Below are 115775 nucleotides of genomic sequence, written 5' to 3'. Positions count from 1 at the left end.
TCAACTCATTTCTTGTGGGCGTCACCGCACTACTGGATGACTTAAAATAAAATTAATAGCATTTTCTTTTGGAGAAGATATCACATGGAATTCTTTTCTCTTTGCCTTCCACAGTTCTATTTAGTCTTTATTTTTACCTAGGCTTCAAAGCTTTAACTCCTATCATTTCTCATCACCTTTCCCTTTGCCCTGCTCAGGAACAGCAGCAGCCATCCACACAGGATACAGAGGCACATAGCTTCACCTTGGCCCATTCTATTAACAACTGGACAGAAATCATCTATTAACATCAACTGATTGGGCTGCCTTGGGCTCCCTTGGGCTGCTGGGTGGGGATGCACATCCAGCAGCACCTCTGAGCTCAGCAGCAGGGATGCACCGATACACTGATAGTAAAGGTACATGTGCCGGTGTTAGACTTAAATACGGCTTGTGGAGCTAAACAATTCACCATTTTAATCCACAGGCAACTTAAGATTTTTCTTCTTCGATAAAAGAAACGTTTGCTGAGGAGCAGTGAGTGCCCTGATCAGTAGATGCAATAGCTCCACCTTTGGGTCCTGGAACAAAATGCGCTTTGGCCACAACTTTTCCCCCGGTTTTCTGTGTAGCAGACTTATCTGCTGCATTGATGAAGATTTAATATGAATAGTAAAACTGGGGAGGGGGGAGGAACTGCTGCAGTGCTAAAGTAGCCTATCACAGGGTAGAAGCAATGGCAGGCCCATAGCTATCATGTACATGATGTCTTGATGCTGGCAGTCAGACGGTAAGCACAGAATGCAGAGACAAAGTCAGACTGGAGGCAATATCAGAACCCAGAATTAAGCTAGAGTGAATTTTTCCACCTCTAATTGTTATTTTTACATCTGGTAATAATTTATGCTAATGTTATGCATTTGACCAGTCACGTTGTCATTAGAGAGATTATCTGCATGAATATAAGCCAGGTTTTTTTCCTGCTGAAAGCAGGTTTTGAACCTTTCACTTGCAGAATGTGCATGTCTGAGACTGCATCAGGTGAGTGCTGTGCAAATACAACCACCACATCTGCATGCTTGTGTGCTCATAGGCACGGCTATTAGATTGACATCCCCTACATGCCCACAGGGCAGTCAGGCACCTGCATGGAGCAGTGGTTGTATATACATGCCTTCATGCAGCTGTTGTGCTGGTGGTTTGTCTGTGAGCTCTCAGTGATGTCTGGTCCTGTTTGTATGGCTGTATCCACAGACAGCACTCCTGTACACACAAATATTTATCATACTTGCTTAATAATGAGATCCCTATACAATTGTGTACATGAGAGTGTTTGCCCAAGTACCAATAAAGTTTAAAAAAATATCCAGTAGAAGCAATCAGATACTTCCTGAATGCACTGACAATAATAAGCGTGAGATTCTAGACCAGAACATTTATTCCCTCTAGAAAACATAACAAAAGGAAAAGCTCCAAACAACCAAGTAAATGAAGTAAAAATGTGTTTTGCTTTCATATGCGCAAGGTGAAATCTAAACCTTGCTGGCTTTTACTCCTTTCCTGTGGTGTAGGAGACTGGAACTTGCTAATCACAGCGAGATAAAGCAGAGAGGTCTGCTAACAAGCCTTCAAACTGACAGCAGGTTTGGCAGGGTTGCTGTGCTGCTGTGTTGAAGATCTTTAAACTTCAGGGGTCATTATCCCCTGACCTTGAAAAAAAAAAAAACCCTACCAGTTATCCATATGGGCTGGCTGCACAGGTCTCACTTAATTGGATGCACAGGTGTGCAAAGGAGCAACTGACACCACTTGATGGACTGGCTGCACAACTGCAGATGCTCACTCGGTGTTGATGTGCCATTAGAGAACCAGGGACAGCTTGCACTGTGTCCATCTCAGGGACGGCTTCAGCCTCATCTTCCATGGAATGCCATCTCCCCTGGGCTACAGCAGGCTTCAAAGCAGACTGGGCAGAATTCTCAGCTTGGAGGTATTTGTGCACATATAAATGTTGCCCTGAATTTGATCCTCTGCATGCAACGTCCACAGGACCTGCAGTTTAGCAACCTGCAAAACACCTCTTTGCATTTCACGTTCACATCCAGCTTTATGAATTGGTCCCTTTATGCTCAGTCTCAAAGCTCCTGAGAGTGCAGTCCTGCAGTCTTTCAGTCTGCTTAGCTTTCAGCAAGGTCATTTCCTCACCCTTCGTATGTCCTGTCATTCTCCCTTTCCATGCTTGCTTTGATGCAATTGATTTCACTTCTGTTTCTCCAGTCTCCAAAGGGTTTTTCTCACATCCTGCCAAACATGCTGTAGTCAGTCGTGCACCTCTTAACGTTTTCCAGCTAGGCTCTCATTACAACCCTTTAATTGAAAAGCCTCCTAAGAGGTAGTACTGTATGCAAGTGTAATTGGAATATCTATTTTTTATTTTTTTTCCTTGAGGTTCACTTGCATATAATGCTTAAAGGAACAAAATCAGTGAAGGCAGGATTGTCCTATCTATTCTGTGCCACATCTCTTAGATTCAATGACAAGAGATGAAGATGTGTGTATCCACAGCCACACAAGGAGATGGACTCCCTGGGGCAGAAAGGACACAGCCCAGACCTGGATGGCTCTGCCTTACACCAGCCCTGTTCTGTTTGCATCCCGTGGGTTCTGACACCAGCAGACCGAGCACAGCACTGATACCACAGAAACTTGTCTGATCAGCACTGCAGCCTCATCCACATCTTGTCAACCCTCTCTGAGTCTCCTTAAGGCACAGGGAGGACTAAGAACTGCCAGCACAGAGCAGTGCTGCAGATCAACCCTAGAGAGCGCATGGATGGCCTTCATTCTTATCCTGGAGCTCTGTGGGTTCTATTCCCTATTTCTGTGCCTGAGTGCATCAGAGCGGATGGATAGCACTGCACTGATCAGTCCTTGTGCAAAGTAGGTAGCAGCATCAAGCTGTGACACAGCCCAGCCCTGCCAAATGCAATGGCTTTCCCTGAGATCATGATGCTGCTGGCTGTCCCACCATCACGGCTGTGCCCTTGGAGAGATGTCCAGGTAATTGCTCTGGATGCAGCCCTTCGTTAGCGACGCTTCCGGATCGTGTCCATTAGAACTGCTTATTGGCTGAGTTATCAATACAGGGCAGCAGGGTGACGTGCCAGCTAACAAGATGTCTTTAGAGAGTTCCCTTGTAGGAGAGGGAGGGGGAAGGGAGGAGGGAGCAAGCAGTGCTGCTTCCAAAAGACTTCTTCAGGGGGAAAAGAAAAAAGAAAGCAAATGAAGTGGAATGAAAGCTGCAAAAAAGGAACACCCCTGATAGTTTGCTACTGAATACTGCTTTTCATTTGGAACCAAGAGGGAGGTTCAGAACGGGAGAGGAATGAGGGACACACAAGTGTAGGTGCCATCCCAGGGAGATTTCAAAGAACATCTTGAATGGGAGAATTTATGCGATTAGCTGGAATTACACAAAGATGCACAAACAGCCTTGGCAAAATGGCATAGAGCAAAAAGAAAGAACAAACAATCCAGTGCTTCAGCGTCTGATGCTATTTTGTCGTTTGATGTTTGTTTTCTGCACAGTGCCAGCAATTCCTGTCATCTCTGGTGCATGTTGCCAAGTCTATTATTTGGGATGATTCCTGCTTTAAATATTTTTAGCTGTAGCGGATCTTTAATCACGGGGAGATTGTTTTCAGGAATGATTACTTTATGTGCATCCAAAAGCATATCTGATCCAAATCACTTGTGATCCTTCTGTAGCCAAGGGACAAAATGGGAAGGATGGGGCAAACTCAAAGGTCATTGAGGGGAAGGATGTTCCGTTTGATTGAGATGACTGATCTCTGCTCTCTGCTCAGCCCTTCGGGTTTTAGAACTAATAGTGGCACATTTGGCCTGCGACCAGAGAAAAAGGTCCATCCTTTGATCTCTTACAGTAGAGCCCATTCAGTATTTGTCTGCAGCACGTTTGTGATAAGCAAAGCAAACCATAAATACAGGAAAGACAATTCTTAATATTCCAGTATATCTGCTCTTTTAAAAGAAGCAATAATTATTTTTGACGTTAGAGAATGAGATACCCAGCTGGTGTATGTGAGCTTCCATTGACTTCACCAAGGACATGGCAAGAGGGGCAGCAGCACAATACAATCCAGTTGTATTTTCCTAAGATCCTGGGGGTAAAACTGTCCCACTTTGACAAGTGCTATTAAGAATCTAAGAGATGAGTGAGCTGCTGACCTCGGATTTCCTCCCCACATGGGGAAATTCACAGGCAGTATATGGTGGAATCTGAGCACAGAGCTGGCATGAACCTCACAGCCCTTAGTGTGCTGAATGCTGCTAACAATGCTACCTCCGTAAGAAGGTTTGGAGTTTCAGATAAGCACAAAACCTCAGATGATTATCTGAATCAATTTTGCAATGCAAAATTAATATGAAAACTTAACAAGAGGGCAGCTTTCCCTACAGCCTCTCTCCACGGCTCCTATTGATTATTATTTGTATTAAGGGAGCTCCTGTAGTTACCTACTGAAATTAAACCCGGGCATTTTTCATGCTCAAGCTTTATAATCTATAGCTGGGACTTACGAATTCAAACGTGCACACAACATGCATTCGTGGGGCTTTCTGCTGCTGACGGAGTAACAAAGATTAAGAGTTTGTAATTTAAAAAAACCACCCTAATCCAAGTTAACTTTCAAAGTAGATTAATGACATGGCATTACAGTGTGGGGTGCAGCTGCCCTGCTGCTCTGCAGGGCAGGATGGCAGAGAGCCGAGCAGTCTGATGTGCAGGTAACCTGACTGCTCTCTTCCTCTCTATGTGGAATTAACATCACTTGAGTCATGTCTGTGTGTGTGCCCGTGAGGTTAAATGGGGTTTAAGTACATCATTCTAAATTTACATGGTTAGTTAATTAGGATCAACTTTGCTAAGAATCTCAGCATTTCTCTGGGCAGAGCAGGGAGATCTGCTACCCATGCTACTCATTCACCAGCCAAGAACGTCTTTTCTGCACTGGAAACCAGATGTTCTTCCCTCAGCCTGTTGATATCAACCATAACATGAGCAAAGAAGGAAGAAAAATGCTCTCTGGGATATATGGGACCTTCCACACAGTGAGCTATGGCTTAAGGTGGGTGCTGCACAGATCCAGCAGCTGGCTTTATTGCTACAGCCCAGGCTGTTTGCTTTGGGCACATCCCTGAGCACGGCCATGTCCACGACATCCCAGTGCTGTCACCTCTGCAGAACACTGTGGCCCTGAGCCCCATGAGCTGCCAACCCCACCATGTGAATCATGCTCTGTAGTGCTAATTCAGGCAACCCTGTGTGCTCCTTCTGCTCAGGGAGCCCTGAGAGCAGCCTTAGAGGTGCCCCTATCTAACAGCAGCTGATCTTCCCTTGCTTAGGGCACTGCCTGCTCACAGCTGGCCTCTTTACCGCAAATAAAACATTACAACAACCGACAGGACCACATTAGTTACAGCAAATTAGCTTTGGTAACACTTGCAGCCAAACACAGAAGCACGCTCTGAAGGAAGTTAGCTGCTGCTTGCTGGCTGTATGGAGTGGGATGGTGCATGGATCTGGTGCAGAACCAGAGCCTCAATCCAGCTCAGCACCATAGCACAGAGCTGCCAAGATGCATTGCTTGGGATGGGAACATACAGTGTGATGGATTTGGTAACTTTTGGAGAAATGGAATTGGGAAGGGAGTATGACACAGGCTAAAATGGGGCACATCGCATTTCTGTTACTGCTCTTCTTGCAATCTTGTTTTCATTGCCCAATTTCTTGTTGGATATCTATCTGCCTCAGGACATGAATGTCTTCTGGGTAACGTGGGTTCCCGTCAACCTTAAGTAAAAATTAAACATATTAGGGAGAGTTTACTTTTCATAAACCTGGATGATTCCAAACATGTTTTACCTTGCTTAGAATGGAGATAACATCCATAGAAGTGAATGTGGTTGATATAATAAGCATGCGGGGGCAAGGTCTGATGTTTTCCTTGGTCTTCCTGGCACCGTTTCTTGTTGTATCTTTAGACAGCGCCAAAATAAACACAATTGCATCTTGATGAGCAGAACTGGAGTATACAGGCTGCCCTGGGTCAGCACTGAGCTGCAACGGAATAGCTAGGAAGAAAAACATCGTTCCTTGCTTGAATAACCACCTGATGTGAAATTTGGTACTTAGTGCCGCAAAGAAACGCTGTGTGAAGTACTGCTGGTATCACTGGGTCCACGTGAGCGTGTCTCAAGCGGAATGTTAAATCCCAAGCATAATCATGCACTTAAAATCTAAGGTGCTGTATACATGTGTTCAGAAGATGGCTCTAATGAAATTGGCCCCAGGAGCATAATTCATATTTCAGTATTCATTACCCTCCTTGCTTTCGTGATTATACTAATCCCAAGCAGGAAGCAGGGAGAGATGGCTGAGGTAATCCTGCCAGTGATCTGTATTTGAATACCTATATGGATATATGTGGGCTGACATGAAACAAGTATTAAATACAGCCAACAACCCCCAAAGCAAAGACAAGATGAATTAAAACACTTTGTTTGCATTTCTTGCTCCCTTTTTCCTTTTGTGACTTTGGAGCTTTTCTGTGGCACTGCAAAAGCAAACGAGATGGGCTCCAAGAAGGAACTTCTTACACAGGTGTGATCCACAACGTGGCCTCTCCTGCATCACTCTGATGACAGAGAACATTAATGCACTAGTTACAATATGAAGGAAAGGAGCCCTGCTGAGTGAGAAGCCCAGGGCTGAGAGAAGGGGAATAGACTGCAGAACCTGGTTTCATTGCATTGCTCTTGCAAGGCAACCACAGAAAGCCAAGGCAGTGCACACCTGTGGGAGCACCGCACACCGTTTGTTTTTCTCTCTCCTCCTATTTAAATCACTCCCAGCTTCTAGTTTGGAAACAGAGAGGTAAGACAGCAATGAATCTCCCCCCACCAACAGCGGGTAGCAGCGTAAAATGTACTGAGCAAATATCTGTTGGATTGTAAGCTTTTAAGGGTAGGCAGGAGATATTCAGAGTCTCCAAAGGGACTGATAACGTTGCTAGTTGTTGCGATTCCATCAGTACAAGTCTCTCAATATTTACTGTTTGTTCTTAAGGCTGCATTTCTTGCGGAGATGTGATTACATGTGAATCTCAGCATTATGCACTTTTGTTTCTTTACAAAACGGAACGTTTCTAATCCTCATAGATTGAGAGAAATGGAGAATATGCCTTGCCTGTACCCTGGGGCAAATAGAAAGAAATCCAAACTCCAAGTCTAAAGACATTCCATAAATTTAATGGGACTTTGCATACGCCTTGGATGCTCGGCAGCCTTAACTTTAATGGGGTGGGATAGAGGTGAAGCAGAGCAAGGCAAGCCAGCTCACCCACAAGCACCAGCACTGCTGGTGGCTCAGACCTGCTCCTAAATTGCCCCTCAGCTCACATTTCTTATTACCCCATGGTCACAGCCACTCCCCATCCAGGCTGATGGTAGCCAGCCTAGCAGTGTGCTGAGCCACAGGTCTTCTCGTCCTGTGCTGCTGCAACTATCTTCTCTAATGTAATTGAAATGATAATTATTCCCCATCCAGAACATTTTTGCTTACTTATAGTCTGTGGAAATATTAAAGTTGATTAAACACATATGCTGCTGGTAGATAGCTCCTCTGATTGCATACGGAGCGATTAAAGGTTAGCTAAGGAGGACAAAATAGAACACAATACTCTGCTAATGCAAAGAACCAGCAGCTGAGAAATCCCAAGGCTGTAACAGGGGGAAGACACCCACAATTAACAAGAAGACCCCTCTGCGAATGGGAGGTGTAAGGTGGGGTGAGGAATGGCATCCAGGCCAGCACTCCTTACCTTTGGCAGAGATGCACTGAGCTGCACAGCTGCCATGCTTGGAGTCAGGTGGGCTGGAAATGCATGGTCTCAATGTTGAATGAAGAGCAAATGCAGAGGGATGTCATACACAGGCATACGCCAGACAGATCTGATCTGTCCATCTGTCTGTTTGCCTATATATCCATATGTGTAGCCATCCATTTATTCCTATATTTATTTGCTTGCCTTACATATGTCTTTTCTCAATCCTGCCAGAACAAACGGAACCAGGGAGGCCATATTACCAACAAGACAGCTTCCCTGCACCCCAAAATGGTTGAGCAAGACCTGGGATGGACACAGAGCCACCCTGACCTGACACAGCTGCCTTAAGGCTGAGGGCAGTTTGGTATTATAGTGTTCCAAACACCAGACATTGCAAATAGCCAAATCTATTTTAATATCTATTGCAACCCTGAGCCTGAAGAGCACCACGAAGAAAAATCTACAAGCCTTTCTGGATACAAAACTTCACCTTCCAAAGCTTTCAAAGGATGTTTTTTAACTCATATGCAACCTAACAAAAAGCAAAGCTCTTCCCTCACTCCCTGATCTCACAGACCAGATGCAAACTGCTGAAGGTGGTCACCTCCTCACCACAAACAAATGTATCTTTGTGCATCTTAAAAGCATTAGGAAGGCTGTGAGGTGAAAGGGATGGGAATAGCATTTGCTTTCACAGCTTAATGGCCTGTATTCTATCTGGGGAAAAAGCAAGCGTTTTCTAATTTGCAGAAGTCACAATCTAAAATGCTTTAAAATATACTTATTTCTCCCCTTTTCCTGCTATGGAGAAAGTGCTGAGGTAGATTTTTTTTTCGCCCATAAACAGGATGCGTTTTATCATTGTGCCAGGCACGCTGCAAAGCTTTGCAAAGCAAAGAGTGGAAGTCAGGGAATGACAAAAGCTTCACAGATTGAATTTGCTCACTTGTATACGGGAGGGAATAGGAAAATGTTGGCATAGAACGAGGTCTTTAATCATAAGAAAAAGTGCAGGAAGCTGCAGAGGTAGGGACAGATTTTAAATAACTAATAGCTCACCAAAAAAAGCTCTTTGGTACATGCACTTTGCTCAGAGTTGCTTCCCTTCTCATCAGCACCTCTGCCCACTTGACTTTTGCTGCAGCAGAAGTTGCACAGAAGGATTGGGTTCCTATCCTTCCTATTCCTGCTTCTTCCCCCACAGCTCACTGGGACAGCACTTCCCAACTCTGAGTCCCTGCGTGGCTTTACATTTGCCCACCATAACCTGTGTTTTCTGCCCCCATAGACTTCTGTTGGTCTGGACATCCCTCAGAGCTGTTTACTTTTTAATATATGTCTGCATGGTGCCTGGTGCAAGGGTCAGGCCTGGGGTCTGTAACTGCAGCTGTAAATAACAGAAATATCTGGATCTCACAGCCAGGAAACAGCCTGCCACGGAGATTCCCTTCTGTAAGATTTACTTTCCCTTTGCAGGGCTTTTCTTGTGCAGAAAGCCATGGCAGCCTGTGAGAAGCTCAGGTGAAGCTGTGATGCAGTTACGCATCCACGACCTCCAAAACTGAGACTGCTCAGATGGGATCACTGCTCTGAGCTCTCTGTATTCGTGCCCTCCCTGGTGCTTGGCCCATCAGAGGCTACAAATTAATTTCCCCCTTTCCAAGATGGGCCCTTGCAGGACATGTGATGGGGCTCCAATTCAGCCTTTGGAGAAATTGAAAACTCCTCCTGACCATCTATCTTGCTGTGGTGCACGAATGGATGATGAGTAGATCCTATTCCAGTTCCTCCTCTGCCCATCCATCACCTGCTCTGCCACCTGCCGTCCCCATAACCAGGAGAACAAAGACGGATGAGAGAGCCAGACAGACAAATGGGCAAGGACTGATGGAGGGATGTGCCCCTGCATTTTGTTGCCCCTCAGCACCATTTGAATAAGGGATACACAGAGGAGATGGAACTAATTACCCTTGATGGAAACTCTTTCTGTTAATGTGGGGTTTTTTTCTCATAGGGATTTGCAGATACCTTTTGACAACAATATCTACATGGCCACTGTGAGCAAAGCAGCTAAAGCAGGAATCATTAACCAAAGATAATGGTGGGAATAACAGGTTCCATAGAATATTACTGTACTGTTATGAGACTGCCTGTGCCACTTGGTGCACAGAGAGAAGGGATGATGCCTCCGTACAAAGAGAGCCTTGTAGCCCCATGTATTTCTAAGGAATCTACCACAAATACAATTGAAAGCCTTCACAGAACCAGATATCCACAGCATTGGTTGTCCTCAGGACTTCCACAGGCAGCAGCTCTTGCAACAGTTTGCAGAAGCAGACACTCCAGTGCACTGCCCCTGGTGCCAATTGCTGCCTTGCACTGTGCAGAGCTGACTAAAACCATCCCTGGCAGCCCTCTCATTTATGATCTTGGATCAACACCGCCTGCAGCAGGAAGAACTGTGCCTTCCTTGGCTGTTGTCAGAGAAACTGTGACAGAGCGTTTCTTTCCTGACAGCCCAGAGAAACCACTGCCGAGTTTCTTATAACTCAAGGAAGATCTGCTCCTGTGCCAAAAAGCTCGTGTAAGAGGAACTATAAGGGCACCATCTGGAGCCCCTGCAGCCATGGCAGCAACAGAGACATCGAGCTGCGCTGACTTGCAATGAAAGCACTGTTTGATTTCAGAAAGGAAAAGGAGAATTCACCACCACACCATGGTGGAGGTGCTGTCCCAGATGCCAGAACAGCACACAGCAGCACAAACTGAGATTGCCAGTTCCCAAACACTTACATCCATTCCAACACTTGCAGGAGGAAATTGTCCCCATCCTGTAGCTCTGTCCCCCATCTCCTATGCAGTTCTTTCAGGTCAGGTCCAAGCCCCTCACCATGCTCTCATCACTGCTAACACATATCGACGTACAGGAGAATATCCCCCTCATTTAACTTGGCAGATAATATTACGCTGTTGTTAGCAGTCTTGAGGCAGTGAGTTCCATTCATAAGCTCATCTATCACCTTCCAAGGGGTGAAGACACTGAGAATCTGAAATCTTTTTGCTCAATGGGTTTTTGAATGAGGCAGAAGAGCTTTTGTTTGTTTGGTGTAGGAAATCCCGTGCTTTGCTTTTTGGTGCATGCCAATTTCCTGGAAGTCCCATGGAACCATACACCACTGTTTCCCTCCCAGGTTGTTCTCTCCCCACACAACCTAATGCAATGCTGTGCCAGCTGTGTGAAATCTGCTGTGTGTTTGCCCCGTGGCTCTTGCTGAGGGATCTCTGGTAGCCAGTGTTGTGCTTGGGGTCTGCAGAGAACAACGCACTGAGAAAGCAGATGGCATCCCCATGGTGCCAACAACTGGGCTGCACGCTGCCAGTGCTCTCAAGCTGCCTCTCTTTCCCTCCTTGCTCGAGCTTTTTCTTGCACTGAATCCTTTTCCAGGCGAGCATCTCAGCAATAGTATATTTTCAGCCCTGAGCTCCTGGTGCTGCAATAAACGTGGATATCTTCCAGCCCTCTGATCGCATTCAGTATGAAAGCCACACAAACACTAATTGTCTCCCTGTGTACTACTTCTGGATGCTTTACATGGGCTGTGATGAACTTACTGGCTTGTTTGGCACCATCCAGATGAAGCAAGAGCGCTGCCAGTTGTGCCTCTGGACATCTTTTGCCAGCAGATAATTAAACCTGTGCAAGATGGTCCTGGCAAATAATGATACTCACCTGATCCAGCAGGAGATGCAGGTTACGTTTGTTGCAAGATTCATGATCTTTTCAACCTGCAGAGATTCTCCATCAATAAACATCTGAACACCTCACCAGCAGGAGTGCTTTACTCTACCTGCACTGCCATTGGCCAAATGAGGATCATTCCCACTCCATAGGAAGAAATGAATCATCAACACGTGAACTGACTTAGCATAGGGTGCTAAGTGATGGCAGGACCAGGAAATGAATCTAGTTCATGCGATGCCAATTAACTGTTAAGCTCTCTGAATACGCATGCACACAGTTATTGACAACCTTTTAGCAGTTCTGCCTTAAAATGAAGTGAAACTGGCAATTTATCAGCATTTCAAGGTAAAATCAGGAGCTGTTTGCCCTCAGGCCCCACTGGTTAGTCATGCAATAAGACTTCATCATCACGTAAGGACTGTAAATTCCTTACACGTAATGTCCCACAAGCAAGGAGGATAGAAAGAGGTGAATTTCCCATTGCTGTGATGTACATTTCTGCCAGCCTCTCTTGCTTTGCTGGGGTATTTGAAGAGCTGAAAGCTTATTTAGATCAACAGGAGCCAAGGACAGGCACTGGTAGCAAAGGCTGCAGTGATTTTAATATGGTGTGATGAAGAGGGAAAGAGAAATACTCCTTTCTGCCTCAGCTGACATGAGGGTGGGAAAAGACAGCTCTCTCCTTCCCTAAACGAACCCATCTGCAACACTTCCAGTTTGAATCCAAATACTATCCGAGGTTTGGGATTCAGCAGCAAACTAGCTCTGAGTCCTTAATCCCAGCGCCTGATGTCTGGGGGTGTTGGGATTTGGAGCTAATTAATTCAGCCACCTGTAATTTTCACTCAGATGTTCTGTCTGCCTCTTCCTTAGATATATCATATGGTTTAGAAGCTGCAGACAATGCTGGTCTGAATCCTAATCCCTCGTATGTTGGGGTTTTTTTCAATCTCTCCTTCTTTTCTTTTTCTTAATGCTTTTTCTTGTTTCTTTTCTTCCATCCTTTTCCTGCAGCCATTTCCCTCTTCTGGTGCCTATTTAAAAAAACAAAACCCCTAATATATGACGTGCAGTGGGTGCTCTGGCTCTGCCCTATGGGTTCCCTGCAGAGCTGCCTGCACAGCACCCATCCTGCTCTCCTGTTTTCATTGAAGCACAAAACGTTCAGCTCCTGTTGGGAACAAGACTTCAGGTGATAAATGTTGTAAGATCCAGAAAGCCCAGGAGTGCTGTCCTGATTTTTCTCCCTTGGCAGGAAAAGGATGGAAGAAGAATGAAAAGATAATTAGTTTGGAGTTTTCTGAAATGAAATGGAAAGGTTAGCTCATTGCCTTCTAATGCCAAGTGAGAGCTTGGGCTTATGCTGCAAGATTCTGCAGCCAGGGAATGTGTCTTCTCGCTTGTTCACAAAACACCCTCTGCTCTTTTGTTCCTGTAAAAATAATGGCTTGCAACAACTAAAGCTGGAGTCAGTTTTCCCACATCTGTAGAGCCTGGAGCTGCTATTTATTTTGTTTTTATGGCTGCTTTTCATGTTCCATCATTGCCAAGCAGGCCCGGGGGGCCGGCTCTGCTGGGGGCTGCAGTGAGCAGCAGGAGGCAGCAGGCTGCTCACCCAGCTCTGTGCTGCTGCAAGGGGTGGTTGCATGGAAGATGTCAGAGCAATGAGGAGAAAGCGTTATTGGATTGGTTACCTTTCCATCCAGCCTTGGGTACTTAATAGAGATGCACTAAATTGATCAATAGCACAAGGTTCATCCTCTGCCCAGCCAGTGTCAGCAGACTTGTGAGCTTCTGTGTTTGTGTGTCTGAATTCCCAGATCTAATGCTTTTACTTGGATTTTATAAGGGAAAAGGATTAGACTTTGTGGGGTTTCCTAGTTCAATCTCTGTTCTCCCATGCTGTTTAAGCAATCTGCTGATAAAACTTCCCCCAGCCCACATTTGTCATTTCACTTTGCATAAACGTGCATCAAACTTAACATCATACAGCTGCAAGCTTTGTATGCTTTGGAGGTCTCTCTTGCCCTATTGCTCCTGCCTGATTTCAGGTGTGCCTGGTGGAGTGAGCTCTACACAAACCCTCCATCTCCTGCAGTCTTACAAACAGAGCCTTATATTTTTGTCCCATGTAATCAGGCAGCAGAGCTATGGAGTCTGGCACTGGCAGCTGCTCATTAACATTGCTGTCTATGCTTGAATCTGTCTTGAGGACTCAGGTGGATCACTTTGATACCAGCCCAGTCAGACTGCTGATGAACACAGCCCCTGTTTCCTGCAGAAATCTTTCTTTTGGAAAGCACAGAATCAACCCAGGTTGCTTCAATTGAAGGTCAAGGGACAACTGAAGTGGTGGCAACAAATAGGCCGAAAGGACCCTAGAGCTCACGGGCCATTGCTGTTTGAAGGAGATAAAGTTATAACTATTTAACATTCTTGGGTGTGAAATTAGAATGATCACTTAATCTCCTTAATCTCTGACTACAGGTCCAGCATGGGAATATGGATCTTAATTGGTATTTCCTTATCAATACACTCAAGTTGAGGGATTAAGGATAAGACTCTTAATGCAACCTGAATTTTGTGGAAGATGTCTCTGATTTTAGTGGGATCAAAGAAGCATCGTAGGAGAGGAGTGATGGAACGCAGGCTTCAGTTCTCAAGGTGTATCCTCTGTACCCACATGGTGACACCCGCACTGTTGGTTCCCTGTACATCTAATGGCTTTTTTTGCTGTGCAAAACGTCCCAAGGAATCAGTAACACGGGCAGGTAGGAAATGTAAACGTGGTGTGGCTTCATCCCCAGGCAGTTTTCCAGGCATTTTATTGGCTTGACAGCGCTCTAAACGATGTCCCATAAAAAGATCCGTCACCATGTGCACAAATACACAAAGGATTCCTGTTGATGGCTCTATTTTTATTTGTTATTTGAAGCGAAGGGCACAGTGCAAAACTTTGCTGAACGTTGACGATAAGAGGGGCCCAGTAATGCATACCAAATGTATACCAAATTACAACCATACACTGCATCTCCTCTGTCTTCTACTAAATACAGCATCACCAAACTCTTGCCATCCCATCCAACCTCACCATCAGCTGCTGGCTCTGCCAGGGTGACCCAAAGCAACAACAGGATATGGGGGATTGCTGTACAGTTCCTCCAATTAAGTGCAAACTCAGGGTTCTTTGGAGTACATTATTGAGCAGGAATGTCCTCTGTGTGACACTGCCTGCCAGCACACATCCGTGTCCATCTTCATTTACAGTGAAAGGTAGAATTTGTACCTTCTGTGGTAGAAAATGGGCCAAGAGGAGAGCGATAACCGAATCTGCAATTCTCTGCTGTTGTGGGAGCTCTGCAGATTTGTTCCCTTCCTGTCACCTCCAAGTTGCTTTTCTCCCTTCATTATGTCAGCTATAAGAGTGTATCTCAGCCCCCTTTCCCCGCTGCCTCTGTTTTTCCTGCAAGATTTGTGTATTTCACTCTTTCTTAGCTGCACTTATGTCCTCTGCCTGACCATCAGCTCCAGCAGCTGAAGGGATGTGAGAATACAGCCGCACAGCAGGGCATTTCCATTGCCTCGTGTTCTCCTCTCACTAAAGGCTCTGGTTCCCAGCACATCCCCATAGACCCCACTCAGAGCCATGAGATAAATCCATAAATTCTTCCTGAGCGGTGCTGAGACGGAGCTGCTTTAGGAGCAGGGGCAGCTGTGCAGTGATGAGGAGCCAACCCTTATCTGTTCTGTTATCATCCCTTTGCAAATGAGAGCTGCACACACAGCCCCAGGAGCAGAGGCGATAAGGCCAACACCCCCACTTGTTTTCATTTTTCATCGCTGTCAAGCAGGAAGATCACAAGATCTGTTGTGTCGGAGCACATCCTCACTCTGGGATGCTTCTTCTCTCTAACACACGTGGTGGTGAAGGCAGTGCCATATCCAGCTATGCACTGTGCCCTGCATCCCCCTGCACCAGCCCTGGTGTCCTGCAGGAACACTGTGCACAGATTTACAGCCCTATTCCCATCCTGCAGCCAGCAGCACATCTCTACGTGCTTTCTTCCTCAGAAGAGGCCATTTTATCCCTAGAACACAGAGCATTGTACAGATGGGAGTGGGGACATGAATGTGTATATTACCAATGTCATTTTTTAAGTGAAAGGCAAATCAGGAATAAACTCTTAACTCCCAAGACCAAGCAGCATCAGGCAGGTGGTCTGCAAGGTCTTCTGTTGAGTTTATTTATTAAAAGTAGGTATGTGGAAGCCAGGAGATGAGTTGATCAAACAAATAGCAGCCTCTTTTTCCATACCCTTGTGACTGCCCCACTGTTTGTCAGTTGCTGCTATTTCATTGCCCTCCAAATTATTTACCCTTTTCAATTTTGGATGCAGCAAGAATTTTGAGACAAAAGTCCCCACACAGCAGAGAGCCTCTTGTAGCCGGCCAAAACAAAGCACAGTGTGCTACACATCTAATTGCCAGCAAGAGAAAAAAGGAGTTATTTGCACGGATATGCCATCAGTATTCACAAGCACCCGAGCTCGTGCTTCCCTGCAGAGACCAACCCAGGCACCAACACCTCTCTTGGCAGTGCTGTGTCGAGCATCCCAAAATTGCCCTGCTGCTTCATCCTCCATGCCCAGCATAACACGGTGCTTAATTAAATATCCCATTTTCTCTTCCAAGGAACATTGCGGGAATAAATGGAACCTTTGGCCTCAATGAGCAGCTATTCTGTCTGCGGTTATTAGCACTGGGCTGCAGAATGAGCACACTGTGTCACAGCCAGGCAGTTGGGCTGCTGCTATGATGCAGTGGGCACAGCCAGGGCATGGGGGCAGCTCAGAAGGTGACACAGTGGGACCATTGGTACCAATGCAAGCAGTGATGGGCTGTGTAACCAGGAGCAGAGCTGGGCTCAGCCTGCTTAAATCGCCTTTTCTTCTTCCTGTGGCATAGAGTCATCTCCAGCCCTTATAAACCCAGTGGAGATCTCTGCTTTCAGAGCAGGGATGCACACATGGAGCCACGAGCTGCTGCAGGCAGTTCTGGGCACAGCCAGGATGCTGGGGTGCTCCTGTCTGAGCGGTGCGCTTTGGGAGGCTGCACTTAATTAAAACTGCAAGCTGGAACAATTAGCTGGGGCTGAAAATTTCCTACAGCCTCAGCTGTGTCTAACCGGTGTTTTCTAATCTCCCTATTTATCTTATTGTCAACCTCACTATCAATTAAAACAATTTTCCAGACTTTGATGGGTCCATTTGGAAACGACTCAGATAACAATAGAATCATTTAACTTTTCTTTTGTGAAGCTTAATTTGCCTGCACCTTCTTATCAATGCTCGCCAGTATTAGGAGCAGTTTGTGCTCTGCTCTCAGAGCTGGCGTGTGGCTGGAGGCTCAGTACCAGCACACCAAGGACACAAGAGTCTGCAGGGGCTGTGGTGTCTCCAGGTCGTGCTGGCAGTTGCCATCAGCTAAGGAGTGACGTGCAGCAGTCTGAGGCCAGGGAACAGCTGAGGTACAGAGCCTTTGAAGTCTGGAAATTGGTTTTCTTCAGAAAGAAAAAAGCTTCCTATCAGCTTACAGCCGCAGCCACGAGCAGTGGTGGCTTTCTCCCACAGTCACAGTTCAAATCCAGAGTGAGAGTTAAGGAACAACTGGTGTGTGATGCTCAGTCAGTCACAAAGCAGACGGAGGTCCATTTTCTGCTGGTCAGGAAAGGGGCACCTAATTGAATTGGCACCGCTGAGAAGCTGCAGTGCCAGCTCAGGGTGTCACAAATTTCTGCTGATGCAAGGAGGAACCGCACAGTAAATCAACGTGAGCTGCACAGCTTCTGCCAATGTGTCCCCATGTCTGCGTGTCCCCATGTCCCCATGTCCTTGTGTCCCCAAGTCGCTGTATCTCATGTCCATCTACCCAGCAGGGAGCAGGGAGCACTGTGTGCAATGCAGCACGGCTGGCAGTGCTGATGCACGTGGCTTTATTTCTGTAATCCAATGCAGACCCTGTTCTTTCAGGCTGTTTCACACAAGGAGGTGGAACAAAGCCGCAGTGCCTGCCGCCCTCAGGCAGTGCCCAGAGCTGTGCTGCAGGACAGCAGCTCTGCTGGGGCCGTCCGCTTCCACCTCAGTGTTTGATTCAATCACTGTATATAAACTGCAAGAAGAGCTGACCTTCTCAGTGACCCCTCCTGCACAAAGCTCTTGTTCCAGCTGAGAGCTGCATTTTTGTTTTTAGCATGAGTTTTATGCACTCTAATTAAATCAGGGAGCTGGTTTAATAATCCTGGTTGGCTCAGGCAGCTGAAGCGGTTCGTACACAGTTGCTTTATTAATGCAGCAGTAATCTCCAGGTTGGGAGTTCACCTCCTTGTTCGTTCAGCCAAGTCTTTGGGAATGGGGATAAATGTGAAGGCAGCAGCTCTGCTCTGGTTCTGAAGTGTTCTGGTTGGGAAGAAGCAGCAGCATCGTGCACAGAAACACATGCCCAATGAGGATGGAGCAAGAGAACCGCACTGATAGTTTCCATCAGGCTTCTATATAAGCCCATTTTGTATTTCCACAGCACCCAGCAGAGTCCAGCTCCATTAAATCATGAATCTGAGCTCCTGGGCATCCACTCTAGTTAATAAATCTGTTGTCACCTGTTGATGGCTCAAAGCAAGCTTAGCAAAACCCTGACTGTGTTCTCAGTTGGATATCACATTGTTCCATAAGTTATAAGTAAAGGACTCTGTCTATTGAATGTCCTCTGTGTGGCCTGGATTCATCATGGAATCCTCCCTGTAAAAGTGATGCACTCATCCCATGGCTGATGCTGTTTGCTCTGACTGGGGTATAACCCAGGAACCACACGTCAATAGTGGCAGGAGCAGGAGGAGAATTGGTCCCCTGTGTATGCTCAGGGTGTAGGACGAAACGTGCTTCAAAACGCTGCATAATGTACAAGCAGGCACGTATTCAGGCTGGTTTGACTTCTCTTAGTTCCCTAAAATACATAAAGGGTTAGAGACACAAAAGGGAGAAATACACATTACTCAATATATATATTAAAAGATGACTTGGAGGCAGATATATCTTCTCAAGTGACACTGCTTTCTTAGTGAAATATCTGACATCTCGGGTGCTGCAGAGCACTGTTGCATTGGCACAAATGAAGCTGCCATGATTTACAGCAGCCAATGATGCAGCCTTTACTGCGGCCTCAGATTAATCCTTCTGGAGGGACAAAGAGAAGTTTGGAAAGCTGAAGCAGTTTGTTGTGAGCGTGTATTGGGTGAGGATAACTTCCAGAAACTCAGATAAAGAAAAACACTGAAGTGAAGCAAAGATGAGTAATTGACGATCGTAACTGTGATTATAAGGTGTAATTACAATTAGCTGCACAAGAGTGTTAATCATGGAAATAATTACATGCCAGCTTTTTCCAAAAGAAAAAGGAATGTAATTAAATGGCCCAAATGGGTGACAAAAAACACACCAGAGGAGTGCAGTGATGATGTTGGCAGGAGGGAATGGAATGCTCAGGGGATGCATCCAGAGGGTATCTGTCAGTGCCTCCAAAGCACACAGACAGTCTCCTATCTCTAATAACGGGCTGTTTGGGTAGATTGAACCAGGTCCTTCCTTTGGTCCTTTCCCCCCTTGTCCTGCAGCATTTACTCATGGATACCAATGTGGGAATCAAACACTGCAGCCTCAGGAGCGGGTCATTGTGCCACAGGATATCTGTCAGAAAAACAGCTACCCATTCTCTTACACACACATCGTGAATTACAAAAAGCTCTCTTTGGGGAGCGCGGGTGGCAGGTCCTGTAATTTATCTTGCATGAAATGAGCTTGTTTGAATGGACTGGAAAAGCCAAGCCATTAATTTAGAATAGCTTCTGGACTCTGCAGAGCTGCAATTTCATTCTGCATATCCACTGCAGTAAAAATTATGGGATTTTAATACCGTTTCCTTTATTTTCTTCCATGTTGTCCTGCTGCAGGTTCAGCACTGCTGAGCACTCCCTCATCCCACCACCACGTGTGAGCTATGGAGTGAGTTTGTTCAGCGTAAATCCTCTTCTTTAAACTCATTAAAGTGTGCCAAGCCTCTGTAAGAGTCATTTGACAAACTCCCCTGAGTGGCAAAGTAGTGTTTATTACGATTATTATTACTATTATTATTTTTCTCTCAGCTCCATCTGTAATGTAAACACCATTATGTTTTAATTATCTGTTTGAAAAAGAGATTTAAAAGCGAATCCCGCAGGAACCCGGGCAGCATACACAATGGGATCCCCCTGAGAGCTGCCTGCTGGGTGAGGCAGTGATGCTCCAGAGGGAACACAGCTCAGCATCACAGCCACCCACACCATCCCATAGCAGTGGGTCTGAGTGCTCCAGAAGCCTGTTTGCTTCCTCTTGGTGTAGTCTCAGCATTAGGAGAAGGAAAATGCAGGAGAGGGAAGAAAAAAACAACACCTTTCTCCACCTTTCATAAAGAGATTGCCACCCATTCAGCAGAGCAGGGACTCCAAAGAGCAGCATCCTGGTTGCCATGGTGCCCAGCCTCAGCCCGGCAGTGCCCAGTGGGAGCTCTGCAGCTGCACATCACCAGCTCTGCTGGCTCTACTGCTCCCCTTCCCCTCCCTCTCTCCTCAGCATCCCTGCCCTGCAACAGCAATGGGGATCTCTGCACCAAGGGCTGTGTGCCAATGGGCAGCATTTGGTTTGGAGGGGGACATTCGGACTCACCCCAGTAAAGGAAATGGGGAGGGTAATTCAGGAAAACAGGGCGTGCAAATGAATTCATGAATTAAAGATAGTGTCGAAAGGAGAGGAAGGCTTTGGGAATGAAGGCAGATCAAAAACAAGACAGGAACAAATTGTTGCAAAACCCGAAGAACATTTCTCTCGGTTCTTAAGCCAGAAGTAAACTCAGCTCTGTGACCCCTTTTTCACACCCTTGCATCAGGACAAACCTATTTGCCAGTCCTCCTCCGCAATGTAATCACGCCACTGTTTAATGTTCTGCATTTTCCATTATCGCTAATCTGAGCTGAAGGGCAGAGCTCAGGCTGCTCCCAGCCCCTTCCCAGCAGCGCTCTGCCTGCACAAGAGGGAGCAGAGCCTTGCTCAGCCCTCACCCTGCCCTTTATTTCTGATTGCAGTGCCCAGCAATGCACGACTGTCTTCAGGTCTGCAAAACTCCTTCCTGCACTGCAGAGACCTCAGCAGTCCCCCAGGAGAAGAGCTGTAACCTCATGGGACAGCCTCAAAACCAAAGGGTTCCTGAAGATCCTGCACTGAGATCCTCCTGTACCCTGCAAACCCCAGAGATCCTGTGGGAGGAACAAGGCTGAGAAGATGTGAGATGAGAATATTAACACCCCAGGGTTACCAAATACAAAAAAAAAATTGATTTTTAATAACTCTAACCATCTCTTCAGCTTTCATTAGTCCCTTCTTTGGCTTTATGGTGCTGGGCATGAAGAATATGAGGATTTGAAGAATTAACTGAGTTAATGAGGGCTGATTATTAATGTTCAGAGCTCAATAAAAAAGGGAGAGAGAGAAATAAAACACACAAAAAATGAGCTGAAAATAAGGGTAATCTTTCATTCCCCCAAAATGAGATGCATTGAATTATTGCTATACTTAAGGCTGAAGCACCGAAGGAATGGAAATAAATACCACCCGTTAGTTATTGAAGGACCTGTGAAATTTCATTGCAAGCAGATGTCCAGTCAGAGGCAGAGGGTGATAATTAGGAAGCAACACTGAGGACTGATACTGAGGCTTCCCTTTGGGGACAGCATGTAGAGCACTGCAAGCAGCTCATCGGAGCAGGAGAACCCGATCTGTATTTGGAAGCCCATTGGAACTCAGCTCCTCTAATGGCTTTGGTGTTTGCTCCAGCAGAAGGCCCATTCCTGGGCACCTTCTAATACGTGACCATGAATTCCCCATCTCTAATGAGTGCTGTGCAGCAGAACCACTGTTTCTCCCTCATGTTCAGGTTGCAGAGTCTTCGGGGTGGAATTGCCTGCAGAAGTCTGAACTCAGCCCAATAACAGCAACAGCACAGACCTTACAAACTGAAATCCACACCTTCCTCCATCCCAGCGCCTTCACCATCCTCAGCAGAAAAGCAAAACACTTCACTTATCTGCATAGAAAGAACCACAGAATTGACTGCCATTGTGCCTTCACCATGGGTGGGATCGTCCAGAATTGTCAGGGCTAATGGTAATTGATGTTTCCTTTCACACCTGCTCTCTTTCCTGCTTTATTAAGCCTCTGCAAACACTGCTGTCTCTGGGGAAGCAGTGGGAGTGGAGGAGGAAACCTATGGAAGAGAACAATTCCGGTTGTTCGGTGCAGCGCTGTGCTAAATTGCATTCAGCCTCTTTTGCAGAGTAATAAAGTGTTGTCTGAAAGGCGGCGTGGAGTTTTAATTTTCTCATTGTCAGTGGATGCTGTAATCACGTAATTAACAAAGTGCAGGAGATAGTCGTTTAAAGCAAGCCAAGAAAGCCAGTGCATGGAGCAGATGCTTGGGGGAGCGGACAACTTTTATTTGTGCTCCTCCAGAACCAAAGACCTTTTTAGTACTTAAAAGATGGAGGAATCATGTTTGGATAACAGCAGTATCTACAAGAAGGGGAGTGCTTTGTTCTGCTGCTTATCCCCTTAAACTACACAGATCCATTCTCCTGCATTGCCCCACTCCAGCCCTATGGGGCAGATCCTCATTTCTGAGGTCGTTTCTCACCAACCAGAGGACACCAATTTCTGCTGCTTCTTCCTCAATCTCCAAGTTTCTCCCCATCCCAGCACTCTTTGCTGTACTTGTATTCATTGGGAGGTGTTTTAGGGTAAGGGGATGTCGTCTATTTGCAGGTATAACTTTCATCCTTAGCAGCCATTGACCAAAAAAACGATGGTGTGGAGGAAAGAGGTGTTGGTTTTTATGCAGGAAATGCCTCCTGAAACCTGGGAACCCAGCAAACAGTTACAGCAGTGGAAGGATAGCGGAGATTTAGAGATGCAAGAGCGCTGACAAAGGCTAAGCCTGACCAATTTATCTCCCAGCCCCTCTCAGAATATTTAGCAGGAGCAAAGAAGCACCTCGCAGAATTGGAATGGGTGAATTTAAACCACGGCCTCTTCTGTTCTGGCTTTTTAATTTCACATCCTGGGGATACTTCCCTCCCCACCCCCAAGTGTGGAGTCTTCTTCATCTCCAGAGATACATCACCTGCCTGTCTGCACCTCCATGCTGCTGAACTGGAAAGCTTTTGCTTAATGGTTGTTGCAGGTTTGCAACCTAGAATTAGGAAGAGATTCCATCCCTGAGGCTGCAGGCAGGGGATGCAGGCACTGGGACCACTGTGGGGCTTGAGGAGTTGGTGTGTGGACCAAAGTGAACTCAGTGATATATCGCACATCCCAGTGCTGTTCCTCCTGTTGTTTGCTGCTGTGAAGCTCCTTTGATTATCAGACTCCGTTTAAAAGTACTTGTTTGCTTTATACCTCATTAACTGAGAAAGAAATTGCCCAACAGAGGCTATAATTTTATGGTCCTGACCTGTGAATGCTCTGTACTTATATGGTTTGGAGAAAAGCATCAAGGTTTGCAGTAGTATTTATGGTATGATGGTGTTTAAAGGCCCCAGCTGAGAACAAGACCTACAGCACCGGGTCCAATGCAGACACTGTGAAGGGCGTTGTGTGAGATCCGAACTGATGGCTTAAAGCTGAGGGAGCAGACAGGCTGTGGGGCTGCAGGACATGGTGGGTCTGAGGCTGCTAATGGGGCCATGGGTACCACAGAGCCTTTCTGTAAGCATCAGAGCAGAGCTGGATGGAATACATCATCAAGGCTTCGATGTGTACTGGGATTTAATGGGGAGCAGCACTCAGACAATGTGAAGGTTTGAAACTGAGACTGTCAGTGGAACTGCCCCTACAGTCGGTGTTGGTGCCTCTCAGTGCCTCATTCAGTGTTTTTGGTGCAGGGCCAAAAACCAGACAAAGAACTCCAACATCTCATTTTTTTTTTTCCCCCATAAGATCACATCTGTGCAAAATTGATGCCAGGTTTATACACAAGCACGAACACACAGACTCTCTGGAGCAAGTCCCAATAGAAGGGATGTGATTTCCATGTGCCACACACAGACCCTGTTCTGATTCTTTCTGTGACCATCACAGTCTGCAGTTGCTCTTCCAGAGGGGGAAGAGGAACCATCCCTGGCAGTCCCACACAGTGCAGAGCCCACATCTGCAGCAGCCATCACTCACAGCTCCTCAAAACTCCTTCTGCATTTCTCCACTGCAAATCCAAATCACTCCCTCAGCTGTGGCAGTTTATGAGGGCTAATGTGGTTTATCCTCTGGAACAGACACAGAGGAATAGGAGTGACTTTTCCATAACCTCCCTTTTGGTTTTCATCTTATATCCTTCTTGATCCTTCAGCCTTTTTAGTTTTTAACCATTAGCAACTCATGCTGAAGCCCAGCCTGTACTTCTGTACCACCACCTCTGTTCACACCAGGCTCTGTATTGTACCCAGGAAGGGAAATCCTTACACACATTCACTTCTGCTACCACAATGGGAGATGCAGCAGCCCTTGCTGGAGCTTCCAGACACTGGTGGATTGGTCAGCAGCTGTCCCTTGTGTACTTCAAATAGATCAACAGCCCTCTGAAAATGCAGAGCTGCAGGGAAGGATGCTCAAACAGCTCCTAGAGAATGATGAGACCTGTTAATGGATCACCCCACCAGGGTAGGTGTCAGGTTAATCACAAGCCAATCAGTGCAAGTGGGAGCAGGGGTTGTGCAGGAGCAGCAGATCCCACTGAAAACCAATGAAGTCAATGGAAATATTCCTGGGGATTGCAACAGAAATTGGTCTCAGGTGGAGGTGAAGGGTGGAATCACAGAACTGCTCACCACAGCCCCACTGGTTCCTTCTCATGCTTCTCAATGCATTCCTGCATGAGCAAACGTGGGACAGACTCTTCTTCAGCCAAAAAGGTCACGCTTAGATGTAAAACTCGAGTGATGAATTGTTTCCAGATGCACAGCCAGGTCAAGGGAAGGAGTCAGCAGTCCCTGGGCAGTTTTATGATCTAATTTAATTTCTCAACTGTGTCAGTCTGTGGCTCATATAGTCTCTGACATATGTACTTGGCCAAAACCTAGAAATAGGAGTATGTGGGTGGCAGAATAACTCTGGATGAGACAGGAATATAGACTCTATCAGCAGAATGAAATCATCAGCCCATTATTGGTTTGAATTACTTACCTGTACTCACCTACAGTCAGAACTCGGGCTGATATATAGCAGCTGAGGATCCTTCCTCATGGCAGCATTATCAGCAGAGAAGAAACTCCTTACAAATGTACATTAATCATCTGGGAGACGGTGTTTGCAGCTCTACGCACAGCTGAATTTTGCCCTAAGCTGTGTCAGCCTGGTCTGCATTTCCAATGGGAGCTGCATCAGCACCGCTGAAGGGAGAATTCATGCCAGCCTGGTTGGGAGCAGTGAAACAGATCAAGGTGTAAATATGGTCAGGGCCTTCTCTCCTCCCATTCATTTACAAAAGCAATCGAATAGCGCCTGTATTTTGTCTGACACCCTCACTGCCTCCAGATGAATAAAGAACAATTCCAGGCTTTGTGCTGAGGGCTAAACCCCCCCCTAGTCCCCCCAAGCAAACAGCTGCATGAGGCCACACAAGCAGCCGAGGGGGGGTGGTGGAACTCAGCTGCTGAGGTCACAGAACACCACAAAAGCTGTAATTTTCCCACAATTGATTTCCTAAAGATAACTTGTGGTCTGTGTGCAGCGAAGGCTAATTTAAGGGAGAAAGATGAGTCTTTCCAACACACCTTGATTGGCAATTGTGATAAATTCCTGTAATTACTATTGACTGCGCAGAGGGTTTTCATTTGTTAAAGATGTTGCTGAAATGACAGCCCAGAAAGGGAATAAAATGGGTGAAGGAGAAAGATGCACAAAGTGCCATCTTTGCAGAGTTTCCCAAGTAAATCTGCAATGAGTCATCAGCCTTCCACCCCTCTCCCTCTTTCATCTCACTCCTCATGGTCAGACAGTGCTCACCAATGCTGTTCTCATCTGTTTTCTGGCCAAGCGGTTTCTAATGTGGTCATTCATTGCCAGAAAACATGGAAAAACACACTTAAATCCCTTGGGTTTTAATCATAGGAATAAAACATTGACGAATGTCAACTATTTTGCAAGGTTTTGTGGTCTCTATTGAGCATTGGGAAATGAGTGTCAGCCAGAAATATTTCCATCCTTCTTTTGAAGCCACAGCTTTAGCAATGCTATGATACATGCAGCAGCTTCGTCCTCTGATGTCTGACTCTTCGAGTTGCTTATGTCATGGTTTCAAGCTTTTGTGTTTCCCTTTCTCCCTTTGTAAGAAACCCAATGGGGTTGGATAGCTTCCTTCTGAAGAGCGAGCTACGTGCTCGTATCTGCTAAATGTTTCCAAAGGAAAAACACTGCATAAGTGACAGACAGACTGTATCTATGACACGAATCCTCAAAAGCAAAGAGGGATTGCATTGGCCGTGCATATAGCAGCACCTCAGAGTTATAAATTCCCATTCCCTAAATCTGGCCAACTGTGTGGGTGTGGAAAGCTCAGCCAGAAGCTGCAGTTTCTTGGAGTCAAAAAGAGAATGAACACAAAGCAATAGGAAAGGGTAGAATGAACGCATTGTAGGAGCCCTGCTCATTGCTGCCATGACGGCTGGGCTCACACACTTTGCTATCAGCCCTTTTCCCTCCTTGGAGACAGGAAACTTAATGATAAAATACCACCTTTGCTAAAGCAGAACTAATTTTTAACAGCTGCAAAGCAACCTGCTCACACTGCAGACTGCTTCTTCAGCACAGGAGGAAGGGGAAATGTCAAGGGCACCAGGGGTGCTGCAGTTTCATCCCCACTTGCGTTTGATGGCTGGTTGATGGGTCCCTGCATAGGCTAACTGCAGACCTAGCACTATATGAATGTGTGCAGCTCTGTGCTGTGTTCAAGTCCCAGCAAGCAGCAGCCCTGGGGATATTGGCACTGGAGGAGGACACAACAGCAGATGGATGAGCCAACAGAGGAATGGAAAATTTAGATGCTTCCTACAGAAATATGGGACAAAAACACTGGGAAAAATTCAAGCAGAAAAGTCACTGCAGTTCTATGAGAGCTTTGTGGGCAGAGAAGGAGGGAACTTCTGGCATTGATGGACATTCCTGAATCAGCTCTAATGGGATGGGATGGGATGGGATGGGATGGGATGGGATGGGATGGGTATGGATGTGGATGAAGACTGGGATGGGATGGGGTTGGGATGAGATGGGATGGGGTGGGATGGGATGGAGCTCAGCATGGGAACGACAGTGCCTGGGTTGTGTTCTCAGTGAGCACTCAACACTAAGACCTCCATGCTAAGGAAGGAAAACTTCCTTTACCTCCTCACACCTCTGCTCGATGGTCCAAATGTCTCCTTCAGATTCTCACTTTTGTGGTGAAAATCACTGAAAGAGAGGTGGGAAATGAGTCCCACATCAGCATGGGGAAAAGCACATCCCAGAGCAGCTCCCTTGCCTTAGGTTTGCCATTGCTTTTGGGTAACTGCATCGTTCAAGATCAGCCCCTTCTCTTCTTTCTCAACCACCTCCGAGCCAACACAGCTCTATGGGTCCCAGCAGAGTTGCTCTGTGGTTGTACTATTTTAGGGAATGGCAGAATTTGACGTGTGGTTACTGACAATACTCTGCTATCATTCTCACTGGTCCTAAGTTATTACAACAGTTCTGCATTATAGTTAGATGTATTATTGGCTCACATCCTCCTCTGGAATTCCAGGAGCATATACACATCTTCCACATTCACTCTGCATTTCAGCTATACCATTAATACCATTGGGTGAGTATCTGGGGGAGGAGAGAGGTGAGGGAGAGGGAAAAGAAGAAGCTTCTCCAAATCCTTCAGCTTTTCACTTGGACACCATGAATGAGATATTTAAATACGTTGCTGTGGAAACAATCAAAGAGGGGGTCTTTGTGTGCATGTGAGTGTGTGTGTTTTAGTAATCCCAAAGGGGGTATTTAATTGGAATCAACCACAGCTTTTTAACTGTGTTTTAAATTGGAGAGAAATAAAAAGAAGAAGCTGCCAGAAAAGGAACATTAAATAAAAAGGGGGGAAAAAAAAGAAAAAAGAAAAAAAAAGAGCCCACATGAAACAAGATGGGGGGAGAAAGGGAAATCAAAAGAATAAATTTACTGTAACCGGTGAAGGATTCATTAGGGCTACAACAAAGCTCAGTTCAATTTCCCTCCTATTGACATTAACGAGTTTGATGTAGGTCTGGCCTGAAAGGCAGCAGGGACGACTCTCTCCCCCTCCCTGTCCATCCTGGGGGCTGAGCAGCTGCCTGAAAATCACAGCACGTGGAGGAATGGGGATTCTGCTCTTCCTCCAACCACATGGAGCGCTGCCCTGGGGCCTCCTGCTCCCCCACAGCAGCTCTCACCCCCCTGGATCCCCCAGTGTGGATATGCACTTCTACTGCTGATGAATCTGAGATGTTATTTTTTACTACCCCCGGCTTGAATATGCTGGGCTATTACCAGGGTTATTTTTGGTGCCAGCAACAGCCCCTCTGGGCTCATAATTAGCCATCATTACTGTTAGTGTTAGTGTTGGAGATGCTGTTTAAGCTAAAGGACGTTGTTAGTCCAAGAGCAACCGTGCTGGGAGTAAACACACACTGAGAGAGGTCTGTGAGCACTGAAAAGACTGATCCTGAACCCCGGGCAGTGGCACAGGGAGCTTTCAGATGGTAAGAGAGAACGTGGCAGGGAATGGATGAGATATTATCTCAAAGAGCTGAACTTGATGGTCCAGAAGGTCTTTTCCAATCTCTTGCTTCTATGTTTTATGCTTTTTTTGTATTAAAATGAGATGTCAGAGGGTCGGAATTACAATGCACTGTGCATCCATTCAGGCACAAGAAGAGCAGGAGCTTGTTTCCAACCCTTGTGTAGAAGGATGAAATTACACTTGAGATTAATTCTGTACGGACCCTGCAATGAGGGAAGGGGCAGTGATGCCTGTGCTGGGATCTGCTGGGAGCCAACCCAGAGACAACTCATGGGATGGGGAGTGAAGAGAAGGTCCTCACTCAGGGCTCACTTTGGCAGTTGTATTTGGATACTGAACATTTTACTGCTCTCCAGAGGGGAAACAGGAGAAAGCTGCTCAGTCACATTGCTTTTCCAAAGGACTCAGAGCAAAAGTGACAGGAGAAATTACACATTTTGTCATGATTACTTATCACCTATTGCACTCATCAGTGCAGCTTTTAGATACTGGAACCCAAGGGAGGGAGGGCTGCTCCCAGCTCAGGTGCAGAAACCTCTGCTCAATTCTCCCTCCCTTCACCATATCATAGAACGGTTTGGGTATAGAAGGAAGCTTTAAGACCACCTACTTCCATAACACCAAACCCCCTCTGCTGGTCTTTTCCATCCCTCTCCCCCCATCTTTGCAACACGTGGCACCTTCCTTGAAGAAGAATAGAAGAAAGAAAACATATCACTGCAATAGATTTTCCCCACTGGAGCATACATTAAATGTAAGGCTTTGCTCTGGAGCAACCGAATGGTTGGTCATTAACACACCTCGGAGTCAGCAGCATAAAACAATCCTCATAAGTGCTACCATGAAAAATGGTGGCAGAGATCAGAAGTGATCAGAATGCAGACGGGAGCTACAGCTCTCAGCGTAAAAATGATTAATGAAAAATCCCCAGCACCCTCTCTTCTCTTTGCAGGGGAAGAAGAGACTGAACTTGACAAGAACAACGGTTCCTCGTGTGAGGAGGATAATAGCAGGAATGATATGTCTCCAGGAGATTCCCAAGGCCTTGTGCACACATAATAAATTGCCCTTGTCACTTTTGGGAAACTTATGAAGAAAGATGGTCAAAACCAGCTGAAGCAATGAGGAAGAAGAACAAAAGATGCAGCCCAGCAGAGCCCAGCCTTGCTGGGAGACACCCCGGCTCTGCTCACCCTTTGCCTCCACTTGCTCAGCAAAGTGGTTATGAGTGAACAGAAAGAGCAGGGTCCCATCAGTGTGAATTAGCAGTGACACCAGGGAAGGGGCTGCATTACGCAGAGCTGTGGCTGCTGAACCCTTTGCTGCAGAAAGCAGGGGAACCATTGCTGGTGCAGCCGTGTGGATGCAGGAAGGGGGTTAAGACAGGGATGTCAGACAGAAATACTTCTTTTCTACCATCTCTTGGCTGTTATATTGAGATTCTCTGGGACAGGCACTATCTCCCTCTATACATGTGTAAGGCAGCTCAGAATTGTGGTCCAAGGGCTAATCATCAGACCTTATCACCATGGATTTGGGTGAGAACCCCAGTGAGGTGCGGAGGGACCCAAAGATGGGGGTCATAGTGGGAAATCTGCTTTCATTTCCTGCTCAGCCTCGAGCTTTTGCGTGACACTATAAATCACTGGAAGAAAAGAACATGAAGATAGATGGACTGCGTGATGCTGGTACTGCCCAGAGCACACAGGGGCCCGTCTCACTGCTCCTGTACATAGCAGGAAAGGCAATGGAACAGAGCAGGACTCCTTCAGGCAGCTCCAAAGTGAGATAGCTTCCATCAGAGAGTCATCTAGTATGACTTAGGACCTACAGATGATCTGTGTGTATTTTTCCCTTAGTGGCTCAGTGTCTGTGTTTCAATGATGGGATGGCAGCACTTGCTGGTGGTTCTCTTCCCCATGGGCATCCATCTGAACACCTGCTGCAGGTGGTTCAGCTGCCCCTGCTGCAACTCAGCTGCGAGGGTATTACCCTGAATGCCTTCCAGGTGCATGGAGCAGATAAAGGCTGGTGCTGCAGTGATGGCTACTTGCTGGATTTCTGCTCTGGCTCCAAGGGGAGGGTAAAATACCCCTCGGCACAATGGAGATGGCCACAGTCAAACAGATGCTACTCATTCTGCTTTGTTACTCCATTGAGAAAAATGGAGGCTAAAGGCTTTTACTGAAGCACTAGCTCTCCCAGGTGTGTGTGGGGAGATAACAGCCTGCCGAGGAGGTTTAGCACTGCTGTCAGCAAAATGTGTGTTGTGGAGATGGAGGAAGAGCTTCGTTGCACCTCCTGCCTTTAGGCAGCACAAATCACCCAGAGCTGCAGTACAGCAGCATCCCCCACCAGGATGGATTCACCTGGGCACACCTGCTTACCTGCTGTCACATCCTATTCAGCCCATCAGGCTCTGCCCTCTGCTCCCAGGCTCTGCTCAGTGCTTTCAGGGTATCTGCCTTCCTGTGTGCAGTGCTGCAATAACCAGCCAGAAGCAGTGGCACTGGTTTGGCCTTTCATGCTTCAGCGTGATGGATGAGGATGCTGATAAATAGCTGCTTCTATGGGAGAGTGCTCTGAGTTCCCAGTTCTCGCACCTGGCTGTAGGAATTGTCTTCCTGCTCACCTCTTCAAGGCTTCTGGATCATTGGATGCTGTGCCCAGGTCAAAAGCTGTGCTATACAATAGGGGTGGGGATTTCCTGCTCCAATGCTGTGGAAAAACTCTGAGTTTCTTCCCTGCTTGCACTCAGACCATTCCTGTGGGGCACAATCTCCAGGGAAGCCTCACAAACACCCCCAGGGGTTCCCATTCAAACCTTCATGGATTTCACAGCTGTTAAATGCCCAATCCCTCTGCACTTCCCAGCTCCTCCTGAGGGACCAACAGCTACAGTGAGGGGGCAATGAATGTATATCCCACAGGAGAAGGGGAGAGGGGGAAACAGTGGAACGTCCTCCTTAGAGACACGTTTGGAAAAGGAAAGATAAGGCATGGGAGCAATGTGATGGAAGCTTCAGGGTTGCTTTCCTTCAGCTCCCCATGGCAGTGCCCATGCAGCACTCAGTGTGCAGAAGTACGTGCTTTAATTTTCTACACTGTTTCTGAGTATATTTTCCATTATTTTCTGCCCTGTCTATGTGAGACAGAACTCAGGGTAGGTTTAGATACCTGCATTCTGTGACTATACGTTTCCAAATGCCATGGGACGCTGATTTCATTTGGGTTTCTAATTTACTTCGCAATACTGTGGAATAATTAGAATTATTAAAGCCAAAACACCCTTTGCTGCCTGTTTCCATTAGGCAAAGCAGCTCAGAACTGCAGCCTCTTTGGGGTGAGAAGAGGAGGAGAATCTTTTATTTACCACCTCCCAATCTTTCATCCTTTGTGACCTTTTATTTTTTGGCTAAAATTAACATTTTTGCTAAAAACAGAAGTAGAAAATGGATCCCCATCGCACCAAGCATCACTGTAGAGGAAAGGCTGCTCTTCTCATAGACACGTTATGTGGCACAGCATGATGATCTGCCCTGAATCATCAGCCCTGATGTTTTCCTTCTTTCCTCACTGCCATCCTCTCTTTGAAAGAGAAGCCCTTCCCACGTAGGTGCAGTGCTGCTGTCTCTGCTGGTGGCAATGGGGCTCATGCTGCAGGTACAGGCAACATCACCACTCAGAGCCAGCAGCAAAATGCAGTGGCTTCTCATGTAGATCTTCAATTCGCTGCCAAAAAAAGAAGGAGAAAAACCCCTCACACCAAATCCTACACCCCCAAGGCACAACAGAGAAATCCTCCCTTTAAGATGTTGGAAGTTTTACAGCTGGTTTTGATGGAAGCAGGGATTTGTAGTTCTTTTGTTGGAGTAAATCAGCCAACCAAAGGAGAGCTTTCCCGGGGATAAGCAAAGCAATGGAATCCAGCAGCCACACGTTTCAAAGGAGATCCATTTCTCACAGTCTAAATTGGAAGAGAATTTTGGGGTCTAACCAGCTGCAGCCAATCAGGCCCAAATGGTCGTGTGTGCAACTGAAACCACAACTTCCATCTGCTGGGGAGACCTAATGAGCCTCTGTTTGTTCAAAGAAAACCAACAACATAGAAACGATGCAGCTCCATTTCAGTGGTTCAGGTGGGGTTGGCCCAGGGCAATGGACCCCAGCCCTGCATCGTTGCTCTCAGAGCAAATGCTGAACTCAGGAGGCAAGAGAATCATAGCATGGTCTGGGTTGAAAGGGACCATAAAGATCATCCAGTTCCAACCCCCTGTTATGTGCAGGGTCACAAACCAGCAGCCCAGGCTGCCCAGAGCCACATCCAGCCTGACCTTGAAAGCCTGCAGGGATGGGGCATCCACAGCCTCCTTGGACAACCTGAGATCAGAGAGGAGCTGCTCTGGTGCCATTTCATTTGCAAATGTAGCGCCTTGTCGCTGTTACATCTTTAGGAGCCCTAAAGCCAGCGTGAGATTTGAAAGCTCTCTGAATTATCTGCCTCTCCCCTGAGCTGCCTCTCTCCCTATTGAAGGAGCTGCAGTGAGCCTTTGTGCCCCGAACACCCGGCAGCCACCGTTGTGTCTCCATTCATCGACAAAGAGAAGCCTTATCTTCTGATGGACACATCCAGCACATCCTCTGTGACATTTAAATCTCCCTTTGTAGCCAACTCAGGTATTTGTGCTGTTAAAAGAAAACCGTGCAGCAGAGTGATTTCATTACTGCAAATGTTATTACAGTGAAAGCCCGTTTAAGATGTAATGTCATTGAAGGGAAAATATGATCTAGCAGCAAGTGTGGCCTGGTAAAGGGTGCTGGGATCCATCCCCAGCTGAAAGCACCCTCTCAGACATCAGACCCGTTAATGGAACAGCTCTATTCTTCATCAAATCAAACCAGCTGCTTGCTCAGAGCCCCAAGGCTAGGAAATAAAAAGAAGATTGAAAGGAATTAGGCACCCAACTGAACGACTTCATATTTGAGCCCTGAGCTCTTCTCCCTGCTTTAGAAATCAGCGTGGGGTGTTGGGGTGAGAGCAGAACCCCATTGTGTTGGGTCTCAGAAAGACAGCACTCTGTGTCCATGCTCACAGTGATCAGATCTGGGTCTGAGAACGATGGAGAAGAGAAATAATCACAGCAAGGTCCAAACCTCCCTGCAAGTCAGAGTGAATCTGCCAAGGACCTGCCCTCAATTTCCTCCTCGACGCTGATATAATTCCTTTTTTTTTCTCTCTCTAGCAGATTTCGTGGAGGATTTTGGGTTTGTAAGAGCATCACCTGAGCTCCTGGAGGGCCCAGGAGGGCACATCTGGGTGAGCATCACACCAGGGCTATCCCAGGGCATCCCACATCGCCTTCACACCCGCTGCCTTCAAGGTGCAGCTTCCAGCGCTAATCAGCGCTGCTCTGAAGAGTGCTTTGCTATGCGAGATAGATGTGACCTCCGTCTTGAAGGATTAGCCTTTCAAAAGCGTGTGGAGCTGAGCTTTGCTAATGGGGATCGCTGTGTCTCAGCCGCCCTCCTTTCCAGGGAAGGCGTGCAAAGTTCTCTTCCATCTTCCATCCTTCTGAGCATTTAAACACAATGAGGATCAGGTCAACAGCAAAACCTCCCACCAGCTCCATAGGGTTCGGGCTGTGCCCCAGCTTCTCTGCTAACAAGAAGAGACAAGCTGAAGTGAGTGCTCAGACAGCAACCATCAGGATTTCACAGCGTGTTTTGCCAGCAACTTGGGTTTTGTGTTGTTTTTTTTCAGCTGTATTGTTTTTTCCTAGTGATTTTTTTTTCCCTCTGTGTGCTGTAGCGACTCAGATCCATCCTGGGCTGGTCCTGACATTAACAAGACAGCGGATGACAGGCAAAATGCGTCCACCAGCAATTCTGAGTCTTCCCTGCTAAGTAATCATAAACACTGCAAGTTTGCAACAAAGCGAGCAGCTGTCTCTCTCCCTCTGGACAAGGACTGCTTCCTCACAAATTGAGGCTCTGTGGGTTTTACAGCTGTCGGACAATGAGTCTGGTGCTGTTATTTCCTCTTCCTTTCCCCCCCCCTTTCCACCTCCCCTCCAGCCTTTTCCTTTCTTTTAATGGAAAATATCACAGCTTTGCCAGAACTCGAGTAGCCCCTCCAGCAGTGAATCGATCCAGCCAAGTGATGAGGCTTTAACGTCTGTTCTGGAGTGGACACAGAGGGGCTGTGTTCCTGCACATCCTCCTTCTAAGGGTTTATTACCTTCGATCCCACTCTTACGGGGAAGCAGACGTCTGTATGGGGCTGGGAGAGGGTTTAACAACACACCACCACTGTCCTAGAGAATGAAGAGCTTTGGGAGAGCCTGGGAAGGTAACCTTGAGATTCACAGTTTCCTTCCAGACTGCTACAGCATGGATGGAGCCCCCATAGAAACCTTCAATCCCATCCTAAATGCAAGCAAATAGAGAATGAAGATCGCTCTTTGTTACCTCACCACTTTGATGCAGTTGATACCACGTTGGGATGGCTGCATGGCCTCAGGAGACTCTTGCAGATCAATGTTCTGTGATGCTTTTTACTCCCATTTACCCAATGGGGGAGGATTTCCCCCATCCCACCTGAGCACACAGCTCCCTCCTGGGCTGCTCAGTGCCAAGCAAACCCCATTTGCCAGATCCCTCTCAGTACGTTGCTGCAACACTGCTCTCACCTGCACTGCCCCTCTCCATAATGTCACCTTCTTGCCACGACTGCCAGCTAATAGGAAGCTTAATTTTCTGCTGGTATTCTGCAGCTCCCTCTGCACTCTGCAGTGGGTCTGCCGAGCAGTGCATGTTGGATGAAATACATACGTTCTGTTTGTGATTGAGTGTAATAAACTCTGGCTCCTGTGCCTTCCAGGTGGCTTTTGGACATGCAGCATTTACTGCGTGAAGTGATTGATCTCTGATCTTTAAAATAGAGCTGTGAAGTCTATGGTGCATTTGCATGCATGTGGAGTATAAAGGCAGGAAAGAGCAGCTCAGAAACTCTCTAACCCCTGCCCTTTATTTCCTTGGGTTGAGTTTTCCATGTTTGACAATGTGCGTGGTGGTGATTTATGTATAACCAGAGCAGCCTCCAGTGGTCGGATCTGAGAACTTTTCCAAGCTGCCCTTTTTGCAGCTTCCTTGTGGGTTCTGCAGAACCCCAACCCTTATTCCTCCCTGCTCTGAGCTCCGTTTAGAAGGGGAGGGACAGCTGGGAGCTGTGGGTGTGCTGCTTATTCTGCTGGGAGCCAATTCTGCCTCTAATTGAGCTGAAAGCAGCTGCTCTGCCCTTGCTGCCACAGGCCTGCTGTGCACAGCAGTTTTTGACAATAGCTGAGATACAGGGATACAGCACTGCCTGTGCCAGCATCCCATCCCTGCTGTATGGCAGCAGCAGATCTGCAGCTACGGGTTGCAATAAACCTGTGCTGTGCTGCCCTTCAGCTGCTCAGCCCTAAAGCAGCTCTTTGCAGCAATGCCCACAGCTCAGTGTTCCTCTCCTGTGCCCCCCAGCCAAGCACCCACTCAGCCTTTGCCTGCCCAGCACTAGAAGCCCTTTGCAGCTATGGGGGGCAGGTATCAAGGAGCAATAGGGCTGGCAAGGACAGTGGGGCCATAGGATGCTGTGGCTGGTCCTACAGATGGCTGCTGCCCAGAGGGACAGCCTTGGGGGAACTGTGGGCAGGTGAAAGGCTTCCCATGTTTGTCTTCTCAATTCTCTCCCTGTGCCTTGGTGATTTGGGCTTTTCAGTGCATTCCTGAGCAAAACAAGTCAGGGATGGAACTGCAACAACAGGGTGGTCAGAAGGAGGTGGGGAAACTGAGCAAGGTGTGTGCAAGTCACAGCAAACACTGAGTGGGGCTTGTGCCTGCAACCCAGCTCTGGGGTTTTGGCTTCTTGTCCTCAAGGACAGGTGCTGCAGGAGGGACACACTGAGCTGATAAAGCTTGCCAGGGAGCAAGGAGTGAGTCAGTCTGCACTACAACACCGCTGTTTATGGAAAACAAGGGGAGGAGGGCTGGCTTGTGTCTGAGAAACTTCCCTCACGCTGAAATAGATTGCTGACACTCCTCGCTGCAGCTGCCCAGACATTCCAAACCATCAGAGATGTCATTATCTCAGAAGAAGTCACTGGCTTTGTTGGAGACTCCTGGCTGCTTTACAAAGCAATTCCAGTATTATTATTGGAATAAAAACATACCGACTACTAATCCTCTATTTAAATGGCCAGTAAGTTCCCTACAGGCAACGCTCTGCCAAAGCGTTTATCCATCTAATTTTATTTCATGTAGGGCTTTTTTAATTCAGATCTCACCCTTTGTGACGGAGGTTGTTGGCACTTCTGTTTAGAAGCACAACTTACAGACTGTTGGGACAGGAATGGGGAGGGGGTCTGCTATAAAGCTTTAAAGCTGTCCATGCAGCAGCTGCACATTTCCTTATAGGCCACATGGCTGCTGTGCTTTGGAGGGCAGAAGTGGGGCCTTTCTGCAGTGAGAGGCACCAGACCCTCTGCACAGGATAAGACACAGAATAGGCTTTCCTGAGCTGGCAGCATCATGCAGCACAGAAACACTGGCTCAGCAGGAGCAGGGCTTACTGGGGCTATCCCCTGTTGGCACCTATGCTCCCCTGGGAGTCTGCTGTGAGGCCTCTGGGTGCATCATGTACTGAACAGGAGCCAAAGGGAGCAGAGGCAGCTGGCAGCACACCTGGAGGGCAGCAGTGCACAGGGCAGATGCATGGGGATGCCACCTTCAGTCCTGGAGCTCCTGAGGTTGCATCCTGAGATGCACAACTAAGCAGAAAAAACAGTTTTTTGTTCGGTTGAAGAGGAGGGAATGCCATAAACCTGAAAGTGATTGCTCTGAAACAGCACGTCTCCATGCCTTCTCAGACTGTTCCCCCCCCCCCACACACACACTCCTACTTTCTGATTCAAGGTAAACTTAAACTGAACACCAGCACTTCAAAGGGAAAAGGAGAACGCTCTGCCTGGGAAATGTTTAACTGAAACACTGAAATGAACGGTGTCATTTAGAAGACGTCAAAACAAACAGCTTCAGTCTTCTGAGCTTCCTCTTTTCATCCCTGACTTTGGCATGAATGTATCAATAGATATAACATATCCCCTTCCCCTCCCTTCTCCACCCAAGGTTTATTTCCTTCACAAATGAAGAAGAAACTGACACCAAACCCCAGCTCTGCTAAACAGCCCCCAGCAAAGGAGCTCATCAGGGTCAATTATCACAAATAAATTAACAGGGCATCCTCCAGATTCAGCTGCAAAGATACGATGGTGGTAACCATGTAACCATGCCACCAGCACCATTGCATCAGAGCTTTCCTTTCCCCTTCTCTGTCTGCCTGGGGCTTTGGTTTTGCTGGAGGAGGAGTGATAGCAAAGCTGCTATTGTTGCTGTTGTTTTTGTCTGAGTAGTAATGGGCATTTATGTGGGGGTGTGTGCATGCCTGCACGCAAGCCTGCGTTTGTGTCCGACTCCCTCATTCCTCCCTTATCCATCCATGCACAGCATGATATAAACAAACCTGCCTCTGGACATGTCATGGCTTAAAATAGATGTTCATACATCAGCCTTTCCACAGCAGCGGCGGCAGCAGCAAGAAGACATGGCCGACTGGATGTGAGCACACACCACTCTGTTTCGAGCCGAGCCATCTCAGCCCTCACCAAGGTAGAGTAACGGGGGTGGGCGTCTCCTCCCTCCTGCGTGTCTGTCTGTCTGTCTCTGGGAGTGTGCTCCTTCTGCTCCCCTCCCTCTGAGCGTGGCATGACTGGCAGAGGAGCTCCGAGCAGCCATGGGCAGAGCGGGCTGTGAGACCCCCGGTGGGGGGCTGCACATAGGGGAAGGGTGGGCTCTGTTAATAGATATGGGGCAGTTTCCCTTCCCCTGCAGCACTTGTGCTGGGGGTGGGATGCTGGAAGCCAGCTCTGGGCCTGAGGTTAGAGCTGCATCCCCCCCCCCCATAGATATGAATTGCTGGTTTTGCAGCAATAAGAGGGTCTGCTGTTTGGCTCAGCACAGCCTCGTAATGATGACGTGGTGTTTATTTCAGACCCCTCTGCTGTTTGTTTCCTAATGCTGCCTATGGTGGCATGTGGCTGCGATGCAGCCAAGGTCACCCAAGGTTTAAGGGCCCGGCACGAAGCCACACAGAATCCCTTTTCCAGGTGGGGTTTGCCAAGTCTGAATTCCCAGCATGAAGGAGTCCAAAATTCATCAGGGCAGGGGAGATGTGTCAGGGTGTGATCCAGCCCTGCTCAGAGCTTCCAGGGATGAAATGGCACTGACCTCTCTGTGCAGCACCCCAGGCACAAGTGGGAGGAAAGAGGGGCACCCAGGGGTCTCTGGACCCTCTCTGAGCTCCCCTATGTCCTTGCAATGTTTTCCTCCCACACATTGCCAAGAAATGGCTGCGTGTTTCTCCCTTTCGCGCTGCTGGCTGCTGGCAGGAGCCCTGGGCTAAATGTTAGAGCAGGGAGATGTGATCTGCTCCAGCCCAGTGTCACTGCTCTACCTCCCCTGGGGTCACTGGGAGAAGCTGGCAGTGCTGAGCTGCTGCTTTGGGCTGTGATGGGGGCCCTGGGGACACCTCCTGTCCCCAGGCAACTCAGGGCAGCAGCAAGATGGTGGGAAGGGGAACTACATGGGGAGACAGAGGGATTATGTTGGGGGAGTTGCATTTATGGGGCAGCAGAAGGCAACTCTGAGTTAATGTTTGGCTGCAGGGATTGACACTGGTGTGTCCAGGGAGGTTTTCTGCAGATGGGTGACATGTATCAGCATGATCTAAAGGTCTGAGAGTGGAACTGTGTCCCAGAGGACCAGCTCTGTAAAATGAGCTTTCTCATCCACTGACATTAACTCTTTCCCACCCAAACCAGTCCTGATGTTCAAATGCAGCATCAGAACTGCTGTGCTCAGAAGGGTTAACCCTGCATTCCCTCCCTGCTGTCTTTCGTGCCTGGTCTGCAGCAGTTTGGGTCCGGGCCAGGCTCTGCATGGTGCCATATGGAATCCTCCACCTGTTTGGGGCATTTCCTCCCCAATCCTGGTGGCTTGCCCAGACCTGGCTGCCTTTCATTGCTTCTGATCACGGGTTGGCAGCATCATTTCTTGAGCTGGCATTGTCCCGCTGGCAGGCAAAGCCCCCGAGCCAGCTCAGGAGGAAGGTGGTCCTGTATAGAGCATCTCTTGCCAGTATGGCTTCAACCCAAAGTCATGGAGCTGGAGCAGAACCTCAGCCCGTGGAGACTCAGCAATCTGGCTGCCTCTCTGGCTTCCCTCCCCAGAACTGGCATTGCAAACTGCTCCCCAGCAGTATTGCTTGTTGGAAGGGAGTGTAGGTGATGCTGTCTCACAGCAGGAACCACTGGATAGCTGCCTGTACACTGCCCTCTCTACAGGAAGGTTGGGCCTGGCTGCTTCAGACCCGCAGCTTTATAGCAGGGATGGAGTGAGGGCTCCCTGTCCTAACAGCATCTCCACCACTTCCATCACAGGACCGTGGGTGGCAGCAGCAGCAGAAGAGACCTCCAGGCCATTCTGCGGCCTTCACGACCCCACAGGTATGCCTTGTGGGTCTCAGCAGCTCCAATGGCTTTCCTGTCCCGGTTCTCCAGGAATAGCACCAGGTCACCGAGCCGGGGTGTGCGAGAGGAACGCAACCATCACCCCATCCTCAGCATCTTCGAGCTCGAACGGTTGCTGTACACAGGGAAGACAGCCTGTAACCATGCTGATGAGGTCTGGCCGGGACTCTACCTGGGAGATCAGTATGTATCACAAGGGAATGGGAAGAGAGGGGATGAGGGATGGTTTTGGAATGGAAGAAGTTAGGAAAGTTGGGAATGTGAGGGAGAGGAGGACGTGGGTTGAAGTACTGAAGCAGATGGGTGGAGGCACGTGCCTATGGTCTGTGAGATTACCCATGACTGTGAGTCTGAGTTCAGCATCTTTCCTTCTCCTTTGGCTTTCTCACATGCAAAATGGACCAGGATATTTGAGACTTTTCTTTAATATCGAACTTTCCTGCACTGTTTCTCCCTCCCTGCAGAGATATAGCAGCCAACCGACGTGAGCTGGCTCACCTGCGCATCACCCACATCCTCAATGCCTCACACAGCAAATGGAGAGGGGGTGCAGAGTACTATGAGGGCACGGGCATCCGCTACCTGGGCATTGAGGCCCACGACTCGCCCTCCTTTGACATGAGCCCCTACTTCTATCCTGCAGCTGACTTCATCCATCAGGCACTGAATGAAGGTCAGTGGTAAAGAGCACTGGGACAGAATGGGGAGGGTGGGTGGAAAGCTGATTGGCATCCTAGGAAACAAAGCTACTTCCAGCCTGATGTCTGTGAAGAATAGTAGAATCATTAAGATTGAAAAAAATCACTAAGGTAATCGAATCCAACCATCTTCTGGTCTGGATCACCTCCTCCAAAGAGGAGATAGGTTATATTAGAGCCCTGGACCCAGCCTGTGTCCAGCACTGTGGCTGCTCCTATTCAAACTGTTTTGGGAGACCTTGTTGCACTGATAGCCTTTGCCAAGGAGGAGACCACAGTGCATAACATTAATGCCATACCTGAGGCCCTGACTGCAGCACCAGGATGCAAAGTTGGACCCTCAGTAGCTTTGTATATGGGATATTCACCCTGCTGTGACACAGCCCCTGTGTTTTACCCCCAGGAAGGATCCTTGTGCACTGTGCTGTCGGGGTGAGCAGGTCGGCCACCTTGGTCCTCGCCTACCTCATGATCCGCCACCACATGCCCCTCGTAGAAGCCATAAAGACCGTCAAGGATCACCGTGGTATCATCCCCAACCGGGGGTTCTTGCGCCAGCTGGTCGCCCTGGACAATGCCCTGAGGCTGAAGAGGAGTGCATGAAGGAGGATGGGAGGGGCTGTGTGATGGGAGCAGAGCTCATCCCATCCTGCTGAGTGGCACAGATAGACAGGGCTTTCCTTCTGGTGCAGATGCTTGGCAGCTAGTGGGTTCCATGCAACCGGTCCCCCCCCCCTCACAGCAGAGGGGGTCCCCAGACATGCGAGCTATTCCTAGTGGTAAAGCATAAGCCCTCAATCTGCAACCTTGCCACTTAGGTAGGCGTAATGCATAGCCTCCTTCCCATGCTCATGCAGAGATGCCTCTGGAGGGACATGGCAACACGTTTCAGGTTATTCTCGACCCCTTTTGGCTCCTGGAAGCCTTCAAGGGTTGGTTCTCCCATGTGGCAGATGCATCTGCCAAGCCAGTCCCATCCCTCCCTCCCAGGAGACTGAAGCTGTGTGTGTTCCTTGTCTTGTTTCCCATTTGTTTTCGGTCTGTGTAGCAATGTGAATTAGGTCTGGCGTGTGATCCCTGGCAAACAGGCCTTTAGTCGTAGTGTTTGAGTGTCCTCCATGCTTTGTGTTAAACTATACAAATAAAAGCAGTGCTAAGGAAGAAGTCTGGCCATCCCTTGTGTGCTTTGGGACAGACTTTGTGTTCAGGCTGTAATGTGCCACGGGTGGAAGAGCATCATCCTGGTGTGCTCAGGGTTGGGATGGGGGGCAGAAATCCTCCCTGAGCCTCAGTCCAGGGCAGAAGGGGGTGAATCAGAGAGTGAAGTCACTGTCAGACCATGTGTGCTGTGCATTGCTGTGTGCTGTGCATTGCTGTGTGCTGTGCCCTGCTCTATGTGCTGTGCATTGCTGGGTGTGCTGTGCCCTGCTCTATGTGCTGTGCATTGCTGGGTGTGCTGTGCCCTGCTCTATGTGCTGTGCATTGCTGTGTACAGTGCATGGCTATGTGTTCATTGCTGCTGTGTGCTGTGCATTGCTGGATGCTGGCAGTACCTGGACATCTCTACTGGGAGATCAAAGAGCAGCAAAGGATGCTCCTACACTTTGGAAGAGTCTGATCATGCCCAAATCTCCTTTGCATCCCCTGCACAACGCTGAGAGCCACAGGGAGCAGCAGCACAGCTCCCCAAAGGGCTGAAGCACAGAACCACAGAAGGGTTTGTGTTGGAATACACCTAAAAATCCTTCCCATTTCCATTCCTGCCGTGGGCTGGGACATCACCCAGCAGCCCGTGTTGCCCCATCCAACATACGGGACGTCCCGCTTGGATGCACCCAGCAAAGCTCATAGCTCCGGGCGAGCACAACCCGAAGCTCCGAGACCAGGGGCGGCTCCGGGGGCGGCTCCGTGGGTCGGGGCGGGGTTTGAGGGGCCGGGACCGCTCCTTGCAGCCCGGCCCAGCCCCGTTCCCGGTCATGGCCCGGCGCTGTGCACGGCGGAGCCGGTTCGGCCCCGCGGAGCCGCTCCCGGATGCCCCCGTTCCAGTGGTGCCACGGTGAGAGCGGGGTTGGGATTTGGGGCTGCAGCCCTAATACCGGGATGGGGATGAGGGGTTGGGGTGGCTACGGGATGCTTTGTGTCCCGGGACTCCGTGGACTCGGGTCAGGGTTAGGATTAGGGTTAGGATTAGGGTCACCTCGGTTTTGCTTCTGGTTCGTTTCCAAAGCTCCCAACCCGCTGTTGGTGGAACTTGCAGCACTTTTGCTTTTGCTGCTCGAAATGAAAACCCTTCTTCTCCCACGTGGAATAAACTCCAGTTTGTGGAGCCCAGGCACTTCAGCTCCTGGCTGAAAGAAACTCGCAGAAACAAGGAACTGTTTGCACATGTGAGGGGAGTTGTGTTTAAATGAGAAGTGGTTTATTTTTATGACTAATAGCTGAGAAGCTGCGCTGGGAATTCCACCATCAAAGCTCTGCCTCAGCAACAAAGGCCGGGTTCTTTTAATTTATGGAGGGGTTACAGCCTTTGAAGCTAAATATAATGCAACCAGTGGCTTCCTCTGCTGTAAAGCAATGCCCTTATGTGTGCTGTGCAGCTGGGGCAAGCAGTGGTCCTGCAGGCAGGCAGGCTGCCCATGTGCCAGCATTGGGTTGCCCTTATGGGCTGCATTAGTGCTCATCAGCATTAAATGCAGCAGCCCCAGGCACACAGTTTGCTTTGGGAAGCTCTGAGCAGCCACAGCTCTCCCAGCTTCCCTTGGTTTGAGCTTTGGGCAGCGCTGAGAACAGAGCCTGCCCTTGTGCAAAGGCCAGGACGTGGGTTTAGGACTGGCCCTAAGTATCTGATGTGTGCGTTTTGGCCTTAAGCCCCCAACCTCACAAATATTTAAGTCAGTGGAACCTGGCAAAATTGCTTTGTTGTTTACCATTGAGGGCCCTAACAGAATTGGGGCCATCGGTGCAAATAAACGTGATACCCAGCAATGAAATTGAGGTTTGCAACACAAATAGTTGTGTTCCACATTTCATAACAAGAAGGTATGTGTTGCATTGGCCTGGAATTGCAGCTCTTCTTTGGCATCACAGCTTTTCCTCCCATTGCTCAGCTGTTCTCTAGGGGATTTGGTGGTCCCCAGCCCTGACCTTTGTTTGGTGGGCTCTGTCCCTGCTGTGAGCTGTTGGCACAGAGCAGGAGTTTGCAGGAAAGCCCATTTTAGCATCGCAGCAAAAAAATGATATGGAAGCTGCATTCAATTTTGGTGATGCAAAGCCCCATAGCTTTTGTGTGGGAGTGGAAAGAATGGTTTGATTTAATGACCTGCTGAGTTTTCCATTCGTTTGATTGAACAAGAATTGGGGGGTGAGGGAGAAGCTGTGCTCAGCATAAACCCCAGGCCTGTGCCTGGCTCACAAAGCACCGTACAGACCAAGTCACCATTCCTACCCATTGCTTTCCAGGCCTCTGCCTTCAGGTGCAGAACTAGCCCTGGGGAGGCTTACATTGGTGGAGTGGTTTGGTTTGTGTTTGGTGCCCGTCAGGCGTTTGCTGTATTAAAACCAGATTTGCTCCGTTCCTCTCGAGCTAAAAATATGAAAGCCTTTGTCAAGCAAAGGGATGTGTTAATTAATCCCAGCACCGAGTCAGCGCCCACCCTGCTGATAAATTCCATTGGGGAGGAGGTGGAGGAGATGGGAAGGTGGGGGGGTCTGCTGGGACTGCTGCCCCAGGGCCCATCTTGCTCCCCAGCCGGGTCAGGCACTGCCCAGAGCTGTGCTTCCTTCTGGCCCTTGGGAATTCCTGAGTGTCTTTTTAGCAGGAATGAGCCTTGCTAAGCTGGTGGCTCTAAAATTAGCCTTGCCAGCTGTGTTGTGGCTGGCAGGAACGTGTCAGGGGGCTGCTTCTCTCTGCTTCCTTCAGTACTGGGGCTGTATATTACAGCTTCTCTCCTACCTCATCCGTGTCCCTTCTACATGGTACTGCTCTGCCAATCCCTGTGTGAGTGGAGGCTGTGGGTCCAGCAGGGCTATTCTGCCTGCATTCCCATCAAAAGAAGGTCCAAATGAGACTCAACTTCCCAGCCCTTATCTTGCTTTGGTGCCACAGCAATGGAGCTTTTCATATGTCCTGGGTGGCAGCTCTTGGTCTGAAACACACATGGGTTTGAAACACACTTTATCAGGGCTCCTACATGCTCATGATTTATGATTGTTACCACAACTGTTCTCCTTTTGGTCACCATCAAATGAGCCTTCCTCCATCCCTCAGCACTGCTGAGCAGCCCATGCCCCAGCTCCCAGCACACAGCATTACCTCATTTACTTGTTCTGTGGTGTTTTGTTTTTTTTTAAGAGCTGAAATAGTTCTTTTAATTCTTTTTTTTCCCCCTTGCAATCATTTCCAGCAAGGGGAAAAAAAAAAAAGCCTTTCCTATTGTCTTTTCCTGCACCTGGTTGTCTGGAGAGCAGAATGCTGGGAGAACAGCAGCCAACAAACAAATCCTCCCTTTCTTGCTCTGTAGATGAGTGGCACATAGGCTGTGTCAAGCAATTACAGGAGGCAAAGGCCAGCAGTGGCTCTGCCCTCTGTAGGCAGGAAAACCTCGTTTCCTGCAGCCCAGGTGCTTGCTTGATGCACATCCCTGAGCTGGATGCCTCCCATCCTTCCAAGTGCACAGGTTTGTCTTGGGCACATCGTGCTGCTGGTGAGTGTCTGTGGAGATGCAGCATTCAGTGCTGGTGCTATCCCTGCAGAGAGCTCTGATTTCCAGTCCATAAGACAGCATTAGGGCTTTTGTTAGGGGATGGGAGGCTCTGGGGGCTGCATTGGGAGTGAGCAGAAGCTGCACACATCTCCTGCCCTGGGCTGCAGGGTGCCCTCCTACCCTGTCTGGCATATCCTTTATGACATGGCAGAAGGTAAGTTTCATCTTCTTCAGTTCTTCGCCTCTTCTTCCTCTTTTTCCTATTCTAAATACTGAGTTTTCTTCTCCCCCCATAGGGTGCTCCTGCAGTCTGGGGCTGATTTACACCAGTAAATCCTGCACGATGCCCCCCATCACATTTCAAGACCTGCCACTCAACATCTACATGGTCATTTTTGGCACCGGCATCTTTGTCTTTGTGCTCAGCCTCATCTTCTGCTGCTACTTCATCAGGTGAGCCGGAACCCTGCAGCACCGATTGCTGTTCTGATTGAGCCTTATCATCCAGGAGCATCCGCGGTGCCTGGACCACTGCATCCCCCTGTGCCCATTGCTTTGTCCCATCATACAAGAGCTGCTCACCACGAGGCTCTGCCCTAAGGATCAGGGCCAGGCTCGTTCCTTTGGTCCCCTGTGGCAGAGCAGGGCAGGAAATGCAGGAAGGGGCTCTTGTTTTTCAGGGGACCACGCAGAGCAATGCATTGTGTTGGGCAGGGGAAGGAGCAGTGCTGCACAGGAGAAGGATGTCTTTCCATTCCCCTCCCAGCTCAGGGAGGGTTATTTTTAAACTCAGCAGCAGCAGCTGGTGTTTCTTTGGGCTCGAGTTGCACAGGATGCCTCAGCCCCATTGCAACCCTCAGCCATTTGGGGGCTGTGGGAGCACATCTCAGTGCCCGGCTTCGGGGAGAAGTAAAGGCTACGAGTGGTCTCATCCCCTCTGTGCTTTGCTGGGTTGCTTTGTAAGCAGCTCTCCCCTCTGTCTCAGCCAAGGTCGTAGTGGTGGGGCTGGGAGCTGCTAGTGGGTGAGTGCTGGAAATAGGGCATTTCCTGCACTGAGAATGACTTCTGAAGGCAAACAATCAGGGCTGTCAGCCCTTATTGCTGCCTGCTGCTGATTCCTGCAGGTATATAAAGCAGTAGAACCCCCAGCTCTGCAGGAAAGGGGCTTTGGGAGGGGGGACTTGGGGATCATCCTGGAACTGCATCCATGCTGTTCAGATGCTCCTCTCAGGGATGCTGTGAAGCTCACAGTGCCTTTTTCTCCCCATCTCCAGCAAACTGCGGCACCAGGCACAGAGTGAGAGATTTGGGTACAAGGAGGTAAGGCTGATGGCTGTTTTCTACAGATGACCCCTAGAGATGTGGGGTTGATGGAGGAGGTGGGAGCAGCTGGTGGGGGATGCAGCAGGGTGTGATGCTTCTTGTCCCCAGGTTACCCACCAATATGTTGGGTACATGGCTGCAATGCCCAGCTCAACCTGCCCCTACCTGGCTCATTTCAATGAGGCTTAAGGGCTGGGGCTGCCCCACAGGAGCCACAAGCCCCATTTGGGGTGGCTGATGAGCCATGGACACTGTTTGTCCAGCTTGGGCTTTTCCCAGCTCCATGCTTGCTTCATAGAAACCTATCACTGCATCAGTCCCAGCTGCTCCTGATACTCAACTGCTATTTCCTTCCCCAGGTGGTTTTGAAAGGTGATGCCCGGAGGCTGAATGTGCATGGGGTGAGTATGGTGCACTCATCCCAGCTCCATCCTTTGGGCTCGCGTGGAACTGGGGCTCCTGGGGTTGTATGGTGACTTAGACAGGCATGTGCCAGCACCAGGCTGGGATCAACAGTGCTGGGTTGGAAATCAAGAAGGAAAACCCCATCCTGGGGCAGCATGGGGCTGGGAATACCCAGGGAAAGGCTCTCCAGCAGCGGGGCTTCCACAGCCACAGCATTTCTAGCAGGAGTGGGGCTGCACATGAGCATCACTTTGGGTTCCACATATCCTTCCTCACCCTCAGCCCTTTCTCACCCCCTGCAGCAAACCTGTGCCGTCTGTCTGGAGGACTTCAAGGTGAAGGAGGAGCTGGGGGTGCTGCCATGTCAACATGCCTTCCACCGAAAGTGAGTACAAGTTTAGGGCAAGCAAGGGGGGGGGGGATTCCCTTCTGGTTTGCATCCTCCCATGTCTCTGCTTTGCAGGTGCCTGGTGAAGTGGTTGGAGGTGCGTTGCGTGTGCCCTATGTGCAACAAACCCATGGCAGGTCCGGCTCAGCCCCACGGCAGCATTGGCACACTGCTGGATGAGATGGTGTGAGCAGCCCCGCTGGTTTTCAAAGGGAAAACAAAAGCTTTAACCCTGAAGGATTCGGGGTTTGTGAGCTGGGATGGTGCATCACTTTGTTTCGGTGGGGGGGTTGTTGGTATACCACCCCAAAGTGCCTTGCAGGGACAGCCTGGGGGGAGCGTGGGGTGCAGCTGTGAGTGCTGCTTCCCTCTCAGTGCACAGAGTGCTCTGAATCCATCTGCAGCCTGTACCCATCCACACTCTGTACCCATATGCTCTGTGTACCCATCCCTATGGACTCAGCCTCCCCCCGTTTTGGGGGAGAGAAATGTACAGGTTTACTGTAAAAACAGATTAAACTCCAGGTTTACTGTAAAAACAGATTAAACTCATGTTTGTCAGCCGGGCTCAGCTGTGAGTGCTTAAAGAAAGGCTGGAAATACCGGGCTGGAAACACACAAGACTCCACCATTAAAACACCCCCAAAATATCCTAAAAACAAGAAACCCCAACCCAGAACAGACCCCAAATCCCCCCTATTTAATCCTATATCGACACACTGGCTGTGAGTGCTTAAGGAAAGACTGGAAACACCCAAGACTCCAACAGCACCCTTAAAACACCCCCAAAATACCCTAAAAACGGGTAACCCCAAAACACCCCAAAAACGGGAAACCCCAATCTGGACTAGACCCCAAATCCCCCCTATTTAACCCTATATTGACACACTGCTGTTATTGTTGGTGCATTGGGACCCTCCGGCGCTCAGAAGGGGCTGTGCACGTCGTAACAACAGGGCGCACACGTCACGCAGCCGCGTGCAAATCCCATTCATCATTTGCTATGAACCGGAAGGATCGAGCCCTAAGTTCTCCGAGCTCAACCCCTACTGCCGCACCCCTCACTAATAGCTCACGGCGAGACAGTTTCCTTTCGTTTTCCCGTTCTTTTTGGCACCTTTCAGTCCTCGCCTATGAGCACAATTCACTTCTGCTCTCATCTCTTCTTTCTGTGCATCTTTAGGGCTGCGCGATTCGCTTTGTCGGCTCTATATTATCTATGCTAATTTATTCGCGCGGCGCCACGCCTACTTCCCCTCTATTTACAGCAGTTTTTACGACAGGAGCGCGCTTTGCGGCTGTGGCGTGCTTTACGGCAGCCGCTGTGAGGCCTAGTGAGGCCTGTGAGGCCTGTGGAGCGGTGTAGGCCGCACGGTGCCTTGGAGCCGCTGTGAGGCCTATGGAGCGGTGTAGGCCGCACGGTGCCATGGAGCCGCAGCCGCCGGCAGAGCAGGTGCTCCGGCAGCTCGGCCGGCTCCTCTCTCATCGTCCCGGTGCTCTCACAGAGCTGGGAGCGCTGCTGGAGGCCTCGGAGCCTCGGTGGCTGCTCGGTACCGGGAGCCCCGCAGCTCTGGTTGAGTTAGCGGCCCAGCTGAGCGACTTCGCGGCCCTCCCGGAGTGCGAGCAGGATACGGCTGAGCTCCGAGATGGGGACAAGGCCTACGAGGCAGCAGCTGAAAGAGCGGCCGGTGTTGGCGGTGTGTTCCTACGGCTCCTCGCTAAGCTGGAGGCGGCCAAGGCGGACGAGTCGCTTAAGCCATTGGTGGAGCCGGTCCTGCGGCGTGTGATGGGGTATATGTATATATTGGCGGTGACACATATCGTGGAGGGAGCATGGAGCAGCGCTGGGACCCGCGAGGTGGCTGCGGAGCTGTTGGAGGAGCTGGTGAGGAGCGTGGGATGCGGGACGGTGGAGGAGCTGCTTCGGGGGAGGAAGGAAGAGGAGAAAGGAGGATTCGAGGCGGTGATGGGGCTGATGAAGCCGCGGTTGAGCAAGTGAGTGGGAGGAGAAGGGGCCTGGGGGGGGAAACGGGGGGTGACTTTGTGTAGGGTGAGCTCATGTTATGAGGAGGGCCATAGAAATGATCCAGGGGATGGAATGAAGGCATACGGCCTAAGGAAGAGATGGCTCTAGGGAGAGCTCAAATCAGCCTTTCATTATCTAATGCTATCAGTATCTAAAGAATCCTGTATGGGAAATTGGTAATCACAGCCTGAACCTCTGATTAATCAGCTGAGGTAAGTGTTGGGTCAGCTGTGGGAGCACAGGTGAGAGTCATTTAGCTGCGCTTAGGGGTGGAGCTCGACTCCACCTCCTCTAGACCTCATTTAAGGGCTGACCAGCACTAAGGCAGTATCTCTTGGAGATCAGTCCTCAATGGAGATTGCCTCAGTGGTTCCCAGCAGACCGAAGGCTTCCATATAGGTGAGTTTTTCCTGTAGGTAACCTTCTGGATATTTACTACCATCTTTTCATTATTATCACCGTCCAACTCCTTAGTAGAGTCTGTTGTGATAGAACAAGACGAAATGATTTCATACTAAAAGAGGGGACATTTGGGCTCGATATAAGGAAAGTTTATTGCAGTTTCCAACTCAAGCTATTTAGTGATTCTATGGGCTCCTGTTTGTATTCCTAGAGACACCTGGAAGCGCAACCCGGCCACCAAGCATGTTTTCTCCTGGACACTGATGCGCATCACCCGGCCATGGCTCAGCCAGCACCTGGAGCGTGTCCTCCCTGCATCACTGCTCATCTCAGATGATTTCCGGGAGGAGAATAAAGTTCTGGGTGTGCGCTGCCTGCACCACATCGTTCTCAATGTGGTAAGGGGAGGTTTGATCTCCTCCTGGCTGTTGTTTGTTGGGTTTCCAGACTTCTGTTCTTGGTTCTTCTGTTTACCTTGTAATTTTCTTCCTTGCTCCAAATGTTTAAGTTTGTATTTCTCCTACCTGTTGCAGCAAGCAAAGAATTCCTTTACTGTATTTTGAATTCAGATGATGCATGTATCAGCCTAGGGCAGGGTATTAAATTAAAGCCAGCGGAACTGTAAAGCTTGGGAGGCAAGGGAAAGTGGTTGCTATTGTGCATGGCAGGGTTCAAGCTGCATTTGCTATGGTACCTAATCCCACTGTCTTGTATGCAATGTTCCAAGTGTTTATGAGTCTGTTTTCACAAAGCCTATAGGTTTGTGAAGACTTTCCCCTGTGATTAGGTTGAGTGAGCACTGAAGGTGATGCTTGGGAATAATGTTGTGTGCTCTCTTTTTCAGCCAGGTGCTGATCTGTGCCAGTTCAACAGGGCTCAGGTTGTGTACCATGCCCTTTACAATCACCTCTACTCACGAGAGGCTTCTCTCATCCAGGTAGGATAGCAGAACTTAATTTTAATCTGCCTTATGGTATTGCATATCATCACTATGTGAGACAGGCAGCTAAAGGCATGAGGAGGCAGAATCTGTTTGCTCATAGTTCAGGCTGTTACCAGCAGATATCTGTGTCCAGGGGATAAAGTAACTCAGCAGATTTCAGGAACCACCTCAAAGGAGGTGGAGAGGCCAGCCACAGGGGAAGCAGGCAGTAGAAGTCTATGAGGGCTGCAGCTGTAGGGGCTGGAAGCTGTGTTTAATTTATGTCAGAGGGACTGCCCAGATTTCCTGTCCTGCACCAGGCAGTACTGCTGTGCCTGTTGGACTTGCTGCCAATCCTGGAGAGAGCACAGCGGCAGCAACAGCAGCCCAGGCCAACCTCACCCTGGGATGAGGTGTTGCAGCTGGTTCTGACCCACATGGAGCCAGAGCATCGGCTCGCACTGCGGAGGGTATACGCCAGAACCCTGCCAGCCTTTGTGCAGAGGTGAGAACAGCAACCACAACTCTGCAAGGCCTTCTTTTATCCCTGATATACATCTCCCTCCTCAGTGTGTGCTCTGTGTCAACAGACTTGGCATCCTGATAGCACGGCACCTGAAGAGGCTAGAAAGGGTTATCCTGGGTTATCTGGAAGTCTCTGATGGCCCCGATGAAGAAGCCAGACTGGGAATATTGGAGACACTGAAGTGCACTATAGAGCATGCTTGGCCCAGGTACTGGTCTGGGGTGGAGGGTGCTGCAGGAAGCATATCCTGAATGGATGCTGGCCCTTTCAAAGCCACATTTAGTGTTATTTGAGGCAAAGGCTTTGAAACCTGGAGGGAAACCTTACAGGGAGCAATCACTTGCATGACTGCATTCCTGAAAGACCTTGCCCAAAGCTAAGTCTTTATCTTTTTCCTGCTCTAGAAGCATAACCTTGTTTAAAATGTGTATCTATGCACTCTGTATGGCAGGGTTGTGGAGCAAGTCCTGTGCTGTTAAAGTTACCTCTGTGTTCAGAGCTTGTCTCTTTCCTCTGGTGGGCAATCAGAAAGAGGCAGCTTCCTTCAGCCTCATCACTGAAGCACTTGTTTCCTGTAATCCAGCTTCACATGTAAACGGCCACTAATAGCTTCTGCCTGGAACTGCAAAGCAAGGCTGTGCCTTTGCCTGGCTCACAAAGATGTTTTATATTAATGCATGCATGCTCTCTACCTTTTCAGAATGCCATGCAGGCTCCCTGTGCTGCTCAAAGCCCTGCTGAAGATGATCTGGGATGTCCACACTGACCAGGGCTCAACACCAGAGCCAGTGAGAGCTGCCTTGCTCCAGAGAGCCACTGAGTGCCTCATCCTGCTGGACCGGTGCTCTGAAGGACAAGTGAAGGTCAGCTGGAGACCCAGTAATAATTTATCTCTGCTCTTCCCCCTTAAAAAAAAAGGACGGTGTATGCAAGAGCCCATTTGTTTCTTAAATCCAACAGTATTTCCACCCACCCTGTTAGTACTTGGCTTAACTGATAGGGGATCTGATATACAGCAACAGATAGTACACTTTGTATTGCTCCCAAGGGCACCTGGGCACAGCTGATTGCTCCATACATCTCATTATGCCAAGGCACTGGAAGCTGATGCTTTTCCTGTTTCAGATTCTGCTGGAAGGAGTGTACAGCTGTTGCGAGGAGAACCGTGTACGGGAATGCATCAGGAGAGTGCAAGAGAACACATGAGGCATGACTGAACGTTCATTCTGCTTTTTGTACAGTAAAATATTTTTTATTTAAGTTACTTTCTCCTTCTCCTCCTTTGCCTCATACCTCCCTCAAACAAGATTTGCTTGAGTGCTCTCCTAGCCCCATGCAGACTTCTCCACCTTCAGAACTGTTGCCGTGTGCTTCCATGGTTCAACCACCCCCCTGCCCAGCAGCACTGTCTCCAGTCCAGGTTCTGTTTGTGGAACAGTCCTTGCTGAGCCTCATGTGGTTATAGAGAAGCCGGGGAAGTTTTCTTATAACTACATTCTGTACAACAGTTGTACAGACTTGCTGCAATTGTCTGGGCTCAGGACAGAAATCCTTATCTCCTTTAAAAAAAAAACAAATATTAAGATACAATATAGAAAAAGCAATCTTGTTTAAAGTGGTGAAAGCTGCAGGAGTTCTAGAGGACACATCTGGTGTTGTCATTCAGCAAAAAATGCAGGTTCAGGAGAAAGTCAGGACACTTTTGTTTTGGTGGCTGGCTCTGTTTCTTCCTCATACTCTATTTCAATGTAAGGGCGTTTTCTTCTGGTCGGTCCTTTCAAAGGAGTTTTCCCCTTAGATGTGGAGTGAGACGCTTTCTTCTCTGTTTCTTTCTCCTCTTCTTGCTCCTCTTCACTACTTGTCTCTAACTTATCCATGTCCTGAGAAAGGAATCAGAGCACACTGTACAACTGAACCTCCACTTTCTGCAAAATTATCTCATGTATCCAATTCCATTTTACAACTCCTGGCTCCCAGCTGTCTAGCCAGAGCAACAGGGCTGTGGTGGGCACTGAGCAGTCCAACTGTATCGTTTTATCCCACAGATGTGATCCCATCACCATAGCTCCCCATGCTGGCAGAGGTTACTTTCAAACAGTTTAATTTGACAGTTTCTACCTGCTGCTTCACTTACCTCAAAGTCGCTCAGGTCACTGTCATCTGCTTCCACAAACTCTCTTTTATCTTTGTCCTGTTAGAAATAAAGTCAGAAGTGGGCTGAGAAATACCCCATCACAATTCATAGTGTAATAGCCATGACTGTTCCCCTCCCCCAGCACTAAGACTGAATGCTTGGTCTGCAGGTGAATTAGAGCTGTTGCACCAACTCAAGGGAGGGTTAGCTGTGATGCTGTGGTTAAAAGCATTACCTCATCATCATCATCTTCTTCTTTTTCCATGTCAGACTCGCTCTCACTTTCTGCATCCTGCTGCTGTAGGGCTTTGTCAAAGGCATGAATGGGGAAGTTGTAGATGTCTCCATACTGAAGAAAAAGAGAAAAAAACCCCAAGATTTTCTGTAAGTCCAGGGGGAAGCAAACATTGGTAGTAGAGTCATCTGAGGCCTGTACAGTTTGTACCATACTGGGCTGAAATAGGCACTCCTAAAAAATGAGCTCAGCATTCTGGGAAAGGACAGAGGCAGTAGAAGCAGTTTTACTGCTGTGCTCTGAAGGCAATGATTCTTACCGTATCCTGCTTCAGTCTCTCCAGCAGTTCCTTCTCAATGGCATTATCCAGCTGAGCAGCAATCAGGGCTTTCTCCTAAGAGAGCAAAAAGGACCTGTGTCAGTTCTCCCAAAGGCATAATAAACAGAAGCAACAGACAGGAGATGGGAAGAGTCATTACCTCTCTCCTCTTCTCTCGCCTTTCAATCTTTCTTCTTAATGGAACGATCTTCCTCCTGCAGGGAACAAGAGCTGCTCAATGAACCTTTCAGCCTCTAGTGTAGCAGATGAGCAAATGCTTGCTCAGAACAACCACCAGCAGCTGCATCATGTGGGTGTAACAAGTTTAGTTTTATATTAAGATGCTGTTGCATCAGTTTAAAACAGGTTCATTTAGAAACCTGTCAAAGCCAGCAGGAAAACGGCACAATGGAGCCAGGAAAGGGCTCTGCACGCAGCCCATGACAGCAGTTTAGTGCACAGGCAACAGCTTTAAGTCAAACCAATGCAACCACTCTTGGTGTCACTTACTGTCTCTTTAGGGTCAGCTTTCGGATGCGGATGAGGTACTGTGTGATCTTAGTGAACCTCTGCTTGCATTTGTGTCGGATGAACCGTGGCCAGTAGATGAGATTCTCATCTATCTCCTCCAGTGCTTTCTCATAGTTCTTGCTCAGGAGGACCTAAGAAAAAAGGGGAAGGATTGAGTGAAGGGGCCACATCTGTATTTGGGAGGAGCTGGACTGTCCCCTGTTTGTGGGTACATATTAGCAATCTGCTTTCATCAACTCACCTTCTCCCACAGCCGACGGGGAAACGGAGCACGCTCTATAGTCTTCATATACAGGTAGCAACGACCTATAGAGAAGAACACGACCCTCACTAAGACCTGAGTGTGGGGTAGGACACAAAGCCAGACCCTCAATGTTATTCCCACAGCCCCAGGGCTGTGAATAGAGGCTGCCCCAGCACTCACCCTTCTCCTCACGGATAGTCGCATACTGGCTGTTGGCCAGCGGGCAGGAGGAGCGGTTGCAGAGCCCAGTGATGTTATATTCATTGCGACAGAAGCCTTGAGTTTTGGTCCTGGAAGGAAGAGCTGTGAGATCACACAGAATCACAGAATGACCCGGGTTGGAAGGGACCTCGAGGATCACGTAGTTCCAACCCCCCTGCCAAGCAGGGCCACCAAACATACACCTTTACTAGATCAGGTTGCCCATGGCCCCATCCAACCTGGTCTTGAACACCTCCAAGGACAGGGCATCCACAACCTCCCTGGGCAGCCTGTTCCAGGGCCTAACCACTCTCCTAGTGAAGAACTTCACCCTAACATCCAACCTAAATCTTCCCTCTTTTAACTTAAAACCATTTCCCCGTGTCCTGCTATTGTCAGCCCTTTCCAGAGTTTAGTCCCCTTCCTGGGAGTAAGTTCCCTTCAGGATTGAAAGGGCTGCAGTGAGGTCACGCCGCAACCTTCTGCTTCCTCTCTCCAGCTGAACAAAACCAATCTCCCTCAGCTGTCCTCATAGGGGGAGGTGCTCCATGCCCCTGAATTCAATTTTTCCTGTCCCTGCCTCTGGAGCGCCTTTTCCAAAATGCCTCCATGTCTTTCTTGTACTGAAGGGCCTCCACACCTGGACAAAAAACAGTAACAACAGATGGGGCGTCAACAAGAAGCCGAGTGAGGAGGGACATCACCTCACCTATCCCTGCTTGACCACCCCTCTTCCTGATGGAGCCCAGGAGTCAAGGTCCCTCTGAATGGCATCTGTTCCCTCCACCGTAAGAGGGATAGAGCTGTGCATTGCACGGGCTTGATGCACACACACACATACACACTCACCTGATCTTATAGGAGCAGAACTGCTTGTTTCGCAGCGTGTCCCAAACAATCTGCAGGGATAAAGCAGAGCTCAGTGATCACCCCATAACCCCTATACCCCCCATAACCCCTATAACCCCCATAACCCCTATAGCCCCCATAATCCCTATACCCCCATAACCCCTATAACCCTATAACCCTATATAACCCCCATAACCCTATAATCCCCCCATAACCCCTATAACCCCCATATAACCCCTATAACCCCCATAACCCCTATAATCCCCATAGCCCCTATAACCCCCATAGCCCCTATAACCCCCATAGCCCCTATATCCCCTATAGCCCCCATAGCCCCTATAACCCCAGGCTGTAAAAGAGGGGACCCATTCTAATAGTGCACAATAGGATCTGCACTATATCACCCTCCCCACCCACCCAGCCGCCTCCACGTGTTACATCCCCGCGGCTGGGGGGGGCCTATCCGAGCCAGACACACCCATCCCAGCCCCAAAGTGGGCGTTAATTGACTCCGGTGGGAACGGATCGAACAGAACCGCGGTTCGAACTCACGTCGTCCGAGTGCATGGCAGTACCGAACCGCGCGGCCTAGCGAGCCGCCATTACCGGAAGTAGGCGGGGCATCCGGAAGTAGGCGGAAGTCTCGCGAGGTTTCTTTGCGAGGATCTCGCGAGAGCTGCGGGGCCAATATGGCGGCTGCGGGGCCAATATGGCGGCTGCAGGGCGGCTCGATGAGGTTCCCTCAGTTGGAGGTTGGGATGTTGTAAAATGGACATTAAACGGAGTTATTAAGGATAGATTGGGATCGCAAACATGCCATTAACTGAGCTAAAGGAGTCTGTGGAAATGCTCTGTGGGTGTAATAACAAGTGAACTCGGCTCAAGCATTTAAAAGTTTACAACTTTCAGCCTTATATTTAAGTGAATTTCTTCCCTTCGAAGGGCTCTCAAAGCAGCCATGAATAACACATAGATAGCACTAAAGCTGTACCAAGACAACAGGGAACTCTGAAAAGCTTCAGGTGAGCATGGAGCACATGGACAGGACAGGGGTGTTTTTATTGGATCCTGTTGGTTTTGTGCTGGGGATTACAGCAGAACTATTCTATATTATATAGTTATATTCTCTGCTGCTTTGAAAAGCAGTAAGCACTTAAAAGGCATTAATGAATGCAACTCGTGTGGGAGAGGTGTTGGTCTTATCCCTATTGCATGGGCTGACATGGACAACGTGATATTGGTCATAACCCTATTGGCAGCCCAGGACAGCGTGATATCATTCTCTACATATATATTTTTATACATATATTTTTTACAGCTGAGATGGATTTTGAGTGACCTTCCTCGATGTCACCCAGAAAAGGGTTGGCACAGTTGAGCAGGGAGCCTCCAAGTCCTGGGTGTGCATTCCCTGTTGTACCAGAATAGCTGAACATCCAGCCCATGTCCATGTTCCCACAGGTCTTGGAGAGATCAGGTTTATTCCTGGGTGCTGAGATTGACAGTGTTCTGTGAACTTAACATAGCTTCAAGCAGGACACACAGCCTTGATGCTACTCCGCATTTTCTGCCTCCACATCACTGTTGTTGAGGGGGAAATCCTGCAGGGGCTTGTGAACAGTGGAGCTTTTGGTTTGCATGGAGCATTCCTGGCTTAGGATTGCCTACATGAAGGAGAAAAGTGATGATTTAGTAACATTTTAATGATAAATGACCTACTAGCTTTAGAGAAAGCCAAAGCAACCAGCAACTTTTTCCTAGGGAATACAAGCTATGAATTAGGAGGACACCATCCCTGGCTAATTTATCCTTATTCCCTCTGGATTATCAAGCTCCTATATCAGGGCAATAAAATTACACTCACTATCTTCTCCTCTTTAGCTGGAGGGCTTCGCAAGAACCAGCAGAGAGGAGCATAAGCAATGTTGGTAACTCCAATGATGACCATCAGCCAGGGAAACCCAATAGCTCGTACAATCACACCGCCTGTTGATGGACCTGCACATTTAAATGTGAACTAAGGCTCAGGAGGTAGGAAAAGAGCAAAAGGTGTTCTTCCACTTTGGAGGGGGTCTGAAGTCTGCAGTGGCTGTGCTATGGACTCAGTGCCACTTGTTGCCATTGAACACTGGGTGGAGGAACACATTGAGAACATCACCCCATGGGTCCATACCAATTGCAAAGCCCATGCAGAAGGCAACATCTGCAATGGCATAGACGTTGCCATAGACGGAGGTGTGGCGAAGGTCCACGAGGTAACCCATAATAGGCATCATGGAGGAGTCCACCATTCCTGCCCAGAGCAAGCGTGAGATCATAAGGAATTACCTTCTCCCAGAGCAGTGCTGGGAATTGTACAGACTGACCACTCACCTATGGCAAAGCCAAGCCCGCCATTTGGGCCAATCAGCCCATAAATATTTTTTGCCAGAGGTACCTTAGAGAGGAAAGAGAGAAGATGTGGATGAGGCCAGAAGAGCTGCAAGGTGAGGAGGAACAGCATAGATCTGTGGTGTGATCCCTGAGCTGCCCTGCAGTACTCACACAGAGCAGACTGATCCCCACCACAGCCATGCCGATCAGGGAGCACAGCCACCTGCAACAGGGACAGCAGAGGGTGATGCCTTCAGTGTATGCAAGCAGGATCCTTGCTGCGGTCACTGCTGTTCACTTACCGGCCTATTTTGTTAGCCAGGAGCCCAAAGAGATTGGTGCCAATGAGGTAAGATATACTGGCAGGAAGAAATGCCATCCCTAGGGGAGAGAATAAAAGAGAGCGTGCAATCCCTCTGTAAATGTAAGGGATCTGCAAGCATCCAGCACACATGCTGAGGGTGCCCTTAGGCTCTGTAGTGCTTCTCCTTTTCCTCTTTATCACAGCCCCATTGCTCCTCTATAAAGGCAGAGATGGGCACAGAAAGGGATTTTTCCTTCTGTAGGGGTGAGAAACTGAGTCACTCAGATTTGAGCCAGCTGCAGAGCTTTCTGTCCCCATCCTGCTCTCCTGTCATCACCTTTTCCTTTTCTATCTTTCTCCTTTTGCCTTCTGCTTTTGGCTAAATAGAGATAAAATAGCTGCTTGAATGTAAAGCTTAGCCATCATTATGAGTCAAAAGTCAATATTTGAACTGCTTGCTGATTTACCAGTTGTTTATTTTTAATATACTCTCCTGCTGACTATAGATAAAGCACATCAGCTATATTTCACTGAGACAGCTTCCTTGTTGAAACACACAGAGTTATATTTAACTTGCTTTCTCCTCTTTGACAGTTACAAAACACTGTTAATTCTGTGGGTTTAGTCCAGGCTCTTCTGTTTTATTTGTGAGAAAAATAGTCTAAGAATTATGGAAATAGGCAAATGAAAGCATATAAATAACAAAGCTCTTTGTGTTTATGAGAACTTTTCAGGTAGGGAGCTTTGGTTGAAGTGTATCTAAATGCAGACCTGTTGGAAGTAACCGCGGGAGACAAGTCTCATGCTATCATGGTCAACAAGCCTCGTTTATTAGTTGTTACAGCATTTTATTTATACAATCAGTAATAAGTTCATGCATATTGCAAAAAGTAAGCTCAGATTGGTGAATTAGACATTACTATCATCTGACCTTTGTGGTTAGTCTTATAGATACTCTTTTCTTTGCAGCTTTGTCTACACCTTGCTACAATCTTGCTTTTCCCTTAAGGCCGTCCTTTGCTTCTAGATAATATTTCATCTTTACCTACATACCCTGTCTTTTCACATACTGATTTCCCCACAGCTGCTTAGCTCGTGACCGTCCCTAGGAATAAACCGTCTTTGTCTTTAATCACATTCATTCTTTTACAATTTAACTGAGTGAATCTCTTCATGTCCTTTCTCATGAAGCCCATTCTGCATAAACACTCTCCACATTTCCCCCCGTTTTCTTTTTAGGCTGAAAAGGCTCAGTTTACCGACCGACTAATCATATTTAACAAGCAATTCAGTTCAATTGTTCAATTAGTTCTCATGTAGTTTTATCCTGCTCCATAGCTGCTGCTCTGTGAACTTCTCATCTCGATCATGACTGCTGCTCATCAAAATTCTCTTGTATTACAACAATTCCAAGATACTGCCTATAGAATAACAACACTACTTATATTAATGACATAACTAATTATAACTCAATCAAGAACCTCGATGACAATACTCTAAAAGTGAAAAAAGAGACAAGTCAAATACAACAAAACACGATTACTGTTAAACCTACTAAAAACAAACATTTTGTACTGCAAACCTAAGTTTCTTCAACCTAAAAATAAATCCGTGAGGGTCCCATTGTGTTAATCTTAAACTGATCAGAAAGTCTTCAATTTTGTATAACCTGATATATTGATTTTTAATGACCACTAAAAATTTGTGCAATAAAATGCTTTTAGGATGCTGCATAACCATGCTCTACCAACTGAGTTATCCGGGCTAATAAATTTAATGATTGTGCAATTTTATGAAGTAGCATGTCAAATAGAACCAATTTTAGAGGACAAATGTACTAGAGTATCACTAAGGGCATTATTACTTATTGACCCTTGAGAAACAGCAAGCTGTGTTGGTGGTGGATGCGACAGGTAGTGCCAGCAGGGCGTCCCTCTGCTTCAAGTGCACATTTCCTCTCTCATCCATCACAGATTCTCTCCCTGCATTCAGGGTCTGAAGGATTTCTTCCAGTTGTACACCATAATCCGCATGGCCAGTGCGTGATATAGAGCCCAAGTGGAACACCTGCTTGGAAAACAGAATAAACCATCAAATTTTAGTTCTTTATAAGCGTCACTTTTGTCTAAAATGATGCATGGTTATTTTTTCAGATCCCAATTTAATTGATGTAAAATAGGTATCCGTTATATAATGATACAGGGTCATCTCTTTGTCTAGATTCCTTTCCAGGTTTTGTCTTTGCAAATTAAGAAAGCAATTATATAGCTAATACACATCATAACCAAACAGTAACTAAAACATTAAAAGATCTATTCCTGTAATTCTAGCATTGATTACATCAAAATCCTGTTTAATACACATTTGATCTATTACTATAAATAAAAGAAGCACACAACATCCACCTATATCCTTAAACTCTAAATCTTGAGACTGCATTGGTAAAACAGAAAATACACACTAATGTCAAACTATTACTAATATTATCTATAACACAGCAAGTTACAAAGCAATACCACAAGTAGAAACAACACAATCACAATTACTATAAAAGGCTGGATGCTATTTTCTGCCTTCAGATGAGACTGAAGATATCAGCTGGAAACCCACATACGGGCCAAGTCCCTGTGGAAATACGAAGCATATTCACGATCCAAATTGTCAGTTGGTAGAGGACAGTCCCCAAAGTCCTGTGGCCATAATTCCAACATTAACCATGAGCTGTTTCCTTTAGCACCGGGAAGCCTCAAAATGACGATCCACATAAGCTGTATCTCTATGAACATGATTCAAAAAATTTCAGCACAAACAAAACATAGCAAAACCTTACATAATATTTCTTGCAGTGTGTGCTCCCTATTCCCCTTTTTTGTTTAATAATAAGAATGGATTTCAATGTTTGATAAATGTGAATCATGATAGCTTGTCCAGTGTGAGAATGAGCAATGGCTTGTAGTATGTTTAACACACCCTTCTTGAGGAAAGTTTGAGTGGCCTTAGAGGTATACGCAGGCCCATTATCTGTTTTGTAGTATGTGGATTCCCATAGCAAGCATAAAGCAGATAACCAGTGTTTACGGGTGTCATGACTGCATTCACCTGTATGTGCTGTGGCAAATATGTAAGAAGAATGAATATCTATTGTTACATGTGCATATTTTACACGGCCAAATCAGGAAATGTGAGTGACATTTGTCTGACCACAGTTGAAGAGGTGCTGTGCCACATGATTTGTCGAAGTCTGAGGCAAAGAGCTATCAGTCAAATTATGTAGCTGATATTCAGTCACAAACACGGTGTATTGCATAGGAGAGAGGATCATTCCTAACACAGTTTTCCAATCGTGAGGGGTCATAGCGTAAGTGTCACTGTTTGTAACCAAAAGATTGTATGTAAAGGCTGACTGAACTCTGTATGTTCTCACTGACTCCCTTAGCTCCTTCACTGCCTCATAAGGCAGGGATTCCAAATGGGGGACCTGATTAGGAAAAGGTTTGCAACGTGGTCAGCATCACCTTAATATTGTTTCTTCTCTGCAATGCTCTAAGACATTCACAGTACGCTGTAGGGAAATTTTGTCATTCCTGCTTCCTTCAAAGTATCATCAGGAAAGAAATGCTCCGATTCTCTTCCTGGATCTACTGACCTGGGTCACAACAACCCCTGTTTAGTCCATCCGTGTCTTTAACCACGTTACACACGGGCTGCAGAGACACAGCCGCGCAGGACGAGGGAGGGGCGGCATGGCGAGGCGCAGAGAACGACGTGGGCGAAGCAGAGGGCGGGGTGCTGTAAGACCGACAACGCGACGATCGACTGTGGGGAAGGGGCAGGCGGCCGCTGCTGGGAACGGCAGCTTGTATCGTGAGCGCGCCGCGTTCTTTCGTGGCTGCTTCTCACATTTCCCGACTTCCTATAGCATACAGCAGCGTTGTGGGTGTTGGTGTTGACACTTGCTGCGCAAATCCCAGTGGCTTGGCACTCGTGACGATGTGGCCAGTTTTTTTTTCACACGAGAAACATTTTCATGAGGGAGCTGTTCTGCGAGCGTGGGCTTGTTAAGCGACTGCACTGGAGGGGTGCAAGGGCTGCTAACACTGATTCTGAGAAGCCCTCCAGCCTGTGCCTCCTTAATTCCTGACCCTAGGCTCTTAATAGCCTCAACTCTGAAAGCCTGAGCCCCCGTGGGCAGCGCTCGATAATCTGTCTAACGCTCCTCTATTGTCCAGTTTTTTCTTCTCCTCAAAGTACTTAGAAATCCATGGCTGTAGCATTACAATTCTGAAGTGCACAATGTTTTATAGCATTATTTCCCTCATGTACCTGGTATCCAGCCTTCTCTATGGCTCCAGCTCTACCTTATCTAGAAACGCTCCAAATATCCTCATTTCTTCCCTGCCGATTCCATAATAAGACAACAACCCACCTGTGCCTTGATCTTATCCATAGCCTGTCTGGCCAGATACATTGACTCCCTACCATTTAACTGGTCCTAATAAGGCCTGGCCTCCGTCCGGATGAAAGGACACACCCCTAAAGTTCTTCAACGGTGACATTATACAAGGATCTCCGGCTGCCTAACTATCGCAACTCTCTGTTGGCACATCTCTCCAATAACATTTAATATAGAGTTGTTCTGGCTGCGAAAAAAATCAACCTAGCTATAGCCCGACAATCAGATGCCACAAACCTGAGTACTCCAGATATAATCCATATCTGTCCGCCTGGCTCACTTTTTTCTCCAAACTGACTGACGCGTAGACCGCAATTGTAACACAACTTCCAATCTAAAGCACTGATGGCAGCCTGTGTCCCACCTGCAGCAATTAGCGAATACCCCACCGGCAGCAACCCTGTGCAACCGCTTTCCAACGCCTCACCGTCTCCCGTCTCTAAAGCAAGCCCGCGCCAGCGCACCCAAGCCCCCCCCCGCTCCGCGCGACGGCCTCCGCCAGGTCACTCTGTTGCCCCAGGGAGCGGCTTCATTGCAAAGGGGGGTCGAGGGGCCGGCTGTAGCGCCATGGCTCGATGCAGCGCCTGCTCTGATTACAGGAGCGTGCAATGGAAAGACGGAACGGGCGCACTCGGCTCCGCAGCCAACTGGCAACGCAGGCTTCGGGCCGGTCTCTGGCAACTTTACGGTGGACACAGCAAGGGGGCCTCCGGGCAAGTCTGAGACCATCATTAATACCTTCTTATTCTCCCCTGCACAGCAAGCTGCTTGCTCTTAAACCGTCTCTTTTCCTGCCTGATATTGCAACAAATCATGTATAACAACACGCCACCACTTCCGCATTTTTTTTAGCCATTTTCTCCCATTTCATTCCCTGAAATAATTGGCATCTCCAAATTTACCCACTCAGCACAGATTCATCCTAAAATGCGGAATCTCGAGACAAACCTTAGCATATCCCATACCCTAATAACTTAGGGAGTTCCTTTCCAGTCTAACCCTTAAACTGTGCTCCGCCTAAGAAAAAGCGGAAAATAAATCATATGCTCTTGCCTGTCAATTTTTACTCACGTCGGTACGTTGCAGCCCTCCAGGCTTCGGCAGCACGTGTCGGTCGAGCCACCTGTGTGGTAACTCGAACGCGGAGCTCAATTTTAGCTCTTTCGCTCGTGCCGCGGGCTGTGAAATCCGGACACCGAAACCAACGCAGTTCTTCACCCCGTGGCGCCTTTTTTTCCTTATTCACGTCGGGGTCACCATTTTTGGAAGTAACCGCGGGAGACAAGTTCCTCATGCTGATCATGGTCAACAAGCCTCGTTTATTAGGTGTTACAGCATCTCATTTATACAATCAGTAATAAGTTCATGCATATTGCAAAAGTTAAGTCAGGATTGGTGAATTAGACATTACTTCATCTGACCTTTGTGGTTAGTCTTATAGATACTTTTTCTTTGCAGCTTTGTCTACACTTGCTACACATCTTGCTTTTCCCTTAGGCGTCCTTGCTTCTAGATCCATATTTCTCTTTAGCTACATACCCTGTCTTTTCACATACTGATTACCCACCGTGCTTTAGCTCGTGAACCGTCCCTAGGATAAACCGTCTTTGTCTTTAATGCACAATTCATTCTTTTACAATTTAACTAGTGGAATCTCTTCATGTCCTTTCTCATGAAGCCATTCTGCATAAACACTCTCCACACAGACCACTCCCAAATCTCAGGTATAGTGCATCTGGGGGTTTCTTGCTGCCAGCTCACTGCTCTCTCCTCATTTTTGGATAACTCCAAAAATCCCTTTGATTTCAGCAGTGACCAGAGCAGCTCTGAGTGCCCTGAGGTGCTGCCTTACTCTCACCCACCTGTGTTCAATCACACAGATCATCCTGAGCTCTTACTGGGACAGATGCTGCTGCCTGACCAAGAGAATAACTTGATTAGGAGGGTTATCTCAGCCTTGCTGCTTCCAGATTGCAATTCAGTTTGGGTTGTAAGTATTGCCTGGGGTGTCCCCCAGGTTATTTCCCAGCCAACTGGATTTTAGAACAATTAGTTTTTGTTTTTATAGGACAGACAGTGCTTTCTCCATATCACGTTTTCAAGGCAGCTGGTGGTTAGCACACACCATCTCTAAATGGCTGCCTCTCTACTGAGAGCTGCCTCTGCAAAAACCATCTGGGTGCCATGACTTCAGCTCAGCACGACACTGATCTACTCAGCCTTTCTTCCACCATTATTGCTGTGGTAGGGAGACTGATTCTATACCATTTTTTTCAATAATAGTGAAAAGCCCATTGTATAGCTACCACCAAGGACATTTCCTGCTGAAATTGGAGCAGCACACAGCCTGGCATCACACTGTGAGAATATGTTTTCTTCCTTTTAAGATGATATAAGAGATAATCAGCCCATCCCTCAGTGCCCAGCAGGATCTGCTCTGGCCAAACTGCATCAAACTGCTGCTGAGGAGTGAGGATTGCAAAGTGAAGCACCTACCAAGCTGCCATTTGGGGGAGCACATGGTTTGCATCATCCAGATGGGCAAGGTGGGCTCGAGCATGGCCACCCCCATGTTGGAGAAGCAGAGGGCTCCTGGTGGGGAGAGAAGAGAAAGTGTTTAAGGCTTCTCCTGCTGCTGCTTTGAATAGGAACAAGGAAATGGGGCAATGTGGGAATGCAGAGGTTACCTGCAGCCACCAGCACGTAGGGGTCCCGCAGCAGGGTGAGTACTGGTGTGCCTCTGGTGCTCTGCTTGAGATGGAGGTTTAGGGAGCTGCAGCGGGGGGGCTGAGACACCCCCCACCTGCAGCATCTGCCACAGCATCGTGCCCATACTCACCTCAGGGGAGACCTTGGAGGGCTGCAGTATGCAAAGCTGCAAACCTGGGGAGGAAGCAGTGCTGTTAATGTTGCTCCAAGCCACATTTCCCTGTGGGTTTTCCTTCAGTGGGGCACCAATCACTGGCAGAGCCCCAAGAATGCAAAGCTGTGCTGTTGGGGCATCATCCAGGGAGCTGTCAGCTGGGGGATTTCAAATGGGGCATGGCTAAAATTTGACATAGAAAAGAACGGGATGAAAAAAACAGGCTTCTAACATAGGGCATTTACATTTCACTTTCCAAAGTCTCTTACATGCTCCATTAAAGATGTCTTACATTACATCTAGGCAAAGATGGTAACTGTGACTGTAATTTAATTAGCTTAATACTTCTCACTAAAAATGTGTGTTTCTGCTATCTGTAATTCTGAACGCTGTCGTGGCCTGAATCTTTAACACAGCTACAGAGAAAGAGCAGGGATTGCCATTCACAGGCAACATCCCATTTCTTTGTATTATGATGGAGATGCTGCAGGCAGCACCACGTGTGCCTTCTGCATAGAAACTCTGTTCAGAGAGCTTGACTGATGTGCTATTTGAGCCATTAAAGCAATCAAGGGGGTCATTAAGTAATGAGGGAGTAATTCTTACTGTATTGCTACGTCAAACGCCTGGTGGTGGGAAGCATGTGGTTTAGCAATAACAGAGTAACTGATGCTGTATTAATTGTGAGAGCCCTGAGAAGTTCTTCCTATGGTGGCTGTATTTCAGTCTTTCCATGTCCTTTGGTTTATGGTTGGGTGAGTTGTTTGCTTTTGGGTTGGGTTAACTACGTGGCCCCTCACCTCCATCCAGCAGGGCTAAGAAGGCCAGGACCAGGAAGGGGGAGGCTTTCCCCACAAACTCATACATCACACTGCCGAATGGGGCCCCAACTGCAAGGAAAAGGCTGTATCAGCACACATCAGGCACCTGGCTTTAGCCCAAACCCATGTCTAGTGATGGACTATATTGGTGGAGCTAATGGAAATGGATGGGGAGCAGAGAGTGGGAGGACTCCTCTGCCTTTCCCCAGGGCTGAACGAAGGATGCTCAGCAGCACCAAGCAGCAAAGCATGGGGATGCTGTGGGTATAAAGCCCTCTTTATATAAAGGTCCTTACTCAGCACACCCAAGGCCAACCCTCCAAGAGCGATGCCCATGGCGTTGCCTCTCTCAAAGTCATCTGTGTAGATGCTGGCCAGCATGCCCAAGCCTGGGAGCAGAGAGAACCCAAGGTGATGACTGAGCCCAATTGGCAGAGGGCTTCATGGCACACAGTAACCCAGCACACTCACCTGCAACTGATGAGAAGGAGGAACCAACACCTTGTAGAGCACGAGCGATGAACAGCAGCATGTAGGTGCCAGAGAATGCAAACACTGCAGGAGAAACACAGCACCCAGCAGAGCTGCGCATCTAAAGCCCTGCTAAAGTGCAGCAGCAACTGCTTGTGCCCAGCTGAGTCCTTCCCTGTCCCCAGCTTTTCATGCATGGGGACAGAGCAGGTAGTTGTCTCCTTTGCTGCTTTTATTTTTGGGGCATCCTGCTGTGTGTGAAGGGAAAATCAGGGGCAGTACTCACTGAGCGTGGAGAGGAACATGATGACAAAACCAATGAACATGGGAATGTGGTATCCTATCCTGGAATGAGAGGACAATATGTCTGGCACAGCTATGCCTGTGTGTGTTGAAGTGTTTTGATGTGACGTTGAGCATTTGTGAGGCTGATTTTATAATGCAAGCTTGCAAACCATTTGTAGGCTCTTAAAAAAAGGCTAAATCCATTCCTATTGTACTTGCACTCTCCTTGCTATTCTCTCACCTTATCATTATGTGACTGATCTTTGCCATTTCACTAGCAAGCAATAGACTGCAGACGTACCTGTTGGTCAGCAGCCCCACGCTGGGGTTGACCAGGAGCTGGACGAGAGCCTTGGAGGCAAAGAGCAATCCAACACGCATGTTCTCCTGTGTGAGGAACTCCTCACCCTGTGGGCAGCCATTGGATGGTGAGGAGCTCATGGTGGGATGCTGTGGGTGCCTGGCACTGGTCCCTTTCTGCAGCTCTATAGTGCTGGGGGAGCCCAAGGTCATCGTGGTGCTGGTGTCAAAATAAGAGGATGTGGGGGAGAAAGGAGGATCTTCGATGGCTGAGGGAGGTGGCTCGGGTTGATGTGGGGCAGCAGAGCTGTTGGCACCTTCATATTCTATTGTATAAAGGAAGGTGGGGATGATAGGCACTGGGAAAAAAAGCCAAGGAGAATGTAAATCAGTGAGTTTGCTTGATTTTATGGCTCAGCATGCATATGAACTGGATGGTGCTAGCTCAGTGTTGATGCTTGGAAGCTCCTTCACCCATCCTTCCCCCCATGGCTGTCCCCACTGCTCTTCCCTTGTCTGTCCTCACACCCGTCCCCACTCCTGTCCCCATGCCTGTCCCCAGCATGGGCTGACAGCTCTCTGCAGCCATCCTTGCAGTGCACACCCTACCCACAACAGTCAGCAGCATATTGTCCAGCAGCAATGCGACAAACACCACCACCAGTGCCAGCCTCCGTGATGCCCGGCCCTGTGCCAGCCAGCTCTGTGGTGTGGGGGTGGCTGCTTGGGGCATTGCTGATCCTCGGTCCTCTGGTTCCACTGTCAGGGCCAGCAATGTCCTGCAACCTTGGGAGAAGATACTGTGGGTTAGCAACTCCCTCATGTCAAGTCATGAACCCATGACTTCTTATCCCCTACATGAGCTGGGTGATGTTCTGAGGAGCACAGAGTTCCAGCTTTGCTCTCAAAGGCTCCACTTTTATCCAGCTCTCATTTAATGCTGCAGTCAAGACATGAAGTGCTCCCCAGCCCTTTCCCATTCTCTTGACACATCTCGTCCCTGCTGCAAGCATCATCTTGAGTCTTCCCTCAAAGACTCAAAGCATAAATCAAGCCGGTAGCTTATCGGTGCTAATCTCTACATCTTGTAATCCATGTTTGTTCTTTGGAGATTAAACTGGGTCTCAAAGGAAATGTATTCACTTTGCATGTCTTTTTCATTTGACCTAATAGAAATGTCATAGCAAGATGCAGGACTTAAAAGCCTAACGTAGAAGATTAAGGTTTGAACTTGTTCAGTCGTACTGAAGTATCCATCCGAAACAAGTGATCAATTAGTATTTGAGTTCCTATAGCTTGTGGCTGCTTCAGTAATAAAGCAGCAACGTGAGCAGAGCCTGAGCTACAGCTGCCATCAACTCTCCTGTGGTTTCCTGACATCCAAGCAATGACATTTTTCATTTCCTTCATTAAAAAAGAGCAAAACCTTCAAACTTTCTATCATCTGATCTGAGTGCAATGCAAGTCGCTAACTTGAAAAGGAGAGATGGCTTCTCATCGTACCTCCAAGCAATAGCAAGGACCAAATAATAGAATTAATGCAAGAAAACAGACATATTTATGTATAAATCACCAGGAAGAAGGAGTAAAGAAGCAAGGAAAATAAAGGCAAGTAGGCTGAAGCTGCCCTGAAACTCAAGACCAAACCCCATCCCACTCAGTGCAAACCTGTTGCATGTAGCACAGCGATGAAACTCTTACCCCTGGATGCATCCCAGTGTGCAGAGCTGACTGTGCTCAGGGCTGCTGCTCCCAGGGAATTTATTGCAGCTCTTATCAGGAGAGGGTACGAGCATCTGCCTTCTGTGGAGATGTGGTTGCAGCCCTGCAGCTCCTCCTGCGTCAGAGCAGGATGGGGGACGGGGGCTCCTTTATGTGTGAGTCAGAATGTGATCGAATCATAGAATTATTTGAGTTGGAAGGGACCCTTAAAGGCCATTTGTTCCAACTCCCCTGCAATGAGCGGGGATACCCACAGCTCCATCAGGTGCTCAGAGCCCCATGAAGCCTGACCTTGGGTGTCTCCATCTTACACTTCTCTGGGCAGCGTGTTGCAATACTTCACCACCCTTATCATAAAATCCCTTTTCTTTAAATCCTATCTAAATCTCTCTCCTCTTTTGGTTTGAAACTCTTTCCCCTTGTCTTATCACAACAGATTCTGCTGAAGGGTCTGTCTCTTTGGCACAGGCTCCATAGTGAGGTGGTGGGGTCACCATCCCTGGAGGTGCTCAAGAAATGCGGGGATGTGCCACTGAGGGCATGGTGGGATGGGTTGGGGTTTGTCTTCATGATCTTAGTGTTCTTTTCCAACCTCATTGATTCATTCTGTGGTTCCATGTGATTCTCTCTTCCGTTGAAGCCATTTACCTGGCTTCTGCGTGAGCAAAACCCGCAGCCAACAGCATGAGAAAAGCCTCTGAGTAACAAACACAAGGGCAGAAGCTGGAGTCTTTAAGTACATTTCATGAGGCAAGGACTGAGAATGGAAATCACTTTCTGACCATCAGCAGAGCTCCGCTCCCACCTACTGGTGAGCTCAGACCCTCAGCCAACACTGCTGGGAGCTCCGGCTCCTTTAATCACAGAGGGACTCGTGGGGACCTTCATCACTGCCACCTCCTCATCCCCATAGAGCCCGAGGTCAGGGCAGCATCCCTTTGGCAGCCAAAGGAGACTGCAATGCCATCCTCCTGCTTTGGAAATGCTTGCTCATTTCTGCTTTGGAAGAATTTCCATGCATCCATCAGATTTTTCCAGTTGAATTCTTTTTAACCATTTATATACACACACACACATATATATATATAATTCAATTTTAATCCATGACAACCAGTTCTCCTTGGGCAACTGCAGTGAGGTGGGGCTGTACCCACAATAGGGTTTCCATCACTCCCATATCCCCCAGCACTCCATTCCTCCTCCAAACACACACAGCCCTGCAGCGGCTCCTGGGAAACACATCTCCCACTATTTCAGTGTTAGCACAAGGGGGGAGATGGAACATGGTTTGTAACATCAACCCCACCTTCCTGCTGAGCAGAGAGAGCAAACACCAGTGATTAAAATTTAACGTGTATGAGGAGAGAAATAATCCACGAGGAAATAGAAGTTGACACACTAATGGTTTCCTGAGGGGGGAAGGGAGAGGCACAAATAACCCACTGACTATTTTTTTATTAAATTAAAGGTTTGATTTACTTTTTCCTCTTTCCTTTTTTTCCCCCTTTATTCCCCTTTCTTTTTTTTTTTTTTTTTTCATTTCCCATTTCTTGTTCTCTTATTTTTTTCTTTCTTTTTTCTTTTTCCTTTTCCTCCTATTCCTTTTTTTCACCGTTTTTCTTTTCCTCTTTTCCTTTTTTCCCCTCTTTTCCTTTTATTTTTTCCTTTTCCATTCTTTTTTTCCTTTTCTTCTTATTTCCCCCCTTTTCCCCCTTTTTACTTTTACCAATTTTCTTTTTATATTACTCCCTTTTTATTTTTCCTTTTATCTTTCCTATTTGACCGATTTTCTTTTTCTTTTTTTTTCCTCTTATTTTTTTCCCTTTCCCTTCTCCTACCTCTTCCCTTACCCTTTCCTTTGCCCTTTCCTTGCCCCTATCTCTACCCCTACCCCTACCCTTACCCCTACCCCTATCCCTACCCCTACCCCTACCCCTACCCCTACCCCTACCCCTACCCCTACCCCTACCCCTACCCCTACCCCTATCCCTATCCTTATTCCCATCCCTACCCTTACCCTTACCCCTTCCCTTACTCTTTCCCTTTCCATTACCCTCTCACTTACCCCTTATTCTTACCCCTACCCCTACCCCTATCCCTATCCCTATTCCTATTCCCATCCCTTTCCCTCTCCCTCTCCCTCTCCCCATTCCTGTCCCTATCCCTGTCCCTACCCTTCCCCTTATCCCTACCCTTACCCTTATCCCTACCCTAACCCCTACCTACCCCTATCCCTATCCCTACCCCCACCCCTACCCTTCCCCTTCCTACCCCTACCTCTATCCTTATTCCCATCCCTATCCCTACCCCCACCCCTATCTCTATTTCCATCCCTACCCTTCTCCTTACCCCTACCCTTATCCTTATTCTTACCTCTCCCTCTCCCTCTCCTTCTTCCTCTCCCTCTCCCTATTCCTATCCCTACCCTTTCCCTTATTCCTACCCATATCCCAATTCCCATCCCTTCCCTTACCCTTAGCCTTACCCTTAGCCTTATTCCTACCCCTATCCCTATTCTCATCCCTTCCCTTACCCTTACCCCTTCCCTTACTCTTTCCCTTTCCCTTACCCTTTCTCTTACCCCTTCCCTTCCCCCTACCCCTATCTCTATCCCTACCCCTACCCCCCCCATCCTTACCCCTACCCTTACCCTTATTCCTACCCCCTACTCCTACCCCTAACCCTATTCCTATCCCTACCCTTACCCTTATCCCTACCCTAACCCCTACCCTTTCCCTTATTCCTACCCCTACCCCTATCCCAGTTCCCATCCCTTCCCTTCCCCTTAGCCTTACCCTTAGCCTTATTCCTACCCCTATCCCTATTCTCATCCCTTCCCTTACCCTTACCCTTTCTCTTACCCCTTCCCTTACCCCTACCCCTATCCCCACCCCTATCCCTACCTCTACCCCTATCCTTGCCCCTACCCCCACCCCTATCCTTACCCCCTACCCTTACCCTTATTCCTACCCCCTATTCCTATCCCTACCCTTACCCTTATTCCTACCCTAACCCCTACCCTTTCTCTTATTCCTACCCCTACCCCTATCCCTATCCCAATTCCCACCCCCTCCCTTACCCTTACCCTTATTCCTACCCCTATCCCAATTCTCATCCCTTCCCTTACAATTAGCCTTACCCTTAGCCTTATTCCTACCCCTATCCCTATTCTAATCCCTTACCCTTACCCTCACTCCTACCCCTACCCCTCCCCTCCTTCAGCACCCTGGCCAGCTCCTTCCTCTCCCCCACGTTCCCCCCATGTTCGGGCGGGGCGAGGCGTCTCTATATCAGCGCATGCGCAGCAGCCCTCCCATCTGTAGCAGCGCACAAGATGGCGGCGGTGACGGCTGCAAGGCGGATGATAAACGGCTCCGGGCCCGGCGGGGCACGGGAACAAGCGGCGGCCTTGACACGGGATTTCCTATCCCAACCACGTCTCAGTGAGTTCAGACGGGATCAGGGCTGCATAATGTAGCATGGGGCGATGTTGAGGCCTTTCCCGGCCTTTGGGCCGCAGAGGGGATGTGGGTTCAAGCCGTGGGTTGGGTAGTGGTCTGTGGTGGGGAAGGGGGGGAGATGTGATAAAGCCGTGTGTGAGTGGGGGCTGGGTGGTTTCTGTTGGCCTTTCTTGGTTGCTGGATGTCGTGAGCGCTTCTTTATTGCTTTATTTTGAACCATCTGGTGTGAAATCCAAAGGAGACATCTCAATTCCATCCCCCTCCCTCAATCCCCTTCTCCCCCCATTGCCTTTGCTGTACCCCCAGATTACAGCTTCATACAAGGCCTGCACCTCTGCAGATCTGAGTTTTTATCTGCTGTTTCACTGCTGAAGATGAAGAACATTGCATTTTGCTTGCTTTTGGGTTGTCATAGTGTGCTTCCATCTCTGCAAATGGGAGCTCATGCTCCCTATCCCTACCCCCACCCTTATCCCTATTCCCATCCCTACCCTTACCTTTATTCTTACCCCTACCCTTTCCTACCCCTGTCCCTACCCCCATCTCTACCCTTCCCCTTCCTACCCCCACCCTTATCCCTATTCCCATCCCTACCCTTCTCCTTATCCCTACCCTTACCTTTATTCTTACCCCTACCCATTCCTACCCCTATCCCTACCCCCATCTCTACCCTTCCCCTTCCTACCCCTACCCTTATCCCTATTCCCATCCCTACCCTTCCCCTTATCCCTACCCTTACCTTTATTCTTACCCCTACCCCTTCCTATCCCTATCTCAAGCTGCTGTTGGGGGAAATTGGTGTCATTTGGTCTTAAGGACATAATTTCCTCATTGATGGGGCCTGCCCTTCGCTGCTGATTGAGGAAGGAACACTCACGAGGAGGTCATGGGACGGGATGTGTTGCTCAAGGGAACGTTTTCCATTCCTGTAGCCCTCACTGAGAGCCCCCTGCTAATCCTAAGGCTACTGCAGGAACCTTATGTGCTGCTGACAGCCATTTTGGGCCCCCTTGCCACATCTGATGCTATTTGGCAGGATTTTTGGTGACTGAGACAGCAGGAGTTCCTCCTTAGACCGCTCTGTACCACCACTTCATGCTTTATCTGATGCATCTTTGCTTATTGCTGCTAAGAGATTATATTGCAACAGTTCAAACTGTTGGCTTAGGTGTGCTTTGTTGACAGTATACACTGTGAGCTGTGTGTGCCAAATGTAACTGTTTCTTGCTGTGCCCAAGCCAGCTGATTCCTTATAGCTCCCCATTGGTGGGGTTTGTGCCCTTTCCTTCTGCCTTATAGCATGATAGCACTAAGTGCTGTTCTTTTCTGCTCTGCAAATGGTTCCACTGCCTCATTTTTCCACTCAGATGAGAAGCAATTAACAGTCACTCGTAGTCACTGCTCCCTCATGACCCTGATAAAGCTTTGACTCAGTGTTACTTCTGTCTGAGGGTTGGTGATGCTGAGCTGTACTGTGATGTCGTGTGTCCATTGGGCAGAGCTGTCTGCTGTGTTTCCACAGGTTTTCTGCTGTGCTGATAGCACAGGAATGATCTCTAGTTTCTGGGCACACAGGTATATCAGGGAACTACGTGTAGTGTTAACACATGAGCTGCTGGTGTTTCAGGTGTGAGCCTTATGGTGAGCTATAGTCATGTATCAGGTGTCTTGGGATAACCCAAGAGGGGCAGGATGTATCTGTGCTTTAATGAAACAGCCAAAAAGGGGAAGTTCATTGTTGGTGTGAGGGTTATGGCTCCATTTGCTGGGCACAAGTTACAGTTACAACCACGACTACTTTATCACTTGTTACAGTTGTTGTTATCTCTGCTATGTGAATATCTTGCAACTCTGTAGTTCAGCTTTACTTTGCAGTGGAGTTTCTGGTGGGCAGCGTTCTGATGATCCCCAAATAAAGGCTTGCTACAGCAAATTTCTAACAGACAGGAAAATGTCAAGGTCGTATCTCAATGTTAACCGTGACTGCTTTGCTGCAATGGCAGAAATGTTTGCAACACAACTGAGCACCTCATCCTTCTTGTGGGGCTCCTAAGAAACAGAGCAGTACAGAGCTCAGCCCCACAGCTGCAAACCTGAGGCTGATGATAGGAATTGAATCTTTAAAAACCAGATATGGGGAATTTGTGTTGTTCCAAGGAAGTATCTGATTTGTGGCTCTTTCTTCCAGCTTATAAAACCGTGTCTGGTGTGAATGGCCCCTTGGTTATCTTGGATCAAGTGAAGGTAAGGATGAAGAACCTTAATGGGTTTGGCAGGAAAAGCTGTACCGGGTTAAATGTTGACTGTTGTGAAATTCATCTCCTGAGCAATTTAAATACCAGGTTGGCTGCTGAAATAAATGAAAACAAATAGAAGTACAGCTAAAAAGTTGCACTTAAGTCAGAAGAAGGGGATGAGTAGATNTTGGGGAAAGAAAGGAAACACTGTTATAGTTCTACCAAACAACTCAAAACGTTGTCTAAACTTAAAGAAACAGACATAATCATTTTGAAATGATTTTTTTTTCTGATGATAAAATAATTAAGACAAAAAAAATCCATAGGAAAGTGCTATATTAGGCCTGTCTGCAGCTGATGCCTTTTGTTTCACAGCTGTGCTTCTGAGGTTTTTAATGTTTTCCATCCTCTTTCTTCCTCATTTTCAGTTTCCTAGGTATGCGGAGATTGTCCACTTGACTCTTCCCGATGGCACCAGAAGAAGTGGGCAGGTTCTGGAAGTCAGTGGCTCCAAAGCTGTGGTTCAGGTGTGTATGGGGACCAGATCATCTCATAATGGCAACAGGAAAATACTTTGTGAACCAACATGTCTGAATTGCCAGATGTCTTGTGATGTTGGTACTGTAAGTTGAAAAATCAGTGCTACTTATTCCAAGTTTAAAACCATATGAATAATTTTAGACTGAAAACTGGATTTGGGAATGACTTTCCTATATTCCCTCAAGACCCTGATTAATTTGCAGCTAGATGAATGGAATCATGCTGTGTTTGTACAATGTTAGGTTCAGAATCAGCTGCTATGCTGTGTGTGTGTAGGTATTTCTTCTAAGCCACATTTCTTGCTGATGCTAATTCTTATCTGAATAAGTTTAGCCTGCTGGCGAGGGAAAACACTCGAGATCAAAAGAATGGCACTGGGTCTGTTGGTTGCTGCTGATATACCTCATGAATTTGTTAAAGTAGGTTTTGATGTCATGCTTTGTACCAGTGAGCTGCTTTTGAAATCCTTTGCTCGCAGGGAACTGCCTTGTTTCTTCTCCCCTGTGGCTGATCAAGTTAAGCTGTGAAGCAGCTTTCTGGTGTGTAATTTTGTTCTTACTCGTTCTTGGTTGTTTAATTCCTTTGCTATCTTTATAGGTATTTGAGGGCACTTCAGGTATTGATGCTAAGAAAACATCCTGTGAGTTTACTGGAGATATTCTTCGAACCCCTGTCTCTGAAGATATGCTCGGTGAGCACTTGTTTCTTTCTTTAAAGAACGAACAGGCTTATCACCCACTGACTTATTTTCCCATTAACTTTCACTTCTATTTTATTGCTGTTTCTTGTAGGCAGAGTATTTAATGGATCAGGAAAGCCTATAGACAGAGGCCCCACTGTTTTGGCTGAAGATTTCCTGGACATAATGGGTATGTTCTTTATCTCTTTCGGGTACGGAGATAGAAGAAAATAACTGTCTTAAGTGATACTTGGGACCTGTTCAAGGAAATATATGTCAACTCCAAAGCTTTGTAGACCTGAAGGTGTAGTTTGCAGCTTTTTACACAAGCACTGATAGTTTCATCACGTGTTGAACAATGTGTTTTCTAAATCCAACAGGTCAGCCAATCAATCCCCAGTGTCGAATCTATCCAGAAGAAATGATTCAGACTGGCATTTCTGCAATAGATGGTATGAACAGCATTGCCAGGGGGCAGAAAATCCCCATATTCTCTGCTGCTGGTCTGCCCCACAATGAGGTGGGTATTCAGAGCTGTTAAGAGGGTTAAAAAGTGAGCAATTTAAGTTCTTCATCAAATGTGCAGATGCACTGAAGCTTATTTTTTCCCATCTAGATTGCAGCTCAGATTTGTCGTCAAGCTGGCTTGGTGAAGAAATCCAAAGATGTGATGGATTACAGTGAAGAAAACTTTGCCATCGTGTTTGCAGCTATGGGTGTAAGTCAATAATATGAAGGATTTAAGTGCAGAGTGCTGAAGCCTGGTCTGAAACTGATGCTTTAATTTCATGATTTAGGTGAACATGGAAACTGCTCGGTTCTTCAAATCAGACTTTGAGGAAAACGGGTCCATGGACAACGTGTGTCTGTTCTTGAATTTGGCCAATGACCCAACGTAAGTAGTCAGGACTGTGTCAGTTGGGAAAAGCTGAAAAGAACAAATAAACTGGAAGCTTAAGTCTCACTGATGTGCAGATGTGATGCTGACAATCTGTAGTTAAGTGGAATATGAAATGCTGATAGTCCAGTTGGTGCATCTTGCATGTTTTTCAGAGCGTTTTAATGTGTTAGTAACTTCAGACTGTTCCTTTGTGACCTTGGAATATGTGTCATAAATATGCCATGCTGTTCTGTTTCAGCATTGAGCGCATTATCACACCTCGTCTAGCTCTAACAACAGCAGAGTTCTTGGCATATCAGTGTGAGAAGCACGTGCTGGTCATTCTGACAGATATGAGCTCCTATGCTGAAGCTCTGCGAGAGGTATGTGTTTATGGAGCCACGTGCTGAGTGTTGCCAGAAAGAGTTCATAGTATCAAGTAAAAAATGCAAATTTTCCAACTGTTACAATTAGTATTCCTTACAATGTTCTTAAATTAGCCAGTGAGGCTTTTAGTTACTCACTGCTCACCTAGAATTATGGTTGGTAGTCAGAGAGCTATTACTGTTTCTCATATTTGAACTTAATTTGTGACGTTCAGCAGTTTAATGTTTCTGATTTGTCTCCCCATCAGTTGAGGTGACATATTTCCCTTTGTAGGGGTTTATGTGTCTCTACCTCAGTACTACATGCTGGAAGAGGAACTTTCAGTGAGTCGTGTAGATTAATTAGGGAGGACAGCAGGTCTGTCAGAGTGATCTTGGATTCTTTTCTCAATCCTCTCAGGTTTCAGCAGCTAGAGAGGAGGTACCTGGCCGCCGTGGTTTCCCAGGGTACATGTACACTGACTTGGCTACCATATATGAGCGTGCTGGGCGTGTGGAAGGCAGAAATGGCTCAATTACTCAGATCCCCATTCTTACCATGCCCAATGATGGTGAGTTACTTTGAATTTTTTTAATATCTAATACTTGAAATGACTTATTCAACATAAACAATGGGGATCCTGTGGCCTTCAGGTTTTCATTTGGTAGTGCAGTCCTTGGCTGCTGTCTCAGTATCATTAAGAAGAATGCTTTGTCCATTTCGAGACTTCAGGGCTGTTCTCTAGCCCACTGTCAGGAGAGCTTATAGCTCTTGTGTAAGAGCACTTAGAGATACATAGGAGTACTCACTGATGACATTTTGCTATAGAAGTCATTGAACTCTAGGAAAAAAAAAACAACTGGCGCTTCACTGCTGGAAAGGATATAAAAGGTTTGAAAACTGTCATTCTCTTTTTTTTATAAAGATATTACTCATCCTATCCCTGACTTGACTGGATACATCACTGAGGGACAAATCTATGTGGATAGGCAGCTGCACAACAGACAGGTTTGTACCGCAGTGGTTGGAACACATTTGAGATCACTTCCTTGCTTTTTAAAGTACTATTATTAATTACTAGTTTTGTTTCTCTCCTCAGATTTACCCACCTATTAATGTACTGCCTTCCTTGTCTCGACTGATGAAGTCAGCTATTGGAGAGGGCATGACCAGGAAGGATCACGCAGATGTATCCAACCAACTGGTATGTAAAAACCTCTTCAGAAAAGGAGAGGCATATTTCAAACACACTTCTTGCTCATCAACCTTCGCCTGGCTGCTCTGTAACCTTCTGAGTCACCTTCACTTGATTCTCCACAGAATGAAATGTGCATGCTGTATGATGTAGAACAACTAATGTTCTCAGTGCTTAATGCATAAATTGTTCCTTTCTATATTAACCATAGACTGAGTTGTTCTTACTGTATTGGCCACTACCTAATATGACAATAATGTTGGCTTGAGCTCTCTAAGTGACCGCTAATGTCATCCTTCCAAGCAACCACCTTAATTGCTGTTAAGCTGAAGGGTGTATTTTAGTTACCAAGATAAAAGCTCTTCTGTTTTGGTCCCTTCTAGTATGCCTGCTATGCTATTGGGAAGGATGTGCAGGCTATGAAGGCAGTAGTTGGTGAGGAAGCTCTTACCTCAGATGATCTTCTTTATTTGGAGTTTCTGCAGAAGTTTGAGAAGAACTTCATTGCTCAGGGTAAGTGTCAGCTTCGAGAACATCACAGTATGTATTAACACCTAGAAGGCCTTGTTTTGAGATATCCTTGCTGTCGAGACCCTTTCCTGCCCCATATTTCAGTCTGTGGTTGATTTCTGTAGGTCCTTATGAAAACCGTACTGTTTACGAGACCTTGGACATTGGATGGCAGCTTTTGCGAATCTTCCCCAAGGAGATGTTGAAGAGAATTCCCCAAACAACACTGGCTGAATTCTACCCTCGAGATTCGACTGCAAAACACTAGCCACAACTTCATCTCCAACTCCTTGCTCTGTGAAATGCTGTTTGTTTTCCTTTTTTCATGTGTTGATGTTTACTTGTCGCCCTTATAATTAAAACCAAGTGTAGGTGACATTTGTGCCAGTGTTCCAATGTACACTGATACCAGTTCTTTAAAATATCCCTTTTTCCAAAGCCTGGATCTTCAGGAAGACCTTTAGGCCAGCTCTTATGTATGTGCAATAGCTATTGTTAAGCTTTCTTTCTTTTTGAACTGGACCTTCTGAAATGAATGTCTGAGGATTACCAGAACCTGCAGATCTTTAATTTCAAACCAGGAGCACATGGGTTAGAAAACATGAAAGAGTAAATGTGACTTAATGTCCAAAGCATCTGCTCATTTTGATCACGTGCAGTTGTCATGCTGCTGGTAGAGCAGATGGCTCTCTGCTGTCCTGCTGCTGTGCTTGAAGACCAGGTTAACATGTGGAAAGTGCATTGCACAGTGGTTTCTCTCTGAAAAATGCAAGTCACTGATTTAACTGTGGTTTAAAGTACTTAAAGGTATGCATGAACTAAGGACAATAGTGAGCAAGCTAAGTGCTTTTCTGCTAGCAAGGGCTCAGTGCAGAGGTCACAGGCCAGTGGGTTGCTGCCTGAAGGCAGTGTGTTATGGCTCAGTGAATTAAAGGTTCCGAATTAATTGTACCTTGGAGTTTGCAAAGAAAGATTTCTACTTAACTTTTCTTTTTGTTCTGGAAATGCCAGAGATGTGTGACAGCAGCTAAAGTGTTCTGAGATCAGTAGTGCCCCAATGGTTAAGACTGGGTAATTCAAGGCTCTGTGTTGCTACTGGAGGGGATGATATGAGATGTTTTAAATAAGAAAAACAACAAAAAAAAAAACTCTTATGTGAGACAGAGTTGTACTGGTGGGAGGTCGGCTTTTAAAATGCATTAGACTAAACAATGCAACATCAGAAAGCAACCTGATGTATGAATGGATATTGAATTCTGCTCCAAAGCGTGCTGTAGGTGGCGCTGGGTCCCGAGTCGTGTTCAGAGCTGTTGTGGTTTGCACTCCAGGCACAGATTTGGCTAGCCAGGAGAGCTCAGCATTCCCAAACACTTGGCTAGTCTCTTCAGTGTTATTTCTTACTTTGAATTGGTTCAGACGAGGCTCAGAGCCCAGTGCTGGCAGGCTTTGCTGGCTTTTATTTTCCAGGCTTAATGCAATCTTATCTCTGGTCTAGCTCACCAAAGCATGTTGCACCTCTCTGAACAGTGCTTGTCTAGGAAGGTGCTAACATGACTCGAATGATAGTGTGCTAATTCCAGCTTTCCCTGCTGCTTCCTGTGTGCGGTTCTATCGTTTGTTCAGTGTTCTCTGTAACTTGGACACAATAGTAACTTTATTCCGGTGCATTCCACTCTAAAGATGTATCAAGTCTATTTTTTCTTGAGGTAGGGATGGGAGGTTGCAAGCGTTGGCATGAGAATACTATAATGTAGAGAATATCTGAATAAATTAAATATGGAAGGTGTTGAATGAAACAGATTCCTGTTATTCTGTGGTTAGAAACAACTCGGGGTCGTTTTGCAATGGCTGAACTGTCCTTTGCCAATGAGGTTTCTATTTACACAAATGAAAATGCTCTTTAGTCTGCTGAAAACAAACACTTCAGCTGTCTGCAGCGAGGGCCACTACAGCCTCACGTCTTTATTAGTATTAGTGGAGCTGGTAGCTTTCAGGACTTATGATTTGGCCTTCAGCTTCAGGGCTGAATGCTTTGTGCTGCTGAGTGGGTGGCTGCTGCAATCCTGGTGTGATACCATGTGAATCTCAATGGGGAGTTTGTGCTGGAGGAGATTGGGAAACCTCAAGAGGTTGCTTAGGTGTGATCTTAAGGGGTGTGTTGACTCTACACTTTATGAGTGGTGCTATGAAGGGTGAGCTGTGCCATGGCTGTGCTTATTCTGAGGTCTATCATCAATCTTTTCCTATTAACTATTCTACCGTGCTGCAATTCAAGCTGCTGCTTGTGTGGAAGCAGAAGTCCTTGAGGGTAGATGAAGACATTACCTCACTCTTTAAAAACTCATTTAACTGTCCAGGCTGGTTCTGACAGTTGTTGTTTTTTTTCACTAGGAGAGAGACAGACTTAGAAATCCCATCTCCTCAGCATTATGAATGGCTTTGAGTTATTCCACATTCAATCCTATAGAGGAAGGAAAAAGTAGTATACTAAAAACATGACTTCAAAAAGGTAGGGAACAAACCTCAGTGTTTTCTAAACATTCAGCCAACTCAGCTCACAGCCCCTTTTTGTTTCGAGGGAGATCCTGTGGTTAAGGCACGCGAATAACTACATTAGCAGAAGGCAGCAGGCTGAAAACACGAGGAAGAGGAGAAATTCCAAAGTCCAGTGGATTCCTGAAATCCTTCGGTGGTGGTGAGGGCTGAGGACAAAGGTTGAGCAGCATTCCTGCGGGCGGTGAGCGCGGTGGAGCGAGCAGCTGCTTCTCACAAGGTACCTGCAAGTATGTGTGTGGGTTATGTGTCCCCTGGACATTCCAAACACTGCAGAGCAAAGTGAAAGGGATTTTGCTGCTGTACTCGCTGCAAATCAGCTCTTCAACATTGCAGCCAGTGGGAGCAAAGGGGAGAAAGAATGAAATATATCCGCTCTGAAACAGGGCTCAGACATGCAGACAAGCCTTTGGTGATAGCGTGGCTGGTTCAGGCCAGACAAAGGTTTGGGTTGAATGTAAATAGTGAGGGTGGCTTTGTGCTGAGGATGAAACAGCTGCTGAGTGCAGCTCAGCCCCACAGCCATATAGTGGCACTGCTTGCATGGTCTGCTTATACTGCCAAGTGAGCAGAGAGGGGGATAGGAGCGAGCTGCTGCCTGGTGGTACCAAATCAGCCCTGTTACTACACTCCTGATGAGCAGGGCTGCTTCAGACCCTAAATCACCTGGAAATGGTTGTTTTTGCTATTAAATATTCAGCAGTGCGAAAACTGCTTGGGAAATTATTGGTCTCACAGGAAGCAGCAATCACACAGCAGTGATTTCTGGTTTGCTCGGCTGCCAGTGCCTGTAAATGCAGTGAGTTTTTGGGCAGCAGGGCTGTATTGCCTTCTCTTGGCTTTGTAACATCCAAGGGCTGTGCTTAGAAGCACCAAAGCCAGTTTGGAGCTCTTCAGCTCTTACCTGGGTGAGTTAGTTCAGGGTTACATCCTGCTTTAACAGGGGATGTTTGCCTGGCAGAGCTTTGGTGACAGCATCCAGTTTGGATTTACCCCCATGCTCATGCATGTGGGATAGCCAGAGCCTGCTGTGCAGAGAACCCAGCCTTCCCCCCCCTCCCACTTTGCAACTCCCCGGCTGCTGGAGAAAACCAGCAGGTTCTGCAGACAGGCTGCTCCCAGGTAACAAATAGTGCAAGCAGAACAAAAATAGCTTAAGCCTGAGGCCCTGGGTACAGGCAAGGGCTTGTTGTGCAGCTATTTTAGCACCACGCAGCTATTTTAGCACTGCTCTGAGAACAGAGCCCCTTCCTACAGGTAAGGAAACCAAGGGAAGCACTTGGGACATGAGGAGAGAGGTGCCCTTGTGCTTTAGGAACCCCACAGCAGGAGCAATGGTGGTCAGAGCCATCCCTGCAGGTGAAGGGATGCTTTGCATTGGGAACAAAAGAGCTGAACAAACAGTCCAATATTTCATGGCGTGGTGACAGCAGGTACCATGCTAAATGGGACGTGCTGATCTCACAGCTGCTGCCCTCGGTGCATTTACACAGTATTTTCCTCTTTGCTAATGACTAATGAGGACTGCCTGGGGGTCCCATCCCCTCCAACCACCCCCCCCCCCCGGTTTCAGCCTCAGCCCACGGCAGCTGCTCCATCACTGCAGAGCAAACAGTGGCTGCTGATCATCCAGCAGATGCGAGGCAGGCCGGTGCTGCTGAGGGGGGGATTTGCACATCAAAAGCAGTTCTGCCTCCTCGCCCCATGTGCGGGGCGGCTCGGGCTAATTGCTCTTTCAAAGGCAGCTCCGATCGGGTCTCTGTTGGGATGTTGGGTCTTATACAGCCCCCCCTATAGCGGAAAAGTGGCCTAGTGGCACCGGGGTGTTAAGCAAAGATGTAAATCAGCTTTTCTCTCTCTCTCTCAAAGCTTATTTCCATCTGCTGATTTGTTCGACAGCTAATTCTGGCTCCTTCTGTTGTGCAGGGTTAGGCTCAGGCAGCTGGGGCAGAGCTAACGGGGAGCACCAAACCCTGCAGGAGCCCATGGCCATTGCTGCTGCTTTGTCCCCAGCACACACCGTGCTGTGTTGGGTCACCAGGACTCACTGCTCCTCAGTGCAGCAGAGGATGCCTCCAGCTTTCTGTGATGTGAGTGTTTGGAGGGGGAAAACAATGTGTTACAGTCAAAACACTCCTTTAGCTTTCATTGGGCTGTATCCCCTGTATCTCTTACATTCCTGTTTTCCCAGAGTGGCAGCAATGTTTGGGCTACTCTGGAAATGAAAACCAACCCATTGGATTTGCCTGCTCCTGCTTTGCAGCATGTTGCTGCTTTTCCATGCATGGGTTATCCCATGGGCAGCCCACCAAGCAAAGGGCTGCAGGTGAGCAGTGCCATGTGCAGGACCTTGGTGATGCTGTGATGAATGGCTCCCATTGGTTGGGGGATGATGTGCAACCCAGAGACGTGGTGGAAATGTTCTGACTGCTGCCTGCAGAGCACAGAATTGAGTTTTAAAAAAAACCAATTTATTTATAAATTAAAACCATAAAATTAACCAGTAGTTTACATCAGTCACTGGAAAGAACATCAAAAAAAAAAAGAACCAACAAAAAAAAAATAATAACCTGCAGAAAAATAATAATTATCTGTACAGGCTGTGGCCGGCCGGCCACCAGCTCACACATCTCACACACCTGCAATGCGCACGGTCACACACAGCATTGTGCAAAGGCAGCAGTGGGCACCTCTGGGCGATCACATCATACAGCATTGGCTGCTGGGGATGAGAGGTTGGGGTGGTGGGGGGTAAAAGTGGGGCTGGGGAGGCTGAGCTCTGCTCCTGTGGTGGGGAGCCCATAGGGAAGGAAGGGGCTCCTGGCTCGGGTGTGGGTCCCTGATCTGCAGCCTTGGGGCTCAGCTATGGGCTTGGTGGGGACGTGGTGGTTGCTGAGCGGTGCAGAAGGCACAGACTGGTTTCTGTGGGTCACATCTGTGGGTGAGGGGTGTTGGGTTGTGCTGGGAGTGCCCCTGTGCTTTGTGGCAGGAAGGGAGAAGCTTGTCCTGCTCGTTGTGGGGGGAGGTGGGATGTGGGTGCTGGTAATGGGGTGGGGGGCTTGGTGCCGGATGCTGGCTCAACCTGGGGCTACGTGACTGCTGTGATGGGAGAATGGGGAAAGAAATGCATTTTTGGTTGCTGTGATTCTAAAACGACAGGGAGGAGGCAGGAAACATTAACTCTGGATCTTCTGTATAAAATAAATATCCCCTCCTGATGTCTGGGTCATCCCAACCTCTGCTCCCTGGAGCTGGAAGGCACCATCCCTGCGTACCGAGGGTCTCTCCCATGGGTGTGAAGTAGTGCATGTGTGCAGGGTCCTCCCCGAGGCACTGCAGGAGCTGAAGGGCTGGAGTGGGTCGTGTGGGGGCCATAAATAACAGGAGAGAGCAGCTCCGTGCCCTGTCCAGGCTGCAGCAGGGAGCTGGGGCCAAGGGCATCATCCCATTACCGAGCATTTGCCCGAGTCCCAGTCCCTGTTTGCCCTCATTGCTGGTCCTACAAGGGTTAGGGGGACAGGAGGGGGGGCTGCAGGACATCACCATTGGCACGAGTGGCTTGTTGGCCTTGAACACAACAGGCAGCAGCGAGGAGCTGGCCGGGCACCGGCTCCTCTAATAAATACATGGCTCATCAAACAGTACAGGAAGAGGAGTGGGGTCAGATCTCGGTGGCGATGATATCCTCATAGGGCACATCAGCTCCAGGGATGTCCAGCTCAATGGGCTCCTTGCCATCCTCCCCCGCTGCGAGCTGCTGCAGCATCTTCTCCAGGTTCTGGTTCCTCTTGTACATGTGCAGGTAGCTCTGCTGCAACTGCTTCTGGTAGTGGATCACCTTCTCCTTCTCCTCCCTCCAAGTCTGCCTCTCCTGCTGGAAGCTGGAGCTCATCTGCTCATTGCTGTCCCGCTCAGCTTGCAGCTCAGCCCGCAGCCTTTCCACCTCACCCTGCAGTGCCTGCACCTCACTGGGCCGGGTGGCATCGCTCAGCTGTGCCCGGAGCAAGGCCATCTCTGCCCTCAGCTCCACTATCTCCTGCTCCAACAGGTTGACCTTCTCCCTCAGCAGCTCAGACTCGTTCTTCTTGCGCTGCAGCTCGTTCTCACACACCTCCAGTTCCATGGCTTTGGTGCGCAGGGAGCCCTCCAGGTCCTGGGTCTTCATCTCCAGCCCTTCCATCTTGGCCCTCACGTCCTTCAGCTGTGCCTTCAGGCTGAGGATCTCAGTGGTTTTGGTGGTGAGCTCGGTCTGGGATTCCTTCAGCTGCTGCTTCAGCAGGGAGATCTCCCCCGACTTCTGGCACACCTATGGGAAGACAGCACTCACATTAGGACTGTAGTCACACTGAGACTATGACAGAATCATTAAATGGTTGGTATGGAAGGGACCTCAAGGACCATCAGGTTCCAGCCCTTGCCAAGACCTGATTTGCAGCTGCTACATCCAGCACCAGAGGGGCTGCTGATGGTGTGGATGCTAATGGAAAAGAGCTGCAGGGTTTGGTGCCATCCCTCCTGTGCACACCTTTGCATTCTGTACCCCAAGCCTTACCTCCCATTGGGTCTCCTCCAGCGCTGGTGCAAAGCTGGTCTTCTCCTTCTCATAGGACCTCAGCTTTGTCTCCAGCAAATTTTGCTCCTTCATGAGGTTCTCCAGCTCCTCCCGCAGCTGCTGCTTCTCCTGCTGCAGCTGGAACACCTGCAGGTGGAGGACCTGCTGCGTGCGCTGGGTTTTCTGCGAGCTCTGCTTCAGTTTGCTGTTGCACTTCTGCTTCAGCCCCTCCAGCTCTTCCTTGCAGCGCCTCTGCTTCTCCTCATACACCTGGCAGGAGCTGGCTTCCTTCTCCTCGAAGCTCAGCTGAAGCTCCTGCAGCTCTCCTTCCCTCTCCAGCAGCTTCTGCTCCAGCTCCTGGATGGTGGACTCATCGGTGGAGATGGGTGAGCGGATGCAAGCTGTCTTCTCGTTGGCACGGTGCTGGGGGGCTTTGCCAGGGTTGAGGATCTTGTTGCCACCGTCAGAGAAGGACATGGCCTTGAGGCTCATCATGTTGCTGTCCTGGATGATGGCACATTGCATGATGTTGTGTGCAGAGCCCCCAAAGCGGCTAATGGGCCCCACGGGGGTGACGATGGGGTCCAGCTGATAGCTGCTGCTGGTGCTATGGGTGGGCAGGCTGGACATGGAGTTCCTGCCTGAGTCAGACAGCCCTCCTGAGCACAGCACCGGCTTCAGCTCCTGCTCCTTGCCTTTGTCCAGGGGGTGAAGCTGTGTGGGGAGGTGAACTCCATTCTCTGGGGATGAATGGAGGACAGCACCGGAGCGGGGCAGTACTGGCTTGAAGGCGGTGGGTCGTGCTGTGGGTTTCTCCACACCCTGAAGGAAGAGCAGAACCCATCAGCATAAACCTATCAACATAAACCCACCAGCATAAGCCCACCACCATCCCTTTTGCCTCTCAAATCCCTGCCTTAAACCCCAAAGATGACCACCCCGAGCACCCCATGGAGCAGGGAGCCGTGCATTTAGGGCCCCATCTCCCCTCCTCACCACTTCTAGCTGGCTTGGGAAAGGTATCAGCTTCTGCGGTGTGGGTGTCCCAAAGTCCACCCCGCTGCTCCCAGCCTGGCCCAGCTCCGTGCTGCCCAGCGCCGTGTAGTCCGTGCGGTGGGGGCCGGGTGTCTTCTGGCTGACCTTGATGTAAAAGAAGTCCTCATTCTTGCTGCTTTTAGAGCCTGATTTGTGACCGGATTCCTGGGAGAAGCCAAAGCGGAGCAGCCCGTCCGAGTACCTGTTGAGCTTCTTCAGATGGGATGACTTACGAAGCTTGTACTGCGAGGCACGGCAGTGCTTGCTGTGGAAGCTGTGGCCAGAGATGAGACTACTGACACTGCCCATGCTGCTGCCAGGCAGGTGGCACGCTGGCTGTGATCATAGCAGAGCCCTTGCCGTGTGCTGGAGCTGCAATCCTATGGGAGGCAATGAGCAGAGTGAGCACGACGGGATGGAGGTGGGATGCAGTCGTGAACCCAGAGCTGGGAGCTACTCCTGGAGGTGCAACATTGACAGCATGGAAAGGGTCATACAAATGGCATCCCCCACATGAGGGTGCTTCATCACCCCGTTCTCCCTGATTCCTCTTCAATTTTCAGTGCTCCTCTTAACCCACCTGAAATGGGATGCTTGGAGGCTTAATTACGCTTAATGTCGGTGTAGCACTTAAGAAGATAAGAGGCATTGTGTGTGTGCTGAGCATTGCGATTAGGGTTCGGAGGTATGTAGTGCACTAATTCCCTTTGCTAAGGGAGGGAAAAAGCAAAAAAGGATCAAATCCTGATTCCTGGGGGCCCTCGCAATGCTTGGGTGATCACGGAGATGTGCCTTCCATGGGGGAATTAAAGGGTGAGGTGGGGAGAAAGGGGACAAGCTGCTGGTGGGCGGGTATGAGAGCATAACCAAAGTGAGCTAAATTTGGGTTGCACAGCAAGATGTCAGAAGAAAGAGGAATTGTTTGATGGCTGAGTCACTCAGGGAGCGTGAGCAATTGGAAGCAGCATGCTCTGCTCTGCATGCAACCTGCTGCATGCAACCTGCTGCACGCTTCCGTGCTTGGTGCTGTGGGTGCTGTACAGTTTGGCTTTGCTCTGGGTTGCCCATAGTGCAGAGCACTGGGGCACCCTCACTGCCTTCCTGGCATGAGCTGATCCAATGTTTTATCCCCATGTTTTATCATGTTCTGACTCTCTGTCGGGCTTCTCTGCACCCTGAGCTCAATAACTGCAGCCTGTACCCATCCCTCACAGCTTGATTTCTTTGCTTTTCCTCTTTACCCCAAGGACTCGCATTGATTAAGTGTCAAACCAAAGTCCCAGCAAGCCAGAAGATCCGCTTTAATCCCTAAATCCATTTTTTTTGGGGGGGGAGATTAAGAGAAGTGAGCCAGCAGCCCGTCTGGATGCTGATACACTGGAAGTGATCCATGAGTTTGGGTTCATTCATTTTAACAGGGTGAGAGGCACAACGGTGGAGGAGGTATCGCTGCAGGGAAGGGGATAACAGCACCGTGTGTGTATCTGCATGGATTTGTGGGTGCCTGCAGCTGGGGAGGGAGAGCTGGGACTTTCCAGCCCCTTTGGCAGGAGGTGTTTCCATCCAACCCACGCGTGCCTGGGAGGGTTGGGCAAGGCTTTTTTTCTTCCCCTTCCCTCTGTCGATTTAATTTGAAAGCTGTGGAGGTGTTGGCATTCAGCACGCAGCGTGAGCAGGAAGGAAAAGGTTCTGCAAGCAGCGGGATGGGAGCACAGCAGCGAGGGTCAGAGTGGTGCTCAGAGCACCACCCTACAGGAGACCATGCACATCCCATGCCATGCTCAGCAGCTGCAGTGCTGCATGCAGGGGTTTGTGGTGCTGTGAGCAGTGCAGGCTGCCCAGATAGGATGAACTGGGGCTGATTTTTGCAGAAAGAGGGGAAAAAAAATGAATGGCATGTTGCATTCCTTCTAAAATCCAATCATGCCTGCCCCGTGATCACGCGCAGGAGGGCAGCTCTCCCTGCACATTGCAGGAATTTAATCTTATCTTCCTGGCAGTGCAGCTGCTTTGAAGCCTTTCCTTCTTCCCTGCAAAGCTTTCACGGGCAGCTGCTTTCTCTCACCTTAGTGAGAGCCTTCCTTCCTATCCAGGCTTTGCAGCATCGCTCCCTCCTTGCTGATCCTGTTCTTCCCCTCCGGTATCTGAGCTCTTCCTTCTCCCCTGCACCCTCTCGCCCACTCTTTTTTCCCCTCTCACATTATTATTCATCATTTCTGTGCAGATGCGCCCACACATTTCGGTGTTTGTTGGGAGGTGCACGGATAGCACAGGAGCAGCAGCAGCAGCAGCTGCCAAGAGCCCAGATCTGGGAGCAGCATCCTTCCTTTTTCCCTCAATGACTGCCAGGTGATGTGCCCACGTTTTGCTCAATGATCTGGGTCTTTTGAGACACAAAGAATGTGGCCCTAGGGGGAAACATGGGCATTTCTATGGTGGAAAGCAATGCATGTGCTGCCTGCAGCATCTGGTTAACGACTTAATGAAGAGGTGGCTTAATCCAGAACTTGGAGAGCAACAATCTCACTGGGCTGGGATTGAGATCTGGAATGAAAACTGGGATCGAATGGTTTGGATTTCAGTGCTAGCAAACACAGGACTGAGGATACGGACAGTCCATGTGTGAGCATCCATGGGGTGAGCATACTGTGCCTATACCCAACCCAACTCCTCATTTCCAGCTCCTCCAACCCCCCTCACTTTGGTCCCCATGGAAATGGCAGCTATAAGGCCTGGAGAGCCCCATCAGCAGCACCGACCTTGCCCCCACCCCGTGATCCTCACCCTCATCTCCCTAATGGGAATGAACTCAACACCGCCCAGGCAGGCGCTGTCCTTGCGGTGCTGCATTGTGGCTCGGTGCTGGCAAAGGGCCCCAACGACAAGGCTTTCATTCACTCTAATTCATTGTCCCCTCTGCTCATTCATTGACATTCATTGGGATCATTTTGATCGGAGGCAGCGAGTGAATTGCAGCGGGGCTCACAAAGCGCGCGCCATGTGTTCTGCCTTGATTTGCCATTAGTGAAGGGGGACACTCCAGATGAAGAATAACCAGCCTCAATTACATGTTACATCCACTCTAATAGCCCAGGAGTCCATCACACTTAATGTTATTTCAATGAACACTGGGAGAATTCACACCCCCCCCTCTGACTGGTGCTTGTTAGAGGAGGCAGCAGTGCCTTTGGCAGAGGGTTTGGTGGGCTCAATGCCAGAGCAGCAGCCATAGCCTGTGCTGTGCCAGTGTCCCCTGGCAGCTGGGCTCCTGGTTTGTTGCATTGAGCAACTACAAAGACATCCAGACCCACTTTGGAGCTCATTGGCAGCACCAAGTGCTGCTGACTTGCACCCAGGTCCTGCAGAATGTCTTGGGTGCTCTTTATTTCATCAGCATTGGGAAAAGCAGAAGGAGCTGCAGGCACCTGTGTAGCGTGCAGCCTGGTCCTGACCCTGGGGTGAGCCCACAAGTGGCCTTAATGGGCGTTGGTGTGATGATGTAGGTGGCATTGAGGCGCCTGGATTAAGCCACGATTAGGGAACCCGGTACTAGGTAAGAGGAATTTCTTGAATTAACAATGAATCATATTGGCACAGAGAGCTGGAGAGGATATTGACTCAACACCCGCTGCGCAATGCCTCCTCTCACTCCGTCTGATCCCTCTGTGGGGAAGCCGATGTATTTCCCTGTGCAGAAACCCTGCTGGAGGCAGGGAGAGGCTCCTGCACTGCTGCGGATGATTGCACAACCTGCAGAAATACAAGTCAGCAAAGCCTGGACTTCAAGTGTCTGCATTCCTGCAGAGCCTTGTGCTTTCTGCGCTGCTAATGCTTACTGGACAGTTCGCCTACGCTAATAGCACATGCTGCTACGTGGGCTACAGAAGTGACAGATCATGTTTTTTGCCTCTCCAACCCAAGAGGGACTTCAGAGCAAGACCAACCATGAGCACTTGGTGCTGGATGGCCACAGCAGGCTGTTATATTCAGGAGAAGCTGTGATTTCTGGTGCCCAAAGGAGATGATTCCCAAAGGGACTGCCCTATAACACACTGCACTCAGTGCCCCCCAGCTCAGGGATGCACTGCCCTGTAGGGTTGCTATGTGAGCTTATGGTGGAGCTCCATCTCCCAACCTTCACCTGGCTGTGCAGAAAGAGCCCCACATATGCTACACAAGAGCACCCTGAGCTGTTCCAGCTTTGCCCTGCTCCCATAGTGGATAGACCCTGGCACCTGGTGAATCAGCATCCAAGCAGCACCCAGATGTCCTCACAGTCATGTTCCCAGCACAATGGAAATGTGTTTGCATGAGACACACTTAAATATTCCTTGGGTGGGGAGAAAGATCCTTTCAGCTCACTTCACTCCTAAGAGCATCTGGCTTTTCCTGCTAACAAGCAACCAACGCTGCAATTAAAGCCCTGCTAATTGGAAATGCAGAAATGCTCAGGTCTGGTGACACCCAGGATTCCTCTATTGAGCTCTGATTTTGCAGCCCCAGGATGGGAGCTGAGAGGGTCTGTAGGGTTGGCAGGTGGGAATCGACCACGTCGTGCCCTAGAGCTGTGGGCTGCTTATTTTGGGAACAGTCTGGGGCTGGCAGCTGGTGCTGGGGTGGGTGACAGCTGAGCATGGCTTTCACTTGGGATCTGCGAGGCCCCTTCTCACGCATCTATTTCCGACCCTGTAAAACACAATCTGGCAGGGTGTGAGGATAGAGGGGGGAGCACCCAAAAAAAGGGGGGGCTGGCAATGGGCTGCCTCGCCTGGCAGGTGCCCCTGAGCGTGGTTGGGATGTGCAGAATGCTGTCCTTCCATCCCTACAGCTCAGCGCAGTGTCTGTCCCGCACGTCTTCCTTGAGCTTCTTTTATTTTTTTTTCCCCAGGATCTCATTGATGCAAAAGATGCAGCCAGAAATAGCGAAAGCTTCACGTAACCAGAGCTGTGCCCTAAATACGGCTCCTCCTGGCTTTCCGTTCCATGAGCTCTGCATGCATCTTCCTCTGCCCCCCCCACCCCCAATCATGGGTATGGCATGAGTGAGTGATGGGATGTCTGTTGCCCTATGGGTTGTACCAAGGTGGGAGCACCAAGGTTTTCTCCCATTCCCTTAAATAACCAATTCCCTCCCTGTTCCAAACTGAGACTCTGCTGCAGCCCCCCCGGAGCACATGGAGGAGAAGCATCTTCTCCATGGACAGGGAAGAATTTAGATCTGGAGCTGTGGGCTGCCATGGAGACCAGGCTCCATCTGCAGAGCTCTTCTTGCCTACCCCCCCCAGCAGGCAGAGGAGCAGCCAGGAGCCCTTGTCTCCTCCATGCTGCTGCCCCTTCCCCTCCCATGGGCTTTGAGTGCCTTCTGGGGCTACAAAAGCAAATCCATGTTCTCTGGGCGCTCTGCAAAGTGCTGGGAGGGGAAAATCACTAGCCTGGATAGCTGAGGGCTCTCAACCCCTGACTTAGCAGAAAGATGATATCAGGGAAAGAATTTCTCTAAGGTAGGACTTCATGTCTACCACCAAACCAAGGCACTCTGTGTTAAGCCCACATTGGCTTCCTGGCACCTGAGTTTCAGAGCAAAGCCATGCACTCCTTCTGCACCATCATCCCCTGTCTGCGGTACCAGTTGTGCTGTGATTTCTCTATTTCTGCACCCCGTGCAGTGCTCAGCCAAGACAGAGCTGAGAAAAGGCAACTTCTGCCTGCTGACAACAAGCCAGGCTCCATCCCTACCATGCAGAGCATCTGCTGTGATGCTGCTGCCTGCTCATCTCCTCCAGCTCCTTTCCAGAGCATTACATTCCCCCATCCCTGCTCTGCTCAACTGCTTCGGTGCAGCAGCCACAGAAGGGAAAAGAAAAGGCAAATTCATTTCTCGCTTCCTATTTCCCTCCTCCTCTTTTTATCCCCCCCCCTCCTCGAATTGGCCCATTGCGCATTCCACCCCTTTAATGCCTGGCTGCCAAATGGAGCAGTTCTCTCCGAAGAGAAATGCACATCAAAGTTGCAGGGAATATTCAATTAACCTTTAAATAAGATCATCCACAAGTGGCTGATGGAGATGGCGTTTAATTGTTTAAAATAAACCAAACACAGCCGCTTGCATTTCAGAGGGGGGCATTTCTGTGATCCAGCTCTGCCTTTTGCTGCTGTTAGGGCTGATGTTTTGCTAAAAGGCAATTAAATATCGAGATACGCCTTCCAACTTTCCCTCTGACACCATTTGCTTCTGCAGGATTGGAAGGGAATGCGTTTCTCCCTTCTGCATGCAGGAATCCGCTGCTCGGTGGAGATGCTTGCTCCATAGATCCCTAAGAAATAATTAAACCCCCCCCTTTATCCCAAAGGAGGACAACATGCATTGCTACCCTCTGTTGGAAGGAGCTGCCTTGCTGAGGCCTTGCAATAGGATAACAGAGGTTGCTTTTAGCTCAAGAACTTTGCAGGAGGAAGAGGAAGGGCTGAACGCAGCTGCCTTGAGCTCCCAGCTGCAGAGTGCTGCAGGAACAGCATCCCAGCCCAGCACTTCCAGAACCAACCCACCCAGCCTTCCTGCTCTAGGGGGGCCCTTAACACCCAACAACGCTGGCAAACAGCCCCTGCAGGAAATCCTCTGTGACCCACATGCCAAACCTTCGTGCATTCCCTGCTATTTTTAACTCATTTTTAACTTTAACCACCCACGTTGCTCCTGCCCGCACCCCTGCAAGCAGCTCACAGCCCCCAGATTGCAATGGTGAATAGGGCAGAGGGGTTTCAGTACCTCCATAAGAACTACTTATCAGTGCATGCAGCATTCAGGGGCTTCAGCAGCAGTTTGCTGCAGCAATGCTATTGTCACACTTATCCATTCAATACTTTGGGGGTGATACTGGGAGCTCTCACTGCTGCATGTGGTTTTGAATGGGTTTTTTGCATGGTCCCAAAGGGGGTGGGGAGCTGCTCCATTCCTCTGTCTCCTGGTTGTATAGAGCCTGCTTGGCGGCTGCCCACCTCTTGCATGCCTTAAATGCCTCACCTGAGTGTGTGCTGAGCATGACTGTACCTGCCTGCAGCAAATAAAGGCTTTCAGGAGGGGAAAACAGCGATTGAAGGTGAATGATAGCATTGGAGTGAGGAGGGATGAGATGGGACTGAAGCTCTGAGGTGCCCCAACCTGCATCCCAGCACCTGCTGGCATCACTTTCACACGTCCCTCTGCTTGGAGCAGGGTCTGCCCTTGTCTGTATGGGCTGCTCTGCCTGTTGGTCCTTTACACCCATCCCTCTTCTTGAAATCATTCCTTGAGCCTCAAATTCATTCGCCTCCCACCTCTGCACAGCGCCAAGGAAGAGTGACTAAGGGGTGGGTGGAAGGAACGGCTCAGGACTGATTTAGCAGCCCCGGTACCAGGAGGAGGGGGGGGGGGGTCAATAGAGGCACAGCTGGGGGCACACAGAGCCCAGTGGGAGCCACGAGCATCCCCCGCAGCGCCCAATTGTGCTCCCGAGCTCACTTTTGCAGCTGCCATTAATTGCCCCCCTCCGCTGATTGCTTGTGCCGATGGGGTTGGTGTAATTCTTTGTCCCGCTGATTAATGGCCCTGGTGATTAATAGCATGGGGTGGGGGGGGTCCTGGGCTGGATGGAGGTGTGAGCCCGTGGCCGTGAGCGCAGCTGGTGGGGGAGGCTGGGATCAGGCAGCCAGGCAGGCTGCATTACTGATTATTTCAAAAGGAAGGTTCGTTGGCGTCTGGAGCGATGCTATCAGTGAGACTGATAGCACAGACTTTGTTTCCTGCTCGTGTTGCACTTGCTGCAGCCTTCGAGGAGGAAAACAAGCTCTCCGGAGGAATCTGGACGACCATAGGAAGTGCTGAGTGAACACCAGGCTGCTCCCTGTGCTGAGTTCTCAGGTCTCAGCTCACTTGTCAGCACCAAAATGCCCTTATAGAGTGGTGTGCAATGGGGAGGAGGTGCCTGGGGCACGGCACTGCTGGGGGGTCAGCCAAAGGGGACAGCAGGAAACCAAATACAGAGTGCCCATCAGCAGTGATGCAGATGGAGCTGGGGTGTACAGGGGGAGGTCAGCGATGGAGGTATGGCTTTGAGCTCATTCATATCCCTGAGCCAACAGATGTGTGTTGGACCCACTGGGAGCAGTTGGGTTCAACACACCGATGAGCAGATAAATGCTCCTGAACCTGAGAATAGTTGTGGGTATCCCACCCTTTGGAGACAGCAGGGTGCAAACTCCTAAGGAAGATAGGAGTGCAGTGCTGGGGCTGAACGCTGTCTCTATGGGGCTCTATGGAGTTGATGAGAAGGGAAGACCCAAACTGACTCCCACCACAACCACAGCAACAAAGCCCAAGCTCTGCTTCTAAGGGCAGAGATGAATCGCTGGCTTTCCAGGATCGGAGAACTCTGCATCCTCTGCTCATCCTCACCTCTCCCCGTGCACACATACACACACACACAGGACGGCACCGGCACAAGGAAAGGCTGACACACGACCAGCAGAGCCCAGCTACAGGCTCACAATCAACATCCCGACACCATCAGCCCCCGCACACGGAGGAACCACAGCAGCCCCCTGCACCCACGCCGCCCACCCGCTTTCCCCACGCTCTCCCAAGCAAATCATTTCCTACACGAGCACGGCACGATGCCCACAGCAGCCCAAAGGCAGACGGACATCCAGCTGTACGTTTCCCAACGACCAGCAGCCCGACCCGAGGTGCTGATCACGCACACTTCCCCTTCTCTCCTTTCCCCTTGAAGTTTGCCACACTTGGGATGGAAGAGATGGAGCAGAGCCCAACACCGCTCGTATTACGGGGCCGGGGACACCCTCAGGACCCCATCGGATGTGGGGTACCCGAATCCCGGAGCTCACGGCTGGGAGCGATGCTCGCTGCCGTCCCCAGCCGCCCGCTCCCCCCATCCGCAAACCCCTCCGCTCCGTTCTGCCCCCCATCCCCGACGGTTCCCGGTCCCCCCGCACCGCCCCCAGCCCCGATGGGTTCCTACCTCGTGTGGCCGCAGCCCGCAGCGCTCCGCGGGGCTCCCGGTGCGTGCCCGGCAGCAGCATCCCCGCTCGGAGGCGGCGGAGGAGGAGGAGGAGCTCGGAGCCCCGCGTATCGGCCCGCCCCGCTGCAGCCCCCGGCCTTTGTGTCCCGGCCGTGCCCCCACCTCCCACCTCCCCCCGCCCCAAGGCCGGCACGGGGTGTTGGGGAGAGATGGGTCGCTTTGCTTCCCAGACTTGGGGCGAGGAGGGGGTTAAAGGAGGACAAGAGGTGCTCGGGTTGAGCGACTGGCACCGTCGGTGTCTCTGAGCATGGGGAGAACCCAAAGCTCCGAGCAGCAGCCGGCAGGAGAAGGGGGGGGGGGTACAGCTCTGCTACACCTCATCCAGGGCAGGGGCTGGGACGGCAGACTCTGCTTTCTCCCAGCCTGAATCACATCATTCCCCAGCCACATTCCCAGCCCTACAACAGAGAACTGAGCTTTGGGACCATGACCAGAGCTGCCTAAGAGTTGGAAGGGGAAACTGAGGCACAGTACCTGCAGATCTGCACCAGCTCCAACAGGCTCAGGGCCAGCCAAGCTGCCCGGCAGCAGCAGAGCAGCCTCGATGCTCAGTGAAGTGGCTTTGGCTCTGCAAACAACCCCCCCCTCCATAAAGGTTCATACATGCCCGTCCGCATGCGTTTACTGGGTGGAAAGGCAAATAAATGGAGGACATGAGGAGCTGAGCTGCAACATGTACACTGCTGCCACTCTGGCTCCTGCACTGCTGGGCCCAACTTGACCTTTCAGGCAGCAAAACTGCCCCAAATGCAGCAAGCTGAGGTCAGCACAGGCAGCCTCCCTGGGTAGCTCTGTTTGCTTCTTCCTTGCTCTCTGGGTCTCTCATCTCATCCCACCCCAGGCAGCTTTCCTGCCTGCTGGCCGTGCCTCAGCCTGACGCAGCACTCAGGAATGCACACACTGACTGGCAGCACATCAGGACTTGCCCCACTCATGGAGCTGCGTGGCTGCATCTCATCCAGGTGTGCAGCGAGTAAAGCTGCTCCTGCACTGCAAGAGGGAACAACAAGTGGGTCCCCAACCCCGCGTCAACGTAACAAATGAGTTGGGGGGAACAGAAAGCAAGCCAGCACATTGCTAAAGCCTCATGGCCAGGGTTAAAGACAGTCCCAAAGTGGTTGCGCACTGTGCTCCCATCTGCCCACAGCATCCCATGGGAGCAGGCTCCTGGTGCTGCCTTTGGCACATGGGCACAAAGCTGTGTGCCAGGGTTTGCTCACACGCTGCAAGCACTGCAAACCGGAGAGGCGAGCTCTACCCCAGCCCTGCCCTATGCTCAGGTGTTGGAGAGCTGCAGCATTGGGGTGGAGCAGAGCAGCAATGAGGGCTCAGCTCCGCTCAGACCGCAGCGCTTTGATTTATGGCAGATGAGATCCACCTCCTCCCCCCCCCCCCCCCCCCCAACTTCTGAGATGAAAAAAAAACACTTCTTTTGTTCTCATGAAGCGCTTTGAAGATGCAAGGCAGGCTGGGAAAGTGAAGTGCTCCCCCCCCCCCCCCCCCAATCTTTTTTTGTGTGTGTTAATATTGTTTCCTGGCAGCTTCGTTAGTTTCTCTGCTGATTTGAGCAACGCTCCCACAATCCCGCGGGCGCCTCATTGCCTTGAAAGCAGTCAGCTGGAATTTGCTATTTTAGGAGCGAGAAATTGGAGAGAGGAAGAAGAAAGAAGGAGAAGGAGACAGAGAAGAAAGAGAAGAAGAGAAGTGTATTCCCGTGAGTGCGGAGGAACGATTTAACAGGGTTTCAGTCAAGGGGAAAAAAGGCATAAAAAAGAATTACGGTTCATTTTCGTTCGAAACGGGGCTTCGTGTTTCTACAGTAAGTCATAACAAAACAAGGCAGCAAAGCCAAGAAGTTATCTGTACCAGATGGGGCAGCGGTTGTGTCTGCAAGCTTTACAGCAATCGTCCTGACTTGATTGTGCAGCGATGGAGCTCAGTGTGCAGCCCTTATCATGGAGGGGGGGATGCTGTGTCATCTCCCTGTCCCCCAAGCATGGCAGCCCCATTGGCAGCAGCTCATCCTGGCTGTAAATTGCCCTCCCTGACCCATCCGTCCTGCACAAGCCAGCACTTGTACTGACTGCTGTGCCCTCAAACGAGTCTGACCTGTGGGTCTGCCTCACCTCTCAGCCACATGGAAGGTTTCCCAGCATGAAGCAGCCCAGGGAAGAGCAGCAAAGGGCACTTGTGGAGCAGGGTTTATTGCAGGGCTCATTGCATGGATCACTGCAGGGCTCACTGCATGGATCATTGCAGGACTCATTGCAGGGCTCACTGCATGGATCACTGCAGGACTCATTGCATGGATCATTGCAGGACTCATTGCATGGATCACTGCAGGGCTTACTGCAGGGCTCATTGCATGGATCATTGCAGGGCTTACTGCAGGGCTCATTGCATGGATCATTGCAGGGCTCATTGTAGGGCTCACTGCATAGATCATTGCAGGGCTCATTGCATGGATCACTGCAGGACTCATTGCATGGATTATTGCAGGACTCATTGGCACTCCCATCCACTGCTTGGGCAGATGCTGCTGATCACCCTCCCGCATACTTGCCCTGGCACAGCTCTAAGTGGTTCCGTAGATTGAAAACGAATCCTATTTCCTTTGTATATAGCTTGAAAGATAAGCAAGTAATCATAAAGTGGAGATTGCTCTTCTCTTTTATTTTTTGCTAACAGATTATTTACAAATCCATTGAAATTGGGTATAATATAATATAAAAGCTCGTGCCAATTGAAGGAAATTACAAGAGAATAAGGTCAGCACTAAAAGCAAGGAGTAGGTGTATTTAATGGCTTTTCTCCCTACAGACCCAGGAAGCAATACTGGAAACAGGGATGGGAAAAGGAACCGAACCCACATGGGACTTTATTTTGTGCTTTTTGAGCAGCAACCTGGGCAGCACAGGAAGGGCAAGGACCACGCTCAGCCCTCCCAATGGAAGCTGTGCTGAGCACTGAGCTTGGCACGGCTCTCCCAGCCCAGCAGTGGTCTCAGTGGGGGAGATGAAGGCTGAGATTCAACCCCAGCCCCATTCAGACCCCGATCCCATTGCACTGTGCTCGAGGGTTTCGCTCCCAGGCAGTTTAGCAGTAACAAACAGACCAAAGGTCATGAGAAAATGGTATCACACCAGAGCTCGTAAAGGCAGCTTGAAATTTCCTCTCCCACTTCTGGGATTCATCCGCTCCTTTCCCATTAAAATTAATGATAAGAGCTCATCCATTTCTCATCTCCTCGGTCGCTTCGCAGCCTCTTCCTTTGCTTGATGCTAAAACAGAGACAAGCCCAGACCACGTCCCCAGAGCCTCAAAGCAAAGTTTGCTTTTGCAGTTAAACAAAGCAGCTTCTCCCTGCCCGGCAATGTTGCAAAACAGTGATATGTTATTGTGTGGCTCTCATTATTGATCTGTGGTGTTCATCTGATGAGCTGCGCCAGTCACACCGCCACGTCCTGCTTTCCCAGCCCAGGTCTCATGCAACAGGGATTCCTCCTAAGCACCATTTCACTGCGGGGGCTCTGAAAGCAAACAAAGTTTCTAGCTCTCAAGGTTTTGTACTGAGTATGGGGTGAATAATAAGATAAAAAGGACCCAGCTTCCTCTCGGGACTATTCAGTGCTCAGCTCTGTTTGCTTCTGCTTCATCAGCCTCCAAACCCAAATCCCCCTCAATAATTCAGCAGAGCTGCTGTGCTGCTGGTCTAAATAATTCATCCTGGAGCTTTGAGGAGGAAAACGTGGTTACATCTCCCTTCAGAGTGTGGCTCTGGGGCTCCCTGTGCCTTTTCCAAGCAGATTTCCTCTGATCAGAGGATGCTCTGCTTGCGCTGAGGGCTTTGTGGGGAGCAGAGTTCTGTGCAATCACAGGCACTGGGGATGGGAGCAAAGGGAATAAAAGGAGAATAAAGGGAGAGCAACTCCATGCTCCTTTGCTCCATCCTAAAAGCACCAAGGGCTGCACGGGCCGTCTCCAGGAGACAGAGGGAAGGAAACGAGAAGGGAGGTGTTGTTTGGGTTTGTTTCCTATTTTCTCCAGGGAATGAGGATGAGAGCAGCTACAGCGAGGTCGGGGCTGCCAGGCAGCAGCGTGGCACAGCGTGGTGTTGTGTTTGCAAATCCTACTCACGGAGCTGACTTCTCCCACGGGGTATCACTGAGCAGCTCCTGCCAGCAGCCGGCTGCTCTCCGGAGCAGCAGACATATGGGCTGTTTTTCCAAGGGGCTGTTTCAATTAAAAATTCCCAAGGCAAAGCAGTAATGATCGGCCCAGCTGAGGACAGATTGGCTGCAAAGGGCATCTGTGCAAGCGGAGCAGCGCAGTGCAGTCCCTGTGCATTGTGGTTTCGGTGCTTGGTGTCGTAACATGCATTGCTCTGGAAGCATTTTGCTTAAATATTTATCAAACTCTTTCCAGGCCAAGGGGAGGAGGGACAAGGCTGGGATTGAGGACGGGCTGAGGGTAACGTTTATCTTGGAGGGAGCAAAAGAGCTCGAGCGTGGCAATGAGATACTGATCATCCCCAGGTCTTTTTCCTTTTCCCAACAAGCAATGCAAAAGTCACCTCACCCCCAGCTGCTCCGCTTGTATTTTCCATCCTTGCTGCGTCCCTGTGATAAGCAGCTGCCACACACCCTCACCCCACCACCCCTTCCTCCCTCGGTGTGGGACTGACCCTTATCTCTGCACCGCGTAATTTGATTTTCACGGCAGTGGGAGCATTGATGATTACCACAAGAAAAGAGATTTGCAGCTGGGCCTGACACCCTGTCACCCTCCTGCTCAGCCCTCTAGACTTACAGACACCTGGGGAGTGCTCCTTGCAGAGCTCCTGCAGCACTAGGCTTTGGGTATGACCCTTGGCATTGGGACCCTTGGCTTTTGGATCCTTGCTTTGGGACCTTTGGCTTTGGGACAATGGCTTTGGGATGTGAGCTTTGGGTTCCTTGCTTTTGGGTTTTCCTGGCCCTGCAATACCCTCCTGTTGCTTCTACCCAGTTTGTTTGGCTCTCTCCCAGGTGCGAGGCCGCTCGTCTTTATGGCGCCCATAAAACCAAATGCGTTCTGCTGTTAAGCTCTGTCTGTTACAAACCATAATCCAAATCCCATAAAGGAGCGAGTCCTTTGCATAATGATCACATGCGTCTCTCTGCTTGCTTTTATGGGGTGCCAGGGCTGTGGTTCCTGCAGCTCAGCACCTCACAGAGACAAGATGGGAGCAGCTGATGGAGGACATGGTCCCTCTACAAGAGGATGGCTGGGGTTGGGGGGGGGAGAGCAGTATTAGATGGGGATGAGGCTGTTCAGCTCTAAAACAGAATGCTGAGTTTTGGGTTGGGGGATGCTGGGTTGTCTCCCCTTGTGGTGCACCCACTGCAAGTGCACAGAAAACAGGGAGCATTGCAGCTGGGCTTTGAGAAGAGTGTTTATAACGAGCTTTTATCCCAGCTCTAATATAGGATGCTTAAACTGGGCTGAAAGGGATTCAGGATGAGAACCCCCCCAATGTTGAGGTGAGCAGCACACCTGAAGTCAGCTTGAGTGATTAGAGCCCTCCTCCAGCACTTGTCTATTTGTTTGTCCCCGGTGTGAATTACTGCTCCAGCTCCACCGTTGCACAGCAGAATCCCTTAAACCAATTTAAAACACTTATAAACACGGGTGGTAATCTGGAGATTTATCAGAGCAGGCTCTGCATAAACACCAATACAAACTGGTTTCGCTAAATCAGGGCAAGACCCAAAGCAGCATTCCTCTCTGCTTTCACTCCAGAACAGTTTGAATCAGCTCCAGGCTGATTGGCACCAAGCCTGGATGGGGAGGCAGCAGCTGACCAGCACTACACAGCAGCAATGGGTGAAATTCTGCAGAATTGGGTGATGCCCCAGAAAAGCGTGGTTTTTTTTGGCCCACTCCTTGGATCTAGATCTTCTTAGCAAGCTATTTTACCCCCCTTTCACATCTACTTGGTCCTTAATGCACTTGTGGGCCATCTCTTCCTGTATCTCTGCTTAATAAGTGGAAGCAAATTAAAGGCAGTGCTCTGAGTTAAGTCCCAGGTGAGCTGGGAGCCGGCTGAGCTGCTTCTGGTTTCAGCAGCCCTTTGCTGTGAGATAACATCTTGGCTGTGCTGTGCTGCAACAGAGACACCAGAGGAGAAAATAGGATCGCTGAGAAGACAGCCTGGCTTATCAGCACTGAGTGGCTTAAATCAGCGCTCAGCTGCGGCAATAGAGTGGGGATGGAGCTCGTTGGCTTAATTGCTTAGTCACAAGGTGATTTCATCAGGTCATTCCTGGTTGATTTTGTTAGTTTGCTAATCAGATCTGGGTTGCATTGTTGCATTGCCTTTTCTGAGAGCAAACAGCTCCTCACCATCCCAAAGCTCCGGGCTGCAGGACCCACCGTGCCCACAAGAGGCTGCTGGTGCTGTTTGCAAACGTCCCCCGGTGCCAACCGCTTTAATTCTCCCTCTCAAAGAACAGCAACAAAAAGAAGTTGTAATAACGAGGAAAAAGTCGCTTCCTGTCCCAGATGTGGGAGGGACGGTGCGCTATGACAATATGGGGCGATCCTGGAGGGGGAGGGACAGGAGGAGAAGTGATTGAGGCAGGGAAAAGTGCTTCATTCCAAAGAGAAAAGCAACAAAGTGCTGTGAGAGCACGAGCCTGGACCCCAAGCATCCGTGATGTTCCATTTTGCTTTGGTTTCTGTAGGGTTTTCAAGGTCTGGGACCTACATTTCCATATGGGTGGAGGGAGAGAAGAAAGTCCTTTTCTAACTCTGAGCATCCTGAGTGGATCTGTAGAAGCCAAACCCTCATTCATAGCACAATGGGGAGGGGTTGGCTGGGAGATGAGGGTGGCCAAAGCCTTGAGTGTCTATTCCACTCAATTGAGTGGCTATTGTGGTCCTATTCCTCGTACATACCGAGATCTGTTTGCTCCCTGTTAGTGCACACCGGTGCCAAAAGGCTGCCCAGAGCCTCAGCGCTAATAGATGGAGCTCTCATGCATTTTGCATGTGAATAGTTGGGCTGGGAGGGTGATAAAGCAACAAGAGCCCTGCTTGCTTTTCTCGTGGTGGCCAGGAGCTTCGTGCATCTCGTCCTTCCATGTAGATGAGGAGAGCATCAATCCTAAAACCACAGCAGAGGGAAATAGCACTTAATGTCTGCAAACTGCTTTGGGTTGCTCCGTGCTCTCCTAATGCTGGAGCAGGAGCTGCCCTGGACACGTGTTGTTGCTGCAGTCCCACCTCCAAACCCCCCTGAGCAAATACAGTCATGTTTTCCCAAGAGATTCCAGCACGCAACAGGTAATTTAATTACTTTAATGAGAACAGTCTGGGAAATTGATTCATAACTAGGCTTGAATGTTGCAAACATGTCCAAGTTGACATTTTCTTTCTTTGTAATACTGCTGTGTATTAAAGTAATTAGGTTATTAGCCAAATGCATCGCTATTCCTGGGAATATGAGCCTGCTTGCAATGAAACACCTGTGATGCTGGGGTAGGTTTTACTTTTGACCTGAGCAAGGCTGGAGCAGCAATGCTAAATCATGGCTTGAAGCAGTGATGGAGCACCTGGTGGGAAAGCAAGGCCAACCCAAAGGAGCTCAGCTGTGTGCAATGCAATGCACTGAGTGACCCAAAGGGCTGGAGCCAGGATCCACCCCTTCCCAGCCCTCATTTAAGGGTTGGAAGTGGAGGTGAGAGGATCTTGCTGGAGCTCCTTGTGTACCTGAGGCCTTCTGAAAGGTAAGCAGCTTCTTTCCTTTGTTTTAATACCCACGGTTTTTGCATTTGAACAAATCCTCACTTGTTGCAACCTGGGGCCTTGCTACTTTGCTATTGCTGCTGTGCTTTGCATTGCGTTACAAAGGCTGTGGGCTGCCTGCTGCTGTTGTTCTTTATGAGACCTTCAGAACACCATTTATTCCCTATTCTTTGATTTTTTCAGCTCTAACGTGTCTGTACATGCAAGTTGAAGGCCATGCTTTGTGCTCTCAGTGTCTTTGCTACCCCCATGCTCTCCTCTAGGGAACCTCTCCACTGGGCATTAGTTGTGCTGTTCTCAGTTGGCTTCTTGCTGCTGTGCTCACTATGTAGCAGCCAGGACCAGGGTTCATCCATCTGTCTAAACTTTGAGCTGCCAACCTGTGTGCATGGCTCAGAGGGGAGCTTGCAGCCAGCCAGGTGCCCCAGCAAGCAGTGACTCAAAGCCCCTCTAATTTCCTTGCATCTCATTGTGTATTGATGGCTGGGGATGTCGGGTAGCTATGGCAACTCATTGATTAGCATCCAACCCCTGTGAAATGAGGAACATGCAGCCGTAAGAATTACAAATGATGCTGTATTGTCTGCTGCCAATAGGCTGATTACTGCCATTTTCTGCCAGGTAGACCAGCTTTTACAGGCAACTCAGTGGTGTGTAATTACCATGCTGTGATTGATGCATTGCTATAGTTACTATCTCCTGTGTTCCCTGACTAATAGTCTTTAAATTCCTCTTCAGATGGTAATGCACTGCCTGTAAATGTGAGAGGCAGAGGTCTGCAAAGCTCCACCTGAAAGGAGGCAGCGTGGATGTGGAGATGTCTCCTCATGCCAAATGTGATGGTCAAGTGCTTGTGTCACTGCATCCAACCACTGAAGGATGGAGGTAGAGCAGTGTGAGCCAACAGAGGTGCCCACTGTATTGGTGATCAATAGTTGATGTCATGTGGTTGTCTTGAATGAGTGCAACTTATGGTATGGGTTGGATCGTGTACCTCTTGTCCTGGTTCCTATGTATGTAGAGGTCTCTGAGCAGGACTTGGTATCCTACCACCCAAGAGCTGTGGGCATTTAGTGTTGAGTCTCAATGTGTTGGTGGTGCTTGTAATTTACTACCCAGCAGGGGCAGGAGGACACCTGAGGGGTATTTGAGGTCTATAGGAGCCATGCAGCTGTCATAAGCCATCCCAGCTGTATGGAGCTGCTAATCAGTGAGTGATGCTCAGACCTCAGTGCTCTAGGTCCATCCTGGACAAGGATCAAGCAAAGTCTGGGATCTGGAAGGCTCACAATTGGTCTGTGGTTCTCTTGGGGTGAGGATGCCAAACCTTTCCCCAGTGTCTCAGACCTCTTCCCTCCCTCTATGCGTTGCCCCCAGTGTTTAGATGCTGGTGTAACAGAGTTAAAAGGGGGCGGCTGCTTTTCAGCTAGGGTAATTTAGTAGAAAAATGTCATGCTAATGCAATTCAGAGTTCAAATGATCTTTCATTTTGAGGGAGAGGAGAATGCGTGTGCAGTCAGAATGTTAAAACCCACGGCTTGCCCTGCAATTCAAAGAGAAATATGAGCTTCAGGGGATACATAAGTCACATGAAGTACTGTGAGTGAAACACACAAAATGAATAAAAATGATCCGGAAGCCATTATTAGTGTTGCTGGGGGGCAGATCCAGCTCTGAACGAGTGTAGTGGCAGTCAGCGAGGAGAAGTTTGCATGAAATTACAATAACATGGAAATAATGAAAGTTTTATCAGCGAGCGATTCCTTGTATTAATATCTCGGGGTTGCGTTTTGGGCTCTGCAGCCCCTCTCCTTTGCAATCCACGTGTTTGGCATCTGGGTGGGTGCCTGTTTTGAAGCAGAAGGGTGATGTGACATAGGGAACCAGTCGTACTTAGAAACTGTTCCACTGTCTCCAGGAGGCAATAGAGCTCTTTTAATCCTGGAGCGATAAGTGGAGCCTCTGCTTCTGTCTGTGAAGCCACAAATGGAGCTCCCAAAGGCAGAGTCCTGTCTGAAAGAGGCAGGAAAGTTCCCTGCTGGGTACAGAGGATGCTCCCCTTGTCTTTATCTGCAGTGTCTGGGACTTCCCAGCTCTCCTCTCCTTACTGTTATCCAAATACCTCCGACTCTGCTTCTATTAACGGGAATGGGAGTTTAGCGCTCACAAAGGCTTTCAAGACTTGTAATTAAGTTCCTGCTTATGAAAAAAAAGGAAGAAAATCAACAGAGAATGTGTTTCTCAAGCGAAGTGGCTGCTTGCTGTGCATGGATCGGGTGTGCGTGGTGCTTGCATCAGTGCTGCAAGCTTTGTCCTGTGCTGCAGGAGGTGCTGCATGCTTTGCAACAGGCAACTTGCTTGCAAGCAAGTTTGCTGTTAGTTAAAATAAAGCTCAGCCAAACCCTTCTAGCTGGCAATGCAAGGAAACTCCATCTGGAGAGGCAGCACTTCAGACCTGCACTTAAAACACACATTGCTACCCAGATTCCCCCCTAACTGAAGTGTCTTTAACTTCAATCTGAGTGTTCCCTCCCCAAGTTTGCAGCCATTTGGTGGCTGCTCCATATCATAGCATTGCTTAGGAATGCTGCCCATCAGTGCCCAGGGCTGGGGCAAGCCCTGCTCTGTCCTCTATACACTGACATCAGTGCGGCTGGGAGATATTAATTCCCATCCCAGATGGTTTTTATGGCCTGGAACATGAAAATCAATACCCTAGTGATTTTTAATCCACCGTTTATGCTGTGTGCATGTGTAACTGACATGTCTGAGGTGTAAAACAGCGTGGTGCTATTGAAATAGATCCCTGTTTCCAACAGCTGATGGTCTCAACATAATCTATAGCTGTGATACATCTGCTAGAGCTCTTCCCTTCCCTTTGACCTCCAGTGCTTGCATTGAGGAAGGCAAGAGCTTGGATGCTATATATTCACACAGCAGAGCCTTGCACCACCTGGAATTATTCTTTATCCCAATCCACCACATCAAGGCTGTACATGAACACAAGGCATTTCCAGATCTAGAGAGCTCAGCTTTAAGAAACTCCCATCTTAGAAGCGATGGAAGGGAGATGGCTCCCACTGCACAATCTGGTTATTGCCATGGGCCAAACAGGGACTTTTCTTAACATACAGTTGGGAAAATGGGAAGATGCGTGATGTTACTTGACAGCAGCCTTGTGGGTGGCTGTCGCAGCCCACTGCCTGCTCCAGTATATCCATGGAGCTGTGGCCATGTGCTGCGGGGGAGCTGGATGCAGCGGTGGCTCTGGGAAGAGCTTCTCACTAATCCTGCATTAGATTCTTCTCTTTTATTTGGGGGGTGTGGGGGGTAATGGATGACTTAAATGCCTCTGGGACTCACGCTGTCTTTCTGCAAGAGGAAGATAATATTTCCCAATGTGTCCTATCGTTCATCTTGTTGTGATGGGGATGATAGGGCTGTCATAAGCGGAATTAACGGGGCTGAGATGGGATGCTTCTCGCCTGCTGTTTCATGTGGTTCTCTCTTCCTCTTTTTTGTCATCAGAGAGCCTGTTATTATTGCATCGTGGGGTCTAAGAACAACGTGGGCTTTTGTCTTATTTCTGAAGCAGAATAAGGGAATTTTCTCTATCCCCATGAGTCCATGAGATGTGGCTCAGAGGGAGATTGTGCTGCTCAGCGGGACGTCCTTTGCAGCGCTGTGATAGCGCAGGTGGAGGAGAAGGGAAATGCCCAGCTGAGATTTGTAAAGGGGCTCTGCTGGAGAGCTGAGAGCTGCCAGCTGTGTGCAGGTGTTTGGGTGGGTGGCGGTTCATAGGGGCTGGAACAGTGCTCACATCACTGCTGGTTGCTCAGTGGGCTGGGAAACATCCCAGCAGCAAAGCAGTGTGACCTCAGGAAGGAAGAATTCAAGGATTCATAGGGAAAAGGAGCATAGATTCCTCTTAAGCATCAGTTTGGGGATGGGGGTGCATTGCCACTGGGTGTAGCGGAGGGGATTTTGTTCTAATAATGGGATTTGGGGGATAAGTAGCCAGAGATGTGCCCTGCCCAAAGGAGTTTATAGTGGTAGCATCAAAATCATCACCTTCCTGGATGCTGAAATGAGGAGGAAAAAATGCCAGTTCTGGTTAAAGCAATGGGTGCAGGGAGGAGGGATGCTCCGCTTGTGCTCCTGTGCATGTGTCTGTATGTGCTGAGAGGTGGGGGCAGATTTACAGTCAGTTTAGTGGTGCTCATCACGAGGGATGTTTACTGGGTTTGCAATGCATTTGTTAGATAACACAGGCTGTTTAGTAGCAACTGACTTATGCCAGCGGAGTGCTGCCGATGCCATTAGTGCCCCCGGAGGATTAATTACGGCGATGTATATCCCTCTATTCAGATGTCTGGGAGTAAATCAAGTTGTTTTCTGTGGGCAGCTTCCTCCCAGGGCTCTTTGCCAAAGGGAAGGGAGGAGGAAATGCAGCATAGGAGCCGACCTTCATGCCAGAGGTGGGCATAGGGCTGTCAGCTGTAGTTGGTTCAATCCTGAAAAGGACAGGTAAATAGGTGGAAAAGCAAATAGGGAATGGTGTGAAATCTGGCTGGAAGATAAAGGAAATTAATAGGTGGTAACAGATCCTGAAGCACTTTCTAGTGAGCGCTGTAGATTCTGCTCTCATATCAGCAAATCCCAGCTATCTCCCCTGAATTGATGATGAGATCACCTATGGGGGCAGAGCTTGGAATTTCTTAAACTGGAATGGAAAAGCAGTTGGGCTGAAATCAAAGGCTTCAATGATGATATGTCAGCAGCGATGTTTTTTTTTTCCTGTGAAAACGATTGCTTGGTGGAAAAAGATGCTTTTAACCACATCCTCAAAGGCTTTTTTTTTTTTTTCATTTCTACATTTATTTTATTTGCATTTTCAGGCAGGGTGGAGAAGGGGAAAGGAGTCTTTAAATATCTGGAATGAGAATTTCCCCTTGTAAAACTCAAGGCCTTGGGTGGCAGGTGAGATGGCACACTGACTTCCAACAGGCTGCAGCTGAGCCTGGTGCCCAGTGGTACCCACAGCAATGGGTTGCTGCTGTGCTGGGTCCCCTCTCTGCCCCCCACGACCCTCTGCCTCCATGGGGGACACTTCTGCTTCCATTGGACCTTCATTTTGAGGAGGGGGGGAATGTCTGTGGTCCCTTTCCATCCAGGTTGGAGCGCATTGGTGCCCCCCTTTCCCTTAATGGCTCTCATCTCCAAGGCAGCTCTCAGGCAGAGCCCACAAGCCGGTGGTATTATGAATTCCTCCCTCCTGGTGATAACTTTTTATGAGCTTTTTATTCTTTAGATAATATATTAAAACCATATTTTTCGCCGCGTTTGCTCTCACTTGTTCCTTGCCCTTGAATTCCCCCCTTTTTCACCTGAGTGGCACTTTCACTGGAGATGTTTAATACGGCTCTAATCCCCTGATTCCCCGAGGTACACAAAAGCACTTTTACGAACCCATAAATCCAGAAAGTGCATTTTTATTAGTTGTGTTGCTATGAAAGTACTGGGAGGGGGGGGAAAGTAGCCTAATATGAAACAGTCAATAACAAATTTGCTTAATAGTTTTGCTTGCAGTGGAAGCATTGGGAGGAAAGCTCTGCCAACCTGCCAGTGGGGAAGGAGCTGAGCATCCCAAAAGGGGTAGTCTCCTATAGGGAACCTTCTGAAGCAGACAGGGTGGACTTGATGGTCTACAGAGTTCCCTTCTGACCTAATCTTATGACTTTTAAATAGCTGAGAGGTTTAGGGGGGGAGTTTTGAGGTGAGCTGCTGGCTGACACAAGTCTGGGTAACTCATTGCAACTGAATGACTGATGGATATGTGGGCAGGGGGTGTCCAGGTGGTCGTGGGGTGGATGGGTGAGCAAACAGCCTGGGGATGGATGGATGAGTGCAGCCCTTCCCATTTGTGGTGATAAGGCTGTTCCTATGTGGGTGCACAGAGGGATGGATGAGGTGCAGCTGGGGGTCTCCCTGCCCCAGATTTCTAACCCCTGTGGTGTATCAGCCCTGTGTAGGGGCTCCTGGTGGTGATGAGCCTGGGGTGGTTGGTGGCTGCTTTTCCTCCAGGCTCAAATTGTGCCCCTGCATCAAACAGGGGTCAGGGGCAGATCGTTGGGGCTGCTCATCCCCATAGCCGCATCCTGCACCGAGCAGACAACGGAGAAAGAGCCCTTATTCTCCATCCCACGCACAACACGGCGGCTCAAAGCCTCTTTTCCTCTGACCTCTGCTCTCTGTCTGACCCCCTTGTGCCCCTCATTGGTTTCTGCCTCCCAGCCTCATCCCGATGTCGCGACCCTCCCCGTGTATCGCCCCGCTGGCAGCGCTAGATGGCACGAGTCAGACGTGCAGAGCCAGAGCTGTGCAGGCACAGGATGGAGCTCAGGGTGGGATCGTTCAGCTCAGCCCCGAGAGGCTCAATGCCCAAATCCCCTTCACAGCCGTGTTTTGGGATGATGTCTCTTATCCCTCCCCAAAGCCCGGAGCGCTCAGCTGGAGGATGAGTGGATCTGGGGAGGATTTAAAAGGGAGTGGTTTAGTTTGACTGATGAATCGTTCTGGGTGTACTCAGAGGGAGGTTTTGGGATGTTGCATTTGGGGGTTTGTGGCTGCTTCAGTTATTGCTTCAGGTGGTTTCTTTACTGGGTGTGCAGAAGATGGGGTGAGGTACAGCCCTCCTGCATCACTCCATCACTTGGATGGTGCTGAGCACTGAGCTGAAATACCACCAGCTTTCACAGCAGCTTTAGGCAGGAGATACCAATTGTGTCCTTATTAATGCCCACCCAAGGTTGGCATGGCTTGCAAGTCCCAGTTCTTCATTTAAATATCATAAGCACACCCTTGCCTTGTACCTCTTGCAGTTCTGCCCAAGGCAGGAAAGCAAGGAGCAGGATTTGCAGGAGCTGTTTGCTTGCACTGTATTGCTCCAAGTCCCGGAACTTGTATCGTGTTGTGGCTTTGCTGTTTCAGATGCTCTGGTGGTGGGGAGCAGCTGCAGGCAGCAGCTGTCACATCCCACTCCCTAATGGTGTTCCCTATTGAGCATGCTGTAACCTTTCTGTTGCTTGTGCCGTGGTATTATCAGGCCAGAGAGTGAGAGACAGATGATGCAAAATCAATCTTCGGAGCACCTGAAAAGAGAAGATGGGAACCAAATGTTGTAGCAGCAACAAAAGAAACGCTTCCTTCCTCAAACTCTCTGCCTTTGAGGACAACTCTTGGGATGGATATGAGCTGCTGTGATATGAGCTGCTGTGATGTGAACTGCTCTGTGCTCCAGGAGGTAGAACTGAGCTGTCCCCTGCGGCTGATGCTCAGGAGGCATCAGGCACCGGTGTTATTTTCATCACAGCACAATTAGGAAGGCTGGCTAATGATCTAATTGTTCCTCTCATGCCAGCCCTAAGAGGAGATAACCTTCTGGTGCTAATCCAGGCTTCCAAGTCTTGCTCTGACAAGTTATCCCCTTTAATGCTGCCTAATCTTTGTCAACCAGTAATGGTAAAAGAATGTTCCCTGTGCCCACGTTGGAAGCAAAGCACAGAGCATCTGGGACTGAATATCCATCACTTCAAACTTTTCTGGACAGTCCAGGGTTTGTACCAGGGTTTGAACCATCCCCTGACCCACAGCACTGCTTAGAGCTTATGGGCTCCCCAGAAGCCTTCTCTGTGCTGAAAAGCAAAGGCAGAGCTGCGTAGCACTTTGCAGACATCCTCTAAAGGGGAGGAGGCATATGAACTGTTTGGTGCCTGAGGAATGAGATTAAGCCTGATAGGAATCGCATTGCAGGATACAGGCTTCTATCTGCTGCTGATGGGATGTTTATTTTCAGCCAGGCGCATGTTTCCTCTGGGAAGGAATTAGCCCCCATCATAATCTCTAAACCTTATGCTTCCCAGCAAGGCAGGGAGCAACGTGAGCAGCTCTGGATGCAGGAAGGGGGCGGTGGTGCAGGAGTAAAAGCAGACCTGTGATATTAGCTACACAACCTTTCATCTTGCGGTAACCACTGTTATTATAAGGGTCCTCATTGCCTTGAGGCCTCCCAGATGTGAGGCTGTGCTGTGTTTGTTCCCTGCAGTGATGGGGATGTGGATGTTTAGGGTACTGGTTAGGCTGTGGTTGGACTTGATGATCTACAAGGTCTTTTCCAACCTGGGTAATTCTATATGATTCTATGTGGGTTGCAGAGGGCATGGCTGTGTGCTGGTTTGGGGTTGGCTTTTGCCTGAGGGGTCTGATAGAACTTTGGGCAGAAGCATCCTGTGCAGGTGGATGAATGCTTGTCCCTATCAAGCATCCCCTGGGACCTGCAGGCATCAGGCACAATCACTTATAGATCATGCTGCTTTTCCCCCCAGCTTGGTTCCTTGAGACCCATACAATGGGAATCATCACTTGCAGGTTGTTAGCTGTGTTCTTTCCTTTCCCAATTAGGGAGCGAGGTGGAGAAATGGCTTCTTTTGTGAAAGCCTCACAACTCCAACACCCCCCACCCCCTCCCCATCAGCACCCTTGTATGGTGATAGCAGTGCTAGAGCTGACCTTTCCATAAAGAAAAGAACCAGAGGGAAAGCAGCTCCATCTGCTCCCTTCCCTAAAGCAGGAGGAGAGCGGATGCCTCCAGAGAGCATCTGGGAGTGAATGGGAGAGCCACGGCCTGGGGTTAATCATCCAGGCTGGGCACTGGCTGAGCAGCTCTATGCACGTAAGAGCTCTTGAGGAGAAGTGTAATTTCTCTGCATGTTCACTACTCACAAGAAGAAAACAGCTCCCCGGAGCTGGTTGCAATAACAGAATTGTCTTCTGAAGAGAAATCAGAAAGCCACAGGGCTTTGGAAGGGGCGGTCAGAGGCTTTTAATGTTTGCCTTCCTTCTAAACTAAAGATATGTTTATGACTTCCCTCCTTTTCCCTCGTCCATGCTAAACAGGTGTTGCAAAGCAAAAGGCAACCACTGCAAACTAATTACAGGTTCGAATGCAATGAGGCTGCAGGCTCTGGGCTGGGGGTATTGCAGTGGGCATTGAATGCACTGGGTGAGCCCAGTGATGTTGGGATGAGGAGCTGAGGATAGTGTGGGATTCAACCCATGGGCAATGCTCCCAACTGCTCCTATTGCTTTGGTTCACTGAGGAGGCACCGTGGGAGTGCTGGTGTGATGAAAAAGTGGAAATTAAAGATGAGAAATTGCCAAGGGAAGACGAGACGCAGCGGGTAGGGATGAAGGCAAGTGTTGCTAATGTTTGGCAAGGTCTCTGGGGTTACGCTGGGATTGGGGATGATTAATGTGCCTGAGGACTCCTCTCTCTGTGGTCTGCTGGCTGTGTGATCCGTCACTGCCTTATGACGGGCTGCCCGGCTCCCACGCGTTGCTGTGTTAAGGTGGGTTATTGATGGCCCTCCTCACAAACCGTTCCTCCTAATTACTTTTGGCCCTGGGAACAGCTGCCGGGGATGGATGGAGAGAGGGCAGAGAGCTGTGCTGCAGCGTAGGGGCTGTCAGATGGAGCTGAAGCCCCTGACCCACTGTGTGGGTGCCCCTCAGCATGGGGACAGCAGCTCTGGAGTCACTGGGATGCAACTTAGAGCTGTTAGTGATGGAATGATGATGTGTGGTCAGATGCTGCCTGTCTGATTGGATGCAGAGATGTACTTGAAGTCCTTTATAAACCTGGTATCAACATACATGGAGCACGATGCTGCTGATGGGTTTGTTTCCCATGCCAGAACCTTTGGCTGTGATGCTGAGGGTCTGGTTCTACACTTTTGCCCTCTATTTGCTTGCTTTGCGCTGAGTTCAGCTGAGCTGAGTAAAAGCTGCTGCTTTGATTGACTCCCAGATCAATTAAAGCAGCATGCGGACAGATGGAGAACTCAGATCCGGAGTTCTACCCCAGCCTCCTTCCTTTGTTCTCTGGGGGCCTTTCAGGTTAATTGCCCTTACATCTCACCGCCTTTTCCTGCTGGCCCTGAAGGATTCTGCCTAATGTTGTCCTACGTGGCCACTGCCACAATGAACCCAGGCTGGGAGAGAATTGATTTGCTCCATCAGGCAGCAGCTGCAGTCGCTGCCACTGTTTAATTCTCAGTTCAAGCCCCGTGGAGAATGCAAACGGCTCCGCTCCTTGGCCAATTTACAGCTGCTGACAAGCTGCTAAACAACATCTCTGTTAGGTGCATGTGCCAGTCCGTGGGCTCCTCTCCGGGTGACAGCATGATGCACAGGTAAGGAGTGCGGATGCTGTTGCTGTTCCTAATGAGGCTGAGTGCTGTGGGCCATCCTGAGCTCTGGCTCCGCTCTGCAGCCCTGTCTGCATTCAGAGGGTGCGTCACGATGCCTTCAACCAGCTTTCGGAGCAGGCTGATGGATGGAAGTGAGCAGGAGATGAAGCTGGGACTGCCAGTGCTGACTGCCCCTGGGCAGTGCTGATGGATGGAGGCACTGATGGTGGAGCACGTGGAACCTGTTACACTTCCAAGCACATGGGAATGAATAGACACAAGCCTGCAAGTTGAGCAAAACTGCTTGAAACTTGGAGGATTTGGGTTGTTCTGATTAGGATTTAAGTGGTGCCCTGAAGATGCCCCATAGTGACACAAGGGATGGAGGGGCAGGAGGTGGTGAACCCATTTTAGGGCTGGATATCTGCATTTTGGGCATTGCAGCCCTGTTGCACAGCACCCTGTTGCTCTGGGCCTGGCACCTTTAGCCATCCCCACCCACACCGTTTGGGTAAATTATCCCTTGAATAATGACAAATCAATTCAGCGCTGCTTCCAAGGAGAATGATCTGGCCTACCTTTCCCAGAAAGCAATAAACCTATATGCTCTCCCTGCCAAAAATCAGCTGCAGCAATGCAGTCAAAGCAAGGAGTGAGCCAGCCGTACAGACAGCAAGTTAATGAATTATCCTCTTTCAACTGGAGGCAGCACAAATGAAACATACCCAGAAATACTGTTGGTTTTATTGAGCTGTTCTACCTCTTTGCCTCCTTTTTCCTTGAGGTGGGGAGGTGAAGGAGTCTCATCCACCTCTGTATATCTGAGTCCTGCTGCCATTTGGGTGGCACATGGGCATCTGTTAATGGAGTGGCATCGTGTAGGCCCGTATATGATGTATTGGGGGTGGTGGGGATCGTGTAGGGCCATATATGATGTATTGGGGGTGGTGGGGATCGTATAGGCCCATATATGATGTATTGG

General features: G+C 49.0%; 7 protein-coding genes, 1 long non-coding RNA gene and 1 other non-coding gene across 11 annotated transcripts; 4 read left to right on the top strand and 5 right to left on the bottom strand.

Moving 5' to 3' along the window:
* Positions 1–37941: 37941 nt before the first annotated feature.
* DUSP26 (dual specificity phosphatase 26) lies at positions 37942–42040 on the top strand. The gene is made up of 4 exons (XM_015883158.2): positions 37942–38259; positions 40089–40361; positions 40643–40851; positions 41280–42040. Exons 2-4 carry the CDS (start codon positions 40183–40185, stop codon positions 41477–41479), a joined length of 588 nt encoding a protein of 195 aa, XP_015738644.1. The 5' UTR covers positions 37942–38259; positions 40089–40182; the 3' UTR covers positions 41480–42040.
* A 297-nt stretch (positions 42041–42337) lies between these two features.
* On the top strand, positions 42338–48258 carry RNF122 (ring finger protein 122). Its single transcript, XM_015883160.2, has 6 exons — positions 42338–42932; positions 45876–46032; positions 46854–46899; positions 47262–47303; positions 47610–47692; positions 47771–48258. Exons 1-6 carry the CDS (start codon positions 42908–42910, stop codon positions 47883–47885), a joined length of 468 nt encoding a protein of 155 aa, XP_015738646.1. The 5' UTR covers positions 42338–42907; the 3' UTR covers positions 47886–48258.
* A 360-nt stretch (positions 48259–48618) lies between these two features.
* Positions 48619–48713, bottom strand: LOC116654337. Its single transcript, XR_004309511.1, has one exon. It is a non-coding gene; the product is annotated as a small nucleolar RNA U13 (small nucleolar RNA).
* Positions 48714–49006: 293 nt separating this feature from the next.
* TTI2 (TELO2 interacting protein 2) lies at positions 49007–52835 on the top strand. Its single transcript, XM_015883156.2, has 7 exons — positions 49007–49690; positions 50335–50521; positions 50968–51060; positions 51366–51550; positions 51636–51779; positions 52272–52434; positions 52697–52835. Exons 1-7 carry the CDS (start codon positions 49095–49097, stop codon positions 52775–52777), a joined length of 1449 nt encoding a protein of 482 aa, XP_015738642.1. The 5' UTR covers positions 49007–49094; the 3' UTR covers positions 52778–52835.
* On the bottom strand, positions 52799–56734 carry MAK16 (MAK16 homolog). Of its 2 annotated transcripts, none has more exons than XM_032448880.1 (10): positions 56637–56734; positions 56085–56134; positions 55215–55324; positions 55032–55096; positions 54770–54921; positions 54420–54474; positions 54260–54334; positions 53946–54054; positions 53706–53764; positions 52799–53451 (listed from the first exon to the last, which is right to left on the bottom strand). In XM_032448880.1, exons 1-10 carry the CDS (start codon positions 56649–56651, stop codon positions 53263–53265), a joined length of 879 nt encoding a protein of 292 aa, XP_032304771.1. In that variant the 5' UTR covers positions 56652–56734; the 3' UTR covers positions 52799–53262. The 2 variants fall into 2 exon arrangements, with proteins under 2 accessions (XP_032304771.1, XP_015738643.1); XM_015883157.2 differs by having other exon boundaries at positions 53706–53762; positions 53941–54054; positions 56637–56733.
* A 661-nt stretch (positions 56735–57395) lies between these two features.
* On the bottom strand, positions 57396–70853 carry SLC18A1 (solute carrier family 18 member A1). Its single transcript, XM_015883162.2, is given in 18 exon segments — positions 57396–57748; positions 57949–58082; positions 58258–58377; positions 58458–58521; positions 58629–58680; positions 58760–58838; positions 65711–65806; positions 65902–65962; positions 66054–66097; positions 66878–66967; positions 67195–67287; positions 67370–67453; positions 67656–67714; positions 67956–68313; positions 68564–68740; positions 69656–69687; positions 69689–69823; positions 70831–70853. Coding segments are annotated over 18 exon segments (1812 nt in total). The 3' UTR covers positions 57396–57637.
* Positions 70854–72973: 2120 nt separating this feature from the next.
* Positions 72974–81340, top strand: ATP6V1B2 (ATPase H+ transporting V1 subunit B2). Its single transcript, XM_015883144.2, has 14 exons — positions 72974–73119; positions 75326–75381; positions 75803–75901; positions 76512–76605; positions 76706–76783; positions 76974–77113; positions 77210–77311; positions 77391–77488; positions 77733–77856; positions 78260–78410; positions 78765–78847; positions 78939–79043; positions 79418–79547; positions 79670–81340. Exons 1-14 carry the CDS (start codon positions 73011–73013, stop codon positions 79810–79812), a joined length of 1512 nt encoding a protein of 503 aa, XP_015738630.1. The 5' UTR covers positions 72974–73010; the 3' UTR covers positions 79813–81340.
* A 3147-nt stretch (positions 81341–84487) lies between these two features.
* On the bottom strand, positions 84488–96805 carry LZTS1 (leucine zipper tumor suppressor 1). 2 transcript variants are annotated; one of them, XM_015883143.2, is made up of 4 exons: positions 96699–96805; positions 87646–88064; positions 86650–87471; positions 84488–86403 (listed from the first exon to the last, which is right to left on the bottom strand). In XM_015883143.2, the coding sequence occupies exons 2-4, from the start codon at positions 87991–87993 to the stop codon at positions 85759–85761; spliced, it is 1815 nt and encodes a 604-aa protein (XP_015738629.1). In that variant the 5' UTR covers positions 87994–88064; positions 96699–96805; the 3' UTR covers positions 84488–85758. The 2 variants fall into 2 exon arrangements, with proteins under 2 accessions (XP_015738629.1, XP_032304763.1); XM_032448872.1 differs by lacking the exon at positions 96699–96805 and having other exon boundaries at positions 87646–93494.
* Positions 96806–99406: 2601 nt separating this feature from the next.
* Positions 99407–101123, bottom strand: LOC116654336. The gene is made up of 2 exons (XR_004309510.1): positions 100896–101123; positions 99407–100288 (listed from the first exon to the last, which is right to left on the bottom strand). It is a non-coding gene; the product is annotated as an uncharacterized LOC116654336 (long non-coding RNA).
* Positions 101124–115775: the final 14652 nt, after the last annotated feature.

The sequence above is a fragment of the Coturnix japonica genome, chromosome 22 (assembly GCF_001577835.2).
Source record: "Coturnix japonica isolate 7356 chromosome 22, Coturnix japonica 2.1, whole genome shotgun sequence".
Lineage (NCBI taxonomy): Eukaryota > Metazoa > Chordata > Aves > Galliformes > Phasianidae > Coturnix > Coturnix japonica.
The sequence above is the reverse complement of the archived record's forward strand: the minus strand, read 5'-3'. Positions and strand labels throughout refer to the sequence as shown.

Coding starts and splice junctions, on each gene's coding strand:
- DUSP26 (XM_015883158.2), top strand. CDS start 40,183: ATGGCTTTCCTGTCCCGGTTCTCCAGGAATAGCACCAGGTCACCGAGC. Junction 40,362..40,642: donor GGACTCTACCTGGGAGATCA/GTATGTATCACA, acceptor CCCTCCCTGCAG/AGATATAGCAGCCAACCGAC. Junction 40,852..41,279: donor CCATCAGGCACTGAATGAAG/GTCAGTGGTAAA, acceptor TTTTACCCCCAG/GAAGGATCCTTGTGCACTGT.
- RNF122 (XM_015883160.2), top strand. CDS start 42,908: ATGCCCCCGTTCCAGTGGTGCCACG. Junction 46,033..46,853: donor TTCTGCTGCTACTTCATCAG/GTGAGCCGGAAC, acceptor CCCCATCTCCAG/CAAACTGCGGCACCAGGCAC. Junction 47,693..47,770: donor CAACATGCCTTCCACCGAAA/GTGAGTACAAGT, acceptor TCTGCTTTGCAG/GTGCCTGGTGAAGTGGTTGG.
- TTI2 (XM_015883156.2), top strand. CDS start 49,095: ATGGAGCGGTGTAGGCCGCACGGTGCCATGGAGCCGCAGCCGCCGGCA. Junction 49,691..50,334: donor ATGAAGCCGCGGTTGAGCAA/GTGAGTGGGAGG, acceptor TTGTATTCCTAG/AGACACCTGGAAGCGCAACC. Junction 51,780..52,271: donor ATAGAGCATGCTTGGCCCAG/GTACTGGTCTGG, acceptor CTACCTTTTCAG/AATGCCATGCAGGCTCCCTG.
- MAK16 (XM_015883157.2), bottom strand. Junction 55,325..56,084: donor TTCTGCTCCTATAAGATCAG/GTGAGTGTGTAT, acceptor TCTTCCTTCCAG/GACCAAAACTCAAGGCTTCT. Junction 53,763..53,940: donor AAGAAGATGATGATGATGAG/GTAATGCTTTTA, acceptor TATTTCTAACAG/GACAAAGATAAAAGAGAGTT.
- ATP6V1B2 (XM_015883144.2), top strand. CDS start 73,011: ATGGCGGCGGTGACGGCTGCAAGGCGGATGATAAACGGCTCCGGGCCC. Junction 76,784..76,973: donor AGATTTCCTGGACATAATGG/GTATGTTCTTTA, acceptor TAAATCCAACAG/GTCAGCCAATCAATCCCCAG. Junction 77,857..78,259: donor ATGCTGAAGCTCTGCGAGAG/GTATGTGTTTAT, acceptor CAATCCTCTCAG/GTTTCAGCAGCTAGAGAGGA.
- LZTS1 (XM_015883143.2), bottom strand. CDS start 87,993: ATGGGCAGTGTCAGTAGTCTCATCTCTGGCCACAGCTTCCACAGCAAG. Junction 87,472..87,645: donor TCCCAAGCCAGCTAGAAGTG/GTGAGGAGGGGA, acceptor CTCTTCCTTCAG/GGTGTGGAGAAACCCACAGC. Junction 86,404..86,649: donor TGGAGGAGACCCAATGGGAG/GTAAGGCTTGGG, acceptor GTCTTCCCATAG/GTGTGCCAGAAGTCGGGGGA.